General features: G+C 43.5%; 2 protein-coding genes across 6 annotated transcripts; one reads left to right on the top strand and one right to left on the bottom strand.

The window, feature by feature from the left end:
• Positions 1 to 78,160: 78,160 nt before the first annotated feature.
• NUFIP1 (nuclear FMR1 interacting protein 1) lies at positions 78,161 to 105,775 on the bottom strand. Its single transcript, XM_077811712.1, has 10 exons — positions 105,391 to 105,775; positions 104,525 to 104,613; positions 103,855 to 103,959; positions 102,750 to 102,812; positions 102,324 to 102,400; positions 92,809 to 92,901; positions 89,615 to 89,880; positions 87,764 to 87,892; positions 85,826 to 86,067; positions 78,161 to 82,370 (listed from the first exon to the last, which is right to left on the bottom strand). The coding sequence occupies exons 1-10, from the start codon at positions 105,773 to 105,775 to the stop codon at positions 82,035 to 82,037; spliced, it is 1,785 nt and encodes a 594-aa protein (XP_077667838.1). The 3' UTR covers positions 78,161 to 82,034.
• Positions 105,776 to 105,807: 32 nt separating this feature from the next.
• On the top strand, positions 105,808 to 143,502 carry GPALPP1 (GPALPP motifs containing 1). Of its 5 annotated transcripts, none has more exons than XM_077811736.1 (8): positions 105,808 to 105,956; positions 110,996 to 111,134; positions 113,043 to 113,135; positions 122,334 to 122,431; positions 140,208 to 140,339; positions 140,519 to 140,683; positions 141,087 to 141,185; positions 143,168 to 143,502. In XM_077811736.1, the coding sequence occupies exons 1-8, from the start codon at positions 105,939 to 105,941 to the stop codon at positions 143,381 to 143,383; spliced, it is 960 nt and encodes a 319-aa protein (XP_077667862.1). In that variant the 5' UTR covers positions 105,808 to 105,938; the 3' UTR covers positions 143,384 to 143,502. The 5 variants fall into 5 exon arrangements, with proteins under 5 accessions (XP_077667862.1, XP_077667869.1, XP_077667849.1 ...); XM_077811723.1 differs by having other exon boundaries at positions 105,825 to 105,956; positions 122,323 to 122,431; XM_077811751.1 differs by lacking the exon at positions 105,808 to 105,956 and adding an exon at positions 112,899 to 112,943 and having other exon boundaries at positions 111,060 to 111,134.
• Positions 143,503 to 144,179: the final 677 nt, after the last annotated feature.

The following is a 144,179-nucleotide window of genomic DNA, read 5'->3' as shown; positions in this document are numbered from 1 at the left end:
ATTCTAATAATTGTAGATTATTCTGCAAGGTATCCTGAATGCTAAGACCATTACATCGGAGCTAGTGAAGGTCTTTGCCAGGGTCGGACTGCCCCAGAAGATTTTGACCAACCAAGGAACCAAGTTATGAGAGAATTCTGTGAACCACTAAAAATTAAATCTCTCTTAACTTCTGTCTACCACCCCCAATGGATTGGTGAAATGTTTTAATTGGATGTTGAAGAACAGGCTAAAGAAGTTAATCACTTCAAATCCTTGTCTTGGAACTAGCTGCTTCACCACCTCCTGGTTGCAGTATGAGAGATGTGCCACTCAACTACGGGCTTCTCCCATCTTGAACTCTTACACAAGAGGCAACCTCAGGGGATTTTTGGACTTGGTGAGGGAGGTGTGTGAGGAACAGGCTTCTTGAGCTGAAAATGTTGTCCACTATATACTTAATCTTCGCTAGAAGCTTGAAGCCCTAGGTTCCTTTGGGCAGGAGAATCTTCTGAATGTTCAGCCAAAAGAGGCTGTACATCCAAAAGAGGATATACAATAAATGAATATACCTCTGAGTGTTCAAACCTGGTGATTGGGTGCTCCTATTGCTCCCTAACAGAGTCCTTTATTATTTTGTCAAATGCCATACTTGCAAATACCAACATTTAATTGAAATGGAAAAGGATGCAACTCTCACCAAGGAAAACTAATGTAAATGTGATAAAATTGGACAAAATCAGATTCAAAGCACATTCTCCTTTCTCCTCCCCGCTCCCTACCACACCTTTGAAATATAATTCAAAAGTTGCTTTGACCTTTCTGATTGATTTTTATACTTATATACAAACTTGGCAATAGCTTCTTTCTTATACTTCCAAATATTTTGTTGTAAGAGAGAGAAGGTGGGTGAAGTTGGTCCAATAAAAGATATTACCTCACCCACATTGTCTCTCTAATATCCTGGGATCAACACGGCTACAACAACCCTGCAATAAAGTATTATTCCTATCCAAGATCAAGGGGACCAGAATGTATTCTCTAATAACAATTATGCAGCACAGAGTAATAAACCTATTGTCTAGTCAAACAAGCAAGTCTGGTAATTTATCTTAGTATTCCTACTAATGTTTTGACTTTTTTTATATCTTCAAATGCAGCAATCTTTTCAACAATACAAACAGAGCTGGGTCCTTCATGTCTGCATTAGTTCGCGAGTCCATCAGAAGATGTATCATAAGATGCAAATGGATGGAGATTGCACCTCCCAGATTGCCTAGCACAAAAACAGATTCAAAGAGATACATTCATGAAGAAATGTCGTGGAACAGAATGCTGACCTGTGGGGTGGGCAGGTTAAAGTTCTAAGTCACAACGGCTAGGAAAATGTAACCTGGGTTAGCTAGAACGTTGCAAATCTTTTCTTTAAACACGGCACTCTTGATTGGTTCCCAATAACCATGATGACTTCCCTCTCTGAACTGGCCCTTGATCTTGTGTCTTTTTGGGGGGTTCTCATCCCCAACGCCTTTGTAATATCCCAAATCAATTCCATGCTCAGGAAACTATCCAGCACATCCTATGGCTGACACATCACCCATGCTGGGGTGGGTTGTGTGGGTGTGTTCTGGGATGCTGAATGCTTCTGAAAATGTTCCACTTTTTCCAAGCACTTCTCTGAGAGTGTGGACTCTATTAGCCCATGGTAATGAGTGATTTCCATATGCTAATGAACACTGGTAGGTGGAGACACAGAGGGCTGTATGCCCAGATCATTTATATATCCTCTTTCAACCATTCATCCACTACATAAGTGCTCTGACCTGCATTGGCCCCATCCAAGCATTCCTACCCTGACAGTCGTCAATGTGGCTTTCTCTTATGCCATGGCAATAGGCTATTATGATAGTTCTCCTTCTGTGGCCAAGGGATGGAGTGTCCCTTATGCCAGCTGCACACTTGCTTCCTTTGCTCTTAGAAAGTGCCCGTCCGTGAGCAAACAGCAGTTGGTGTTCACCTTGGCTGCCCATGAATGTTTATAGTCTTAATGCTCTGTGTGAAGTCTGCATTGCTTCATCTTGTGACCCTTTCCCAGAGTAGGCTGCAGACATCTGTGATATCGCACTAGGCTCAGGCAGCCTGTGCAGGTAAATGGTAACATATTTTCAGACACAGACTTTGCCTATGATCAGTTCTTAAAAATCCCACAGAAAACCAGTTCAGGTAATTTCCCAACCATGTATCCATCTCTCTACTTTTGAAAATCCAGGTCTAAGATCATAGCAAACTACTATATATAACTGAGAGAAAATTACCAGCTAGAAGAGGTACAAAGTCATGTGAAAGTAACATCTCAAAAAAGTTTGACAAATTATTTCAGGTGCCAGTCACCAGCACATAATTCTGAGTCAGTCTGGCTGTCCTCCGTTAACAGGGCGAGGTCCCAGCTTCATTTCAATAGCACTTTTCTTTGACAGGTTTCAGAGTAGTAGCCGTGTTAGTCTGTATTCGCAAAAAGAAAAGGAGGACTTGTGGCATCTTAGAGACTAATAAATTTATTTGAGCATAAGCTTTTGTGAGCTACAGCTCACTTCATCGGATGCATGCAGTAGAAAATACAGTGGGGAGATTTCATATACACAGAGAACATGAAACAATGGGTGTTACCATACACACTGTAACGAGAGTGATCAGGTAAGGTGAGCTATTACCAGCAGGAAGGGGGGGAGCACGGGGGAATCTTTTGTAGTGATAATCAAGGTGGGCCATTTCAAGCAGTTTACAAGAACGTGTGAGGAACAGTAGCGCGGGGGAGGGGGTGGTGGAGGGGAAATAAACATGGGGAAATAGTTTTACTTTGTGTAATGACACATCCACTCCCAGTCTTTATTCAAACCTAAGTTAATTGTGTCCAGTTTGCAAATTAATTCCAATTCAGCAGTCTCTCCTTGGAGTCTGTTTTTGAAGTTTTTTGGTTGAAGAATTGCCACTTTTAGGTCTGTAATCGAGTGACCAAAGAGATTGAAGTGTTCTGCAACTGGTTTTTGAATGTTATAATTCTTGACGTCTTATTTGTATCCATTTATTCTTTGTGTCCAGTTTGGCCAATGTACATGGCAGAGGGGCAATTGCTGGCACATATCACATTGATAGATGTGCAGGTGAACGAACCTCTGATAGTGTGGCTGATGTGATTAGGCCCTATGATGGTGTCCCCTGAATAGATATGTGGACACAGTTGGCAACGGGCTTTGTTGCAAGGATAGAATAGAAGGATAGAAGGATAGGAGCAGAAAACAAGATCTATGGGGAAAATAAACAGTATTCCATGCTCTGTATGAGTCATCCACTCATGCTGGCCTACATTTTCTATGGTGTTCTATATACCTGATACAGACCACAGGCTTACTGTTAGTTGGGAAAAAATATTTTTTAAAGGAACTAGGATCCCAATCCTGCAATTGATCGTAAGCGTATGGACCCCTGTGCCCAAGTAGAGCCAGGTGAAATCAGTGAGGTACCATATAAATGATCTGGCCATGTGCAGTCAGTTGTTGGAGTGAGGCATTTTTTACAGTCTGTAAACCCTCAGCCTCCTGAGGGTCACTCATCCCTTCTGTTGACTCACTACAGCATGAAAAGCTGGCCAGGAAACTGAGTGTGGAGGAATTTGCATCAAGTCACCAGCAATGTTCCCTCTAATTTTTTACATCCATGTGCTGAATGAATTTTGTTATGTGCACCAATATGGAGGTGACATGTGGGGGAGGAGGGGCCAAGGGGTTCCGAGTATGAAAGGGGGCTCAGGGCTGGGGCAGAGGGTTGGGGTGCTGAGGGGGGGGGTGAGGACTCCGGCTGGGGGTGCAGGCTCTGGGGTGGGGCCGGGGATGAGGGGTTTGGGGTATAGGCTGCCCTGCTGAAAGAGGACTCCCCCCAGCCCTCTCTCGCTGCAGCAGCCTGAGGCCAGGGGAGAGGCACCTCTCCCCCAGCCGTGGCAGCTCCGTGACCGGGGGACAGGCGCCCCTCCCCAGCCACAGCAGCTCCAGGGCTGCGGCCAGGGGAGAGGCGCTCTCCCTGCTGCAGCCCTGCACACCCCCTACCTCTCTCCTTTTCAGTCCAGGCCCCTGTGGCTGCATAGCTGCACGGCCCTTGATAGCCTGCTGCAGGGTCACACGGCTGCGCAACTTAGAGGGAATTTAGGTCAACAGTTGTTTTACAGAAGTAAAAAAAAAAAATTCAGGAAGGTTGCCAACTGTACAAGATATTAAACGAGGAAGTGATTACGTGGTTATACATAATGAATGGGCTAATGAAGATTCAACACATTAACATCAGTAGGATTTCATAGGATAATGGAGCAGCATTTGGCCCTGGCATGCAGATTGGATCAACATATTATCCACCTTTCTTAGGTTTCTCTATTGACCCCATCTGGTAGCATGTAAGCAATAGGCAGAACACTGCAGAGTTTGAAATGATGAAGAGTAGCATAAGTACAATGGTGAAAGATTAACTGAATTCAGTGGACTTAGTTCCTGATCTGTAATTGGTTTTCCACCAATATAACCCCAATGGCTTCAATGGCAATTGATTTACATTGGTGTAAATGAGATCATAATCAATTCCAATGCCATTATTCAAAGACTGTGAAAGCAAAGGGGCTAAGGGACAGATAGGAAGATGAGCAGTGTGTAATCTTCCTTCTTTTATTTTTAAGAAGCAATAGGTGGGAGAAACATGGAACAATTTGTCAAAGAGAAATAGAAGCAAGTGTAAATAGAATAGGAGCAAACGCATGTGTAAATCTATTTTCAGGGGGACTGATTTGAAGCTGAAGGGGAGAATCTGCCACAGAATTCCTGTATGATCTTGGGCAAGTCACACTGCATAGTTAACAGGGACTCCCATCCACGCAAAATCCTCTTACCTGAATTAATTGGTGCTTTCAGTCTGGGCTAGCTGGCCTGTCCTTGGTGTGTGGGTAAGACTCTAGGTTCTGCTTTTATCCCAGCTAGTAACTTACTCTATTTACAGTCAGGACACAGGCTCAACCACTTGAGTGTTAATAGTCCTCCAATACCCCACGATTCCCACTGTGTGCCCAGAAGGACACACAAATTCTCCCACAATTCACTGGGAAAGAATCATTAAGCAGCTCATCTTACTGCAGGACAAAGAACCATGAGATATGCCCCCAGCAGTCCTAGCAACACAGCACCAGTATAGCATCAGTGAGAACACAGTAACTTGAGTATGGGTTTGCATTATGGCTGCTCACATATTTGCTAGGCTAGGCTAACCTGGGCTCCAATTAACCAAGTTAACTCTGCAGCGAAGACATACCTTTAGTCTCTCTGGGCCTCAGTTCTTCATCTGTAAAATGGGGATAATACTACTTCTCTGTATCACAAGGATGTTGTAAGGATAAATCTATTACAGATTGTGATGTGCTCATATTCTACTGTAATGGAGGCCCTATAAGTACCTTAGCTAATACAATTATCTCAGTGCATAATACACCATACAATATGTAATAAGGCATTTGCTAATTCCTACAGTTGGCTGATCAGGTGTGACCTTATACCACCAACCCAATAATTATGAGAGAGGAATGATTCCTAATTTTGTTTCGTATTTTGTTCCTCTCACCTGACCTGGTTCACTCTGTGTCAGACCTGTCCATCAACAGACCAGAAATAGCTGGATAATGATTTCATAGATTAATATAATACTTTTTACTCACTGCAGTAATACGAAGAAAATGCAAGACCACCATCTCCATTCCCACAGTGGCTGGTGATTTCTTAAAGCCTCTTGGTTTATTAAGAAAAGTTAAACTATTCTTTGAATGAAAGATGTACTGTGTAAAGGTCAGTATAGGCGTGATTCTCCTCTCACACCAGTAGAAATCAGAATTGACTCTATTAGTCAATGGAGCTACAGCAGTTTAAAATTGCTGTAACTGAGTAGAGAATCAGGTCTTGTGTTTACAAGCTCAACTAGAAGACAGCTTGAGTAAAAGGTCTGGTTAATGGGAAACATCAGTTCCACTTAGAATCAGCAGTATTAAACGTAACACGTCAGCTTTGACTCTTACTCATACCTAAGTGTCTCCAGAACTTATTGCCATTTGGCTAAACCACAATACAGATGTAGGCTGAAAATGCCAACACAGACGATAGAATCAACATTGCTACAGCTCATGTGAACAAAGCAAACTGCTAGAACTTCATTAGCAAAGTGATGTTGGACTAGCTCCGGTTGGATGGGTACAGGTAGGGGTAATTGCTATCAGACAGCACAACTGATGTGGAGATGAAAGAAACCTCTGAGAGAAAATAAAACAAAGCCAAAACCAAATGGAAATGGAAGAAATGCTGTTGAGAGACACCATGACTGTGCAGTAAGACAGCACAGCCACAGAGAGAACAAGGTGCCCCAGTCAGCAAAAAACAAATACACCCACACACGAGAATTAATTTTCTTATACTTACTGAGCAAAAGTAGAATGGCATACTCAGTTTCTGCAGCTCCTGCACTTGAAATACGCTGCGAAGTATTTTTCTTTAAGGGCAAAAGAAGACAATATGAAATTAATGGGAGCCATCTTTGTGGTGGGCAAAATAAGCAGACAACTGTAATAGTAAGAGCTGATGGTAGCAGTTAGATGGGAACACTTAACAAAGCTGGCAGCAGTAAAGCTGCATGAAACTGAACAGAAAAAACAGCCAAATGTTAAACAAAACAAGCTAATTAAACACCTGAAAAAAAAATCAGCAGCAAGGTTTGCCTTTTCTCCCAGCAGTCAGTATGCATGAGGGTAACTTTGCTCAGTGACAGCAAATATGGACAAACAGTGCAGTCCAGTGGCTAGGATAACAGAGCAAGTTCTGTTAGAAGAGCTGGATGCTACTTCCATCTCCGCCGCCAAGGCACTGCGCTACCCTCTCTGTGCAACAGTTACGCCCTCTGCAGTTCCATCTATCCACCTGGGAAATGTTCTGAGATCAGTGTATGAAAGTCCTAAGTAAGTACTAACTATTGTCATTAAGTATCTTCTGAAATCTGTTTCGACTTGAACTTGAAATGCCAACATGGCAAGTGACACTTCCCTGACACCACATGGGCCAGAGGGGGAAAGTATTATTATTTACTGTTTCTATTTAGTTGTGCTAAAAGTGTGTGGTGAGAAGCAGGGTCCTGTTGTGCTAGGAGCCAAACAAATGCAGACACCAAAGGGACTCCTCACCTAGGTAAAGTTAATAGGCATGTGTGTACGGGTCAGGGCCTAAGAAGTCAAGCGATATATGAAAGGTAAGAAAGAAGGACCCAATCCAAGATGTTCAATATATTTAAACCTTTGCTATTTTGGTCTGTTTTTTTAGTTTTGTAATAACATAAATATCAACTTTTCTGTCAATGCTTCGGGCAGCTAGTGCTGCAATCCTGAGTCTACACAGAGCAGCTGCAGAATTTGTGACTCCAGAGACAGTCAAGTCTCCTCTGCAGCGTAAGCATTCAGCTGTTTCCCAGAAGTGGAGACTAACAAGCAGATGTGTGATATAGGATTTGCTGGGCATTAAGCACTTTCTGCTGCTTGGGAAGCTCAGGCCAGGGCCACAGAGCATTGGGAAAGTCTGATATAGAGCAGTAGCTGAAAAAGGTGAAACACTGCACTGTATGCTGGTGTTAGGAGGGCAAGTTGAACTGGTGCCTTTGTAATGTTTACAGCTTTCTGTCCCCCATCGGGAGAAACCAGTGCTGGATGTGTCATTTTCAATCAGACCCAAGCTAAGGACTTTTCCCTAAGAGTATTACCAAAGTCTGTAAAATACCTAGCACAGCTGTTGTTCCAGCCAATAGTTTGTTGCAACACTTCCACCTAGTGTAGAAAGGGCATCAGTGGGATTAGAACTCAAATTGGCTGATACTTCTGCCCTCAGGCTTCTAGAGGACAATGTTTCTCTCATGACTAGTGTTTGTGATGATTAGATTTACTGTTCAGACTCCAGTCCCATACAGTGTCCCAAGGGAGCTGACTTCAAGTTAGCCTAGGTAGTAGAGTCTATTTCCAAACTTTAGATAAATGTGAAATCTCACATTACAAAATCAGGAAAACGGGATTTTCTTGAAGAGGCACCATCGACATATTTACTGTGTATGGCAAGGCAACACATACAAAAAAAAAAAAAAAAAAGAGGGGGAACTGAAATACAGTACTGGCAGAACAAGCCAGCACCACATGTTAAACACATCCAGCATGGTGACTTCAAAATCAACATGTAAGCAAATGCTGCTCTGAATTTTAATGAGCCTCAAAGCAGTATTCAGTAGCATTTTGTTGTCAGCATGAAACAAAAGAGGGTGTGTGTCTGTGTGCTGGTCTTGGCAATCAGAAGTAGTTTATGTTACTGAAAGGCAAAGAATGACCAGTCCTCTGTGAAAGGGGAATAAACCAGGGAGTTCTGTGAAAGTTTATAGACGGGGACAACATCAGTGGAATAATTGATGACTGAGTCATTGGAGCAGCCTACACATGCAAGATGCTAGATGAGACTATAATTACAAGGCAAACAATTAATTTTGAGCAGCACCTTGCAGATAAAAGCTGGCCAAAGAGTTCACAGGCCAAATAAAAGATAAGTACAGGAAAAGCATAATCCAGTCAAAAGTAAAAACATATTTAAGTAAAGATAATGGTATGGGTTGGGCTAAAACTCACTGAAACTGTGGGGTGTAACTGCCACCTTTCCTTTAAGATAGCTGTAAAAACCAGTGACGCTCCTTTATGAAACAATAGCAGCCTCCTCCCCAAACACAGGCTCAAAATACCACTGCCTCCCCCCCTCCCCACCCCACCCCCCACGCCCCAAAAGGCACAAGTAAGGCTGCTCAGGATTTTAAACTACGTGGGTAGAGGGGCTTGGCTAGAGCTGACTGCTGGCTGAAAGAGGCTTGGAGCTGTGAGCAAAGAAACTATCCCCTGTTCTGAACACAGGACTTTGCACACTCTTTGTAAATATATAGGACTGCCTCAAAGACACCTGGACTCTAACGTCAATTTCTCCTCTTAACAGAAACAACCCACAAGCCCCTGAACTTTGGCTGACTGCCAAAGTAACAGGAATAGCAAGTAAACATCTTCAGTAGGATTTTAAATCAGGCAAACAGCAACAGTGGTCAGCTAATGACCAAAAGGCATAATGAGCCATGGTTTCTTCTTTAGTGAATGGAATTCACATTATGTAGTAGCTGAGAAAAACAAGGGGGGGCGAAGGGGTTGGAGATCTTTGAATAAATTCAAGATCTATTCACGGTTTATACAGAATGTGGACTCTGGTTTTATTGGTCAATTAAAAGATCTTAGCATTTATAAATATCTATATTTTTACTCTATAGCTAGCCGGTGTAAACACAGTGTGATCAAAGGAAAATGTGCTGTACTTCCTTCACTACAAGACTACCACACGGGCGGAATTTTGTATACGTTGAAGCTAAGCGCTCAGGTGGTTTGGGAAAGCAGACACCAGGGCATTACACTCCTCTAATCGGAAGGAGATAAGAGGCTGGATGAGCTTTTCAGTATCTGATCTGGCTGAACACCAGAAAAAGCCTGCTCCTGCCCTTAGAACCACGAGAGGCCTTAACAAAGCAGAGAAAATGATCGGAGAGATGAGGTCAGTGTTTAAACTGGCTATAATATGCACCTGTCATAATCTGAGTTCATTCCATCCCTATCTATACATCCAGAAGATCCTTTTGGCAGCACACAAGTAGCGTGATTTTGAATAGCTGACTTAGCTAACTCATAATTGTCGTTAGTGCAAAACTGAAATTAGAGCGGAATGAGTAATTCCCACTGAATATTTTATTCCACAAACATAGCACCTCTGTCTGCTCATGGAATGGCCGTGAGCACTTTGTGATGGCCTTAGACTTCTGTTCTTTGAATTTACTTGGCACATTTTAATGAATTGTTTGCAGGTTCACTGTTTACAATATTTGATATTTGAGCATATCCCTCATTGGTTGAGCACATCTGCAGGGCCTGGTCCAGAACCTTTGTGATTGACTTCACAGGGCCTTGGATCAGGACCCGAGTCAGGAATTAGACTTGATGAAACCACTGGGAGAGGCCAGACGGATTAAGGCATATAGACATAGTTTACCTTTCTGGTATTTTCCTACTGGGCCACGTAGATCTTTCACAAGCTAACATTCCTAAGAAAAAAGAAAAGCTACTGTAAGATTTTTTGGACCTATAACACCAGTGCTGTAAAATGGTATCATGCTAATTTTGTGGTTTTACACTCACTTTGTGCTAGTGCAAATGACTAGACAAGTTGCAGGGCAACAGAGACTCAGGCCCAACGCTGGCTGCAGTGTTTAAATTTAACTTTCTTCCATCACATTCCCATCGAATAACTGAAAGTCTACAAGCAGTCCCAGTTGGGAGCAATGCAGTCAGATCTTTGTGGCTTATCTAACAGCCTGCATGTCAGAACTCTGGCAAGAGGCTTTGTGAACCTTGTTCCTTTGTGTTGTCACGCAGTCTCCTCTCGTATGTCAGGTATGTAACCTCCAGTGGGAGTATGTTCAAAGTTCACACTCTGGTCCAGATCTTCTGGTATGCCCAATATATTTGATATTATTGAGATGGCTACGGGGGATAGTCATGCAAAATAGAAAGAGTTAAATTACATGACCCTAGGTGATTGTTTTTATCCCTATTATTTATGATGTTCACACTCAACAGGTGTAACAGGAGCTGCCTGAGGACTAATATTGAGAACCTTCTCTCCCCTTCCTCTTGAACACCTCAAAGCTCTCTGATCATTTAACTTTAAAAGTGTTTGCTTGTAAAATACGAACCTTCTTCTCTTTTAAGTCTGGTTGGAAAACAACCCCATTTAGAGAGCGTATAAATAAGTAATAATTGGGAACACAATATTATAATCCTTTTTTTAATTGAATGGTTTCTTGATGCATTTTAAAAGCTTTATTCTCAGTCTTTGGGTTTCTCTTTACTTTTCCTGTTGTGAGCAAATCCATGTTAACTTCGCCATGAATTTTAAAGCCAACAAAATAGAACAATAGTAGCTGAGTTGGGCTGAGGAATGGCTTATTCTTTACACTGATTTCCAAGCTAACAGAAAAAAATCATCTCAGACATGTCATTAAAGCAGCAGCAAGAATGGTGTTACACCAGAAATGTATCAACAGAGCTGTTAGGATATAGATATTTAAAGGAAGTTTAGTTTGATAGTTTTCTGTTCGGTAAGAACTCACTTATCAATAGACACAGCTGGAAAACCCTTATGTCTTTATAAATGTAGATGTAAAATCCTCACTTCTGTATTGTTTTGTTATTATAGTTTCCACTTTGCTATTGTTTATTTGCATGGTTCTGTAATTGTTTCTGTCTGCTGTATAATTAATTTTGCTGGGTGTAAACTAATTAAGGTGGTGGGATATAACTGGTTAAATAATCATGTTACAATATGTTAGGATTGGTTAGTTAAATTAGTGTTAGGATATAGATATTTAGGCCTGTTTGTACAGGCCTATACTTTAAGAATTCAGGTGTATTTTTATTACTTAGCTAGTTATAGAGGTATAAAAGAAAGAATTAAAATTACTGTTTGCCAGTGTAAGGGCCTTTTATTACTGTGACAGTTATAGCTAAGTGATAAGAATATACCTAAATTCTTAGAGTATAGGCCTTTCAAGACAGGCCTGAATATCTATATCCTAACACTAAAGTATAGGCCTTTACAGACAGGCCTGAATATCTATATCCTAACAAGAGCACTTGACTCAAAGCATTGAACATGCAAGAAAAAGAAAAACAGGGAAAATATTTTAAAAGACCAATTAAATTGTTTCTTCTTAGTCCCAGTAGATCTTACTAAACACAGTCAGAAACTTAAACCTATACTATCCAAACTAACCCCCATATTTGTATGGGTTGTAATAGAGAGAGTGGAAGAGGAATGTGTGCTGTTTGTGAAGAGTCAAAGTGCATTCTGTCTGTAATTCTTGGATTGAATAACTGCTTTCATAGAATATAGAAATAAGGGATGGAAAAGACTATGGTTTGAGGCTATCTAGTAGATCTTCTCCCAGCATGGGACTATTGGCTACATTATATTCACCAGTGCTTTGGCCAGTCCAATTTTAAATTGCTCAAGTTTAAGTTGCTCAGATTTCAGCTTTCACCACTTCCCTTGGGAGGCTATTTGAAAATCTAACAAATTTCACTCTTAGGAAATGTTTTCTGATTTCTATGCCTCCATTTTCCCTTTCCTAATTCCATCCAACTTATTCCTAGTTGTAACGACTTGGATCATACTAAATACTCACTCTCCATGATATTTTTGTAGACTATCATCATTTCCCTTTGCTGTCATTTGCCCAAGTTGTACATATTTACTATTTCTAAGCTTTCTCCGAGTGTGTTAAGATGTGAGAAAGGAAAGGACAGCCCGGATTTGAGCGATGAAGTGAATGTCGCTGTCTTGTTTGGGGCTGTTTTATTTACACACCTGCTTTCTGGGAAGAAGAAGAGGGCAGCAGAGGAATTTTTTTGTCCAAGGTTGGCCATTGTTTATGTGACCCTTTCAGTTTATTGACCCAGTCACCACTGACAGAAACAAACCATCTCATGCTGGTTCTAAATACAGTAACTGGAGAAAAACTGATCAGGGACAATTCTGCATGCACCTAATCTCATGTTGAAAAATATAAGCACCCAGGTGGAGAAGCCACCATCTTGGGAATGTGGACTGGGAGGCCAAGCGGAGAGCGTGGGCAGCGGGAGGGAGAGAGGCAGGGGCTCGAGACTCAGAAAAGCTCCTAGATCACATCCATGTAAAGTTGCTGCAGCCATGGGGCACCCAGAAAAGAAGCCAGCATAGTCAGTACAATAATAAAATAATAATAATAATAATGATGATGATAAATAGTAAAGATGGGTACTTTACATGCGAAAGTTCCCTCCAGAGGATCTTCCTCTTTGGTCCTGGCCTCAGTTGCTGGCTGGGACTCGAGCTCAGCCAATGAAGGGCAGGAATCGGACTGGCTTTCAACATGGTCTCCATCAGAGTCCTGAGTCCCAAACAGATCCTGGTTCTCAGGGGACAGTTTTTCTCTGGCCTCGTCCCGCTCAGTCTCTTATGAGTGGTGCTGCTCATCCTCACGGGAATGGGTGAGAAAGGGAGCTGGCAGCAGGATCCACTCATTGTCTGTGTTGGGTGGCTGTATAATTTGTGTAAAATCCTGTCCAGCTCTTTATAAAATGGACAGATAACATGTCCTCTTCCTGATGTTTTTCTTGCATCTTTCATTTTAATGTAGACCCTCCTGAGCTGCTGGCTCTTTTTATGGTATCAGTCATGACCCTTTGCGGGCATCCTCTTTGCAATGTCCACAAAAAGGTCTTTATTCCAGTGGCTGGCCACAAGTGCTTTTTTCCCCAGATAGTAATGAGATCCAGAGTCTCAGCACAACTCCAAGCAGCAGCATGAGGCATATTGTGGGGTTTGTGGAATAGAATCGCTATATTATCACAAGAATATTGCTACACTGGAAACCAGGAGCAAATGGCCAAAATGTGATCCTGTTCCAGCTTTTAAACTGGAGAAGGGGCATCCAGGGAACTTGTCACAGAACAGGGGGAGGCCACACAAGTCAAACAAACAGGTCAGTAAAGATCGACCGTAAAGCAGTGTGGGATAGCTGCTGGAGGCCTGCATATCTGTTACATGCACATGAACAGCAGACTGAACTAATTAAATTCACAGAAAACTTACTCCACTTTTCAATTTAATTCCAGAGTTCATGGTAAGTGCAGAGTTAATGTGATGTGTTGCATTGCATCGTGTGCATGCTAACATTTTACAAGAAGATTAACTCAACTTGAGCTGGTTCAAAACCCTGTGTAGATAAGCCCTTAGTCTGGTTTTGTAGTGATGTGACTTTTCTGACGGCAGATTAGTTATATCAATTAAAAACTAGTGTATGTCAGGTCAGAATATGGATAGGCAGACAGCTACTATAAATGTGGCTTGCAGATTAAAGAAAGATAGTAATTATAGGCAGGGCTGGTAGCACCCTCTATTATTTAGGTTTCCTAACACTTCCCATTATAAGACCCTGTTTTCAGTTGTTCATAACGTTGCCAAACTTAAACTGTTTGGTCTTATATTTTCCATGCTGGGTGTCTGCTTCAGGCTGAAGTATCCTGAAAAAATTCAGCCAGAACGGTTCAGGCATTTCTGAGAAGGAGGCTAGAATAAAAAAAAAAAAAATGGTTGTTTTGCCCATGTTAAAAAATTCTGGCGACTTTTACTTGACCAGTTGTAGTGCCCCCACACTTTAAACTAGCAGCTTGAAATTTGGCAGGAGGGTGGCCTTTAAGTCAGGGATGTCTTTTGCCATCGCCAAGAAAATCCAACCAAATTTGGCCAAGTAATGAGAGTGGCAGGTGCTCAGCACGTCTGAAAAGCAGGCCACTTATTTACTCGCAGTGCCTAACATTAGATATTCACAACTGAATTTTTTGGTTTCTAATATTTGTTGCAAAGCTTTTGTCAGACCAGGCCAGAAGGATACAGTGCCCTGTCTCCACCACAACAATCACCAGTGAGAATGAGAGCTACATTTTCAAAAATGACTAGTAATTTTGGATGTCTCCATTTTTGGGCACCTAACTTAAGACAACTTAAAGTAGTCTGGCAAGTGTTCGGTACTCTCTGAAAATCAAGCCCTTTAAAGGCTCCTAAAGTTGGACACCCAAAAATGGAAGCATCCAAAAAATCACTAGTCACTTTTGAAAATGTAGGCTCTGATAAAGGAATATTCTAGTTCCACTTATTATGCATTTCAGTGTCTCAACACATCCCCAAATCATCAGAAATTCCAGCGGCAGTGGGTCTATTGCTATAAAGGGCCAGTGAAGGACATGAAACTGCTCTGGAATAATTTATTAATACTGTTTGGCGACCTGGTTATTGGGATGTTTACTGTCGGCAAATATTGGTTTAGTTTAATAGCAGGCTGTAAGGAAAACAAGCAGGAGCAAAACAGAATGACCCAACATAATAAGCCACCTCTCAGCAAACTTGAGGGTTGTTAAGAGACAATGGCAGGATAGAAAAAGGCCTCAGAAGCAGAGATCAAAAGGATTATTGCAGTTTAAGAAGAGCGTGTCTCTTTCTCAGGAGGAGAGCAGTTGTTGGGGAGATGTTCAAGGAAACGAGATGGAGATAGGCACTCACTGGGTTGTCTGGAGAAGCTAGGCCTGCCTAGACTGCCATCACAGGATGGTAGGACTTTAGGTAAGAGAGACCTATGTAAACTGTTGGTCATTTAAAAATTCTTTTTTTCCTAAATGCTTTGTTCCTACTGTTAAATAAACAATGCTTTGGTTTCAGAAGGTTGTCTATATATAGCACTGGTCAGACCCCTGAAGGGGAGAACCATAGTGACTGATCCCAGTTGGACCTGCTGGGGAAGCATGGTTGGTACACAGGGCACTGTAGCAGGGGCCTAGACTAAGACTGGTTGCACCCCAGAGAGGTGAGGGCAGAAGGCCTAACACCTGAGGGGTACACACAGAGACACCGAAAGGGGTGCAGCTCGCCCTGTAACTGTGACAGGAGTAGAAGTGGAATATGGACTCCAGTTTAACAATCACAGCTTCCTTCTTTATCCTGCACAAATACCACACATGGTACTCCGGGACTTACCTAACTGTTATGCATATGTTTAGGCTGCTGTGTGATGAGGTTGCTAAAGTGATGCATCACCAGGCCCAAGACTGCTGGAGTGTTGCTACTTCTAGCTGTGAATTAATTCAAATTAGCACAGGAAATGGGCCTCTCTGACTTCTAGTGCCCTGAAATTGTGCTTCTCAGATGCAGGCATGTTAATTAGCAGCTCACTGTGATGGCCTTGCCCCCTTGTGCCTAGAGATGTGCAGAGGGGATAAAAATACTACAACCTCTGACAGCTATTAGAGATTTGCCTTCAGCTCAAGTAGAAGAGTTATTGATATTGGTTCCCAGGGTCTCTGGCTCATGTTCCTAGATTCCTCACAGACTGAAGCAGCATCACTTACTTATGAGACTAAAGAGATGGATTTGATGTTGTGAGCTTTTGGGGGGTGGGCGGGAAATCTATCAAGTTGCACTCCAGATCCCCTCTTCCTCCATTTCCTGTGAGGTTAACTGTGCAGTTCTGCTCTGAAAAATTGACTGTTATAATGGTATTGTGCGGTCCCATGGTTATGGTCTTCTCAATCATTTCAAAATCGAATGTGTTCTCATTGCCAGCAATTCCCCAGCCATCAGCCCTGCAAATTCCATCTGGGATCTGAAAGCGAAGCTGAATTTTTTCAGGTTCCTGTACAACTATGAATAATAAATATTCTGCAAGCGAGATTCTTCCCACAATTAGTCCAGTGCAATTCTGTTGGCTTCAAACTAAATCAAAACATGGGGGCTGCACGCTTGTACCTGTAGACAGAATTTATCTTTGCAGCTGATATCTAGTGAATCTGTAGAGGATGCATGATTGAAAATAGAAGCCAATTCACTCTTTTAGTTGTGTTGGCTCTGCAGGGCCAACAGGAATAACAGGCGATAAAAATTCATTTTTGTCACTAAAGTAAATGTGGTAGTGGAGAAAAAAAAACCACATGCCGAGCAGAACTGATGGTTGAGGAGGTGCAGTTTGAACACAGTCACTTTCATTGTAGACCCACACTTTTAAGCCACTTTTTAGCTACTTCTTGGGATAGCTACACATGTTGGCAAGGGGACTGACAAAATTCTTTGCTGAAATACTCTGTAACCCATGCCTGCTTATTGTGGCACTCTGTTCCCCCTCTAGTGGCACCTAGACCAGCTAGAGATGGATGAGCCTTCTACAGCCACGTCCTTTAGCTCCTGCAGTAGAGGCTTATGCATTACGCTCCAGAGGTTTGATCCTGGCCAAGGACGACTAGGGTCTGTCGGCATTACAAGTCTAAGGAACTTCCAAGGGGCTCTGAAATTGCACATGCCACTGTGAGCATTTCTGTACTGGGATTCTGGGGTATTTCTGGATGTGTAGAATCAATTGCAGTTGTATTAACACAACTGACACGAATGCCTATGTTAGGGGGCTTATTCCTTCACCCACTTACTTCCCTGGTCCTTCTCGCATGAACAGAGAGCAACAATACCCGAAGTCCAAAGGTGCAAACAATTCGATGTTTATTGGGGTGAACTTCCAGCAAGCATGATTCCAGTTTCCTTCCTTAGTGTTCCCCTTCCCAGCTCTGACACCACAGAGCCTTAGACCTGTGTCCCTGTTCCCATTCCTGCCCTTAGCCAAACATGACTCCAATTTCCTTATCCCCATTCCCTGTTCCCATCTCCCCGCCCCACACACCCACCCACTCGCTTCCTGATTGACTGCAGACTATATAGTAAAACTTGAGTTCTGCTTTGCTATACCTTAACCAATCATTTTCCTGAAATTTAACTAACCAATCCTAACATATTGTAACATGATTATGCAACCAATTATATCCCACCACCTTAATTAGTTTACACCCAGCAAAATTAATTATACAGCAGACAGGAACAATCACAGAACCAGACAGAGATTATACAGACAAACAATAGCAAAATGGGAACTATAATGACAAAACAATACAGAAGTGAGGATTTCACATCCCAGCTATTGATAAGTGAGTTCTTGCCAGATAGGATGCTATCAAACTAAGTTTCCTTTTACATCTTCTAGGCACTTCCCTTTCTCTGGAGGCAATAGGCATTACCAGGATAGGATTGTATTCCTAACAGCCCAATAGCACCTTATTTCAATGTGACTAGTTTGGAATGTGAGGATCTGACCATTTGCTTCCCAACTTATGGCTGTATCTGTTGCTTAGCCAAAGGCCTTAACCTAAGAACAGGGCCTCAGACTGTCACAGTAAGAGAAGGACCTTACGCTGGCAGACAGTGATTTTGATTCTTTGTTTTATACCTCTGTAACTAGCCAAGTTATAAGAATACACCTAAATTCTTAGAGTATAGGCCTTTACAGACAGGCCTGAATATCTATATCCTAACAGCCTACTCAGCAATTCTAAAGTTCTTCTTGTAGGGACTGGTTAGGTTGGGTTCCCTATGGAGCATTTTTTTTCAGTCTGGCACTCCCTTGGCCCTATAGGAGGGGTATTAACACTACAATGCAGCCACACTTTGGAGAGTACTCTTTGACGCTAAAGCCCCTGTTGAGTAAAACTAGAGGTAGGCCTAGATGGGAACCCCAGATCAGACCAGCCACAAACTTTCGCAAAGTGCACATCCACGTCTGGATATCAACTTCATGCCTATGACACTTATTTCCATGCTATAAAGAACAAACCCCCCACAGCTGGATGACTGAATTGTGCTGTTTGACCTCCATCTCTGAGTAAATCATGCATACTCAGCTTGATATGTTTCCAGAGAGACAAGCAGAAAAAACATTGTACGTATGCCTGGTTACACCTGCATACATGGACACAAGCACACACAGACACACAGATATAAAGTCAATGAGCAGATATTCTACAAGTGGATTAGAGACCTGATAGCATGGTGATGGGCACTTTGGAAATGCAATCTACAGATTATTATTACATCACCATGGTACTCAAAATGTAGTAGGCTCTCAAACACAAAGAAATAGGCAAGCCCAGTCCTAAGGGGCAAACCATGTAGAGTAGGTTAGATTATGAAACATTTGCCCTTTCAAACAACCTATATATGTACACTTTTCTGGCATTTTCTGGCTGAAATGCCAGAAAGGGAAAGAAATCCTCACAGTGGCATGTGAGCATCATTTGGCTGATTTATGTTGTCCCGTGTGACCTGTCATAACCCAAACATGTGTTGAATAAGAGATCTATTGAAACAGCAACAAGTCCCGCCATTCTCCTTCCTAAAACGGCAAGAAAAAATACATAGTGTATTCTCCCCATTTCCTATGAACTAGTGGAAATCCTTGCTTCCCAGTGACAGTGGTGAGAAAATCTACTAAATATAGTGCCTTTCTGGTACGTCTACACTGCAGTTGGGAGCAAGCCTCCCAACCCAGGTAAACAGACCCACGCTAGCTCAAGCCAAACTAGCGCCTCAAAAACTGCAGTATGGTCATTGCAGCACGGGTGACAGCTCCAGGCCCCTGGGTCAGAGCTCAGCTGGCTAGCCTGAGTCTCCGCCAGAGTCGCAAGATCCACACTGCTGTTTTTAGCACACTAGCGCAAACCCCACTCGTGTGAACCTGTCTACCCAGGCTGGGAGGCTCTCTCCTAGCTGCCGTATAGGCATAGCCCTTGTGGCATTCTGAATGCAAAAGAAATAAGTCCCTTCAAACAGACAGTAATGCACAGCATCCAGAATACACTAAGAAAGCAAACCTAACAGAATAATAAAGCAAACAAAAATCTAACCCAAATATTATGAAAACCAAATGTTCGTCCTTAGCAACATAATTCAAAGCTGGTGGTAACACTGGAAAAACCACCACAAAAACACACATCAAAGGAACCCCTGGAGCAATTCACACCCATCAATTAACAACACCAGGGAGGCTAGATTCAAAAGTTACCATTCATCACAGTAAAAGGAAAGAGGAGGTTCATGAAAAGGAGAAACCACACCAGGGCCATTACTGCAGAGTAAAAGCAGCAATGGAAGGGCAACTTGAGGATATAAAAGACAAACAGAATAATTTATTTCAGTGCAATAAAAATCAAGGAGAAAGTCTGACTGTAAGTACGTGTGCATGTGTGTGAGAGAAATATGCGATGTGGGGTTCTATAAAGCTTTTATTGCCACAATTTTGAGGTTACTGCGTTACAAGTTTTCCCACGCAAATGGCAATAAATGTTTTTATAGCACCCCATGCTGTTATACAATCCACTGATAGCATGTGGATCAAATTCCCTTTTAGCATAAATCAGTACTGTCAATGTGGCCTCTGCATTTTGTTTGTTTAGCTTAGTTCTTTATTTTCCCCTCTGCTTTTCTTTCAAGTTGATCAAAAGTACGTGGATATAACAAGGTCATTTGTACTGGTGAAGCCTAGAGTGTCCTTCACAAGCAATGCAATAACAAGTCAATTTATCTACTGGCTTGAAATTTACACTACAGCTTGCAGAATATAGGAATCTGTCTGATGATTTAAGACAGAGAGCACTACCATTTGTATCTGCACAGGGTCCATGTTACCACTGGGGTCCGTACAAGTAGCATAAAGAAAAGGAGTACTTGTGGCACCTTAGAGACTAACCAATTTATTTGAGCATGAGCTTTCGTGAGCTACAGCTCACTTCCGAATACAGACTAACACGGCTGTTACTCTGAAACAAGTAGCATAGTTACCAGTGCCTGTATTTTACTAAGAATCAAACTTTATAGACAACATGTTGGAAAGCTCTTGTTCTCAGTCTTTTTAAACTAGTTAAAACACACAATAAATGATTCTGATCTGTATGAAATTTTGCATCATAAATCCATATTGGTATGAATTAGAGAAGATAGTTTGTATGAAATCCAAAGTCCTTTTTCCTCTTTTTTTTTTTAAATTTGTGCCTTGTACTTTTAAAAAAATGTTCTACACCTTTAAATTCCCCTGGATTGTAGAGAAAAGATCATGAGGCCTAATGGAATGGAATTAGGCCCTGATTCAGCAAGGTACTTAAGCATGTGTGACATTACACTTCATATTCTATATGAAATTATGCTTATGATATGCATATGATATAACTGAGATGTACTTTATGCATGTAAGATATCATTTGAAAGGTTATGATTTACTGAATGTGATTATCCAATTAGTATGCACGTTTCATTTCTGTATCTAAAATTAGGAATATGGACTATGTAACAATTACAACTGGATATGTATTGGGAACCTGGGAACCCATCAGGTGACAGGCCATCAGATTTGATGGGCCATTAGGAAGCTACTAATCTCTGTCTCTCCTGGGAGGTGTCCTGGGCAGTAACTGTGACACTATTAGGTCAGGTGGCCTTGTCACCTGATACTAAACATTATCTTGGACTTCTTGTAACTTTCCACTGAAAGGAAAGTGGGGTTAGGTTTGGGAAACAAAGGATTCCCGTCATATGTAAATCTTATTTAAGGGTTGGGAGGAAGGCAAACGGGACTCTCTCCTTTATGCCTACCCAAGAGGAAAGACTGCTGATAGTACCTGAAGGGACAAAGAAACCAATCTGAAAGGAAAGGCAGGGGTGGGTCCAGACTGAGACAGGGGTCCAGTCTGTAAGAAAAATAACTGGAACTCTGAGCTACAGAAACTCTGCATCCTGCCTAAATTCAAAATTTAGGGTGAGAGATTACATTTTATAACCCGTTTCTTTAGTGAATCAAGCTTAGTTTGCGTGTTTTGTTTTATTTGCTTAGTAATCTGCTTTGTTCTGTTTGCTATCTCTTTAACCACTTAAAATTCACCTTTTGTAGTTAATAAACTTATTTCTTGTTTATAATATTGCCCCATTTGTACAATTCATAATGGGGGGGAGGGGTAAGAGGCTGTGCATTCCTTCCTCCACATTGTGGGAGGAGACTGATTTCATAACATACCCTTTAGGCCTGCAATCCAAGGGAGGTGGACACCTGAGTGCTGGGGCAAGTCCCTTAAGCTAAGTCTTCCCAGAGCTGATCTAAGGTTCTGTGTCATTCTGCAGTTGGTAGCCCTGCCTGTGTGTGTGCTGGAGGAGGTTTAATAGCCTGGCTCAGGAAGACAGATAAAAAGGGTGCCCAGGCTGGCAGAACAGGCAGGCTCAGTGGTATCTCAGTACATCAGGTGGCATCTTAAAGGGGGGCAACCCATCACTTTAAGACATCTAGCTTTAAGACAATGTGTATTCCTGCTGATCTCAATAGGACCACTCGTATACTTAAGAGTGGTCCCATGGAGATCAAAGGGAATACTTATGAACTTAAAAGTTAGATCCATACCTGGGTATCTTGCAGAATAAGGATCAAAATGTCTTTTTTCTAAGCAGGGTAATATGTTCAGATTCTTTGGCAGTTGTATTTTCAGAAGAATTTTGTTATTCAACATCTTTTATCCTCAGAGAGACCAATTTTCAAGTGTGGATGCTTTAATAAAACATCATTTTTGATAGTCAAATCAGCAGTTAGGCATGTTGGTGGGCCCCAAAACTTCGCTAGATTCAAAAAGGAATTGGATATTTATGTGGATTTTAAGAATATCTAGAGTTATAATTCTTAATGCTAACATAAAATTTGGAAGGGATATTAAACCTCATGTTCTGGATCTTAAACCAGTCTCGACTAGGGAATATGATGAGATAATTTGTGGTGACGAGGCGGGTGGACTATCCCATATGCATTTACTGTGCGATGCTTACACCTTTCTCCGACGTGGACCTGATGGACTAGTGGTAGTGAACTAGATGGACCTCAGATCTGAACCAGTGTGGCAATTCCTGTGTTATGTAAATACCTATGAAGGTGTCCACTTCTTCAGATAAGCAAGATAACTTTGTCAAGAACATACATTCAATTCAGAACATTTTTTCTTTTTTAGTGATTTATCACTCGTCTTGTTCTTTTACAATTTTAATAATTTTGAAACTTGTCCACATACGTACAAGACAACAACTTTATAAACATAACAAATAAAAATGTATTTGACATATTGTTACTTTTGTATTTCCCATCATCTGATAGGAAGTTGTAATAAATTAACAGTGTAGTATGAAATATGCTACACTGCATAATGCAGTAATAAAATGTTAGTTATTTGATTTTTAAGAAAAGAAAAAAGAGGAATTCAAGTCCTGTTCACCCACCCAAGTATAAAATGTTACACATGTAAAAACTGTGTAATTTTGGGAAGGGGGGGGGGGAGCGTACGTTCAGTACTATAAAGAAATAAAAACTACAGAGAAAAGCAGCCCCTTTATGAAAGGTTAGCCACTTAAATAGACACAAGTTTAACAATTCCACAAGAATGAAAAAAATGTCTTCCTTAAAAGGGGAATTAGGATTATTGAAGCTTGGAATAAAAAGTGTTTGCATTTGTTTCTAAATCAGTCTACAATTTTTTTTAATGTAAAATTATTTATAACTCAAAATGAAGTGACTAGACGAAGTAAATTAGGAATTTTACATTCCTGATCATTAACTGAGAGTTTACTCTGTGCTAGCAAGCAACTAAACTGCACAGTCAAATCAAAATATTTTTTCCGTGGTTCCTGGGGACAGTCAAAACAAATGCAAATCCCACTTCCTGCTGCTCTGCAGTCTGTTTGGCCATCCTAACACTAGTAAGTCCTATTGAGTCCTGCCAGAAAAGCCCATCAGGTCTTTCAGGTTCCCCCAGGCAGGAAAAGATACACTTCCCATTTCATGAACATTTTGAAAACAGAAAATGTGCTGAGCCTCAGTGTCCTTGGAGTGGCCATAAATCACCATAAATCACTCATAGAAAAGACAAGGGATTAACGGGGCAGCCCGTTGTACACCCAAAGAGGAGCTGGAGGACCACCTCCAACATCATGAAAGAGTGAGTTCATCGGGAGGAAGTAAGGCTGAGTGAATAGCAAGGAAGCCCTGTGGCAACGATACCCTGTTCTCGAAAAGAGAGCAGCTTTTGAAGAAATGACAGAGCTCTGGATCTCAGCTCGCTGTGGCAAGTTCAGGCAAGTTAAGACTCATTCCTTTTGTGTGATAGAAGGTTTAAGTTTATTATTAGATCTGACTCAAAACATCCTTGCCAAGTTTGAAAGTTCATGATGTTTCAAAGAAAGAAAGACAGAAAGATTTCCCTCTTATAGAGGTTTCTTTCTTGATTATGAAGGAGGCCAAGGGTTATTTTGTTTTCCTTCCCAATGATGTTGACAATAAGAATGAAAGATGTATAAGGAGTAATCAGCTGTGCTACTCGAACCTGAAAGCAGTTTTGTCCTTCACAACTTCTAATGAGGCCATTGCTGCATTTGTCCCCATAATAAAATCTGTATTTCCCAGGTTTGTTTTTGGTTGAGGATGACACAAGGGTTACATGCAGATCAAGTCAAGGTTCATGCAACAGTACATCAAGTAATAATGTGCACTATATAATAGTAGACAGACCTATTGAGTTACATGTTGGGTAGTCAGTCTTGTGTCATTTAGATGGATAATTCAGATAATGCAGCAACAGCAATGCGTGTTGTTCATCTGCAAAGCCTATTGGAGTTTTTCATGTGAAGAGCGTGTACGTTCAGACCCAGGAGGTGTAATATCCTCCTGAACAATATCCTCCTGAGTGGCCCTAAAACTGAGGCGACTGCTGGCTATAGTGCTCCACATTCTCCTGAATACTGGGAATGAGCTTTTCTAGCACTCTGGTGTCTCTCGTTTACATTAGTCACAGATCAGCCCTAAGAAGCAGACTTCCAGCATTGTGTAAATAAGTCCAGTAGTGTGTGTCATCTATCTTACTGAAATCTTCGGTTTGAAGGAACTCTTCTCTGGGCACCAGCCCAGCGACAACACTTTCTGGTCTAAAGCTATGACCCAATCAGTTACTTCTTTATTTATGGGGAACAAATATTTGGAATAATGCCCAGCCTGGGGGCATCTCCCCTACACAAAGAAGTTTGAGTAGTTTTTTTCTCATAGCCCTGACAACAATAGATAACAAGTGTTAAATAGCCTATAAAAGGACAGGCTAGAATTTGAAAATCAAATGAAAAAATTAGGCCCTGAATTTTTTACCCCCCACATCCAGGACATCTAACCAAATCCCAGTTTCCCTATTATTTTCTATGTTTGATCATTTTTATTGCATACATACTGTATTTAAAACTTATATGCACATTTTATATTACATTATATTATTTTATTACTACTCAGCTAATTCTCATGATGTTTAAATGAGACACTGCCAATTTCATTCAGTAAAACAGAAATATCTTCAATGGTCCCATCTAGAAGACCTTCCCTTTGTGCTTCCATGTAATGCAAAAAAGTCTGAAGTTTTTAATCAGGAGTATAATATTAATACTTAAAAAAAAAATGAAACCCAAACCACCAATGGTGAGTTGCGAGGTTTGCATCTGTATTGTATTCCTAGAGTTTCAGTCTTTAGAGATGGAAAAGACTTATTAAACCATCGCCCTGCCAAGTCAGGACTGTTCCCTATAATATGTTTTCTGGTGATGTGTCCAAGCTAATGTGCCTAGAAAAATGCTAATTAATGAAGTTCTAAAAGGATGCTAGATTTATCACACCTTGATTGAAACAACTGATCTTCCATAAACACCATGACCCTCAAGCAACAGACTACATGATGGGTCGCAAATTCCCACAGTTTCCCCAGATTTGTAGATCTCTTTGGGCCAGGTTCTCTCTGATCTAGATGCAGGTAAGCCATGGTGGGAGAAGCACAAGAAGCCTTCATCTCTCCCTTACACATCCTGCCTAAGACCCAGCCATGGTGGTAGCTCTTGTGCTCTGGAAGCACAGAGGCTGCTCCTTCCCTGCTCCCCGAAAGGTGCTGCATGGCCCAGAGAGGTTGGGGAGGGGCAGGCAGGAGATGGGACCTATGGAGCTGAGCAGCCACACAGCAAAGAGTAACCTGTGCCCCACAAATGGGTGTAGTAGGGGGCCCGGAGTTTGTGTAGAGCTGGGAACTCTGAAATGCATTCTCTTTTACCAAAGCAGGATTCCTCCCAGTGCTCATTCTGGGCCGGTATAGCTCTTCCCTGCCCCCAGCACAGAGCTGTGCCTGTTTGACACAATCCAGTCTTGTCTGAATCACACTTACAACATACCTGCCAAGGCAGGGATACAAAAAGCCAGAGAAATAATTCAACAGTTTCTTTCCTAGAGGCTGCTCTTTATGATTTAAAAAAAAATAATAATCCAGTTATTCAGTTAGTGCCTTCCTCTATCAGCTCCTCTGAGGAATCCTGTGGGTGTGCTCATCTGCATACTTGATTGTTGGAACAACCGTTTGCTGACTTCTCCATCCCATGCAATCCTCCACAATGGGGTCCTGTTCTGTGGAGTTTAAGCAACTGCTTGGTCTCTGCTGGGGAGAGTTTCCTTTCCAGAGTGCTAAGTCTGAATGATGATGTGGCAGCCGCATTGGTGTTAGATGCCAGGCAAAATAGCAGAAAAGAAATATTTTTTATTGTGAAATGCCAAACTGATTTCACATCCAGCTGGCACTATTTATATATCCTCCTCTTATTTTATTTTTTTTTTAAACGCTGCCCTAATTTCACAGCCTGCAATTGTTTTTGCAGCCCATTCCAAGGCCAGAGCATTCAAGAAAACCAAGGGTTCTTTCTCCATTGACAACATTAGCCAGCACAGCAATTCCACAGAGAATGAACTCGTGCTGTCATAAGGCGTACAGTGTCTGTAGGGTTCCCTTGGAACCGCAGGAACAAGGCAGAAATCCTCATGCCGATGACCACCGGCTGGAAATGCACCAGAACAGGTACCGACTCCAAACACACCATATATCTGGAGCACCTTAGAAATAGCAAATCATTGAGACTAGAGCCAAAACTCTCCAAATAGCATGAAATCCAGTGAAAACAGACCCTAATCTTAAGCATGCCCATTTGGCATTTCAATCTGTCCACTGGCAACAAACACCATTGGTACCTTTTTGCAATGAAACATCCCAGGAATAATTCATTCTCACAGTATTTCCTGTGAATTACTGTGGGACTAATTGTTTCCAGCCTATTCCCAGTGCCAGCCAGGCACCTGTCTGGGTGGATTTGAACACACAAAAAGGCTGAAAATGAAAATGAGAAATGAAAATGAAGAAACAGAAATGAATGGAAAAAATGAAACAAAAAATCATAGATAACAGGGCTGAGTCACCGAGTCCTGAGTCACCGAGTCCTGAGTCCTCTCCTCAGACTCCAGGATGGCCACTGTAATACTGTATATACAGTACTTTCCAAGTACTTTCCAAGTGTCTATCTAATCTTGCCTGGAATGCATCTACTGTATGAATCATAATTACCCCACCAGGCAAAGCATTCTGGTATCTGATGTCCTTTCTGATAAGTTATTGGGAAAAAATTCTTAAGTTCAACTGATCTTAAGCTGCAGTCATCCATTTCTCGTTCCTTCATCGAGTGTAAATAGCCGTTTTCTTCCACTTAGGTTTCCATAACCCTTGCTTTTATAAATTCTTTTCCCTTATGTGCTTATGGCTCACTGTGTTTTAACCCTTTAACAATCACATACTGCTATGCACTGTCCTTCACAGAATGAGACGTAGGCACTTTCGAATTCAAAAGCTATAAAATGTAGCATCAACTGTATAACTTTTTGTAGTCTTTCAATACAAAAGTCAAGCCTTCCAATTTGACGAAGGAAGGTGGTTTCAGAAGTGTAGTCCATAGCTACTAAAAGCTCTCTCATCATGGGTGTTTTCAAATTCTATTCCGCAGCTAGCCAGACACGAGCAAACTCAAACCTCAAAAGATGACTGGAAAAAAGGTGTGTCATTAAGTCATCCGGAGCTATTACTAAAAGTCCTCAAAAATAAACAGAAATACTTTGAAATTAATAGCAGATGTTATTGGTGGCCAGTGAAGTAATTTGAAAAGCAAACGAATATGACCAAATAACCTGACTCTATTTGGCCCCTCGCTGTGTCGTTCTGTACCAGCTGCAATCTTTTAATAGCAGTCTATTGGGTTCAAAAATAATGCATGACAATTACATACAACACAAACACAAACTCTTATCAGCCAAATCATTCCATAGGAATGATTTCTTTTGGCTAAATATATTCATATTTCTTTAAATTTGTGTGTAAATCATGTAATCTAAAACTTTTGGCATGTTAAAAAAAAGCCAGATTAGTTAAGAACACACAAAAAAAACCCAAGAGCTACAAAACGAAGGCTTTGGGGAGGGGGGGTTTAAGAGGCTTGTCAAGACCGTGACTCTTACAGAGCAATGGCTAGGACTTCCCCTTCAAATACTGGCATAGCTGCAACAAATGGAAATACCATGTTCACTTTCAAAGATGTGTGAAGGGAAACAGACTTGCCCAGTGACAAACATACCTACACACAGGCTGCTTACAGGTCAGCAGCCATACCCTACAGCTCTAATCCACTGGGGTATATTAGTTTGAGACATTTCTTACTTCATCTTTATAGATTTATCAGATATTGAGAAATCAGGTTCTCTTTGGTAGACATCATTTTGATTTATTTTCAGGTGTCTTCTGTAATTTTTACTAACAATTCATTGCACCTGTTATGGCTAGCCTTGACCCTGTTGTTTTGTTGCTATAATAACCTTTTGAGGGGGAAATTTAGAAAAATATGTTACCGATTTGTTTTTAACTCAAAGAATGCATAATCTTTGTATGGAGAAAGCCAAGGTTAAATTAGACAAGGTCTGTGTGTATTCCATGAAAGAGACATATGCTGATCAGAACTGAAGTGAAGGTTAAGAGTAGCTGACTCATCCTTGGGACTTGAAATCAGTGGGCCTTTTTGCAGAATAAGGTACTACAGGGCCAATCGGGGACATTTCAAGTTGTAAAGGCTACTTATTAACACTAGAACATTTTAAACTATGGATATGCCACTAATTTACAGCAGAACATTTCAAATATGGTTGGCTACATGTTTTAGCAATGAAAGACATTTTGTAGTTAGCTTGCATTGTATTTTTTACATTGTGATTTACTTTTTCTAGAATCCTTGTTCCTCCTTTCCACCTTCTTCTCCAATTTTGCCTGACTCATTTTCGTAACTTGTGTATCATCTGTGACAGGGGTGGCCAACCTGAGCCTGAGAAGGAGCCAGAATTTACCAATGTACATTGCCAAAGAGCCACAGTAATACGTCAGCAGCCCCTCATCAGCTCCCCATCCCGCTCCCAGTGCCTCCCACCCACCGGCAGCCCTGCCAGTCAGCGCCTCTCCCTCCCTTCCCGCACCTCCCGATCATCTGTTTCATGGCATGCAGGAGGCTCTGTGAGGGAGGAGCGAGGGCATGGCAGGCTATGGGGAGGGGGCGGGAAGGGGTGGAGTGGGGACAGGGCCTGGGGCAGAGCCAGGGGTTGAGCAGTGAGCACCCCCCGGCACATTGGAAATGTGAGCACCCCCCTGGCTGCAGCTCCAGCCCCGGAGTCGGTGCCTCTACAAGGAGCCGCGTATTAACTTCTGAAGAGCCGCATGTGGTTCCGGAGCCACAGGTTGGTCACCCCTGATTTGTGAGCTCCCGAATTCATTTAACTGTCTTTTGTTTTTTGACCTTACAATTCAACCATTTTATTATAATGGGCACAAAATAAAATAAAATAAAACACTAAGCATTGTTCCGTAATCTTGAAATCCACTGGATTATTTTTATTAGCTGAGTGGGTTCAATTTAGAATTGAAAAGGAGTGAAATGAATGCATTTATTTGTCTAATTTTTTGGAGAGGTTCTCTATTTTTATTTTTATTCCATTTTCAGACAGATCACTATGAAGAGGAGATTTGAAAGTGGTGCAAGCAAGATGGCGATAGCACCTGAGTGAAGCAGCAGCTAAAAGCTCAGAGCCAATAACTTCATTTCTCAAACCAATGGAAAACACATCTTACCCAACAAACAATGCTACAGATAATGAAAACTCCACAACTGCAACAGGTGATATTTCAATGCCAATACCTGAACATGACGATAGTAGTCAAGAAGGAGATGTGCCAACAGTAACAGATGCAACAGAAGATCCTGTGTACAGTCAAGAAACTCAACAGGAACACGTAGATCTTACGCAGCAAGAGCAATTCATGAGTACTACAGATTTGACTGTGACTGACACTGGAATTATTGACAAGAGCAATGCTGCCCAAATGCAATCTTTTCTTCAAATTAGTTGTTTTGAAATTCCAAGTAACATTCCATAAGATGCTGATAATCACGTTTTCCCTACTCTCCTGCTGACAAAAACTCTTGCAAATGGAGAGACCTGCACAAGAGACTGGTTATGCTGGAGTACAGAAAAACAATCTCTGTACTGTGCACCCTGCTTCATTTTGAACAAAAGTGCTGCAGATGCATCCGTTCTCTCTGATCACTTAGGATGGAGCATCAACAGAGGTTGGAGGAAGTTGAAAGTCCTAATACCATCACATGAGAGTTCAATGTCACACAAAGAAAACTATGTTGCATGGAAATCAGCCAGTAGGGCAGCATCAGCTGAAAGTTCATTTGAGAAGTTACTCTTGACTGAACTCTCTACAGAAACTAATAACTGGAAAAAACTTCTTGAGTGCATCCTTAATGTCATCCTTTTTCTTTTTGAGTGGGGATTGGCTTTCTTTGCTTCCAGTCAACGTATTGGTGATTGTGCAAATGGAAACTTTCTAGGCATAGTTGAGCTCCTCTGGAAATATGACCCACTTTTATCAGAGCATGTTAAACATGTTTGGGAATCGCAAGAGAGTCAAAAGCGCATGCAAGTCCATTATCTCTCCACATGCATAGAACAAAATGAGTTTATTGAGCTATGTGGGTCATTCGTACAAACAACAATTCTTGACGAGATTCGAAATGCCAAGTATTTTTCTACCATTGTTGATGCCACTCCAGATTGTTCTCACAAGGAACAGAGTACTATGGTTATTCGATATGTTAAGATTGTAGACAGCTCAAAATTTTCAATCAAAGAAAAGTTTATTTTGTTTGATAATTTCAAGAGAAAAACTGGAAAAGAAATAGCTGCTGAGTACTAGCAATTCTAGAAGGTTTTAAATTAGATTTTTCAAGTCTGCATTGGTCAAGCCTATGACAATGGATCTAATATGGCTGGGAAGTACAAAGGTGTACAAGCATAATTCAAACTGTATTTTCTCCAGCTGTGGAAACCACACATTAAACCTTGTAGGTGTTGACTGTGCTGAATCATGCAAGGAGGCAATTACTTACTTTGGAACTGTTCAGCAAACGTACAATCTCTTCAGTAGCAGTCCACAAAGATGAGAAATTCTGAAGCAATATCTTCCTGTTTCACTGCATGAGATGCCTAAAACTTGATGGTCTGCACAGATTGATGGTATTCAACCAATTACGCAGCATTTGAATTCAGTGAGAAAGGCTTTAAATGAGCTTGAATCTCTCAATCTCACTGCACAGGCTTGAACTGAACTTCAGTCTAGTCAGAAGCACATTTCCAAATTTGAATGCATTCTGATGTCATCTTTGTGGATGAAGCTACTTGATCCACCAAAGTAATCTTGTAATTGAAGCACACAATACTACACTTGATGTCGATAACATTAAAAGTCTTATCAATGACATTCAACACATTCGTGAACAATGAATGGGATGCAATCCTGACTGAGTCCAAATTAGTGGCACAGAATATTGGCATTTCATCTGAGTTCTCCACCAATCGCAACTTACCTACAGAATCCAATGTCGAGCAGCATTATTGGGTCAATGTCTTCCTTGTCATCATTGACTCTATTCAATCAGGTCTTACACGTCGATTTGAGTCACTGTGTCTAATTTGTACCCTTTTGGGGTTTCTTTGGCAGTTCAACAGGCTGAGTAATGAAGATCTACTTCCTGCAGCTGAACAATTTCAGCAACAGTACAACAAAGAAATCTCAAAAGATCTCAGTGACAAGGTCATCTTCCTCAAATGAATATATTCCACAAACTTTAAATTGGATTGCAAGCTGAAGGAATTGCTTCAAAAAATACTTGAACTTGGACTCTCTGTGGTGTTTCCTAATATCACAATTGCATTATACATTTTTGTCAGTTTGCCTGCATCAGTGGCTTCAGGTGAACACACCTTCAATGTGTTGAAGCAGGTAAAGAACTATCACCATTCATCCATGGAACAAGAGCATTTGAATGGGCTTGCCATGCTTAATATCAACTGTGACATTGCACGAAAGCTAGATTTTTCCTCAATAATTAGTGCGTTTGCACAGAAAAAGGCTAGAAAAGCATTTGTTAAACAAGAAAATATTCAAATTATGTCTCACTCTTTTTTTGGTGCCTTATTTTGTTTTCATGTGTCGTCATTTTTTATTTTTATTCTGGCTAGGGGCCTCAAAAGCTGGAAGTGGCCCGGGGCCTCTCTGGACCTCTGAGAGGGCCTGCGTACTACCCAACACGAATAAGCCTAGCAGAATCAGGTCCTCACACTTTTGATGAGAAATATCATTTGTGAATGCCAAACAACATGCCATAAAAAAATGGGTCTGGATTCTCCCCTCACTTATACTATAGTAATTCCAATGAAGTCTGTGGCGCTTCATCAATGTAAAACTAACATGAGTGAGAATCAGGCCACTAACAATCTATCAATGTACGATGTAGTCGTGGTATAGCCTTTGAACACTCATTTACTTAGTTTTACATTTTAATAGGCATCATTTTAGAGATTGGTTTATCAAACAAAAAAGAGGCAATACAAGTAAAATATAATTGCACATACCAGTGGCAGCAGTAAAAGTCAATGTGTCTTAAATGATCGAGTTACCCAAGGCTTCATGCTCTGAAGACAGGATCTGTGATGCTGACTAATGTCATATTTTTATCATGTTTAATATCACTGGTCAGGTAAATCAGGAAAACAAGAGTGTCTGAAAAGAAGAAAATATTCCTATTTGTTCCTGGAGAAGAGAGTTGTGAGAACTTGGGGAAAGAAATATTTTAATATCCCTCATGCTCTGGTCTTCATCATCCCTGGATCACTAAAGAAGCATCAAGAACTTTATGAGACGATATGGGGAGGATGCTCAGTATCCACAAGAACACACGGGGCTGACGGTGACAGGGCGGATCCCACCAGTCAGAACAGTAGCAACACAGCTTGGTAGGAGAGGCTGATGGCAGCAGCAGTTTGTTAGTCCTTTCATCCAGAAGGAAGTTGTTTATTAACTGCTTATCGGTTGAACTCTTGCCCTATTAGAGTTGTGTCATCCTTTCCCCAACACTGCTGAGCCAAAGCGCACTGTTGTTCACCCATCCAAGTCCTGGTACCTCAAACCAAGCAGATCAGGAAGGAACCCAGAGGATGGCTCTGAGATTTTAAATTATTTTATTTCAAATTAAAGTTAATTTAGTGTTCAGGAAAGATGCTAGACTGACAGTCTGGAGCCTGAAGGCCTCTACTGAGCCATAGGACAGAGGCAGTGCAAACAGCAGGACTGCATGCTTCCTCACACAGCCCTCCCCATATGCCTCAACCCCGTTAGGGAGTGACAGCCTCCAGAATGAGGGGGTAAATTAGTCTCCAAGCCCCACTAAATCCTTGGTTTATAGAACAAGACTGCCATCAACAGCCAATATTGAGGGTGGCTTTGGCAAAGTGAATGCCTGATCTCCCAAACTATCACCTCATTTCACAGATACTGAAGAGTCATCAAGTTATAGTGACTTTTAGTCATTACAAACCTGGACTGAATGAAAATCAGTAGCCAAGGCTCAATATCCCCAACCCATCTGCTCCTATCCTAGTGATATTACAAGAAGACCATTTAAAAGACCCTTTAAGTAACACAGTTCCATTGGCTAGTATACATTAACCACGGAATATTAGTTACTGTTACCTTTCTCCTCTCTATGCCTACAGTTTGGTCATACTCACTTCTTGCATTGTCTTAAATTAGATTGTCAGCTTCTTGGGGCAGAACCAGTGTCTTTCATATATTTGCATAGTGCTTAGCACACTTGAACCCGCCTGCTAAATTGCCCCCTTATGCATTACCATAATATAAATACTTAATAGAACCTACCGCTGATTTGACAAAAAAAAAATCAACAAGGTGGAATATTTCTAATGTAATTAATAAATATAATATGTTCCCTCTTAATCCCCTTGCCACAAAAGGAACAGAAGACCAAATTGCTGAATAATTTCTATCCCTATTTTTCATGAGCGGTGGTGATTTTACATTAGCAGAAGCAATTTATCCTACTAAACTTCAGTAAAGATAGTTTCTCTCATTGGTTTTTCCAGTGGCATAATGTTTCATATCACTAAAGCCAAATGACTAGCTTTAATACTCTCTCTGTCTCTCTCCTTGTCTTATTGAGTTGACTTCTGCTGCTGCTTGGATCTAAGGCCAGCTGCAGGTTGAATGTAGATTCTGCGCAACAAAACCCAGCAGGCATTGCGGGCCGGTGTCTGGCAGGAGTCCTGTCTTTGTACTTTGTACTGTAAAATGCCCAGTGGGTTTCGCATTCTTAAGGAAAACAATGAATGAAATGTCCAAGAAACAAAGATTTCTGTCTTGATGGCTCCAGTATGGGCTCAGTTAAGAAGTGAAGGATTTTATTATTCATATTTTCTTCTGATCATTATGGCCAACCATATAAACATTAGCGGCTCAAACCAATGTAGGTGCTAACACCCACTGCTGGACCTGTTGCACTTTGTTTCAATTATCGTTTGACTTCCTTGTTTGCTTGGCTTCTGTTTAAACACAATGACACTTTTTCCCCTATCTGTATTCATATGCTATAAAGTTATGCTGGTAGGGGAGGGTGAAACAGCTGCCCTTCATTTAGGTCAAAGATAAGAAGCAGTTACTCTGTAAAATATAAAGATCTTAAGATAGCTGAAATAACAGGAACCATCACCTAAAACACAGGCCACATGCAAGACTAGTCAGAAACTGAGTTATGTGGGCAGAGGGGTTTCACTGGGTATTATTTTGCAGGAGGCGGATGGTGTGGAAGCTGACAGACAAGGCAGCAGAAAGCTAAGGACAACCAGAGAAACTTGTAGCATGACCTGAGAGAAAGCCCTGGAGCACTCAAGGAAAAAAATTAGCGGGTGCTTAGCACCCACCAGCAGCCTAGCTTCCCTCCTTCCCCAATGCCTCCAGTCCGCTAGCGGCCCCACTGATCAACTCCCAGAACAGGTGTTCTGTGGCATGCAGTCACAGAACAGCGGTTCCATGGCATGCAGGAGGCGCTGGGAGGGAGTGGGAGGAGCGGGGATGGGGTGCGCTCGAGGGAGGGGGCAGGAAGAGATGGGGCAGGGGCAGGTCAGGGGCAGGAAGAGGCAGGGTGGAGCCCTGGGGGAAGGGGTGGAGTGGGCATGGGGCTCGGGGCGGAGCAGGGGTGGGAAAAGGCAGGGTTGGGGTGGGGGCTTGGAGGAAGGGTCTGGGGGGGGGTGGACCTGGGGCAGGGGGGTTGAGCACACCCCACCCACTCCCCGGGCACTTAGCTTTGGCTGTTTCCCCCTGTGGGGAGGAGAGCAGCCTCCAACCCCGGAGCAACCTATCTCCCTGATACCATTAACCTTGCAGCAACTTGTCGCCCCCCCCCCCGCCCCACACACACACACACCAGCACCAGAGGACAGGTTTTAAAAGGTCTCAGGCAGCCCTTAATTGGACCTGAGGTATCTCCTTCTCAGCTTGTAGGAAAAAGGGCCTTTATCATTCTAGGGCTAACCTACCTGCCGTCCGCTCACACATCCAGGCAGAGTTCCTCTGGGCAGCGTCCGCTGGCTCCCTTGACACCTTCCAGGAGCAGTGGGCGCAGTCCGGGGTTCTCTGCTCAGTGTCCCCGGCAGGTTCCCTTCGTTTAGCCCTGTGACCTCACTCCTGTCCCTGTTATATCTTTCGTTGTCCCCCATAATTAATTGAGATCCTGGATTGTGTGGATCCTCCCCTTAGGCTGGGGGAGGTCCTTTAGCGTGGGGGCGGGCTTCCTCACGGATCCCAGCAGGATCACCTTCTTGCAGCCATCCGGCCTGACTTTGTCACAGTACATTCTGTGTAAATAAACAGGATTTCATCAAAAGAATACCTGACTATCATGAATTTCTCCTCCTAATGAATACAACCCACAAGGCTCTAAATATTGGCCTACTGCTTGAGTCAAAGCAGGCAACAATGTCTATTTATAAAGAGATTTTTTCCCCCTAGCACAGAGTTAATATAAAATATATTTCATAGTGCCTTTGTAGATTCCAGAGCACTTGATGGGTCAGATTCGCCTCTTAAAATTAGTCTAACTCCACTAGCTTGAACAGGGTAACTCCAGGTCTACATCCACACACAAAATCAACATCAGGCCTCCTCCCTTTTACACAGTGTGCCCCACTCCAACGCCTGTGAAACCCATTTTGGATTTCTGAACTATTGGCGAAATTCACCACAGCATGTGGGCAGATAAAAGTTCCTCCAGAACATTTAAACCCCGCACATATTGCACAGTGCAGAGGGAATCCCGGTGCCAGCTCTGAATAGCTCAGCATGGGAAACCCAGTGGCAATGAGGCTACTCTGTCTGTGCTGACATGAATCTACATCCAGTAGAGAAGGACCCCCCATTTAAAAGGTAGGAAAGTTGGAAGCTCTCCAAGAGTGGCAGTGACCATGCTGCTCAGCTTTCTGGGGACCAGTCTTCACTAGAGAAATAAACAGCATTGACCGTCAATTGCACATGAAAGAGGCAAACCCACGTTCTAGGACTTCCAGACAAACAATACAGAAATAGCTATTAGCGTGTAGTTACTAATGATATGTATATATGTGTAAGCAGAGTCAGGATGAGCTCTACCCTGACATCTGGTGGTGAGTCATGGTGGGTTGTGGAAAAGAACTTCAGGGGCTGATCTCATTTGCATAGGCACACCCATCCTGCCTAGATGGTCAACTTTGGCTGCTGTAGGAGCTCCAATTTCTCTGTTATTGGGGCAGGAATAAACTGTTATTATCTTCATTATGTGAATCAAGGACAGTGGAACTGTAGTTGGCCTTTTGTTATGATGGAGGAACTCACTGTCAACTAAGCAGCACTCTCTAGGCAAGGGTCATGGGTTCCAAAACCCAGTGAATGAAGAGAGGCTGGGGATAGGTATTAATACTTGGTGGTATGGGCCTCCCTGGGGAGGGTATTACATACTAATTGCACTTCTTTCTCTCTCCACTGTAGAATATCAGAGCTAATTTTGATTCCATTAAGATTCTAGTTACAGGCTGCTGAGCTGAATTCACTTTGGGCTAATGGTGCACCAGTACTGAGGCTCCCCTACTACAAGCTAAACTTACTAAAAGCTAAAATCACTGAGTGTTGTGTTAAGTAGTAGGGGAGCCTGAAGATATATTGCGGAGCAGTTTGCAGGATGGCTGGCAAAGCAGAGCGGCTGGTGGAGCAGAGCAGTTTGTCAGATGCCTGGAGCAGCTTATGGGGGCGGCTGGCAGAGCGGAGCCCCATGGAGAGGTGGGGCAATCAGCTTTGGACCACGTAAGGTGCCCCTTAACCTCCCCCCCCCATCTCCACCCAGGTTGGGAGGTAAAACTCTGCAGATAAACTTTCGAACTCTGGGTCTGCCCTGACCAGGGACAGAGACTTTTGGGTCGTTGGACTTCGGGTGATTTTGGGTTGCTGGACTCAAGAACCAAAGAGAAAGGACATGCCCCAATTTGCTTGGGGTGGGTTTTTTTTTGCTCATGGGTTGTGTTATGAATCCTGTTGGTGGTGTTTCCCCAACATAATGCCACATTGTTTATCTCTGTTATTAAAAAGCTTTTTGCTACACTCCGACTCTGTGCTTGCGAGAGGGGAAGTATTGCCTCTTGGAGGCGCCCAGCGGGGGTGGTATATATTTGTCCCAGGTCACTGGGTGGGGGCTCAAGCCGGTTTTGCATTGTGTTATTGGAATGGAACCCCTAGATACTGAACCTGGCCCTTGTTGCTGCCAACTCTGGGCAGAAGGGTTACATATGAATTATTTTGTTATGATTTAACTCCTTCATGACCAATCCTAGACATCTCTTTCCCATTCCTCTAGAGTTTTCTTGTACTGTGCTTTAAAATGCAAATTTCATTGAAATTAATGGAATGAGGAGAAGATGTTCCAAGTGTGAGGCCTGGACCAACAACTTCAATGGGTCTAATTCACATGATTAGTGAATGAGTTAGGGTTTGCTGGATCAAGCCCATACCATTCAATGCAGAGGTATTTGGAATATTGGTACCATGGCTGTAGTGATGTGGTTAATATTCCTGTGGCCCCAATTGCTTATTACTGTAAATTATTTATTTTATGTTAATATAATTTTCAAGCTTCATTACAGCTTGTGGGTGGAGAACTAAGGGTAGCTGCTTATCAAGAAAGGCAGGAAGAACAAATGGAAAGAAGGAACAACTTCTGTGATATGGATGTCATGTAAGCCTCTGAGCCCAATTTTCATGCCACTGAACATTTCATTGCATGCATTTGCCATTCTTGATGGGGATCAAGTCTTGCTTATATCAAAAGTGCAGATGAGTTCAGCAGTTGCCCCAAGTTGCCCCAACACTAACCCACTCTAAAAGAACAAATCTTGTTTGCTATGATCATTTATCCAATCCTGTCCTATTCTTTTTGTCTCTAATTTTAAAATCAAAATTTCTTTCAGCACATTCATATCTAGTGGGGTCCCGCAGGGGTCAGTCCTGGGGCCAGTACTGTTCAATATTTTCATTAATGATTTGGATAATGGAGTAGAGAGTATGCTTATAAAATCTGGGAGGGGTTGCAAGCACTTTGGAGGACAGGTTTAAAATTCAAAATGACCTTGACAAATTGAAGAATTTGGTCTGAATTCAACAAGTTGAAATTCAGTAAAGACAATTGCAAAGTACTTCAGTTAGGAAGGAAAAATGAAATGCACAGTTACAAAATGGGGAATAGCTGTTTTAGGTGGTAGTACTGCTGAAAAGGATCTGGGGGTTATAGTGGATCACAAACCAAATATGAGCCATCAGTGTGATACAGCTGCAAAAAAAGGCTAATATAATTATGGTGTGTATTAACAGGACTGTTGTTTGTAAGACACAGCAGGTAAGTGCCCCGCTCTATTCGGCACTGGTGAGACCCCAGCTGGATTCCTGTGTCCAATTCTGGGCACCACAATTTAAGAAAGATGTGGACAAACAGGAAAGAGTCTAGAAGAGAGCAACAAAAATGATAAAAGGTTTAGAAAACCTAACCTATGAGGAAAGGTTAAAAAAAAAGTGGGCATGCTTAGTCTTGAGAAAAGAAGACTGAAGAGGGACCTGATAACAGTCTTCTAGCCTGTTAAGGGCTGTTATGAAAAGGATCTTGATCAATTGTTCTCCATGCCCACTGAAGGGAGGACAAGAAGTAATGGGCTTAATCAGCAGCAAGGGAGATTTAGGTTAGATAGTGGGAAAAGTTTTCTAACTATAAGGGTAGTTAAGCTCTGGAATAGGCTTCCAAGGGAGATTGTGGAGTCCCCATCATTGGAAGCTTTTAAAAACAAGTTGGACAAACACCTATCAGGGATGGTCTAGGTTTACTTGGTCCTGTCACAGCGCAGGGGGCTGGACTTGACTTCTTGAGGTCCCTTTCAGCCCTACATTTCAATTTTATTTCTTCAATCTCTTTTTTTTAAGTTCCTCTAGTGGGGGGGGGGGTAGTGAGGATTTTTAAAGCTCAGGAGGAAATAATGGGTTTTCCTTTTGGTAATTTTCATTTGGAGATGTGTCAGCAAAGGATTTCGAAGTCTGGATCTCAATAAATGCGCACTTTACAATCAACACCAGTCCTAGGAAATCTACACACGAGAGCCACCAGTTTGTTAATTAAGGCTTCTTTCACAAAAAAGGAATAATGAATTTAAGTCACTGCTTTTGTTGTTGGCATTTCCAGTAGTGCACTACTAAGCATCTTTTAATAAAAAAGACACATTAGCTGCAGACTCATTAACACTCCAGAATTAATTTCATGTGAATGGGTAACATTTTTCAATGTATCAGCAGGATAGATGTTCATTGAGTCATTGGGATGTCAAACAGTTTCAATGTATTATTAAAATCCAATTTAAACTTCATCATCACTTTGAAGCCAACTGATTGATTTATATTTTACTGGCATTATGCATTAATCTGTCACAATTTAAGGATATCATTAGCGTAGGGTTGAGATTATAGCTACCCAAGTTTAAAAAGAAGTTAATACTTGCATTTTGATAGCAACTTCCATCCTAGGGTCTCAAAGTGCTTTACTGGCATTCGTTACATTTCACAACACTCCAGTGAATATGGAGTACTATTGTACTGACTGGCTAATTCTCAGAGTTTAAATGATCACCCAAGAAATCAATGGTAGAACCAGGACTAGAAGCGAGGAATCCTTGCTCCTAATCACCTACTGTATTCACTAGGCCATACAAAACCATTAGTGTCTCACAAAAGAAAATGCAAGAACAATGAAAGCGTACTTTCAAGGCCTAAACAGACCTTTGAGTTACTGGGTGCAGGTGAATTTCTCATGGCTCTTCTGGGAGCCCTCTCCAATTTTCAACAACCTTCTTGAATTGTGGGCACCAGAACTGGACACAATATTCCAGCAGCAGTCACACCCATGCCAAATACAGAGGTAAAATACTTTTCTACTTCTAATCAAGATTCCCTTGTTTATGCATCCCAGGATCGCATTAGCTCTAGATGTGAGGGTCCAGAAAAACCTGTAAGATTTCAGGAAAAAAGACAAACTTTTTTCCCCATTCCCCTCCTGCCCTCCAGGAGGTTAACCTATCCTGAAGGTTGACCCATCACCCTCACAAATCTTGGGAGACAGGCCAGTCCTTGCCTACAGACATTCCCCCAACCTGAAGCAAATACTCACCAGCAACCACACAACAGAATCACTAACCCAGGAACCTATCCTTGCAACAAAGCCCGTTGCCAACTGTGTCCACATATCTATTCAGGGGACACCATCATAGGGCCTAATCACATCAGCCACGCTATCAGAGGCTCGTTCACCTGCACATCTACCAATGTGATATATACCATCATGTGCCAGCAATGCCCCTCTGCCAGGTACTTTGGTCAAACTGGACAGTCTCTACGTAAAAGAATAAATGGACACAAATCAGATGTCAAGAATAACATTCATAAACCAGTCGGCGAACACTTCTATCTCTCTGGTCACTCGATTTCTGATCTGAAAGTGACTATTCTTCAACAAAAAAACTTTGAAAACAGACTCCAACGAGAGACTGCTGAATTGGAATTCATTTGCAAATTGGATACAATTAACTTAGGCTTGAATAGAGACTGGGAGTGGTTGAGTCATTATACAAAGTAAAACTAATCCCCCCATTCCCCCTTCCTCAGACGTTCTTGTTAACTGCTGGAAATGGCCCACCTTGATTATCACTTCAAAAGGTTTTCTCTCCCCCCACCCCGCTCTCCTGCTGGTAATAGCTCATCTTAAGTGATCACTCTCCTTATAATGTGTATGATAAACACCCATTTTTTTCATGGTCTGTGTGTATATAAATCTCCCCACTGTATTTTCCACACAATGCATCCGATGAAGTGAGCTGTAGCTCACGAACGCTTATGCTCAAATAAATTGGTTAGTTTCTAAGGTGCCACAAGTCCTCCTTTTCTTTTAAAAGTGGTATTTCTGCTGCACTCAAGTCCTTCAGAATGCTAATAACTGAGACTACGTTTTAGTCATGGGTATTTTTAGTAAAAGTCATGGACAGGTCACGGGCAGTAAACAAAAATTCATGTCCCGTGACCTGTCCATAACTTTCACTATACACCCCTAACTAAAACTTGTAGGGGAGGGTGTGGCTCGGGAGGGGGAGGCCAGGGGAGCGCGGCCTGGGGTGTGTGCGCCACGGGTGCTGGGGAGGGGGTCGTGGCATGAGGGGCGCTGCGAGTGCTCGTGGGGGGAGTGTCGCATCCCAGGGGGAGCACAGGTGCTGTGGGGGGTTGCGACCTAGAGAGGGTGCAGGTGCTCGGGGGGGGTCCATGGCCCAGGGAGGCACCACAGATGCTCGGGGGGGAGTCACAACCCGAGGGCCATTGTGGGTGTTCGGGGGGGCAGGAGGGGCGCCACGGGTGCTGGGGGTGGGCGTTGGTGGAGCTGGGGCCGTCACCTTATCTGGCTCCTGGGAAGTGGGGACCCCAGCGCCTAGCTCCACATGATGCCTCCGCTCTGCCCCAAACCCCGGTTCTGCAGCTCCCATTGGCTGAGCGGAGGCAGCACGTGGAGCTTGGAGCTGAGGGAGGGGAGTTCGTGTTGGCGTTTGGGGAGCCCCAGAGCAGGTAAGCACCGCCCTGCACCCCAACCACAGCCCTGAGCCCCCCCACACCCAAACTCCTGCTGCTGGGGAGTGAGAGGGGACCATGACTGCCCTAGCCATGGCTGATGTGCCTGGCCCAGGGGCTGCCTGAGCTGATCGTGCCACCTCAGAGCCAGGTGCACTGGCTGCTGCAGAAGTCACGGAGGTCATGCAAAGTCACAGAATCTGTGACCTCTGTGACAACCATGGAGCCTTGCTAACAACTAATAAGTATTTCAAATGAAGTCACATTATTTCAAAACTTAAAGTATTAGGCAATTACAAGTTCCTATATTCTGAAGGTCTATATACCATATATTTCTCAGTGTAAACCCCTGGGGCATATTATTACAGCCCCAATCCGCAGAGGGCACTGCCATCTCTACTAGAGAATAGGAGTGAGTACAAGGGCCCTATGTATGGATTGCTGCCTGCCTTCCTCTGGTGACTTCTGTCCTAGAAGTGGAGTTTGGTGTAGGAGAGCTGCTACCCTGAAGCTGCTGTCCTCCAGACTTGTCCCAGTGAGCAGGCCACTCATCCCAGAGACATCACCTCTCCTCTGTGGACTGGGAAGTTGACACCTTCTATCAGAATAAAATGATAAAATTAAAACTCTCTAGCAGAACAAGATGGGTAAGTGTGGTGATGTCTTTTGAAAGTTTATTTAAAAACAAAGAAGCTCTTCATGAACCAGGGATAACTGAACGGCTTAAAGTACTTAAAAATGTATGACACACTGTACTTGGTGAGGATCTTCTAGGTTCACCTGCAGAACTCTCTGAAGTTTCAACAGCCAATTAATTGCATCTGCAATCACTCCAGCTGAATCAAACCAACCACTTTTCTCAGACATTCCTCAACATATGGCCAAGACAAAGTCAATTGTTTTTGACAATCTACATGCATCTGCACTCACCAATCAGGATGTAGTAAAAGTGAAGGACTTTATTTGTAGGTGAGAAGAATTTTGCTGCAAGCCAATACAACCTGCTGCAAACCTTTTAGATTAATGGTAGTAATGTTAGTGATGATAGCATTGTTACAGTATCTGACTAAACTATTAAACAAGCAACACACTTAGGACTAGATGTTGGCAAAGTACCTTCAAATGTTGCAGAATACAGAACCTCTTCAGGTGTTTAGTCCAACAATGCAATCTGTGAATCTGCCAAGCACATTGCTCCTACAGCATGGTGGCAAGGCCTTTGTACAACACAATCACCGACTCCTCTTGCTTCCCATTTGCTTCAGATTCCTCCATCTTCTGCAGCATGTGAAAGAAACTGGTCAATGTTTGGAAATATACACACAAAAATCAAGAAACAGACTAACATATGAAAGACTTGAGAAACTTGTTTCATTGCATGCAAATCATCAGTTTAATGAAGTACATGAAGACCATAGTGAAAGCTCAGATCTCAGATAGTGTGGATCTTTCACACGCAGATTCTGATTAGAGAAGTCACAAGTTAAAACTTAAGCTAGCATTTCCATGATTATATTAGTAACTAAACTGTTTACGTTATATTACACTTGTTTATAGGATAGCTAATTTTGCCTACAGTTGTGACATTTACAATATAGATGACGATAATGCTCTACAAAAGAGCCTGGTGTTTACTATAAAGTTTGGATGTTTACCCAGATTCATTATTGGTCCTTAATATTGTGCTGTGTTAACTACATTGCCCTTTTCAGAGTCATTGCTTCCCAGCATAGTTTTCCCCTCCTATAAGTATGGCCTGCGTTCTTTGTTCCTCGATGTTTACATTTACATTTAGTTGTATGAAAATGCCTCAGGTTTGCTTTCATCCACTTTACTGAGTGATCCAGATTGCTCTGTCCTTCATTATTTACCACTCCCCCAATTTCTGGGTCATCTGCAAACTTTGTCAGTGGTGATTTTATGGGTTAAGGTCTTTTCTGCCAGGAAACATCTCTCTCAATCTCTTTTTCTATATCTATTGCTCCATTATATTGCCTATGCTCCATTACATTTTGTATTGCATTGTAATGGAGTATAAAAAACAAGTAACCTTTCCAAGCTGGAAAGGTTGTTGGCAATGTGTTGGATGCTCCCCTCTACTTGTGCTGACTGAGGGGGAAATAAAGGGGACATAGAAGGGAAGGAATAGACTGCACACTGCATGCTCCAAACATTCCCCTATCTGGCCAAAGCCCCATGCAGACATACTATGGAGTTGAGTCTGTGCAAGCTGGTATGGAGGAACATTGGGCCTAAAAGGGAGAGAAGCCAGGAGAGTAACCACTCTCCATGGTCTGCTGTCCTAGGATCCAGTGGATTTCTGAGTGAAAATTCCTACAAGGGGCCCAGAAACATCCACATTTACAGTACTGAAGGGCTTCAGCTCCCTGAACGTTGTAAATGAGGCATGAGATGTTTCCATTTTAATCGCTTGAGAGCAACTGGGAAACTTGGCAAATGCTAAATGAAAAGAGGGAAAAAAAATTGTGTAGCAAAATTGTCAACACATTTTCCTTCTTGCTTTCCAGAGACCACGGCTCCACTCCTACGAGTCAGGTTCTGCATCACATAAATTAATCTAGCCTAAATAAGATCCTGTTAATTCCACTGCCAAGTGTTTACTTTTGAAGGCCATATTCTTTCATCATAAATGACTTTGGGTGACACTTGTCACCATGATACCTATCCTTGAAAATATGCATTGTGAAGTGCATTGGCATTCCACAGCATTTGCTGTGCTCATGTACAAAGAAAGCAGTTTAAATGTTTTGATCATGAGAATACTGATAATTCTGCCAAACCAAAACTTGGTTAAAAGCTAATTTAGGCTGCTATTGCCCAATGTCACCCAATTCAAAATCAATACTGAAATTTGCATGAATTTGTATTGTAGGGATTACCCATTGGTCCACTTCTCCCACAAAAAAAACCTCTATGCTGTACTGCCCTCTGAATGAGAACCACACTCTCTATCAAGATTTCAAAAATCACCACCTAATCCTGTATTACAGCCTTTTTTCTAATCTGCTTTTGCTGTGATGCCTGCAAATCACTTTCCTTTGGCAGCAGTTAGGCAAGCGGTGAGCTTTTCTGCTCAACTGTTTTACCTATCTTCCCAACCCCCAACTTCTGAACCCCATATTCCTGTTCATCTCTTTCCTCTACCTGCTGCATCTGCTGAGAGTGACATTTTCTAAATGGTTGTGTACGTCCAATGAGGCCAAAGTTGGAGACACATTGGTCCACTCTTCTGACCCTGTGTGGCAAAGTCAGGAGTAAAATAGGCTGATGTTGAAGCTTGAGACATGATAGCCCCAACGTGGTCTGATAGTTGCAGGTAGCTGACAGTGCATAATGCTCAGATATGATCAATGTTAGGTAGTACATCTATTCAGTGCAGCTATCCAGTGTGTCTAAAAATGGAAAGCAGACGAGGACAAAGGGGGAGACGTGGCTGCCAAGGTGGCCAAGTCATAGAATCATAGACTTGTAGGACTGGAAGGGACCTTGAGAGGTCATCTAGTCCAGTCCCCTGCACTCATGGCAGGACTAAGTATTATCTAGACCAGTGGTTCTTAACTTGGGGCCCTGGGGGTGCGAGATGCCCTTTCTGAGGGGGTGAGACATGCCAGATTTTTTTAGAAGGTAAATCATCAAAAACATAAATTAAGCACAGGCACGTAAGTACAACTATTTTGTTTCATCAAACCTATGTATTTATTAACATTATACATTTTTAACAATTACTGTAATATACGAACAAAAAAATATATCTCAGTTTAAAGAACTGACCTACTTCAACAATTTTTGATAAGGTTGCAAGAACATATTTTGATTTTTGGTAAGGGGTGCAAGAACATATTTTGAGAACCAAAGGGGTGCAGGCTGAAGTAAAGGTTAAGAACCACTGATCTAGATCATCCCTGACAGGTATTTATCTAACCTGCTCTTAAAAATCTCCAGTGACAGAGATTCCACTACCTCCCTAGGCAATTTATTCCAGTGCTTAACCACCCTGACAGTTAGGAAGTTTTTCCTAATGTACAACCTAAACTTCCCTTGCTGCCATTTAAGCCCATTGCTTCTTGTCCTATCCTCAGAGGTAAAGAAGAACAATTTTTCTCTCTCCTCCTTGTAACAACTTTTTATGTACCTGAAAATTATTATCATGTCCCCCCTCAGTCTTCTCTTCTCCAGACTAAACAAACCCAATTTTTTCAATCTTCCTTCATAGTTCATGTTTTCTAGAACTTTAATTATTTTTGTTGCTCTTCTCTGGATTTTCTCCAATTTGTCCACATCTTTCTTGAAATGTGGTGCCCAGAAGTGGACACAATACTCCAGCTGAGGCCTAATTCGTACAGAGTAGAGCAGAAGAATTACTTCTCACATCTTGCTTAAAACACGTCTGCTAATACATCCCGGAACGATGTTCGCTTTTTTTTGCAATGGTGTTACACTGTTTATTCATATTTAGTTTGTGATCCACTATGACCCCCAGATCCCTTTCTGCAGTACTCCTTCTTAGGCAGTCATTTCCCATTTTGTATGTGTGCAGCTGATTGTTCCTTCCTAAGTGGAGTACTTTGCATTTGTCCTTATTGAATTTCATCTTATTTACGTCAGACCATTTTTCCAGTTTGTTCAGATCATTTTGAATTATAATCCTGTCCTCCAAAGTACTTGCAACCCCTCCCAGCTTGGTATCATGCACAAGCTTTATAAGTGTACTCTCTATACCATTATCTAAATCATTGATGAAGATATTGAACAGAACAGGATCCAGAACAGATCCCTGCTAGACCCCACTCATTATGCCCTTCCAGCAAGACTGTGAACCACTGATAACTACGCTTGGGGATGTTTTCCCAATGACTTATGCACCCTCTTATAGTGGCTCCATCTAGATTGCATTTCCCTAGTTTGTTTATGAGTAGATCATGCGAGACAGTATCAAAAGCCTTACTAAAGTCAAGATATAACACATCTGTCGTTTCCCCCCATCCACAAGCCTTGTTACATAACATGACACCCAACATTATTGTTAGAAGAAAAACCACGTGTCCCAAAGTGTTGTCAATATTGCTGCCTCCTCCCCAGAGTTTCAATCCATGTACCACGCCTATCTTCTCCAACATCAGACACCAAACTTCTGAGCACATGTGTGCTAGGGAATCAGTTATGGCTATCTTTTGCTAATTTTTATATAGCAACTGTGAAAGCTTCCCAAATAAGATGCAATGCCACAATTAAATTGAATGCATTTAATAGCCAAATGCTTTGCAAATTGCAAAGTGATACCACTTCTTATTTCCCTGGGGCTTGCTAGAAAAATAGCTACTATTAATGAGCCATATTCTGCACTCATTTACATTCAGTCAATTCTAGTGAAAGCAACAAATTGTCTGGGTGTAAATGAGAACTAAATTAGGCCTATAATTTTCCATTTAGCCCTATTTTACAGCCTGCCTTGTTTCACTGAACCAAGAAATGAATCATTATATATCATTTATATTTCACCCTGGCACTTCAAAGCACTTTGCAAGTATTGCCCAAATAACAGATGTGCAGCCACATCTGGGATAGAACAAGCTTGCAGCTTCAAGGACAACAGCCAGCTGCTTTCTGACTCTACTGACTTATTTTCTTCCTCACATATTAACTGGAAAATAGACGAAGCTATGGGCCATAGAAGCATAGACCAGTACAACACATTTTACACAAGTGTTCCAGCCCAAAACCAAATCAGGGCCCCAGAGATTAAACGTAAACGTGTGAATCATTCCACCCTCTTCCCCTGAACTTTAATGGGGAAGCATTACTCAAATATTCAGAAACAGTTTAAATAGGGAACAAATATAGTGATGTAGCTCCAGAGCTCTCTCACTGTTTGCCACCTTACAGCCACCAGCAACAGTTTCATCCACTCCACAAGCCAGGAACCAAAGGAATTGTAACAGGTTCTTTCTGCAGTTGTGGAACGAACTTTCACAAATGTTAGTATTTTGGAAAGATATACAAATAAAAATCATTGGCCACTGTGCAGAACGTCCTGTGAAACATGGCTGCCTGTTGCAGCACGGCCAGCACCCCCAGGTTTCACTGACCCATTTGCTACTTGAATTTAGCCATTCCAAATGACAGATCACTTGAGACAAATTCCCTCGATTTCTGTTACTTGAAAAACCAAGGAGCCTAACATTCACATTGAGTCTGGTCCAGTGCCCACAGCTGTCCATGGGAGTCCTTCCATTCATTTCAATGGGCATTTGAGGAGGCCCATGACTAGATTTAAACTTCAGTGTAGATTTCTATTGCTAAAAGCCCTGTGAGAGAAACAGCGAGGCGGCTCTTACCTACAACACAGGAGAGACACACTGAACTATGTACTTCAGATCCAGAATTTTGAGTCAGGGAAACCAGGACAAAATCCTTATCCCTCTATCCTGTTGACAGGTGGATTAAAATAAGATGAAAACAGGGAGAGTGTCTGGCATGGTGAATTGGCAGGGCACAGCGAGGAAAGGGAGTCCCTCTTGCTTAGAACTAGTAGAAAAAGTTCCTTTCAAACTTTATAGGGTGGAAAAATCTTTTTTCATTGAACATTTGTTTGGATTTTCCTTTAGAGGTGCCTTCCACACATTCTTTCCCTTTATTCCACGCCCCTCCCCTAAAATGATCTAAGGCTTTGGGCATGGAGCATATTAGAACAGAAGTAGGAGGAAGCAGAGCCAAGAAGTAGTCACACTCCATAGTGTGCTCCCCTCAACTGCCATGCTTTACCCATGTACAAAGAGCAAAACTCAGTGTACATGAAGGATGGGAAGGGGAAGAAGAGACAGTGTAGCTGTAGGCCTGGATTAGGACAAGTGTCACCGCCAGCTATGAGGCAGAGGTACAGATGAGGGAAATATCGGTTACTGTATAAGTAATATCAACAACTTAATGCTCAACTGTCAGGTGTCTCTCTTCCCTTCCCTGCACTTTGGAAAGTTCCTCCCAAAAGAAAGACTCAGACCCACGCTTCTCATGGACAGGGATTTCTCTGACAGAACCTAGCCCTCAGTTGCAAGCACACTAATGTACAAGATAAGAGAGCAGGTTCCACAGCAGACCTGCATATAGATGCTGTATAAAAGGGAGCCAAATATTCTGACCAATAACACATAATATAAAAGATATTCCTTCCTCTTCCCCAGAAAAATCAAAAACAAATTTGTGGTGGCAGATCTACATTTATCACACAAATTGTATTCAACCCTAGTGATTCCGAGCATTCTGGTAAGGAAATGTGGGTGGGGGGTGGAAACAGACTCAAGAATTCACCACATATCCCATTTCCTTGGGGATGAGCATTACAGTCAGACCTTGGTAAGTCCATATGTCAGAGGATGGAGCCAAGACATGAGGTCTAGCTTGAATCTGTAATCGAAAACATGAGCTAAACCATTGCAGCTGACTATACGCATCTGAGAAAGTAAAAATACCCTATCAAAGGTCTCTGTGGCCACCTTTTAGATAATGCCAGAATAGCCTTAGTGAGCTGAATCTTTGTCAGCCAGAGACAAGAGCTGAATCCAAGCTTCGCTTAAGCCTCCACTGCTTTAGCCATTGTAAGTGATGCTAGTGGCAAGACAGAAGATGTACTGTACTTGCACTCAGTCTATAATATATACTATATTGATAGTCCTTTTTACTTCCAGGATATTAAATCACAGACAACTAATCATTCGTGAGTTCCCATCACACCAAACAAAGAAACAAAACAAAAGTCACACAAAAAATCTATTTCTCTTTCTCTTTCCCAGTACAATCTGAAAGCACTTTAAAGTGTGACACTGACACCCTATGGGGAAACTATTCCAGTTAGAAGCATATCTGCTGACACAAATTCCCCCTCTTTTTTTAAACTCTGCGCCTATATAGTTATCAGCTGGAAACATAATCCACTCCAGTGGTAATCAGTTCTGATGTCACAAATAATGGATTCTAACTTCAGGTGATCTCAGGAAGTGTGGATCAATAAAAATAGTGTTTTCATGCAAAAATAATAAATAAAACCCAGGAGTGAGGGGGAGATTTGTGTAGTATAAGACAGGTTTCAGAGTAACAGCCATGTTAGTCTGTATTCGCAAAAAGAAAAGGAGTACTTGTGGCACCTTAGAGACTAACCAATTTATTTGAGCATAAGCTTTCGTGAGCTACAGCTCACTTCATCGGATGCATACTGTGGAAAGTTTAGAAGATCTTATTATATACACACAAAGCATGAAAAAATACCTCCCCCCACCCCACTCTCCTGCTGGTAATAGCTTATCTAAAGTGATCACTCTCCTTACAATGTGTATGATAATCAAGGTGGGCCATTTCCAGCACAAATCCAGGGTTTAACAAGAACGTCTGGGGGGTGGGGGGGAGTGGGGTAGGAAAAAACAAGGGGAAATAGGTTACCTTGCATAATGACTTAGCCACTCCCAGTCTCTATTCAAGCCTAAGTTAATTGTATCCAATTTGCAAATGAATTCCAATTCAACAGTCTCTCGCTGGAGTCTGCATTTGAAGTTTTTTTGTTGTAATATCGCAACTTTCATGTCTGTAATCGCGTGACCAGAGAACACTTCAATCTTGAATAGAGACTGGGAGTGGCTAAGTCATTATGCAAGGTAATCTATTTCCCTTTGTTTTTTCCTAACCCTCCCCCCCCACAGACGTTCTTGTTAAACACTGGATTTGTGCTGGAAATGGCCCACTTTGATTATCATACACATTGTAAGGAGAGTGGTCACTTTAGATAAGCTATTACCAGCAGGAGAGTGGGGTGGGGGGAGGTATTTTTTCATGCTTTGTGTGTATAAAAAGATCTTCTACACTTTCCACAGTATGCATCTGATGAAGTGAGCTGTAGCTCACGAAAGCTTATGCTCAAATAAATTGGTTAGTCTCTAAGGTGCCACAAATACACAGGAAGGTTTGCAAGTAAACAGAGCCATTTACAGGTCATTGAATCTGAAGCATCCTTAATGGCTTCCACTTAATATGTTTACATCAGTAATACAAGTTTAGATCTTATTCTCCTAACTCCAGACATAGAACTAATACATGCAAACGAATAGGATGAACACACTCAGTAGACTATAAGCTTTGTAATGATACCTTACAAGATACCTTTTGCATAAAGCATATTCCAGTTACATCATATTCACATTTATAAGCATATTTTCATAAACCATATGGAATGCAAGGAAAATTCCTCTTTTCTGGACAGGTCATCTGCTACCCAGTTCTCTTTGGAGAAGGCTCTCAATTCAGGTATGTGTTTGGGGTTTTGGCAAGGAAAAGGTGCACTGCAACCATGCCTGCCCTCGGCCCCTCCCGCTGGAATCTCTTTGTGTTGGACCTCACCAGCTTGTGATGCTTTCCAAATGAAAAGTTTTTCCTCCCCCTGCTTTGAAGCAATAGTGTCATCTATTCCAAGCGTGGGAAGAACAACATCTTTCAGTGGAGTGCTTTGGATTGGTAATATCCCTGCGGTCACCCCATTCTCTGTTCCCAAAAGGTCAGCTGGGTGCACTCTCCCCGCCAGGAGATCTGACCTCCAGTCTTCCCTTTAAACCTGATCCACAGGTGAGGGGTCTGGCATTTCAGATGCAGATGCTTCACCCTTTGCCTGGGGAAACGCCTTCCTACAAAAGGTGGGCAGACTCTCCTGTCCCCCCGCACCTTCCGTCTGGACTTTCCTCTCTGGGCTCCTCTCTGAGGCAGACACTCCTTTGTCTCCCAAAAGGGAATGTGACCCTGACCTGGTTGTGGGCTCACAGCTACCAGCTATGACAGACCCTTCACTAGCCAGCCAAATTCCACCCCCCCCCCCCCCCGCCACTCAGGTTGGGCTTGCTTCCAGCTACAGAGTCCTTGGGGTCTGTTCGTATCGCAGCAGTCACCAGGACCCCAACTTCCACCTCCAGGATACATGTCTCTGTGCACCTCTTCCACTCCATTACAGTCAGTTCATGCTTCTGGGTCTCAATTTGTGCTTGTCTCTGGGCCTCAATTTCTTTGTCTTTTAAGTCCAGGGTTTGCTGGTGGGCAGCCTTTTCTTTTTCCAGGGCAGCTTTTTGTGCTTCAATATGAGCCTGTTTCTAGGGCTCAAGTTCTTTGTCTTTTAAGTCAGGGCTTGCTGGCTCTCTCATTCCTTCTTAGCAATTTGCAACCTGTGCAGTTCTAGCTTCTTCTGAGCTTCACTCTCAGCTATTTTGCTTACTTTTCTGTCTCTATTCTCTTACCCGAAATAAGCAAACAGAAAATAACAAACCAGTAACCACTTTGTCTGTTCTCCGGCCACCACAATTAAAACTCACTCAAAATCACTACCAGTGTCTCAAAGGAATCAGCTGTGCACATATCCTGTTCAACTATGCCAGTGTGACGGGTTTGGTTACAGAGACCCCCTTGGGACTGTCACCTGACGTGCTGAAATTACCTCTGAGCCCATTTTCCCTGCCAGCTTGGGACTCCAGAACCCTGCCTTGTTGAGCCAGATACACTAGCCTGCTGCGACACCGACCCAGGTCTGGTCCATGCCCCAAAAGCTGCAAACTTTAACCAAAAATTGCTCAGCAGGTTACCTCTCCGGCACCCAGACACCCAGCTCCCAATGGGATCCAAACCCAAATTTATGAGTTTACCCTGTATAAGCTTTATACAGAGTAAAATGGATTTATTTGGGATTAGATGAAAATTAAAAAGATCACTCACCAAGGTAAAATGCCTGCAAGCAATATGGAGGCTATTTTAAAAACACCATAATAGAGGCTTAGAGCAGTGGTTTTCAAACTTTTTGTATTGGTGTCCTTATAAATTAAAAGGGGAGTGGAATTTAATGGGGGCTCAGGGCTTTCAGCCCCGCAGAGCTCAGAGCTCATGACCCCCATGTAACCATTTTGCGACCCCCTAAGGGGTCACAACCCCCAGTTTGAGAACTCTTGGCTTAGAGGAAATGTATACCCCAAATCAAAAAAAGATGGGGCATCAAAAGCATGCCACTATGGCTAAACAGCAGAGTAATGGAGGCTGTTAGAGGCAAAAAGGCATCCTTTAACATTTGGAAGTCAAATCCTAATGAGGAACTAGAAAGGAGCACAAACTTTAGCAAGTAAAATGAAAAAGTATAATAAGGCAGTTGAAGAACGAATTTGAGAAGCAGCTTGCTAAAGATGCAAAAACTAACAGTAATTATTTTTAACTATATCAGAAGCAGGAAACCTGCCAAACGGGCAGTTGGGCCACTAAACAACAAAGGTGGAGTGCTAAAAGAGGACAAGGCCGTTGCAGAAAAGCTAAATGAATTCTTTGAATCAGAGTTCTCTGAAGAGGATGTGGAGGAGATATACACATCACCGCTATTCTTTTTGGGTGACATATCTAAAGTATGGACCCAAATTAATGTGTTAGTAGAGAGGTTTTAGAACAAATTGATAAACTAAACAGTAATAAGTCACCAGGACCAGATGGTATTCACCCAGGAGTTCTGAAGGAACTCATACATGAAATTGCAGAACTACTAACTGTAGTATGTAACCTACCACTGCAATCAGACTCTACCAGATGACGGGAAGTAGCTAACAAAAGTCCAATTTTTAAAGAGGGCTCCAGTGGCCACGGTTCGCTATTCCCAGCCAATGGGAGCTGCGGTAAGTGGCGTGGGCTGCAGGTACGTGCTGGACGCTGCTTCCCGCCGCACCCATTGGCCAGGAACAGTGAACCGCAGCCACTGGGAGCTGCGGGCGGCCATGCCTACGGATGGTCAATGTAAACAAACTGTCTCGCAGACCACCAGTGGATTACCCTGATGGGCTGCAGGTTGCCCACCACTGCCATGGATAGTTCTCTGAAAATTTCCACACAATGTGCAGCAGTGGTCAAAAAGGCAAACAGTATGGTAGAACTAGGGCTGTCAATTAATCGCAGTTAACTCACATGATTAACTCAAAAAAATTAATCGCGATTAATCGCAGATTTAATCTCACTGTTAAACAACAGAATACCAATTGCAGATTATTAAATATTTTGGATGTTCTTCTGCATTTTCAAGTATATATTGATTTCAATTACAATCCAGAATACAAAGTGTACTGTGTTCACTTTATATTATTTTTATTACAAATACTTGCTCTGTAAAAATGATATACAAAAGAAATAGTATTTTTCAATTCACCTCATACTCAAGCACTGTAGTGCAATCTCTTTAACGTGGAAGTGCAATTTATGAGTGTAGATTCTTTTGTTACATAATTGCACTCAAAAACAAAACAATGTACAACTTTAGAGCCTACGAGTCCACTCAGTCCTACTTCTTGTTTAGCCAATCACTAAGACAAACAAGTTTGTTTACATTTATGAGAGATAATGCTGCCTGCTTATTTACAATGTGACCTGAAAGTGAGAACAGGCATTCACATGGCACTTTTGTAGCTGGCATTGCAAGGTATTTACATGCCAGAGATGCTAAACATTCATATGCCCCGTCATGCTTTGTCCACCATTTTGGAGGACATGCTTCCATGCTGATGACGCTCATTAAAAAAAATGCATTAATTAAATTTTTGACTGAACTCCTTGGGGGAGGAATGTATGTCTCCTGCTCTATGTTTTACTCGCATTCTGCCATATATTTCATGTTATAGCAGTCTCGAATGATGACCCAGCATGTTGTTCATTTTATGAACACTTTCACTGCAGATTTTACAAAATGCAAAGAAGGTACTAATGTGAGATTTCTAAAGATAGCTACAGCACTCGACCCAAGGTTTAAGAATCTGAAGTGCCTTCCAAAATCTGAGAGGGACAAGGTGTGGAGCATGCTTTCAGAGGTCTTAAAAGAACAACACTACAATGCAGAAATGACAGAACCTGAACCACCAGAAAAAAAAATCAGCCTTCTGCTGGTGGCATCTGATTCAGATGATGAAAATGAACATGCGTTGGTCTGCACTACTTTGGATTGTTATTGAGCAGAACCCATCATCAGTATGGACACATGTCCTCTGGAATGGTGGTTGAAGCATGAAGGGACATATGAATCTTTAGCGCATCTGGCATGCAAATATCTTGTGGCGCCGGCTACAACAGTGCCATACAAATGCCTGTTTTCACTTTCAGGTGACATTGTAAACAAGAAGCAGGCAGTATTATCTCCTGCAAATGTAAACAAACTTGTTTGTCTGAGCGACTGGCTGAACAAGAAGTAGGACTGAGTGGATTTGTAGGCTCAAAGTTTGACATTGTTTTGTTTTTTAATGCAGTTATTTTTTTGTGCATAATTCTACATTTGTAAGTTCAACTTTCATGATAAAGAGATTGCACTACAGCACTTGTATTGGGTGAATTCAAAAATACTATTACTTTTGATTTTTTACAGTGCAAATACTCATAATCAAAAATAAATATAAAGTGAACATGGTACACTTTGTATTCTGTGTTGAAATTGAAATTAATATATCTGAAAATGTGGAAAATATTCAAAACTCTTTAAATAAATTGCAATATTATTGATTAATTTTTTTAATTGCTTGACAGTCCTAGTAGGAACTATTAAGAAAGGATAGAAAATAAGACAGAAAATATCATAATGCCACTATATAAATCCATGGTATGCCCATACCTTGAATACTGTGTCCAGTTCTGGTTGCCCCATCTCAAAAAGGACATAGTGGAACTGGAAAAATGAGTCAGAGAAGGGCAAGAAAAATGACTAGGGGTGTGGAACTGCTTCCATTTGAGGAGAGATTAAATAGTTAGGGCTGTTGAGCTTAGGAAAGAGACAGCTAAAAGGAGATATATCGAGGTATATAAAACCATGATTCATGTGGAAAAAGTGTTATTTATCCTTTCACACAATACAAAACCACAGGTCACCAAAGGAAATTAATAGGCAGCAGGTTTAATACAAAGAAGAGGAAGTAGTTTTTCCGCACAACACACAACTAACCTGTGGAACTCATTGCCATGGGATGCTGTGATGGCCAAAAGTGTAACTGGGTTCAAAAAGAGACCACCACCACATGCCAGGAATGGAAGATGGGGTGAATCACTCCATAATTGCCCTGATGCCCAATACAGGCCACTGTTAGACAGAGTATACTGGGCAAGATCGACCATGGTCTGACCCAGTATGGCAGCTCTTATGTTCTTGAGGACAAAATACTATTATAACCTCCTTATGTGTGTCATTGCAGGTTCTCTCTCTTGGGCTTCAGCATTGGATGGGTCCCTCAATCCACAGTAGTGCTGATGAGTTAGCAGGACTTGCTGAAGGGTATACTGCTGCCCATCATCCTCTACTTCAAGGTCCATGATCATCTCCTCTTAGATCTTGTTTAGTTTCCATTTAATTAGTCCAGGCCAGTGGAAACTGAGGTAGGAGCTCTCCCTCACTATCAGAAATACTGAGAACAACTGAAACAGAGCTTTACGACTACTACTTGTCATACCAACAGGCCAGCAAGTCCCCTTTAATTTGAACATGAGTGGCTGCATTTACCTCCCATTGATAAGTAAGAGCAGTGTTTTATACTAGTTCTGTGAACAACTATTTGATAATTCTACATTTGTGAAGGTCTATTGATTGTTCTGCAATAATCCTGACAGGGGGTTGGGACTACAGTGTTTGCACAAGCAAGAAGCTGAAATGGATTAACCTATTGTTTAAAAAACAAAAGACAGTACCCAAAGCTAAGAGATCAATGGAGGATGATCGGTTCATATTTTGGGGTAGTTTTTTTTTTAATTTATACAGCAAAAAAAAGCTATGTAAATATAGATATTGGAACTTCTTTGGTGCCTTGTTTCAGCTATTATCCTAATTTTTGAAGTCACCAGCTTGCTGTGCAGTAAGAACACATTTAGCTGAATGCCATCATGGCATATGGTGCAATGTAAGCACAAAACTTGGAATGCAATCTACTGATGTTCCGAAACCAGATCCCAAAACTGACATCCTAGGCCTGCCGCTAGTGTTGTGCTATGAGTCACGAAGGGAAATAAATAGCAGAAATGTGAAATTAAATAGGACAAAGCCCCTTTGCTGCATTTCAAAGCAGGACAATCATTGCACTGCAACATACAAATTAAAACAGATCTGGGTGATTCTTCTCCAAGAGATCTTCATGTTTGTAATAAGAAATATCTCTTTAATTAGTTTCACCTAATGAAATTTGTGCACTGTAAAGTGGGAGTTTTGCTCCTGGGCAGAAACTAAAAACTTCTCTCAGCTCAATTGGGCCATTTTTTTTGTAGCAGTCATTAGCAAATTTTATTGAATCCTTGTGTCAAAACAGTAACAACTATTGTTTGCCTAGAACACAGGTCTATTTATAAGCTGCAATATGACACATCTTGGAAACCCCCCACTGAAAAGCACTTCTACAAAATTCATTCCTGGCAAGAAAAAGTAATTTCAGATTCTCCAAAACACACAACAGAGAAACTTTGACCTGATTTTTCGTTTGCTGTGATCAGATATTCATTTATCTGTGCCATCTTTCCAGGCATGGCTAAAAAAAAAACCTTTTAAAAAATGAAATAAAAAGGAGGAGGGAACGGAGGCACCTCGTTTTTCATCTCTCCAGCTGAAAGCTTGGGTTTGCTCATTTTCATTACATCAAGGCTCTGTCAAATGAGTAGAATTCCTAAGATGTACATTTGCTCTTATGGAAATACTGACCCATATGTTTCTGTTTAAATCCTCTCTGATGGTCTCCAGAGACAAAGCAATATCCATGGTAACAAACAACTTCACTGCAGAACAGAGAACACATCCAGAAATGGTATAATAGCTCTGTGTATTGATGACTAAAAGTCTGAAAGCATTAAGTTTGAAGCTTAATGGAAGCGGACTGATATTCAGCTGAATTGCAGAGCTTTTACATCAGGATGCTGTTTTACAAACATGTCAGCGAGAACCTAAAGCAAAATCAAAGTTTTGCCCAATAGTTTGATTTCACAACTATTTTAAAGAAGGAGAGATAAAAGGTGGTGCGCCACTTTGAGTTTATGGTTCTCCACTGAGCAGCTAAAGAAAAAAAAATGGACCAGAATGAACTGCAATGGAGAGGAGGCACAATGCGCAGGAATAACTCACCAATAAAGACAAAGTGTTTAGATCAATAGTTCTTACTGAAATCTTGTTTTCTGCATATATTCACTCCCTTCAGGGGGTTTGTAAACTTCAGCAATAAGGCCATGGTTCAACATTTCAGACTCCGCTGTTCCACCGTAGGCACTTAAATCCACATGTAGGTACCTTAATGAAAGTAATCCAATTTTCAGAGCTACCGTACTATCATGTGTGTAGATGCTGCTCTGAGAAGCCACAATACTGTGGGCTGGGAAATGTAAGTTGCAATGGTCAAGCATGGGTAGTTGTATTCTTAAAAGCTCTGAGCAGTGGCTCAGACCATTACTGCTGCTTGGCCCTGATAGCCTAATGAGTGAAATCCTGGCCCCACTGAAGTCAATGACAGTTTTGCAAGCGACTTCAAGAAAACCAGGTTTCAGAGTAGCAGCCGTGTTAGTCTGTATCCGCAAAAAGAAAAGGAGGACTTGTGGCACCTTAGAGACTAACACATTTATTTGAGCATAAGTGTTCGTGAGCTACAGCTCACTTCATCGGATGCATTCAGTGGAAAATACAGTGGGGAGATTTATATACACAGAGAAGATGAAACAATGGGTGTCACCATACACACTGTAACGAGAGTGATCTGGTAAGGTGAGCTATTACCAGCAAGAGAGTGGGGCGGGGGGGAACCTTTTGTAGTGATAATTAAGGTGGGCCATTTCCAGCAGTTGTCAAGAACGTCTGAGGTACAGCGGTGGGGGGGGGGGGGGAGGGGAAGGGGAGGATAAACATGGGAAAATAGTTTTATTTTGTGTAATGACCCATCCACTCCCAGTCTTGGCAGCCCCTCTGCCATGTACATTGACCAAACTGGACAGTCTCTACATCAAAGAATAAATGGGCACAAATCAGATGTCAAGAATTATAACATTCATAAACCAGTCGGAGAACACTTCAATCTCTTTGGTCACTCGATTACAGACCTAAAAGTGGTGATTATTCAACAAAAAAACTTCAAAAACAGACTCCAACGAGAGACTGCTGAATTGGAATTAATTTGCAAACTGGACACAATTAAATTAGGCTTAAATAAAGACTGGCAGTGGATGGGTCATTACACAGAGTAAAACTATTTCCCCATGTTTATCCCTCCACCCCCACTGTTCCTCAGACGTTCTTGTCAACTGCTGGAAATGGCCCACCTTGATCATCACTACAAAACGTTTCCCCTCTCCTCCCCCGCTCTCCTGCTGGTAATAGCTCACCTTACCTGATCACTCTCGTTACAGTGTGTATGGTAACATCCATTGTTTCATGTTCTCTGTGTATATAAATCTCCCCACTGTATTTTCCACTGAATGCATCCGATGAAGTGAGCTGTAGCTCACAAAAGCTTATGCTCAAATAAATTTGTTAGTCTCTAAGGTGCCACAAGTCCTCCTTTTCTTTTTAAGAAAACCAGGGTTTCACCCAGTGAGTCTGACTTCTCAATGGACTGATGTCTAGCAACCAACTGGGAGACACAACAGGCTTTCCTGTAGCCCAAATGGCCCACTCTGTTTCCATGAGGTTAACTGCACAGTGTAGTGTAGCTTTGTCAATAGGCCACCACCCCACTGCCTATCTCACTGAGCCATGCTTCAAACGGAATCCAGCAGCACTGACTTCTAGACCAGAAAAGATCAAAGCACTGGACCTTAAAAACAAGCCTTAATGTTAAGTCTAGGAAAAAAGTGATTTCAGATAATTTTAAAAACATTTTTGGCTTTTCGGTCTCCAAGAGCCCAGCACGGTTAGACTGCTGGTGACTAAGACAGCAGACACTGCAGGTAGAGGAGACAAAACATAGTCCCAGTCACTTCACTTCAAAACAAAAAATACCCAAGCTAACCCCTTCCAAAAAAGACCTACCTATCATCTGTGACAAACCCAAAATGCACAGTGGGATAGGGTAAAAACTATCAATGTTCCTTTGGAATGATTTGCCTAGCACGTAATTTGGCTACTTGTGGGTAATGCGACCATCCCAAACTCATGCCAATACCGCACCACACTGACCTGAACTCCCCATCTAGAGTGTTATTTCCAGGAGTGTCTCAGCTGTTATTATGGCAAATCAAATGACTCTGTCAGAATCAGAAGAGCATCACCCATATGCTAGACAGGAGGAGAGGCCTTTAGTTTCGGAAACAGTTTGAATTCCTAATGCTGATGTGCAGCAAAGGAACATTTACCACCGCCCACAAGATGTTTTAGGACTATCATACTTACCACAACAAGTAATGCCCTCTGGCATGGGCTATGTGCCGACCAGCATGGAAAGATGATGCCACATCAGACACACCCCTCCTTCTCTATACATGCCTTCTCATACTAGGGCTTCCTGTACTTCCAGTAAATGTTTTTGTCACAGAGATTTTCTATATCTCTTGAGGAAAGAGATGGTCTGTAAACAAGAGCTAGTTATTTGAAAATTAACACTCAACATAGTATCTCTAATGATGTCAGGACAATGGCTTTACATCTTGGCAGTAATGCAGTGTCTCCTGTCACCGTGCAGGGGCATTGGTTCATTATCCACCCAAGTATTAATCAGGTCCCCACTGGCTTAGCTTCTAAGGTCTGAAACACATGACCCTTTGTCCCCCATTACCCTACTGACTTTATGTCTTCCCAGATTCATCCCTATTTGAAGATGAAGCCAATGCCCTAATTACTAGTGTTGCAGTTCATAGTGCAAGGGAGTCCAAAATTATGTCTCACTTCACTAAAATTGACTTTGAAAGAGACACTATCCTCTAGCAACACAGTAAAGTATTAATTGATCAAAAGTGTTTTAAAAAACAGCACTTTTCATCCATATTTGCAAGAACAACAAGGAACCCAGCATACGCCCAGGACAACGCCACCACAGTTCCAAAAGGCGTGAAAGTGATTGGAGCTCAATTGCATAATATAAAACAGACTGAAAATCTCCTCCTCAATTATTCTCAGCCAAAAGACACATGTGGGAGGTAGGCACTATCTGTCCATTGTGCCATTGAAAATGTCCCACTTAAATTCCACAGAAACGGATGTTACTGAATGATTAAAGAACGAGAAACAGGATAACTTCCTCCCCCCAGTAAAACTTGACAGTGACGCGCTCTGCGAAGGGCAACAGAGATTCAGATTCTGTCACAGATTAAGACACAGGCTGGTAGTCCACACCATTTCTGAAACTTACCTCTTTAAAAACAGAACATGTTGCTTTTCCAGGCTTTAAGTGGTTATCTGGAATTTACTAAGGGTGAGCCAGTGAACCAAAATTTGTTTCCCATCAGGCACACACACAAAAAAGCCACTGGATAGCTTTTGATTAATGCCCAACGAGGTTTTCATAAAGGCCAACATTTTCAAACCTGGATGACTGCAATTAGGTTCCTAAATCCATATTTAGGTACCTAACTAGAAGGAGCTTGATTTTCAGGTGTGCTCAGTAACCCTCGCTCCCAGAGGAGCAAAGAAGCTAGCCGGAGAAGAGTTGTACTTCTTTTAGCTTGTCAGCGCAGCTGCTAACAAACAAAACATGGTTTGCTGGATCACAGCTCCTCCAGTTTCTTTTTTTCTCACACCGCTATGACCCTGCTGCAGAAATTCCATTCCCCAAAAACATAAATGGACAGTTCAAATGAATGGCTATTGAACCCTATACTTGAATAGGATCCATGAATAGAGAATATTGTGATTTTTCACTAAATGGTGCAGGATAAAGCAAATAAACACTGAGGGTCGGAGTGCTCAAGATTCTCTAATTTCCGTTCACTGACAGATGTGGATCGGACTGTATTGGACACTGACGCAATACACTAGCACATTGAACTTTTCCTCATTAGCTAATTACAGAGAAACTTACATGACCTTTTTATATAAAAATAGACACAAAAATAATATGGTATGTTAGAGAGCTTATAGGCCTGAATATCTATATCCTAACATGGTAATTCAGAGGACATAAGTTCAGATCTTCATCAAACAGTAGTGATTTTAATGCATGCAACATCCTTCAGACAAAACTGAAGTTCTACTGAAGTAGAAATCAAAGCTCTCTATTATACACACTTTATGCTGGAATTAAGTGTTTCCATATTCCAAGTTAGGGCATACTGTCAAAAAAAAGAAAAAAACACAAAACCAACCAAACACCTTCAGACCAAGTGCAAGCCTGGTTATTTTTCATGCACCCAGAATGCACGAGTCCACATAGAAATCCAGTTATGCTCTAATACATCTGATCTCCTTGGGCTCATCCCTAGGTTCAAGGCTTGTTTGGCAGACCTGAAAAGAAGCATATGTATTTCTTCCACCAAGACCAAGGCATGCATCAAACATAAGGGAAGGATGGTGTGGGCTGCCTACAAGCTGTGAATGTGTGTGTTCATGCATTACAATAACTCTCACATCGTGACTGGGTGGAACAGACTCCTAGTGATTCAGCAGTTAAATGCACCCAGTACATGCAATCAGCAATAATTATAAATAGAAATGCTGGGTGACTGGATGGCTCAGGCAGCCTGATGAGGCAGATTATAAACAGAGATCCTGCAGTTATGCTCATGACTGGAACAGGACAACTTTGAAGAGCAATTTAGTATCTGTCATCCCATTTATATCCTGAATTCTATCATTAACGCTTAGGCTATGTCTACACTACAGTCTATTTCGGCAGAACTTATGTCACTCAGGGGTGTGAATAAACCACCCCCTGAGCGACATAAGTTACACCAACTTACACCAAGTTACACCAAGTATATACAGTGCTATGCTGGCAGGAGAGCTTCTTCCACCAACATAGCTTCTGCCAATCACGGGAGTGGATTTTTATGCTGGTGGGAGAGCTCTCTCCCGTCGGCACATAGCATCTTCACCAGACGCGCTGCATGAGCGCCGCTACATCGGTAGAGCTGCACCACTGCAGTACATGTAGACATGGCCTTAGATTGTAATAAAGACACTGGGACAAATTTCTCATCCAGCTCCATGAAATCAATGGAGTTGCACCTGAGTTAGGCTTTTCATATGATTGAGCAGAAGTGATGGCTTAGTAACAGTGCTAATAACTAAATATCTATAAATCCAATATACAGCAGAGAGACAGACATGGAAGGGTGGTCTGAGCACAGGACTTTGGGGGTGGGACAAGAACTACTGAGTTGACATCCCAGCTCTAGACAGGGATTCTAGCTGTGAGTGGGAATCCAAGTCACTTAATGGGTGGCTATCCTAAGATTGTACCTGGCCCTTGAGGGTCAGGATTAGCAAATCATCCAGTAAGGGTATAATTTTAAAACTATGATTTTGTGGGGGTGGAGTATTGAGAGTTCCTCCCAGAAGCCCTGAGGTCCTTATCCCTACACCAGGGATAAGCCCCGACTAAATTGTCCGAAAGGAACAACTCCTCTCAGACTCCCACAAGGCAGCAATGGGGACATTCAGCACTAGGCAGCGGAACAAGCAGATCTCCAGGACATACTGCAGTTGCAAAGGGTGGTGTAGGGAGCCAGGGTGGCTCCCCTCTGAACCAGAGGGTAAAGACCCACCCTCTCAGCCTGAGTGGGCAGGGCCAGACCAAGCTTACGCCAATCCCCAGAAGGTGAGGGGTGGGACAGGAAATACAAAGGGCAGGGCCCTTTGCCCAGTGAAGAGAGCACCAGGGAGGGAGACAGACACAGGCTGCTCCCTCGTGATCCTGCTGCTGACCCAGGGGAGGCCCTGGGCAAGGAGGAACCTGACCGGGAGGAAGGCCTGTGGCGACCAGGGCTGCCAACCGCTGAGTACCCGGAGGACCTGGAGGGGCCCGGCTGTAGCCCGGGCCAGCACGCGTCCAACACAGAGGGGGAGCTGGAGCCGCAGAATATCCTCCAGCCGCGGAATACCCGGATGAGCTGGAGGGACCGGAGAGACCCCCTTGAGAGACCGGGTAGGAAGTAGCCCGGGGCAGAACTGTACTGTGGGGTGGGTGTGTTTGGTCAGCGGGCACGGATGGCCCCGCTGACCCAGCAGCAGGACCTTCGCCTCCCGCTGCTGACCGGGCCCTGGGCTGGAACGCAGTGGAGTTGGGTGGGCCTGAGTTCTCCTACCCCGGCCAGCCTGCCTTGGGTAGCAGAACTGTGCGCCGCAGACTCGGGCCGGGGCTCCCCTGCCTGAGGGGCGCGCCGCAGACTCGGGCCGGCACACCTTCCCCGCTAATTCCCCAGCACCTGAAAGGTGTGACTAAGGCCTGCCAGTGGGACCATAGCTCTCCATCGCCTCTTAGGGGCTCAGAGGACCGACTGAAACGTGTCACAAGTGGTGGAGAATGTGGGCAGGCGATCCCTATCCCTGCAGAAAGGGGTTAGTGTGAGGGCGTCTCTGAAGCTCCCCTACTGGAAAGAGGGAGATGGAAAGGCTTATCAAGTTCCTGGCTGAGAGCCAGCAACAGCAGCAGCACCAACTCATACAGCAACTGGGCGCCCACCAACAGCAGTTGCTTCAAACCCTGGGGGCCCAGCACCAGGAACAACAAACCCAATGCTTCCAGCAGCTTGCAACCCTGTGGCCGGGCCATGGTGGTGCTCAACCGGAGCAGGCAGCCACCCCGACCCCTCCCACCCCACCAATCTGTCTGGCCAAGATGGGGCCTGAGGATGACTTGGAGGCCTATCTAGTGACCTTCGAGCGGGTTGCCTCAGTGGCTGGTTGGGCGCCTGACCAATGGGCGACACTCCTCGCCCCATATCTGACGGGGCTGGCCCAGAAGGCTTACCGTGGGCTTCCAGATGATGAGGCCCGCGTTTATGCTCGAGTGAAAACAGCTATCTTGGATGCCTTCAACATTACCCCGGAAACTTTTTGGCGATGGTTTCGGGAAAAAGTCTACCCACCGGGCGCCAGACCCCAGGCCGTGGCCCAGGAACTGAAGGACGCAGGTACCTGATGGCTCCAGCCCGAGCGTCGAACCGCAGCTGAGGTGACTGAACAGGTCATCCTCGAACAGTTCGTGCACATCCTCCCACCCCAGGGGAGGGCTTGGGTGTTGCGGCACCAGCCACAAAGTCTGAGCATGGCCGTTGCGCTTATGGAGGACTTTGTCGAGGCAGAGGCCCCAATAGGACCGGCCGCCCACCCCCCAAACCCTGGACCCAATGCACAGAAACTTGAACGGAGTGGGCCCACCTCCCAAACCAATGCACCCCACCATACACGACGACAGGATGGCAGCAGGACCGAGTTTTCCCGACGCCCCGAGTCCACACCACTCTCCGGCCCTGGACGCTTAACCTGACCACCAGGACCCAGCCCACTCTGCGGTCCCACTGGTGCCCCCATGCGGCCGGCGCGCCCAGAGGTAAGACCTTGTTTCCGATGTGGCGACTATGGTCATCTGCAACGGGGCTGTCCTGCAATGGACTGCAACTTTGGCCTGGTGTGCGCCGGGGAGTGACGGGCCCATCTGCCCTCCATGGCCAAACTGACAGCTCCCATGGAAGTCGCCGGGGTCCCTGTGGTGGGTCTAGTTGATTCGGGCTGTGGGCAGACCCTTGTCCGCCAGGCGCTCTTCTCGGACACCAAGCGGACCATTGGGGAAGTATGGATTCAGTGCATCCGCGGAGACGTAAAATCGTACCCCACGGTTCGGGTCCCCATCACGGTCCACGGAGCAACTCAGTTAATGAATGTGGCAGTGGCGTCATCCCTCGCCTATCCAGTGATCCTGGGCCGTGATTGGCCAGACTTCGTTCTGGTGCTCCAATGCCTACCCACCAAAGAGGGGTTCGAGGGAGCCCCGCCTGAGAAGAAGACAGGACCTGACTTGAGCTCTGACCCTGGAGCTGACCCAGGTCCCACCCCCGGGCAGGATGGCCTGGAAATAGCTGGTCCCCCTCCTGACCTGGTGGACGTTAGCCGGGATCAAAGGGAGGACCCTACGCTCCGGTTCGCCTATGAGCAGCTGGCCCGGGTGGATGGTGAGGTCATGGAGGCACAGTGCACCACCCAATGGCCCAGGTTTGAACTCAACCACGAGTGGCTCTACCGCCTTGACCGAGACCCCCAGACCCAAGAGGTCCGGACCCAACTTGTGGTCTCCCGCATTCATCGTCGGGCTGTCCTGAAGCTTGCACATGACATCCCGGCTGCTGGCCATTTAGGGCAGGAAAAAACTGTGGCCAGGGTCCTGGCCAGGTTCTTCTGGCCCAGCGTCCACCATGAGGTGAAGGATTACTGTGCGTCGTGCCCGGACTGCCAACATGCAGCCCCGGCAGGGGTACGGAAGGCCCCCCTGGTCCCGTTACCAGTCGTAGGTGTACCATTTGAGCGGGTAGCAATGGACCTGGTCAGGCCTTTTCCAAAAAGTAAGGCGGGCCATCAATACATCCTCGTCCTGATGGACTACGCCACCTGCTTCCCCGAGGCCGTCCCCTTAAGAAGTATCACTGCCCGCACTATCGCTGTGGAGCTCGTGAAGATCTTCGCAAGGGTGGGCCTCCCACGGGAGATACTCACTGATCAAGGGACCAACTTCACGTGTAAGCTGTTCCGTCAGGTATGTGCCCTATTGGGAATTAAGAAATTGCAGACCTCGGTCTACCACCCCCAGACTGACGGATTGGTCAAACGGTTTAACCGGACCCTGAAGGTAATGTTGCGGCGTTTCCCCACCCAGGACCTCCGCCAGTGGGACCAGCTGCTCCTTCCTTTACTACTGACAATTCGAGAAGTCCCACAGGCATCCACGAAGTTCTCCCCATTTGAGCTCCTCTATGGGCGGCGACCCCACGGGGTGTTGGACCTCTTGAGGGAGATTTGGGAACACAACCCATCCGCAACACAGGGTCTCTTGCAATACGTCTTACAACTGCAGGGGCGGCTGGCGCGGGCGGGTGAGCTCACGAGGGAGAACTTAAACACAGCCCAAAGAGCCCAGGAGCAGCACTACAATCGAGGCGCCCAGGCTCGATCATTTGGGCCAGGGAACCGAGTACTCCTCCTGCTCCCCTCGGAGGAATCAAAGCTTTTGGCCCGCTGGCAGGGTCCGTATGAGGTCCTCCGCCGGGCCAGTCACCTACGAGATTTGGCAACCTGGTCGCCGTAAGGAAAAACAGATTTATCATGTAAACCTCTTAAAACCCTGGCAGGACCGGGAAGGGCTCCTAGTTGCCCCATATCCCCCCGAACCGGAACTGGGGCCCCAACCACCCGAGGAGTCGGATAATGGTGAACCCCAGCTAGCAGAGACACTCACCGTCGAGCAGCGAGAACAGGCACTCTGCTTAGTAAGCGCGTTCCCCAAGACGTTCATCACGAAACCCGGGCGGACTACGCTCACCTACCACGTGATCCAGATGGAACCCGGGGTGGTGGTCCGAGAGACAACCCGGCCATTGCCTCGGCGAATGCGGGAGGCCGTAGAGGAGGAAGTCCAGGCGATGTTGGATCTGGGTTTTATTGAGCGCTCCCAGAGTGAGTGGTGGAGCCCCGTCGTCCTCGTACCAAAGCCAGATGGGAGCTGGCGGTTTTGCATTGACTTCCGGAGGGTAAACGCCATCTCAAAATTTGACGCCTATCCGATGCCCCGCGTCGATGAGCTCCTCGACCGGCTCGGGGAGGCCTGTTATGTCACCACTTTAGATCTCACCAAAGGGTACTGGCAGATCCCCTTGGATCCTAGGTCCAAGGAGAAGACCGCGTTTGCCACCCCTTCAGGTTATGCCATTTCACCCGGATGCCTTTCGGCCTACATGGGGCCCCAGCAACCTTCCAGCATTTGATGGACCGGGTATTGCAACCACACATGAAGTATGCTGCGGCCTACCTGGACGATGTGGTCATCTATGGCAATAACTGGGAGGAACATCTTAACCAAGTAGCGGCAGTCCTCCGGGACCTCCGCACAGCCGGGCTTACGGCCAATCCAAAAAAATGCCGAATCAGGCGGGAGGAAACCACTTACCTGGGGTACACCTTGGGCTGGGGATAGGTCTTCCCCCTCATTGAGAAAGTCCAAGCACTCCAGGAATGTCCGGTGCCGACCACGAAGAGGCAAGTGCGTCAATTCTTGGGCTTAGCTGGTTATTACCGGCGGTTTGTACCCCACTTCGCAAGCATTACGGCCCCACTAATGGAGCTCTTGACCAAGGACAGTCCCTGCCGGGTGCTTTGGTCCAACGAGTGCAAGACGGCCTTTCGAACTGTCAAAGAACGGCTGTGTAGCGATCCAATACTCTTCAGCCCTGACTTTCATTGTGACTTTATTGTTCAGACTGATGCCTCAGGCGTAGGGCTTGGGGCAGTCCTCTCGCAGGAGGTGGATGGGGAGGAACACCCGATTGTTTACCTAAGTCGGAAGCTGTTCCCCAGAGAACGGCACTACTCCGTCATGGAGAAAGAGGCCCTAGCAGTTAAGTGGGCAGTCGATGCTCTCTGCTACTACATCCTCGGGACCCCCTTTATACTGGTTACGGACCATGCACCCCTGAAGTGGCTTAATAAGATGAAGGACAATAATGCCAGGCTAATGTGGTGGTATCTCGCTCTGCAGCCCTATGCCTTCACGATTCACCATCGGGCGGGACGAGACAACGCCAATGCGGATTTCCTATCCCGCATCGGAGAGGGTGAGGATACCAGCTCCGAAGATCGGGAGCTGGATTTGAGGGGTGGGATATGTAGGGAGCCAGGGTGGCTCCCCTCCGAACCAGAGGGTAAAGACCCACCCTCTCAGCCTGAGTGGGCGGGGCCAGGCCAAGCTTACGCCAATCCCCGGAAGGGGAGGGGTGGGACAGGAAGTACAAAGGGCGGGGCCCTTTGCCCAGTGAGGAGAGCACCAGGGAGGGAGACAGACACAGGCTGCTCCCTTGCGATCCTGCTGCTGACCCAGGGGAGGCCCTGGGCAAGGAGGAACCTGACAGGGAGGAAGGCCTGTGGCGACCAGGGCTGCCAGCCACTGAGTACTCGGAGGACCTGGAGGGGCCTGGCTGTAGCCCGGACCAGTATGAGTCCGACCCAGAGGGGGAGCTGGAGCTGGAACTGCCAGCAGCGGAATACCCGGACGAGCTGGAGGGACCGGAGAGACCTGCTTGAGAGACCGGGTAGGAAGCAGCCCAGGGGCAGAACTGCACTGTGGGATGGGTGTGTTTGGTCAGCGGGCGCGGATGGCCCCGCTGACCCAGCAGCAGGACCTTCGCCTCCCGCCACTGACCGGACCCTGGGCTGGAACGCAGTGGAGTTGCATGGGCCTGAGTTCCCCTACCCCGGCCAGCCTGCCTGAGGGGCGCGCCGCAGACTCGTGCCGGCGCTCCCCTGCCTGAGGGGTGCGCCGCAGACTCCGGCCGGCACACCTTCCCCGCTAATTCCCCAGCGCCTGAAAGGTGTAACTAAGGCCTGCCAGTGGGATTATAGCTCTCCATCGCACCCTAGGGGCTTGGAGGACCGACTGAAACGTGTCACAGGTGGGAAGGAGCGAAAAGCACCATCAGGAGCCTTTATTAAAGTGGGGGCATCAGCAGGGAGGGGATGAAACAGAAACTCCCACATAGGAGAGGTCCAGAGGTTAGGGATGCCTCCTCCTCCAGTGATGCCTGATATGGGGCAGGACACAAAAGGTGCTAGCATTCTGAAAACCTGTTTGGATAAGCACTGCAACATTCCGTTTCATCATGTATCAAAGCCTTTTAGTCATGGAATTTTCCAAGAATACTCATAATATGTATTTCCACTACTTCTGCGTTTCAACTGTGCCAGAAATTTCATTCCAAAATCTTGGTAGCATCTACAGACACCAACAGAATTCAGGACCCATTTTCCCAGGCACTGATGAAGTCACAGTGACAGTCCTTGCCCTGAGGCATTAACAGTGTAAATAGACAATATGCAAAAAGGGTGGGAGAAAGGAAGCATTTTAGGAGGAATTTCTGTGCCTCAATTTCTTGTGTATAAAATCAGGATAACACTTCCCTACCTCACAGTAGTCTTATGAAAGGTAAATTAGTGTGAGCAAAGTGCTTTGAGCTCTGGATGCCACTTAAGGATATTGCATTATGAAATTATACATACCTTTGACTCTCACTGCATTATTCTAGTAACAAAGAGGAGAACTTGGTGATTGACTTTCGTACATCAGATTGAATGAGTGAATTCTCTTTCTTTCCTAGTTAGTGTCTTACAGTCGATTCAAAAGCATTTCCCTCTTTGTATTCTTTGCTACAAGTATGAAGCTTATTGTTCTATTTATCACCACTGAACTGCATTTGGCTGAGCTATTTACAGAGCTGAAAAAGATGAATCTAAGTGGTGAACTCAAACTGGGTCAAACAAATGTCTCTTTGGCCTTGTGGCTTAGCTTGTGTTAATGGTCTTGGCCTTTAAGTTAGTTTAACGCAGCCAGACTGAAAACTACAGTCTCCCATAAATACTTGCAGTAAAAAGCGCTCACTGTTTGTGTTAGAGGGACATGGGTGGGTAGCAACTCTCTACATTTACACTTCCCTAGACAACCTGCTTTTGTTTTTCTCCATTTATCTTTAATGTTTCAGCTAGCCAGATCAGAGCAGTGAGGAAGAGATAACAAGGAGTCCTTGTGGCACCTTAGAGACTAACAAATTTATTTGGGCATAAGCTTTCATGGGCTAAAACCCACTTCCTCAGATGCATGGAGTGAAAAATACAGTAAGCAGAATATATATTCTAGCACATGAAGAGATGTTAGTCAACTATGGAATTTCTTGGAGGGATATATAAGGTAGGTTGTTATAATTGCAAAGAACACACAAGTGACAAGAGGTGTTAATATGGAAGTGACTTCTTTACTGCCTGCATTAAGCTTCTGAGCCTGTCCAGTGCAAAACTAGAAGTTTCCAGAAGCCTGAGCAGACTCAAGTTTGATGGGAAAGAGCGAGAAACTCACAACTGTGTGGATATACCTCTTGGCCTAACTGCGGAGTCTTTGCTAAACATTTCAGGGCATATCTACATCAGTTTTAAAGCACCACTGTACATTGTAGACCCCCTTCTACTGGATTTTGTCTGTTTTTCTTTATGGTCAAAATGACAAGGTTGCCAAAAAATTAGACCAACCAAGTACCATATACCCAGCTTGACAGCATCTCTAAGGGTATGGCTACAAAATCAGGTCTGTGGGACCTACACTTGTGGATTCTGTTTCTGAGCCCCTGCTTGAGTGTACATACTACATTGTAAACCTGGACCTCAGTCTCACAGCTGTGCTAATACATCCGTATTGGACGATGCAGACCTTCTGACTCGGAACTGTGGCTTGAGTGCCATCCACACTGGAAAGTGATGGAGTTTGGACCAGAATTTCAGTGGGACTCGGGCTTTGACTTGGGTTCTGGGTGCTTGCTGACCCGAGTCACAAAGGTGTATGTATATGGTAGTAGGGGTTGAGCTCCAACATGACTCTCAACCCAGATTGACAATGCAGTACAGATGTACCCTAGGTCTGTACTCAGTTTGCACAAATGAAGAGACTGAAGCAACCCCGCTGTTTGTGGAGCTCTGGCCCAGAGACTACAGAACCAAGGTTGCTCATGTCAAGATGGAGCATAGAATGCTAAGCCCTGTAGTATGCAGAGTTCTCTATGACTCAAAAGCTTGTCTCTCTCACCAAGAGAAGTTGGTCCAATAAAAGATATTACCTCACCCACCTTGTCTGCTACATCCTTGCAGTGAGATGTCTCTCCCTGTTAATAATTAAGGCAGCAATAGGCCACATTGCCAAAGTAGAGTCATGCAATCTCTACAAACAGTGAAGATGCACACTGAAGTAGTACAAAAGCCCACACCACTGATGGCTGACCGTTTCAAATAAAAAGTAGACCCAGCGGGTCGGGGGAGGAGTGAGTCATTTAAACAGTATGCATCCGATGAAGTGAGCTGTAGCTCACAAAAGCTTATGCTCAAATAAATTGGTTAGTCTCTAAGGTGCCACAAGTACTCCTTTTCTTTTTTCATTTAAACAGATGACACACTAGCTTAAGACTCTAGTTTTTAACGCAGAAAGCAACTGCTACTTAGGATTTCTTTTTTAAAACTAATGCTTAAGTGTATTTCCTTACTGAAGTCCCAACTGAATATACTAATCCCATGTTGGGAACAGTCTGTAGTTCATCTATATGCTAATTTTGAAAAAGACAATGATTCAAATGTTTAAAATAGAATGAGAGAGACAACTTTATATTACCAATTTTCTAATGATGTGTCACATTGCATCAGGCTTTATTAAAAGGTTTACATTTTGGGTTTCCCTGTGGGGTTTTACACATCAGAATTGCAATGATCTTTGTGTACAGCCAAATTTTAATTGCCCTTCTAAGTCACAGCCACCATCCAACTTACTGACAGAGACTGGATTTGACTTCCTTCAAAGGCTATTAGCATGGCCTTAATTCCTCAGAAAGGGGTTCCATTTATTGAAGCGCCTACATGATCTTCACCTGAAGGCCTTGCAAACAAACGCCCCCAAGAGATCAGGAAGTAGTAGTATCTGCATGGTGAACTCAGGTACAAAGATTAAATAACTTGCCCATAGTCAAATAGGAAACCTGTAGCAAAGTCAGGATTTGAACCCAGATCTTCTAAATCCCAGTCTAGTGCCTTAAGCACAAGACCATTCTTTCTCAATTGCAACAAGGAACCCACAATTGAAAGTGTATATTTAGCCTGTCAGTCCAGAGTCAAACAATGCAACCCAAAGCTTTTACCTGGCAAGGCTGAGAATTAACACTAGGCTATGGGCTCAGCATTACTCCTAGGGGAATTCTGCACCACTGCGTGTGTGCATAATTAATGAGCCGTGCATATTTTTAATTTTTTGCACAGAAAAAAGCTTCTGCTGAAAAGTTGCTGCAGTTCTGCTTTTTGCCCACCAGAGGGCGATGTGGTGATAGGGAAGAAAAAGAGCCTGCCTTCTTCACAGCACCTGTCAGGCCAGGTCAGGACACAGGGGATATGGGGAAACAGAAAGTGTGGGGTGTTGTCAGACAGGGGCTCATAAGGGCTAATAGGGGAGAACAGACTGGGGTGGGGGCTGAATGGGAGTGGAGGCACAGGGCTACAGGGGGAGGGAGGTGCAGGGCCACATAGTGATGGAGGAGTGGGTGCAGAGGGTGGCTGGGTGGGGGCACAGACACATGGGGACAGGGGGAGTGGTCCAGGGCCACATGTGGATGGGAGGAGTGGGTGTCTGAGTGGGGGTGGAGAGGCTAGGGGTTAGCTAGGGTCTGCCTGGGGAAAGCTCCCTAACAGTCCCTCCCCACCCCCTCTTTCCCCCCAAAAAACATGTGCCATACTTTTCCCACCCGTACCCAACAACCCTCCAAGTTCACGCTAAGGCTCCTTCCCAGCAATTACTTCCCTCTCCCTCAGCTCCTCCATTACCCCTGACTTCCCGCAGCCTTTGCACTGCTTCTGAGGGATGCAGGAAATATGGTTTTATATTGTAGCTTAAATGAATTATTACTCAGAGTTCTCTATTAAGGTGCCTAGTAAGGAATCTATTTGTCAAAAAACATTTTCTGAATCTTTTTTGTTGTTTCTATCGTTACCGACATACTTGCTGACAGGTATTTTGAAATAAATGACCAAAAATAATTGAAACTGGTGTGATTATATTGTGTGAGTCTGACAAATAAAATATGCAGCATTTTGCAGAAATTGAAAATAGTGTGTGCAGAATTTTTAATTTTTTGTTGCCGATTTTTAATTTTTTTGTGCGGAATTTCCCCAGGAGTAAGGCATGCAAGTGGCATAGTATAGCTCTTGTACATAAATGAGCAGAGATTAATATTCTCTCTAACTTCAGAGAAGCAGCCCAGCGACTGCATGAGGGGAAATCACACATCCTCCCACAAAGGAAAGAAACCTTTTCAATCTGAATAGCACATTTAAGAATCTGTTAAATATGGGTCAATTAGTCACTGGTGTAACTATTAGAAGCAATGGAACTACCCCAGGGATGAATTTGGCCCACCACCTTTGCCTCAATCTCGCATTATAACTAGAAATTTAAAATAAAGCCCCTTGCCCTTAAAGCTGATAGAGGTGCTTAGCCTGCTCCCGTCTTCCATACACCAAATCACACCATAATGAAATGCCAAGTTTCTACTTTAATTGGTCCCATAAATATCAGGTACTTACACCTTTATGGCACCATTATATTTATTTAATTCTATGCAAAAAACAAAGATTTTTTTTGAAACTGGGTTTATACTTTCTTCTTCTTCAAAAAGCCTGAAATGTTGCTGCTCCATCCCCATTCCCCCTAAGTTAAGGTATTTTTTTACTTTAGAAAGAAGCAGAAGTGTCAATTCTGGTCTTCCATGACTTTGCTAGCCAATGCCAAGGCTGTCTCAGGCATGGATTAGGAGATCTCACACCTTAACTAAATGGGTAAACAGTACTACAGAAATCTTACAGACATGGCGTCTCTCAGAAATGTGAATTAGCAACTGAAGTTAAATAGGTGCCAGCAAAAACAAGGGGTGAAAAAAAGGATTTTTTTTTTAAACCCTAAGATTTACTCTGCCTTCACAATATAAAGCAGGCAAATTTCAGGAGCTGTTTTGAGTAGATCTAGAGAGAAAATAACTACCTAGTGTTTAAAATAAAGAAAAGAAAAATTAAAATGTAGAATTAACTGGCCTTAACTGAAAAGCGAGGTATGCAGTTTGAGAGACCAAAAAGGCTCCTAAATGTGGTCCAGCACATGTCATATTTGGAACTCAACATTAGGAAATAACCTTAACTACAGAATTGCCTTGGACAATGTACTGGCATCCTCCCTTTCACAACCTAAACATTCCCCATTTCATTTGGTCTTTTGACCACTCATGCTACCAGATCAGAGTTCATTCTGTAAGTCTTTTTAATGGGAGAGCTCATTATTTCCCCACATAAAGTTGGTGTAGGAAACAGAGTTAAAAATATACCTAATGCATGCATAGAGCAAAGGGTTGTCCTCCAGTCACAATAAGTAGATTAGTACAGACAAGTAAATGCTGACATTGCTAGTTAAATACATTATGATCCTGTTCAAAACCAGGATCTTAATTTACCTAATTCAGATAGACCAGTGGGGCACGCTTGAAAGAGGTTTCAAGAGCCTGATACATGCAAAGTGCATATTCTTTTACGAGTACAGAAAGATAAGTCCCATTATCAATGTAGAGAGAGCTATTTCTGTGAGTTCTTTTTATGACACAAGTAATATTCCCACTACCTGAGATGAAACCCTACCTCCCCCCACTCCCTCCCACACACATCCCCCTTTTAACCTAAACATTAGTCATAAGGAGCACATGCATAACCTAAACATAAGGAGCACATGCAACTGCAAACTAGGTTTGCATGCATAGTAACAACTATGCCACAAGGGGCCCGTTAAATTCAGAACTGACAGTTTGCCTGTGTAAATACTCAACTTGCATACAGAATCACAATTGTGCACATACCAAATAACTATATATGCATTTTGAAAGAGAGTCAGACACTTAATCTTATGGAGTGGGAGCACAGTTCCAAGAGACACTATCGCTAATGGGGCTAATTGTTAGTTGCTCATTCGACTTGTTTTATTTTTTTTTCTTTCCTGTGATCTTACATTGCTTTTCTTTTGAGTCTTTGGTCTCCCTTGTCAGTGAGGAGCCCTAAGTTTAGACCCTTACAAATTAATCAGTCTCAACAGGAACAGTTTTTCCTGATGAAATCTATAGTGTAAAACTTTTTTTTTTTAAAAAAACCCTAGTACTGTGCTTTGGAACATCTTAGATCTTTCAGCGTGTCACATTCTCCTGGATGTTAGTTTTGTTTTACTGTGCTGGTATGTGTTTTAAATGACAGGAACCTATACAGACAGACCTGGTAAAAGTTTATATAGCATGTACAATAGAGAAGAGATGGAAAAATTGTATTCTGCCAAGAACCACCACATCTTATCAGTTACAGACAGGAGGCTCTGCCTGAAGAATCTATTTAGGGACAGTCACAGGAACAGCAGATGGGAAGGGACAAATCACCCAAGCAAAGAAAGCAGGGAAGTGAGGGGAATATTTACAAGTTATTAAATGTTTCTAGATTATATCAATACAGGAATATTGAAGACTGATACCACTCTGCTTCACTAGCCCCAGTGCCCTTCCAAGGAACAATGCTGAATACCTAAGTACTTTTCATCCATCTCTCTCAAAATTACAAGGGTAGTTAAGCATTCCCCTTGGTTTACACAGATAGGGAAACTGCGGCAGCAAGGTTAAATCAATAGCCCAAGGTGATACAAAGTCAAAGAGCTGGTAATGAACCCGGCTCTTTGACTCAGAGTTTGGATCTCACTGCCTTCTCTTTCAAACACATGTAGATATGGAATTTTAAACATTTAGCTTCTTTCTATAATCTTTTCTTTAGTGTTCTCCTCTCTTCGGCTCTCCAAGATCAGCTTCCGCACCTGGCCTCAGCTTTGCTTGGGTACTGATGAAGTCCTAGGACATTCTCCTTCCTTCCCTCATGCCATTTAAAATGTTCCAAGAGGAACTGGAACTTGCAGAGAACTACAAAACATTCTTCTACCTTAACCAATAGCCATCTTTAAAAATAAATGGTAGACATACTTCAGCCGATGGTAGCCAATGTAGCCCACTTAGATACTGGTATTAGTTTTGTGTGTGTAAAACCCAATGAAGGCTAGACTTCTACATGTGAACAGGATGAATCATCAACATATTCTACACTAGTTCTAAAAAAATATTAGTGAGGTTACAAGACCTGCATTTTTGTCCATAAAAGACTTTATAACTGTAAGTTCAATGGACTGCTTGTGGATAATGGGGTTTAAATGATGAACAGAGGTGAGCATTGCTGTGGATAGGCAACGTGGGGGTGATGAGAAGGTCTTGATATATATCTTTCTAGGTAGGGTCAGCGGATCCCTGTTTTTAGCTCCAATTCTCTGAATTGTGTCATAGTATTCTGGTTTGTGAGGGGGTCTCCATGGGCCACGCCAGGCCACCCTCATTGGCCAAGTGCGGGTTTAGTACACCCCGTCATTCAGTTCTCAGGATTCCTTGCTAATTCAGGGAGTTGCAGCCAGGTGGGCTCCGGTTCCCGGGAAGGGCCACGTAAACAAACAGTCTACGGTCCCTGAGCTTCCAGGCCTGGGACCAAGAGCAAACAGCAGTCATGCCTACTGGCCTGCGGTAGGGGAATCCAGCCCCTCCAGCTCCACCAGGTTCCAACCCAGGGTCCTAGGAAGCCGGGGACTTCCTCACTAAGGGTTTAGGCACCGGCTTCTACTACCTCCCCTGGTTCACTTCCTACCACAAATGGCATCCCAGGCATCTCCTCAGCTGGTGGTGGCCTGGCGTCCCCGTCAGTTTCTGCCATCAGCGAGTCATCTGCACTGTAGTCTGGGTTCACAGGCTCTGCTGCTTGGAGCATCCTCAACATCTCTGGAGGAGTCTACAGTACACATCCTTCCTCCTCCGCAGCCAGCCCCAACTGAGCTGGGCTGCCTCTTTTTATTTTGTTCTTCCACCTGGAGCATGTGCAGCAGGGGAAAAGGGGCACGGCCTCCTGGGCTAGGGTGACCAGACAGCAAGTGTGAAAAATTGGGATGGGGGGTGGGGGGTAATTGGAGCCTATATAAGAAAAAGACCCAAAAATCGGGACTATCCCTATAAAATCGGGACATTTAGTCACCCTATCCTGGGCCCACGATTGGTCCATCCCCGTTGGCCGAGTGCAGGGTTCTGTCCTGTTTTTTTATCCTATTTTTTAATTCTGAAGTCTGCAACTTTAGAACAGCTACAACACAAGTACAGACCAGCTGCAAGAACCTTCACGTAAACACAAAATCACAAGGAGATGCTTACAATTCAGTAATACAAGGCCACAAAGTTCATTTCTTTATTCCCTTCACAGACAGAAGCTATCCCATAAATGAGAAGCATTGTTCAAACAAAACAGAGTTGTCTGTTAAGTCACATCACCATTCACAAACTTGACTAAGGTTTAGACAGCTGTAAAAACAGACTTCAGTTTTTCTGGATTAATAAGTGAAACATGGAATTTTAAAAGGAGGGTAATGAATTTAATTCAGACACATCTTCTGTAGCTAAGTTACCAAAGCTGGAAGGGGGAGGGGGCAGTAAAATGTTGAGTACTTTTATCCAGTGCAAGTCAAAGGCTGAAAGTACCATTTTTCAAACCATAATGCCATAATCCAACCAAAAATCAATAATGAAACAATTAAAGGCCATGCATAGCATAATAAAGAAATCAACCACTGCACATTCAAAATGCAACTGGTTATTTCTTACACAGCCACAGACAGGCATCTTCATGCAAGTGGGAGGAAAAAATCCATTATCATACTTGGATACAAAAAGAAAAGGCAAAGCTGCAGAAACAAAACTGCAGCTGCTTGACATAAGCAAGACAGGAAATTACAGCATTAACATTCCAATGTGAAGGCTAGATGAAAGGTATTAGGAAAGCTAATTCTGGAATGTCAGGTGAAACTCCCTATTGACCTACAAAAGGAACCAAAGTGAAAAAGTGGGGTTTTCTGTATACAGACCACAGCTGCTATTCCTGGTTTAATGCAGCCTACCCATCTCCCCTTAGATTAAGCAGAAGCAGTTCATTCCTGGAACACAAAGGGCAGTTTTAAATATATGCAGTACAAACACCACAAAAGCAAAATGTATTATTGATTTAAGACAGGTAGTCCTTCTATGTTAAATGTTTTTCCCAGAAAGGTACCTAACCACACAACGGGAGGGTGGGAGGAAGAGAAGGACTTCTAATGGGGCTACATCTACTTTTTGTAGAATTTTAATGATCTTCAGTCAGGGAACAGAGGTACAAGCAATTCATAGCAGAGCCTTCCTCACACAGGACCTCCCTCTGCAAAGGGAGATTTGCCACAAGCTTCAACAGGAACAAGAGCAAGACCTTAAGGGGTGGTGGATTAGTTACCCCCCTCCTACCCCCAAAAGTGCAATTCTGTAGTAATCCTAACTTGCTCATTTTTTGTTTACTACACTGATGCTGTTGGATCATATTAAAGAAGTTCTGTATTAAAATCACAAATGAGTTTAAATTCCAGAGTATTACTAATTAAGAGGTCTCTTGGTTTTTTGGTCTCTTGTTTTTACTGTTTCTCTCCCTCTGTGTGAAACATGCAAGCTGCTAATTGTGTTAGTACATCCTAAGACAGAGTCCAATCTCAAAGCAGTACTTTGTAACAACAACTACTCACACAGAGAGAGACTCAAAGCAATACTTTGTAACAGAAACAGCACACAGAGACTCCCTGCCCTTTTGTTGTATTTATCTCGCTTTGTTAACAACTGTGATTAAAATACAGATAGAAGATGTATGTGGATGGATGCTTGATGTGGATAATAACTGAATGATCAGGGAGGTACCAGCCTAAGAATCCAGTGTCCATCGGCTGAAGGAGGGGTCAAGTGGAAACAACCAGAGGACCCCCCAGAGGGCAGACTGGAATCCACCCAACAGCCTCAAGGACGGGAGAACCGAAGAACACAGAGCCGTCAGAAATGTGCCATCTGCTGATTGATTCAGCAACAGCATGATAAAGCAATTCCCATAGACTTGCATAGGAAGAAATTCCTATAAAAATGGACCCTAGAAAGTGAGAACTTTGGGGTCTGATTCTGCAAACCAACTTCCAGGAGCGTCAGATGTGCATCTGACAAGGCCCTGCTCCCTCCTCGTGTCCAGGCCACCTGACCAGTGGCTTGGCACGAGCAACTCTAAGGCTGGTAACTATGATGATAACCTTGCAGAACTTGTGTGTGTGAATAAATATGAGATTGAATGGAATGTTATAGCTATAACTAACTGCTTACTATGATTCTTTCTGTATTCACAATGAGATTCTGCTGGTTTTTATTTTATTGGTATAACAATGCAACTGCTGATTTGACACCCTTCCCCACACACATACCAGTCTGAATACAAGTGTATCCAGAAACCAAATTCTGTAAAGTTCCAATCTCCTTAGCTAAATTTTCTCTGTTTTTCACTGCAGTAAACTGTGTAAGAGCCATACTCAAGGTAATAAAATGAAGTGATGGTATGTGGGACCACCATGGGAAGGATGAGTCATATGGATTGCAAGTACAAATATAACAAGTTTATGATTGCTGTATTTAATAATCTATTACATATACACATTCCTAGGACTCACCACCCTCTTACATGGGTGCCAATATTTATATAATTCCAGAAATGTACACAGTATGTTACATAGTATACAGTGTAGCTATATATAGTAGAGCAGTAAAGATGGAATTTTTCAGCTATTCCCAGCCTCCTGTACTCCATGAACAAGATTTATTTCCACAAAACTGACAAGTGTTTTAAAAACTGAACAAGAGAACTTAATACATACAGCTATTGGATAATACAAAAAAAACCTACAGTCCGTAGCATTCTGCAGGTTAGATGGAGGGGTGCACTTGTACCAGAATGAGTAAAGCAAAGAAAGATCAATGCATTTCCTGAGAAGGCAATTTAATTTAGAAACTGAGCCTACAATATGTAAGAATTGTGGCTAAAATACAGAATGTGGGGAACTATTTTTAAGCAGATGAATGGACTAAGTCACTGTCATATCATATTTCCACTAGGAGCGAGACAAACTGACAGGTGAACTTCACAAGAAGGCACCTGACAAATGTACACACAATTTAACAAAAGGTGGCAAACTTATTTTTAAATCCTCAACTAATGCAACTTTAAAGCTCATAAAAGCTTGTATGAGATTTATAACTTCAGGCACCACAGAGAGGAATGAACATTTTGTATGAGTGACATTAATAGCACAATTCCAAGGAAATCCACGGGATGTGTCACTGGCATTTTAAAAATGAATCAGAAAACAACAGGTTATAGAATGCCAGATAATAGTCTTAATTTTATATTAACTAGGGGAGATAAAGAGAAACTCATCCTAGGAAGCCTCCTTTACTCCAAAATTATAATTTAAATACAGAGTAAAATATAGCCCTCATTCCTACAAGCAATAAGGATGACCAGCTACAGCAGTTAAGGCTTGAGGTGAAGCTATGTCTAAAGTTACAGGCAGATATTAAAGGATGGATAAAAGGTAGCAGTAGCTATTGGTTTGTCACTTAAAGAATGATTTCAAGCAATTTTCTACTCTCTACTTAACTTCCCATCTAAAGCTGCCACCACCTTAACTGTGCTTCCATTCTCTCTGCTCAACTGATTTATTGTACTAGTGGTAGATTTCAGTGTGAAAGTTTTAGAGCCAAACCAACTGTTTTGTAAATTTTATATTTTAAACCAACAACAGCTGAGAGATGTATTAAAAATTTATTTCAAAACATTCAGGGCCTCCGGTGACAACTGGTTGTCTGAGCATGTTCGAGAGCACCATTATCAACAGTATAATTTTGCTCGGATTACGGTTTTAAAACACTGGCATATTCTGTAATGAAGAGTCCTCAAGACAAACCCAGGGGGCAAACAAAGATTGCTACTGAAGAAAGTTGTAACTATGCTCCACTACTGAACTTTTCAAGTAGAAGGCAAAGAGCCACCTGAAATGGATGCAGTTTCCACAAGGAAAGGGTCACTTCTGGCAGAGTGTTCAGAAAAGTGGTTTTAATGGTTCTTAAAATACAAAAGATAGGATTTTTGTTTTCTATTCTACTGTCTTTCAAAAAATATTTCAGTGAAGTACAAAAGTTGAGCCTTTGGTCCACCCTCCATGACACAGGCATACCGTAACAAACGTCAGTTTTCTTCACATCGACTTGCTGGGGTTTCCCATGTCTCCTCATCTATATAGTGAATCATCTGTGATGCCTGACTGATAGCTGCTTTTTCACTTTGAGCTATAAATAATGCATCTTGTTCTCCATCTGCTAATTGACGGTCAGAGCTATAAGAAACATTAGATCCATCAGGTCTGTCTGTCAAAAACTCCGCTGCAGCTCTAGAAGCCTGTCCACTGTCAGGTTCAGCGACTGGTTCTGTCTTTAAGTGAAGTCCAAACATGTCATTTCGGGTGATGTATCGAACACACTGCAGAATCACATTCCTTTCGTGTCTTATGTCCTGGGCTAATAACTGGAATGAAAAAGAGAAAGTGACGCAGGCTTCTGTCTCCCGAGTCAGTAACAGATGCAAACTAAACAGGTATGGTGGCATAGTTAGTTAATTTAGATGTGTTTACAAATGTATATAAAAGGTTTGCAAGCAAGACCTGGAAGCAAAGAGGCAGGAGAAACTATCCTGTTAGGTTGAATTCAGGACTTGGAGCCAATCTCAGAGTTACCGCTGATTTACTGTGGGGCATTGGCAAAGTCAGAGACTTATCTGTAAAATGGGATTGCTTTCCAGAGATATTGCAAGGCTTGTAACAGTGATACAGTGTTTTGGAAGTTTTAATCAGTATGCAAACCTTATGACCCTGATTCAGTAAGGCACCTTTTTTCCCACTGACTTCAAATTGGATAACTCACAAGCTTTAGCACTTTGCTGAATCACAGGGCTAGAGTTTTATCACTGCATTAGAGCTGGCTGAATTTGACAAAATCCTTTTGAATAAGTTGTCATTCCCAGTTTACCTACCTGGCAGAAAAATTAGTTAATACATCCAAATGCCACGTATTTTCTTTTCCCCCATGAAAAAATTAACAACATTTCTTCACTAGACTGCTGAAGGCATTATTTTCTTTGAACTCCTACTGATGCTTAGAGAAAGTTAAACGAGTATTTATACAACAGTTGGAAGACTGTAGGACATTTTTAGGGGTTGTGAACACTAGAAGTAAATGGACTGCTGAGTAAGATGTGAGTATAAAGTAGGGGGTTAAATCTGTGACTATCTGATCATTTACAAGAGAACTACTGTAAAAAGTTGCACTCAGCTGAACTTGGCATGTAAGATCTGATGGGAAGCAATTTTGTGCTATAAATTTATTTCCAACAAAGATGTCTATTTAGCCACTAAAAGATGTTTGGGTGTTTGCTATCCAGGATAGCTTTTTAAAAGACTTGCAGGCAGTTAGTCCATAAAATGAACTAGTTACACTTTTTGATATTTACCTATACATAAAATTTTTGGTATGATTGAAGGCAGTTCAGCTAGTGGAGCTGATTGTAATCATTACACGCACACAGACACACACACAGGGTGAGGACAATGTAATAACATTCTTGTTGGGGTAACTGCAGAATTCCCAAGTGGTGGCAGGAAGAAGCAGATGGGACACACAATCATCCTTTAATAAAGTTTGTTAACTCACCATCTGTCACATTATATTTAAACCATATGAGCAACTAGATGCACAACACCTTTTTATCCTGCTGTATATACTGACAGATCTTGGAAGAAATATAAGGTATGGCTTTTGTTATGCTCAGTCAGTCTGTATGCTATAGATGTATCTAAACATACATTGTCATAGCGGGACTATGATAAACATCCTCGGAGTACTGAAGCCGATTTACTGAATGCCAACAGAAAGCTCTGCAGCACCACTACAAGATCTGCTTTTAAAAAACCACATCATTTCACACACAGCACATTCTTTCAATAAGCAAATCCTTTGGGAGGGAGGGGGTGGACAGGTTTTCTAGAGACTTTCTGACTTGGGTTTCTCAGAATTTTCACGCCACAGACCACTTCCTACAGTGGCAATCCTCTTCTGGATACCTCCCATCACAAACACCCACTCCAATCTACATTTTTCTTGCTACAACCACAGTGATTAATGTATGAACAAGTAATGTTAGGACAATATGAAAGTGAGAAGACAAAAATAAATATGCTTTACAATTAAACATCTGTTCCATCCAGCTAAGATCCTCAGCCCACATATTATATCTATGCAGTTTATTCCTTCTCTCTGGCTACAGAACTTGACATTAGTAGCCAGTCCTTTTTTAGGCACAGTTCTTGCTGTTCTGATCCCCAAGGCGCTTTATAGATTGGTTCCATCCTCAGCATTGCCACACCTCCAATTTCAGTATTGCTTGAAAGGAACCAGGGTTGTTTTTTTTCCCAACCTTCCTCTGCAGCATGGGGCAATGATCGCCTGTTATGTCCAGATGATCCTATCTCACCTAATCAATTCCCTGCCATTGCAGAGAGGCCTTGGGTATTAGTGGCACCTCAGTCTCTCCTATTTTTCTCTGCCTCTGGCACACAACAATTTAGTACCTGTAATACACGTGAGGACAGACTAGATGATTGAATGGTCCCTCCTGGTCTTAAACTCTATGAAATGACACAAAAAGAAAAGGAGTACTTGTGGCACCTTAGAGACTAACCAATTTATGTGAGCATAAGCTTTCATGAGCTACAGCTCACTTCATCAGATGCATATGACTTTATGCATCCCATGAAGTGAGCTGTAGCTCACGAAAGCTCATGCTCAAATAAATTGGTTAGTCTCTAAGGTGCCACAAGTACTCCTTTTCTTTTTGCGAATACAGACTAACACGGCTGATACTCTGAAACCTATGAAATGACAGTTTGATCACAGCTGAATCTGCCAGAGAAATGTAAAGAGCAACTGTGCTGGATGAAAGATTCATTTATTTATTTTATTGCTTAAGTTTAGCTGATCAGAATAGCCTCTGCATACCCCCGACTCATCCTCAGCTAGAAAGAAAAGTCATAACATGAAGACTGACTGCTTTGGTCAAGGAGGCTTCACCTAAATCTTCAGAACACCAGTGATATATCACTGAATCACTGTTTGCGAATCACTGAAAATTATATTTCTACATAGAAGAGGTCTGTGTATGCAGGAGGGAACCATAGAATCATAGGACTGGAAGGGACCTTGAGAGGTCATCTAGTCCAGTTCCCCGCACTCACAGCAGGACTAGGTATTATCTAGACCATCCCTGACAGGTGTTTGTCTAACCTGCTCTTAAAAATCTCCATTGATGGAGATTCCACAACCTTCCTAGGCAATTTATTCCAGTGCTTAACCACCCTAACAGTTAGGAAGGTTTTCCTAATGTCCAAATGGGGAAGAAGGAGAGAAGAGGGTTGGATAGGATGCCTGATGTTCCCTGACAACCATTCTAGCTGATTAGAGATGTGTGTTGATGGGGCACAAGGCCACCATCCAGCCTGTCCCACCCAGAAGCCTGGTGATCACCACCTCACTCAATGTAGGGCCTCACTTCAAGAGGGGTAGAGGGAGGGGAGAAGAATGGGATCAGAATAATGACTGGACCACATAAAAGCAAACAGGATTCATAATGTGTATCTTGTTTAGAGCAAAAAGAAAGTATCTTTTTTGCCCTCAGTGTAGCTTCCTAACTATGTGATTAAGTTTTCAATTCTGGCTCACCAAAGCAAGCTACAATCTGAACAGTACCACGCAGTAATCTGTTTACATATTTGTGCAACATTTTTGCTGAACTGCATGTTCATCCAGCCACTACCTTAAAAGAGCTGCTGCTAATATAGACAGATTTATACTGTAATATGACTCATGTGTAGTTAAAGTAAGACCCTTGTGTGGCAGGCAGCCATTATTTAAGAGACAGAGGTCCTTTACCATTTCCAGCAGTGTTGGACGACGTTTGGGCAATACAGGGAGCGACTTCTTCCTCCGTCTGTCAGAACCTCTGCAGTGCCCTGTGTTTGTATTTGAGCTCGCCAACGTTGCACTTGTAAATTCTGCACGTTCCTTGCGGTTTATACTGTTTGGACTTTGAGGGATATTTGAAGCCTGAGGGATATTTCGGAGGATAGTCTGATTTTCCTTAAGAGCTTTTGCTACAATCTTGGCAGGAACTTCTAAAAAAAGAAAGAACAAAACTGTGAGCTCTCAAAGTCCTAAAGGTCTCAATAACGATCACAGATCTCAATACCGACAGCTCACCTATTTACTACTACTGGTACTAGCATGCCCTGTTTTAATGATCATAAAGTTCTACAGAGGAGGGAATCTTATCACCATTCCCATAAGAGAAAACAAGCACACAGAAGTTAAGTGACTTGCCCAATATCAGAGAGCCAGCAGAGAGAGTCTGGATCAAAACTTGGGTCTCTGTCTTGCAATCAATCCCATGTTCTATACATTAGAGCACACGGCTTCCATTTTATAACCCAGTTTGCAGTGAAATACATGGACAATAAGGATGGCGCCATGGTTAGGTGCTAGCCTGTGACTTGCAAGATCCAAATTCAGTTCCCTGCTCTGCCACAGACTCCCTCTATGACCTTGGGCAAGTCACTCAGTCTCTGCGTCTCAGTTCCCGGTATGTAAAATGGGTGGTCATAGCACTTACTCTCTCGCCAGGGTGAGATGAGGAAAACTACGTTAAAGATTATGAAGTGCTCAGGTATTACTGTAATGGGGACCATGGAAGGAATGAGCTCTGCCTTAAATCAGAATGTGCACTCAATCTCCAAGCACTACAAGAATCTCTAGTGGTAGCACCCTTATGTGGAAAGTACTAGAAGCTTGGATATTAGCTCAGAGAGTGAGTGACAGCACCTTCCTGGCCCTCTTCACCAAACACAATTTTAGGGTAAAGATTTTAAGGCTGTTTTTTCCCCTCACATACATTTCTCCAAAAGTTCTACATCCTATCCAAAAAGAGAATTTATCTCCACCTTTATCTCAGAATAAGGTGGTAGGACAGGACACGTAACATGGGGGGGAGAGGAGGGAAACAAAACAAGAAAAACAACATTGTGAACCTGCCACCCTTTGAGGAAACTCTGGAATGTAGTATAAAAAAGGAATGATCATTAATAGACAGACTATGAACTAGATAAATCAGAAGTCTGATCTTTTAGGCAATTCTAATGTTCTCACTCGGTGAATCCTTGGTATACAAATGGTAAAATGTGGCTGCTACTGCATATAAATAATGAGTGGTCTCTCCCCCAGGGAGTAACAGTTGCTCTTAGAGTAGCCTGCTGGGTTTTCCCATCCTTCCATTCATCCCATGTTACCTTTTTCATCCTCCATTTGTGTCTGTGTTCGTATGAAGTACACTGAAAGCAGACAGCACTGCAAGCAAAACAGCAGAAAACCTTGCCCCTCAAGATACAAAACATTTGACCTTTAACACACGTATTCCCTCACTGCCTAACAAGCTACAGTGGCAGATTCAAGGCTGCTCTCAATTACTCCACCAGCAACCAAAGGTGCCAGGAACCAGGATGTTTTCCTGCTCATGAATACCCTGGAAGTAGAGCCAGTTATTGTTGTGTTTGCGTCTTTGGTTAGATCTAAGAATGTAAGTCTCTGAATATAAAAAACTGCAAATTTATATATTCATAAATGAGGACAAGACTACGGGAAGAGAGATGGCAGGAGGGGGACAGAAAGACAGGAGAGGGCAAGGTGCCCGCACTGTATGCCACCTTCCTTCTCAGATTGATCTTTATACAGAGACAAAATGTCTTTTCTGGTAAACTTTGAATGCTTTCGCTGATCACAAGAGAGAGGGCGAAAAAAGCTTGTTAGGCCCCAACTCACCCTCTGGCTCGCTCTCGGATGTGCTGCCATAGTTGGCCACCAGTGAACTCAGGGCAGAGGTTACCTGCTTCGGAATGACAGTCACTCCCAACTTTGCATCCTCTGCAGTTGCTCCATCCTTGTCTGACTCTGCAAAGAGAGTACCAAGACCTTTCAATGCTCCTAGATGTTGACAGCCAGCTTTGTCACTAGATCTTCTCCTGGAGAATATACATCTGATACTGGACAAGGTTATTCAACACCACTGCTTGATAAAATGCATGCTACTTTCTTTCCATTAACATTCAGGGGCAGGAGTTGTCTAACACTGATTTATAGCCCTGACAAAGACTGTAGCGGAAAAAACAGTTTGATTTCTCTGAACAAGGACTTGGGCTTTTGGCTCCATCTTCATATAGTGAATTTAATTACAGGCTTTGCTATTAATTGAATATAGAGAGGGAGAAACTTGTTTAGATTTCCTGGATGTAGCTGGGTGATAAATATGTGCAGAAATTAATCTTTTACAGGGGGAAGAGTTATTTACATTTAAAATTAGAATTTCCAAGGGGAAGAAATTTTGAGATTGTGAAATCACTCTAAGGGACATTCAAATCAAGCTTATAAGACTATGGCAATGAAATCTCGGAGAATTTGAATACTTAAAAATATGTATTTAGCACCATCTGTATGCATGCTGCTTTAGCAAATAAAGAGTTTATAATCCAAATTGTTCACGATAACACAGAATGCCAGGGACCTAAGATACAGGATAAATGGACCAACAACTTATGAATAGCTGCTAGTGGGCAAAAGGGAAAAAATCTACTAAAAGCATCCCCAAGTAAACAATTCAAATCACAGATAAATTTAATGGGATGCAAAGCTACATGTACCATGACACACCATTTCCTTTGGAGGCATCACAGATATACTCAAATGTGGGCATTTAACCAGAAGGCTAATACAAGTCAGTTCTTTTGCATGAAACCTACATGGAAATTTTTGGGGAAAAAACATGCAAAACCCTATTGGTAACATTATTAGAAAGGTCTCTGTTGAAACTTTTTGTGGAAGCCTGGTTCAATTACAAGAATTAAAGAAACACTACTGAAATCAGGATTTTGTAAAAATTGTATTGCCTGTGCATTAACCCCACATTAGATTATTAAACATGAAAATTTACAAAAAAAAAGTTTCACTATTTTTGTTTTACTTTTTACATTTCATTCACCTTAAGACAATGAAGTCAGTTTCACTTTTAGATTCTCGGAACAGCAGAATTTGGTTTCAAACATAAAGGGACTTTCATTTTTTTCAAAAGCAATATTTTTGTGTGGAAACCTTTCTATTCCTTTGTTTTTAAATCAAAGTTTGTTTTTACAACAGTTAATTCTGGACCAAATTTAAGTTAACACTGCCCCTTGAATCTATTTATTGTAGAACATTTTATACTGTACGCAAACCTCTCCTTGCCAGGGTTTCCAAATCACTGACCAGGAGTACAAAGTTTCAGGATTCTTCTATGGACATTTTATGTTCTTAGCAGGAATTTCCATTCAAAAGGAAGTTCTAATGAAAACCTGGGTATAAGGCTCTTCAGTGAAGCTGGCAGCAACAAATCTATGACCTACTAACCTTTGAATTGCTTTGGCTGTAGTGCAAGAAAGCCCTAATAATGTTTTAAGTGGCAGATAGAAAAGTTGTCAAGTATGACAGAGCACTTATCAATGGCATCTTCCAAACCAAGAGTAAATTCTTTGAAAAGACAAGTTCTTTTCAAGTCACCAGCTCTCCTAAAAAGCTGTTACCTACGTAACATTAATTCCCCCTAAAGTAAAAGATTTCTCCAACCTCCTTCCGTCATCTTACCAGCATCACTATTTGCCAGAATGCCAAGTGGATCCACATCCTTCATACAGGTCTGTGCATCAGAAACAGATTGTTTTTCAGGTTCCTTAACAAATGTACGATTTTCTGGTCCACTAGCTGCATTTTGAGCTTTCAGCAGAGATGCATCATCTCCATCACCTTTCCTAAACTTCTTCCAGAACTGACGCTTCTGCTTCTTCTTCTGTCTTCCTTGCCACCCAGAAGTCTCTTCACCTTGTGGAGCTTTCCACATTCCCTTCATTTTGCTAGAGGAAAGAAAATGTAAAATTCTTACACAAATAACACCACACAAAGTAAATTAAACTAATCAAGGTAAGCCCCCCCCCCTCCCCCAAACAAATTTTAAAAACCCTGTGTCCTATAGCAGCCAAGAGATTAGAGGAATATTTATCCTTCAATACAACATTTTTCAGCTCTCCCACCTTACGTTGCTCTGCCCTGCTTCAATACTTTAATCCGCCAGTTTCAGCATATTAGTAGCCAAATGCAGTTTACTAGAACACCTATCTACAAGTGCTTTATTTGGCGCTGGTAAGTCTCATTTGGCTATTGGCACAATGAACTGAGACATGACAGAAGGAAGACGAAGCTATGCCGGACACAAACATGGGGGGAAGGGGGGAAAGACGACAAAAAGCGAGACAGAGAAATGGAGAAACACACACACACACACACACACACACACACACACACACCATGGGGGTGGGACAAGGTATGGAGAACTCTTTCTCCCACATTTTGCTTTTATTTAGACTGTAAACTCATTGGGGCAGGAACTGTCTCTTACTGCATGTTTGTACAGTGCCTGGCAGAATAGGGCCATGAACTCAGTTGGAGCGTCTAGGCACTCCTCTAACATAAATAGCAATACTTAACCAATGTTTCATAGGTTAAGGGAGGCTGTGATGCTGGAGGTGCTGTCTTTTGACCAAGACATAAAACCAAGGTCCTGACCACTTGTGGTCACTAAAAACCCAAGGTACTGCTCAAGAACCAGAATTGGATGTCCCAGTCAAATTCCAATTTGGAAACTGCATTCTGCCATCATCTGCTGGTTCTATTAGCAAATGCATTCTTCACTTCCTGTTCAAAACTACAGCATAACTGTGCACTATTAACCAGCTGCTCCATTCCACCCTGCAGGTAGCTACATTGAAATGACAGGTGAAGTGGTCATCTCTAATCTACTCCAGAGGGATGTTGAGAATTAACATTTGTAGAGCACTTCAGGGGGCCAGAATTCAAGGGTGGTATAAAAGTATCAAATGCTTTTGAAAAATCTTACTTAGCTATTTGCCTCAATAGGAAAGCTTCCAGAGAGCAAGCTGAATCCTCTTCTGTCTCACACATCAGTAAATTTGCAAGAATGAGCACCAGTTCCAAATTGCTATTGTTGACATTCATACCACAAATTACAGCTTTTTGGACAGCAGATTGAGTTTATAGGGCTAACAGTTAGGAAAGAGGCTTTTTAAGAAAGCCAGGGTTATAGAGATCACTTACTGAGGACAAACAGGACACAGTTTCGGTCATTTTTCTGATCACTCTTCTGACCAGGAGAAGTAGGAGATTTAAGTATAATTGCTGAGTGACACCTAAGGGCTGCTGCTGAGTCACAGCTCACTAGTGAAGCCACATGCGGTAAAACAAAAATTATTAAATACCATTGATTTTGTTACTTTGACAAGCCAGACTCACTTTTAACTTCAGTTACTAACCAAGTAGGAGAGTCGCTTAATGTCTGTTTTCATGCATTCAGTGCTTTAAATTCACAACTAATACTAGGAATCAAGCACCTGTTGAAGTGCCCCTGCAATTGCACACTCCTCCCCACACCAGCAAGGAGAATCCCATCTTATTTCTTTAAGAGCAGAGGGCTTTGCTATGGGCCAGGAGAGATGAGTAAAGGCAATCTGAGATGTATCTGAGATGCTAGGACAGATATAAGTGACAGGAGTGGCTTCTGAAGCTTCATCTACATTAAGAATACTTGCAACAGTGGACATTACCAAAATTAGGTTACATTGGTATAAGTCCACTTTGCATTTGTGCAGCCCATCTATATGAGGGATTTGCACAGGCATAACCAAATCAATGTAGTAACACTGGTGCAAGAATTTTTACTGTAGATAACTTCAAGGCCCAAGCCCACTTTCCCACAGCAGAAAGAAAGGTCCACAAAGAGGCAGGAAGGAGTCTGACATAACAAGCTGGGAACATTCTTGCTGCCCCCACTCAGATCCTCTGGTCCACTAAGCCAGACCCTGGAGGTTTGGGAGATAACGCCTTTAAAAAACCCCTCCCTATAGCAGTATTCAAGCAAAGCCACTGATGAAGCTCAACATGAGGCAGACAGTATGCAAAAAGGTGTGGAGGAAAAGAGCAGAGGCCACACACGTGGAGGTATGGAGAGGGGAAAAACAGATCAGAGTACATGAGGGGAGTGAACAAATAAAATCCAAGAGGAACAAAGAAGAGCCCCAGAGGAGAAATCAAGATGAGGCAAGGTGGAAGAGATGAAAATAAGAGTATTGAAGGTACTTTCAGCTACCAAAGCAGTTTACAGTGATAATTAGATAGCTTAGAAACTCAGATAGATCATTCCTTCTTAAGTTTGTTATTATTACTCTGACCCCACCATTTGAAAAAATGAAGGCGGGGGGAGGGGAGAGGAGGAGAGAGAAATACAAACTATAATCATAAACCAAGTCACTTTTTTTGTTTTTTTCCCCTCTCTCTCTTGCAAGGGGAAGCAGGGGGAGAGTGCATTAGACCAGTCAGATTCAGGTAGGAGGCAAAGTCACACAATGTAACTTCTCTTTCAAAGACTCAGCGTCTATTACTTTAGCCTAATGGCTATTCTGCAACTTGGTTTTCTTAAACAAGCCAGAGAGTGGAACTCTGCAAACACATCAAAAGTTGTAAACGTAAACGTATTGTTTCAACTGGATCAGACTCACTACAGTCCACTGTGGAATACTGTGAACAATGTATTAAATTGGTAACATGTTGGTGGGTTAAATGAAGGTGGGTTAAATGAAGGATACAAGTGCACTCAGTTTATATACATGTACAGTGAAAGTTACAAGTATTTGCACAAAAGGTAAAAAGAATCAAAGATAGTATTTTTGGACCAACTACTAGAGTGAACAAAATTGTCAGAGAAAGCTTACCCAAACTGTGTAGTTGTCAGCACTTCTCCTCTCTCCTCTTTTTCTTTCTGTAATGCTTTCTTCTTTTCAATGTTGGCCAATGTAGGAAAGTTTCTAGAGCAAATAAATATATGTTTGTTTTAAAATGTTTTACACACCCCTGGTCTAACCCACATTTGCATTATGAACAGCACAGGAAAGATTTAGTTGCACAAACAAAAAAATGAAATATTAAAATCAAATTGTTTCCTCCTGAAGCAGGGATTGGTTAAGAAAAATACATATACCTCTACCCCATATACGTGGGTGCAGATGGATCTTGAAGTGCAGAGCTTTTTACACACATACACACTCTCTATGACAGAACAGGATTCTGCCCTACAATTTTTTATTTTAAGTGCTTCGTGCAATCTAATTTTAACAATCTTAAAAGGCACAATATATGTTTAGCAAGATTTTCACATGGAGGATGAGACTGAGTTTCTGCTTATCAGTCTCATTGACACTGGGTTTTGAGATTAAAAAACCCACAAAAGTGTATCACCAAAACAGTCTCTGGATGCATATTCACCCATGACACTTTCAGTATCTAGCTGTCATTGCTCTGTAAAGCACTTTGAGACAGCAAAAGGCTATACATAATCATCTAATTCTATTCTGTTCTTTAGGAGAGTAATTCAGGTCATTAACATTTTATAAAGTCTATTAAGATGGAAGAGTGAGAAGCCTAGAACAGCTATACATATATATATTATCAAAAACAGTCTTCAGACCTAAATATTTAGTCTTGTCACACTCAGCTTCCTTTTATTATATATCAGCAAAAGTTAAGTGCTAAAAAGTCACACTGATGCAAGACAAGGTGAAGGACAAGGATGGGAAAAGCAAAAGTGGTTTCTGAAAACCCTGCCTTGAACAGGAACTCTGGTATTAGGAGGTTTTCACCGATCATGCTTAGATTCATGTTTTCATAGAGATTCCAAAGCCAAAAGGGACCACTGTGATCATCTAGTCTAATTTCCTCTATAACACAGGCCAGAGAACTCCCGCAAATAATCCTGCTTTGAACTAGAAAATTTCTTTATAGAAGCATCGAATCTTGATTTAAAAGTTTCCAGTGATGGAGAATCCACCAAAACCTTTGGTAGCTTGTTCCAATGTTAATTACCCTCACTTACGTACATCTTATTGTCAGCCTGAATTTGTCTAGCTTCAACTTCCAGCCATTGGACCTTGTTATACCGTTGCTAGATTGATGAGCCATTCAAAACACATTCACTATGCCATTTATTATGAAGAGAGGATTTAAAAAAAAAAAAATCTTTAAAAGTATTGATTGGTAATAGGATATGAAGCCTGTTACCTTCAAAACAGACTAACATGGCTTACCACTCTAAAACCTGTTACCTTCAGGTCACCAGTTCAAGTGCAGCCTAGATTACTCGTCATCAGAAGTCACAATATGGTGGCTATTCAGTAGCCTATATGCAGAGTAGGCAACATTAATCCAGACCCCAGTGGGAAGGTGCCCACATTTCAAAATCTACAATCACAAATAGCTTCTTTGTTGGCAGAGAGATCAAGAAATGAAAAAGCATAGATAACTACATGCTTATGGAGACAGTCCTTCTAGGTCAGGGATGGGGCACATTTCTGGGAAAGCTTAAACTTTTGCACATGCTGTACAAATTCTGAGAATTTCAGTGCCCAAGCTTGTCCACAAAGTGCCCACATTACAGAAAAATGAATCTTTGTTTTTCTGGCAGAGATCTTAAGAACATGAGAATGGCCATACTGAGTCAAACCAATGGTCCATCTAGCCCAACATCATGTCTCCCAAAAGTGGCTGGTGCCAGATGCTTCAGAGGGAGTGAACAGAACAGGACAATTTATTGAGTAATTCATCCCCTATCATCTAGTCACAGCTTCTAACAGAAGCATGGGATTGTGTCCCTGACCATCTTGACTAACAGTCACTGACAGACCTATCATCTGTGAATTTACCTAACTTTTTTGAACCCAGTTATACTTTTGTCCTTTACAGCATCCCCAGCAACAAATTCCACAGGTTGACTGTGCATGGGGTGAAGAAAAAGTTCCTTTTGTTGGTTTTAAACCTTCTGCCTATTCATTTCACTGGATAATGTCTGGTTCTTGTGTTATGTGATGGGATAAATAACACTTTCCTATTCACTTTCTCCACACCACTCATGATTTTATAGACCTCTATCATACCCCCCTGCCCCCATCGTCGTCTGTTTTAGCAGCTGAACAGTCCCACTCTTTTCAATCTCTCCTCATATGGAAGCTGTTCCATACCCCTCATAATTTTTGTTGCCCTTCTTTGTATTTTTCCCAATTCTACTATATTGTTTTTTGAGATGAGTAGATCAGAACTGCATTCAGTATTCGAAGTGTGAGCACAGAATTCCTCCAGGAGTACCATATAAAGGAAGCAAGATGAGAACAATGCACTCTGAGATCGTAAGGAAGGCAAACATATTCATGGTAAATAATTCTTCTTACCCTGCCTCTCTCCCTGCATACAACTGCCAAAACAACAAGTCAAGAGACTTTTCCAAATGCTGGAGGGAAATACACAAATGAGATTTACTAGCTTTATCAATAAAGTTGACATCAGAGCCGTCTACTGGTTGCCTGCATTGTCTGTGAGCACAGAGGCCCCAAAAAGCACCTCACCACACTTGCCTAACTTTAGGTTTCTGAGGCTGAGGAGGTGCTTACCAGGCTCGGAGACCACCCAAACAGCCTCAGGACTTTCAATGGAACAGCAAGTTCAAAGTCCATAGTCACCACCACAGTTAAAGTGACATTTCCTAGATTAAAAAAGTTCTGTTTGGGCAGGCTAAGAAGAGAGAAAAGTATCAGTTTTCCTATTACAGGTGGGTTTGCATCCTCGGTGTAGGTGCAGACTCACTAATAGGTTTTAGTAGGGGACACATTCTTGGAAGATGGAGCAACGAATATAAAAAATATTCTGATCCTGCAAAGTAACAATTCATAGTTGAAAAAACCAGCAACAGAAGAGGAATTAAAAAGAGCCCTTAGAGTCTTAGCACAGAAATGAACACAGTTATCTATTTATGAGCTCACCAAACAATTACCTTAAAAAAAATCCCTCCTGAATAACCACAGGAACTTTCAGAAAGAAGAAAATTGTTTTTCTAATATCACAATCCCAAACTGCTTAACAGCTCAGATTCTCTCTGGTGCTCCCTTTTCATTACAATGCACTGTTTACTGTGACTCAACAGCACAACTTCAGTTCTAAATTGTTACTTTACTGGAGGCCCAATTACTGCTTCACAAAAGCTACAGTTTTTCAGGGTATTATAACAGAGCAGCCTCATTTTATAAAAAGAGTATCAGAAGCCACGCACGTAGTCATTTTGTTGCACCTATTAATTATAAATAAGATGCCCACACGGCAACGAAAGCACTGAAATAAACCACAGAACTACACCACCTAGTGGACATGTTTTAGAACAAGTTCCTAGTTACACAGCCTTATTATTCCTATTCATTATAGCTCAGCAACAAGCCCATTTCCAAGTATTTTTCTCTGGCAATTTTATACAAAGTTTCTGCAGTAACTTATTTGCAATATGACATTAAGAGTATCTGCACACGCATACCGAGTAGAAAAATTTGAGTCCTTACACAATTCAGGTATAAAAGGTTTCAACAGTAAAAGTTTACTTAGAATTAACTGTAGACACCTTTATAGTTGACTCAGATTCAACAAGGAAATCATACAGTTTTACTTTATAAAAAGTGAATAGTTTTTGCAGGGTACCTATAAATTTGCCAATGCCCTTAATTCAATCCAGCTCATATTATTTCCCTCATCTGTTAGTGTCTAGTACAGAATGTTTATACGCACATAAACCTAGAACTTTTCCAGTGACTAGACAGCCAGCTAAACCATGCAAATTGAGGGCCATGCAACAGGTGTTTGGCTTTACCTGCATACCCCAACAGTGGGCTGTTTAGAAACACAGAAAGTGCCATACAAGATCAAACCTGAGGTCTATCTAGACCATTATGCCATCTCCAGTGGCCAGCACCAGATGCTTCAAAGAAAAGTGTAAGCACTAAGCAGGAGGCAGAGGTGTGATAATCTGCCCACACCCCCCACCACCACATTAAATCTCATTGTAATCTCTAATAGTAAGAGATTGGCTTAATCTCTAAAACATGAGCCTTAATATTCCTTTCACAGAATTTATTAATTACTACTTCATTAAAAATCTATTTTAACTTGTTTTTTGAAAAGGTAAAGCACAAGAGAAAAAAGAACATTAATGCTGCACTAGCACCTATAAGGCAACCAGTAAGGGCCCCATTATGCCTAGCATTCTATAAACATAGTGACAGTCCCTGCCTCAAATGGTTTATTTTCTGAAAGACTAACTGCTACACTTCCTTCTCCAACATCAGAAGCTGGAAAGGAGAAGCCTTCATTCTGAGGGAATACAATAAAGTAATATCACTGCTATAACTTAAAAAAAAAAACACCACAGAAGATCTAAGGAGATCACCACCCATTGAGTACACCACTGTAGTCTTCTCCCGAAACAGGACAAACTCAGCAGTCACTACTTCAATGTACAAAGACCTTAAAGTTGGTTCTCAGGATGACCAGTTTCAAAACCAAATCTAAGGTTCAGACGAGTAAAATTCTACTGTATTATTTAGAAACATTAAATATTTACTTGGGCATTCTGTTAGTCATGCTTCGGTCATCAGCAAGATAGAACCTTGTAAGTTAACTTCCTGTTTTTACTGAAAATTAAACAGTCTTTAATTTCTGATGTAGAGGTACTTAGTCTGATGTACAAAATGTATCTCCTGTGCTACAAAGTATTTTGTAATGAAATCCAAAACAAAAAAAAAAACCAAACTGCATTTTTATGTAGGCCAAACAGTAGCCATGTCTTCATGTATGAACAGCTTAAATCCCATTACATAAATGAATGTTTCAATGTACTTCTTGCCATGGGTGTTAACACCTTGTGCTTTGCTATCTGACCTTCCCAAGGACAATGTTACAGAAGATGAAGTATAACTACAAACAAAATGGGAGTCTTGCTGTACAAGCAAACAGAACTGACATCAGCACAAGTTGGAAATTTGCCCACAAATATTCCCCCAAAAGGAGACTTTTTGAATCAAAGTGATGAAAGGAGTTGCATGTGAAAAACCCACTATTAATTTTCAACTATCCTAAAATACTAGATTTTTATTTGGAGCTATCCTAGTGCCACAAAAATTAGTCAAGGGGTACAAATATCATAGGTTACATTTAAAGATATTTCTATTTAATGAACTCTGCAACACTTATTAATAATGGGGTGGGGGGAAAGGTTCTAGAAGCTTTGCTGAAAAAGAAAGCCAGTTTGCTATAACACCAAATTCCAGGTAACATGGAAGTGAGCCAAGAAATCCTTTTGAATTGTTTTAGGATAAAGAGGAAGCTTTGGTACCTACAGCAGCTAATAGTCATTAAAGTTATTAGACAAAAGTTAAGCTTGTTTTTTCCCCATTAACTGTTACTCCTGGGGGAATTCTGCACATCTGTGGATGCGCAGAATTCATCTGTCTCGCATAATATCATTTTCACTCACAAAACACATTTTGCCAAGCAGTGCTGTTCTGCCTTTTGCCCACCAGAGGCCGCTGTGGGGCCAGAACGGCCAGCTGTATTCATGCCCTGTTCTAGCACTACAGTGGCCTCTGGGGAGCAAAAGAACTGCAGCAATTAGGCAAAATGTTTTTTATGTGGGGAAAATACACAATTCTATGCCCAGTGCTGCAGAATTCCCCCAGGAGAAGAGTTCATCCCAGCATCCTGCCTGCTGAGCCGGGTTAGGACAGGGCAAGGCACACAGAGCTGCTGTGGGTGTCACAGACTAGGATTCAGAATGGCTAGTGGGGGGACAGACTGGAGCATAGGCTCAGGAGCTAGTGGGGTGACAGTGCTAAGCCTGGGGCTGCAGAAACCCATGGGGATGCGGGGATGGGAGGCTTCCCAACACATTAACAATCCTCCCCTGCCTCCCAACAAAAACCTCCCACCCAACACCCTCCAGGTTCACTCCTAGGCTCCTTCCCTCTCTCTCAGCTCCTCTGTTACCCCTGACTCCCCCAAGCCTTTGCACTGCTTCTGACAGGTGCAGGAAATACAGTTCTGTATTATAATTTAAACGAATTACACAAAGTTCTGTATTAATATGCCTCGTAAGGAATCTGTCAAAAAAAAAAAAAAAAACGTTACCAGAATTTTTTTTTTTGGGTCTGTATTGCTACAGATATACTTGCTGACAGATATTTTGAAATAAAGTACCAAAATAATTATAACTGACATAATTATATTGTGTTATTTTGACAAATAAAATATTAAAAAAACTGAACTGGTAATAGAAAAATTGACGGTCTAGTGTTGTTGATGCAGCAGAACGTTTCCACAGTTTGTGCTAAAAATTGCTATAATCATTGTGGGAAAGTTTTACTCTGGAGTGGTGATTTCCTTTTTTCCCAGAACTTTATTAGCACTTCACCACAAGAGGGCTCTTAAGACAAAAACATGTATTTCCCGGGGGGGCGGGCAACCTGAGCCTGAGAAGGAGCTAGAATTTACCAGTGTACATTGCCAAAGAGCCATAGTAATACGACAGCAGCCCTCCCATCAGCTCCCCCACCCCACTCCCAGCACCTTGCACACACCCGCAGCCCGGCCAGTCAGCACCTCCCCCTCCCTCCCCGCACCTCCTGATCAGCTGTTTTGTGGTATGCAGGAGGCTCAGGGAGGGGCGGGAGCGAGGGCACGGCAGGCTCAGGAGAGGGGACAGGAAGGGGCAGAGTGGGGGCAGGGCCTGTGGCAGAGCCAGGGGTTGAGCAGTGAGCACCCCCCGGCACATTGGAAAGCTGGTGCCTGCAGCTCCAGCCCCGGAGTCGGTGCCTCGACAAGGAGCCGCATGTTAACTTCTGAAGAGCCGCACGTGGCTTCTGAGCCACAGGTTGGCCACCCCTGATCTATTTCCTGCTATGTACTTTGTCTGCATGTGACAAAGTGTTCTGGGTGACAGCTACAAAGCAAGACTTAACTCACACTCCCTGCAACAAATGTATATCGGGATTATAATCAGGACTACACTGAAGATAAACCACTTGTACATTTCCATACAAAAGTCATTAATGCACAAAGTCAAGCCTTATAGAGGCACCATAGTGGCTCCATAGATAAGGTTATGTTGCTTCTTCCACTTAACGTGGGGTTTAAATACTTCACATGAGCAGGAAACCTTGCATTGATTGTTCCCAAGATGAGTTCACTAAGGAGGACAAATGTCAATTTTCTAACTTTATGTAAAAAACAAAGGAAGATAACCTTATTTTGGACCTCCTCACGCTCAAAGAGGCAACAACTTGAAGGGTATGTCTACACAGCATTTTGGAGCTGATGGGAGCAAGACTCCTAGCCCTGGGCTAGTGGGGCTTGTGCTAGCACTCTACAAATAGCTGTGTAGACAGAGCTTTGAAGTTGCAACTCGGGCTGGAACTGGGTGCTGAAACCTGGGTTTGGGGGGTGGGTTGGGCTTCAGGGTCCGAGCTTCAGAGAGCTGTCTATGCAGCTATTTTTAGACAGCTAGAGCAATGCAGCTAGTCTGTCAACCCGGGATGGAAGGGTCACTCCTGCTTGCTCCAGAATGCTGTGTAGACATATCTGAATTATCACCCACCAGTGCTGCAGGTCTGCAGGTCCCAACATTAGGTTATTTCGGAAAGTTTAATACCAAGCTTCTTCACTGTAACTGTTTTGTTTCAAAAAGAGCTCTACATCTTTGTAAAGAACTTCTATTCTCCAGTGCTGTCTCTACTACTCATCTTAGCTCCTCTCTGCGGCCAGCCTGCTTCCCTAGCACCTAATCTCTGCTATCCTGTGTCTCTGGCAAGAGTCCCTGCCTCCTGCTTCCCCCCCGCATCCCAACATCCTTACCCCTAGCTTTTCAGAAAATTCAAAGCTTGCCAGCATGACTTCACATCATCTTACCTGCCAAAGTCTGACAGGCCATAGATTTTCCTAGAAAAATTGCTCCCTTTGTAGCACAAATACACAGTCCCTTTTGTCAGACAAACTTGTCACTGGGCCTCCCTCTCCCCCTGCCCCCTCCTTGCTACTGTTATGACTGAGACATGGTGAGAGAGGGAGGCTTGGAGGCAGTATCCTGACAAGTAGAGCTTGTAGATCTACCACAGAGAAGGGAAGATCTCCTCCATCTGGCAAACCTCCTTTGATTCACTAGGGGTGAGTCCTGAACTGATAATAAACCTGCCAAGGTCTACTAAGACAGAGTGCAGGCAATTCTTAGTATGTCTCCAGAAGGAGAAATTAGAGAGCCATGTGGGAGAACAGAAGGCACAGGGTCAGAGCAGTGGGTTTCCCTGCACCCCCTGGCCAGCCTACCCACCGGTTTCCAGCCCAGTAACTCAATCCCAGTGCCCACTTTATCTCCCCAGTTCCACGGTACCTCTTTCGTCCTACACCAAATCCACTGGCACACACACACACAGATCTCCATGTGTCCCTGTAGCCCGGTGAAGGAAGTAGCAGGGTGGCTGGCTGCCGGCTGAACTCCTTCTCCCTCCCCGACTGCAGCTACTGCTTCTCCTTCCCTGTTGCCTCCACCCCCGAGTCACCTCAACAGGTGGTCTGCAAAGCAGGCAGCAATGCAGGGACTCCAGCAGCAGGGCAGAAGCAGCAGCAGCTGCACGGCTGGGGAGAGGAGGAGCTCAGCCTGCAGCCAGCCACCCCGCTGCTTCCTCCACCCCACAGCTGCAGGGACACAGAGTGCTGCTGCCAGGGGGAGCCGCTGCCTTCTCACTGCTGGGCATCCCCACCAGAGGCGTCCTGCCAGAGGTGTCCAGAGAAATTGCCAGGGGAGGGAGAGGGTGGACAGCATACGAACGCTTCATTTGTGTGTGTTTAACGTGGCCCTCCAAAAGTGGTCAAAATTTAAATGTCTGCGCACACCCCTGTTTATGAATTAGCAGAGCTTGCTGTATGATAATCAAGAGATATAGGTTAGAAAGAATGTTAGGTAGAAATTTAAAGTCTACAGAAATTACTTGTCAATTTCTGGAAGTCTGCACCCAATGAAGTATACTATAGCGGTGGTGAGTACACCATATTCAGATGTTCACATCTTTATTATTTCAGACCCAACTATTTCCAACTTCATCCAGCACACATTCCCCATTTCAGGAATCTGAGCTTTAAACATGACATGTAAAAACAGTATGAGTTATCTAAAGACAAAATAATGCATCTTAAAGATTGAGGCATACATTTTTCTTGCTGGCGTAACTTGAGAGTTTGAATCTTTTCCCCCCCAAAGCATTAAAGAAATAATTAAGTTAAGGGTTAGGAACCCCAAGGGAAAAGTGCACGAGAGCGATGAGAAGTTTTGGAATTGAAAGCCTCTTATAACTTACAGTCTCTGAAGCTTACTCACCTTTTTCTTTCCTCTCTCCATTTAGCAATCTCCTCTGGAGTATCTAATTGTATTCTTCTAGCACCAGGAGCATGCATCTATGGAGGACAAGTTTTCAGAAGCATTACAAAATGTGACTGAATATTCCCTTTATGCAATTACATGAAACTCTGCAACTTTAAAAAACACAGACGTTGCTGAAGTTGGGTGTAACATATAGAAAATGAGAAGACTAAAAATGAAACATGGTGATTGTTATTTTTATTATGTTGTCTTTTACATACTTTTCATGTTTAACATGGGACTGAGGGGCAGTTTTTAAGGCTGAGACTGGACTTTATCATTCTAAAGAAATATAAAAATGCATAAAGACAGCCAGAGGAGAAGCTAATAATCAATTCTACAATTTTCATGGACTCAATTTTTGAAGCAGCTTGGGGTACCTACATTCTTCCAGTGAATTTGAACCAACTTCTCATGTGCACTGAAACTGCAACCATCTTCTGCACACTGAAAGAGAAGAAAAATACTCTGACACTATTTGAATGAAATTACGCACAAAAAGAGTCAAGACGTAGCTCATTTATTTTTAACTACACTGCATAGTAGATCACTTTCTTGAATGGTGAAACAAAACAACAACTGCCAGCATAGTCTCGGTTACTCGCACAGAGTTTTGAAAATGTAAAAGGCTAAGTACCAGTACTACAGCATTAAGAATTACATTTTAAAAAGGAGACATTCAGTTACTAAGTGGCGTAAGAGTAATACATTATGTTCACTACGTTTTAAAATATCTTTTCTCCCCAGTACTCATTTAGGATAACATCTTAGGATTCAGAATGCACTCAACAGTTTATAGCAGTGAAGATCTTCCATCATTTCATGCAGGAATTGGGGCAGCCGGCATCCGAGAATTAGTCTTAGCCCCACCATAGAGGACTTGCCTAAATTGTACACACTGTAGTCAGCCCAGTTCTAGGGCAGAAGACCTTCAGCATTTCAAATTGGATGCAAACAGCACAAGCACGCTGTCAACATTTGTTAGGTTCATGCTGTACTAGATACCTATAGTGTCCAAAACAAGGCAAATCCCTCTAGTAGCGTCATCCCCAAAGACTTCAGTAATGCACGCAAAATTGTATGACTAGTTCATATACCATGGATAATTTCAACTACTAACTACCAATTTTACATTTACCATTATGAATCAAAGACCTACATGACCAGCACCCCAACGCCTATAAGTACAGGCAGAACCTCTGTACTCAGTTAGGGCCTCCATTTTACATCTTAAATCAAAAAAGCACACCCGTAGCAACACAGCGACTCCTTGCACTATTTGGAGTCAGTGAAGGAGAGGACTCCAAAGAAAGTGCCACCTACCAACACTTCCTGTAGCATGTGATTTTCTGTTGGTGATCTCCCATTCAAGCACTGACTAGGACCAACACCTGCTTAGATTATGAAACCACAGTCCGAAATGGTATGGCTGTAAATTGTAAATATAAGCTGTTTTATAAGACAAACTTTCCCGCCTATTTAAACTAACCTGTGTGTGCTGTGCAACGTGTTCATCATATTTTTCTTGGTTTTTATAGCCACGATCACAAGTATCACAATAATGAGAGAAAACTGGTTCTTTTTTCCTTTTGTTCTGTTAAAAGAGTGACACTGTTATGTTCATTCCTTCAAAAAATAAGTTACACTTTCTTTTAAATAGAAACCAATATGCCGGAATATGCTTTCAGGAAGATATTTAAATTATTTTAGCTGGAGTTTCAATAGTCAAAACATTTGATACATAATCTAGACAAAAAAATGACTAAAAAGATCAAATTATTGTGTTCCATATCTTGCAGTTTCCAACTCAAATGTGCTCAGTTTACAAGTAACATCTTTTTACTAAGTGTCACCACTGCCAACATAACCAAAATGCCAAAGTGGCTTCAACACCAGAAATAAAGGCTGTTGCAAGGTTACTACGTCTCAACAATTGAATCATGTGCACAATGTACGATTTCAATAAGTTGATTAGAGCATCCCTCCCTTGAACGAATCCAGGACTTGCAGACTTGTCTCATCATGGAATGCTCTCATTTATAACATAATGGTTAACATACGTTATAACATAACCCTAACCGGTGTGGTGGGATTAAGAGTACTGTATCCCAGAAGTACAACTGAGTTACTAAACTCCACATAATAGCTATAATAAGTACCTTTTGCTTGAAGTTTCCACCTGGAGAATGTTTAAAAAATGCAGGTGTTTGTTCAGCTTGCCATTCTTGGGTAAAATGGCAATTTCCACCTTCAATAAAAAAAAATTACAAGAAAAATGAAATTACACATAGCTGTTTAATACTTTCTTCAATATTATATTTGGGGGAAAGAGTGCACTCTAAATAACTGAAATAACCTTATCAAAATCTTTTAAAGAAAAGCAGAAATATGGAAGTTTTTGATCCATCTGATATTCCTTACCTCATCTGTGTAATCACACTATTACGCTACTTGTTATCTTATATCCCTTGGTGTCCTAAACGTCATTGTTGAGACTTCTCAGGATCTCCCTTATTCTATCAATCCTTTTAAAAAACTGCCTGAAAATCAGTGCTACCGCTTTTAAATAATAATAAATCAGTATTTTAGATTTTTTTTAAAGTGCAGATAACACAGGAATGTTTTGGTTTGTTTTTTCAATGACATCATCAACATAGCAAACCCCAAAAGGACACAGCCTCCCTGGAGATATATTACAGCATCAACAAATCTGGGAACTACCTCGCCCTTCTTTGAGTCATAAGCAAGAAGTAGCCAGCACTGGAGGAAAGCAACAACCACCTAAGCAGATCCGCAAGCCAAAGTGCACGCGAGAAGCAGGGGCTGCAGCACCCAGGACCACTCCTCCGCACCCCCCACCCCCGAGACGCCGCTGGGGAGAAACCCCCTGCAGAAGGATGGATATGGGGGAAACGAGGCAGGAGCCCCTCGGAGGGGGGTGGTCGTTGGGAGAACAGGGAGAGGGGGAATATCCGGCCCAGGTGCAGAAGCCCCTCCCTCTTGCCCCCGCGGGGGTCTCCCCTACCTGGGTGCGGGGCTGTCGGCCGCTCGCCGTACGCCGGTGACGGCTGGTACCATGCGCCAGGCGGCGGATAATCCCCAGGCGGCGGCGCCCAGAAGCTGGGGTCCCAGGCGGGGGGCCCCGGGGGCGGGCAGAACACAGGTGGCCTGAACACGGGGGGAGGCGGCGGGTACCAGGCGAACGGATTCATGTCAGGCCCGAACAGACGCCTCCGGCCTCCCGTGCTGCCACTGCCAGCGGCGGCTGCCTCCACATGGGGGACGCAGGCGGCCACTGCATTATACGTCACTTCCGGCACTACTGTAAACACCCCGCCCCAAAGCCAGGGTGCGGAACTCCACCGGCCACACGACCGGGAAACGTCATCGCACAGCGCCGGAAGGGCCATGGAGACCGTCAGCCGCCCGTGCGCCGGCGGGTTTGTCTGGGCCGCACGGGTCGCTACGCAATACGCATGCGCCTCCCGCGGCGGCGTTGTTGTGCCATGGCCCGAGAGCTGATGGGGCCGGCGCTGCCCCCGGGCTTTGCCCGCTGTGCCGAGGCGGACCCGGATGAGGACTTCAGCCAGGGTGAGGACGCGTTAGGGGGCCGGGCCGCCCCAGCGCCAGGGTTTAAGCGGCACCTGGGCGCGTCCGGGAATACAGCTGTGGGGCGGGGGCTCCTCAGAGCGGTTCAGTCCGGTCCCAGCCGGGGGCAGTGGGTAGCCCCGGCGCCGCTCGGTGCTGGCCGAATCAGCGCGCCCTCCCGTCTCCCGCCTGCGCGGGCCGGGGCCGAGCCACCCCGCGGGACCCGTTAGTAAACCCCCGCACGGGGCTGTTTGCCCGCTGGCCGGCCGGCCGGGTGGCGCTTCCTGCGGTGGTTTCCAGCCGGCGGGGTCCGCTCCTCCCTTCGAAACGTTCTCGGGGTCCGCAAATGGAAAAGCGGTTGAACACCGCGGCTGTGCGGCAAAGTGACCCCTCTCTCTTGGGTGCTCCTGCCCTGCTACAGCTAAGGCCGAGGCAAGCTGCTCGTGTCACAGCCGCTGATTTTCTGTGAGCTCTAATGCAAGTGATTTCTTTTTTTCTTTCAGAGTAACAGCCGTGTTAGTCTGTATTCGCAAAAAGAAAAGGAGTACTTGTGGCACCTTAGAGACTAACCAATTTATTTGAGCATGAGCTTTCGTGAGCTACAGCTCACTTCATCGGCTGCATCCGATGAAGTGAGCTGTAGCTCACGAAAGCTCATGCTCAAATAAATTGGTTAGTCTCTAAGGTGCCACAAGTACTCCTTTTCTTTTTTTCTTTGTGACACTGAGCGCCACAATTGCAACTTGCCTGGTGCTGCACCCTGGTTTTCAGATGATTTCATGTAGCCTGTCAAAGATAAACACACACAACCACTCTGTTTTCTTGTAGTTGTGTTCTAGGATATTTTACATCAGGGGTTTCTCAAACTTCGTTGCACCATGACCCCCTTCTGACAACAAAAATTACTACATGACCCCAGGAGGGGAGGAACTGAGCTCGCCTGAGCCCTGGTGCCGCAGGTGTGGGGGGAAGGACAAAGCCCGACACCTGGGCCCCAGGCGGGGGTGGGTATCCGAAACCCAAAGGCTTCAACCCCAGGCAGGTGCCTGTAACTTGAGCCCCACTGCCCAGGACTGTAGCTGTTGAGCTTCAACCCTGGGCAGTGGGGCTTGAGGTTTGGCCCCAGGCCCCAGCAAGTCTAAGCCAGCCCTGGTGACCCCATTAAAATGGGGTCGTGACCCACTTTGTGGTCCCGACCCACAGATTGAGAACCGCTGTTTTACACACACAGAGCTGCCATATAATTTACTATTTTCTCTCTTCTGGGGAGGTATTGTTAATGCTACTGACTTTTTAGACTTTTTTCTGGCCTTACACTTTGTCTGTTTAAGGGTTTCATAGCATTTACTTGTCCTTTAACTGAATTTTGTCATCTGTGGTAGATCACAGATACCTTGGGTTTGGTTCACCTAGAGTAGATTACTCTGTCATGCTTCACTATTTACTGCTGCATTTGTCTTAAGAAAGGACTATATTTTAAACTCATTTATTTTGGGGAGGATGCTAAAATTATGTCTTAGCACAAAATTTAACTATGTATCTGAAAACAATTTAACTTAATTCATTCTGTCTATGAGTATTCTTACAACCATATTTGAGCACCCACATTACCCCTCTGAAAATCACATCCAATGTGTTTTGCAATGCATAAAATCACCGGACAAATATAAAATACAGCGCTTTATCTTATGCTGCTTATGCTGATCTACATTGTGCTAGTTCTGAAGAAGCCTCTGGGCAAACAGTCAAGATGCTGGTATAATTGTTGGAATGCCCTTGAGAAAGATCTAAAGTGGCTTTGCAACAAATTCTGTAAAACATTTGTCTGCAGCACAAATAAATGGATTTAAGCTAAACCTCATTCAGTATTATGAGATGATTCTCTAGAAGAATTTTGAAATAGTTACTTAACATGTGTAAAATGGTCTTAAAAGGTTATTATACGGAGGCAGATTATGTTAACCATTTTTAAACAATATTACTTTATTCTTAGTTTAAAGGTCCATCTGTGGTACATGGGAGGATATTTGATGGGAGGAACTGGTGCAACTTGCTAGGGGATAAGGATGTCAGCATTCCACACCTGCCACTGCTGCCACTACTTCCCAGCTGCTCCTTCCTGGGCCTTGCTCTTGTTGGACTGATACTTGATGTTTCTTTTCTTTTGACCTGATCTGAACAACTCTTCAAATATGTATTTTTTTCACTTGTTTGGTAGTTGAATTTATGTGTGAGCTTGTCCTTCACTTTTCCTCAGGGACATTTTCATTTCTAGACCTCTTTTTTAGCATCTACCTTCTTTAGAAAGAAAAGGAGTACTTGCGGCACCTGAGAGACTAACAAATTTATAAGAGCATAAGCTTTCGTGAGCTACAGCTCACTTCATCGTATGCATCCAGTGAAGTGAGCTGTAGTTCACGAAAGCTTAGCTCTAATAAATTTGTTAGTCTCGCAGGTGCCACAAGTACTCCTTTTCTTTTCACGGATACAAACTAACACGGCTGCTACTCTGTAACCTACCTTCTTTAGAGAAAATGACATACAAAATTGTGCACTTTCAATCTTGTAATTCCATCAGAAAGGGTTAATTTGATACCTTAAATCAGAAGAGTGAAGACAACCATTTATTAATGTCAACATTCATGAAATGGAATTGCTACTTCACATGCACAGTTTGGTTATGTGTAATTTTCATAAGGCAGTATGTCAGTAAATATTTAATAATCCATTCTTTTGGCTTCATTATGCCTACTTATTGTTTTTGCATATAACATACTACATTAAACAACTACATTAAAAGGACACTATTAAGGTTTCAACATCAAGCATTCAAAAGTTAAGAGATGCTAGAAGTAAGGTTTCTTTTACTTGACGCAAAGTTCATATTCACACCCAATTTTAATTCCCTGCTTCAAAGGATCTGTTAAAAGAAAAGATTGTTTTGCCCATGTTAAAAAATTCTGCCAATGTATTTTTCCATAGCCCTGTTCTTAGAAAATGCGGAACCATTTTGGCTGAAATTTTCCAGATATTTCAGCCCGAGACAGACACCAGGCATGGAAAACTTAAGCCCAAATGGTTAATATTTGGTAAAGTGTTAAGTCTCTGAAAACAGGGTCTTATAATGGGGAGTTTGGGGCAACCTTAATAATAGGTAGCTTTAGCAGCCCCATTTATAATTGTCTGTCACACCTGTGGGATACTTTACTCGTTTAGGTTCTGATTCTGCAAACATTTATACATAAATTTAACTTTATACATGTGTAATGCCACTGAATTTAAGTTGTGTAAAGTTGAGAATGTGCATAGGTGCTTTCAGGGTCTTAAATATATATATTTTTAAATAACTGATCAAAAATAGGCCATGCATTCAGTTACACTGATCAAACAAACCAAAATGGATAACATATTGACAGTAGTCGGTATAATATGTTGCTTATTAATCCTTGGCCTCTTTCCCGTGTCTTCCATAATCACGTCTTATAATTTTTTTGGAAGGTGGAGGGGATGCACAACTCTGACCAGAAATATCTGGTATTGAAGTGGACTCATGGATCTGTTGTCTTGGTTCATTTCATTTCCATGCAAACAAGAAGCTGAGATGAGAGGCAGATCAGTGGTTGCTTTGTAAATTGTATAAAGAAAAGAAGTACTTGTGGCACCTTAGAGACTAACCAGTCTCTAAGGTGCCACAAGTACTCCTTTTCTTTTTGCGAATACAGACTAACACGGCTGTTACTCTGAAACCTGTAAATTGTATATTGTTCTTGTTTTGTGTTTTAGTTATGTGACGAAATGAGTTGTGTAATGTCCCCTTTAATCTTTCTCATCCTTGTCTAAGACTTACCTAATAAAAGTTGAACCTAAGAGACCAACAAATTTATTGGAGCATAAGCTTTCGTGAGCTACAGCTCACTTCATCGGATGCATACAGTGGAAAATACAGTGGGAAGATTTTATATACACAGAGAACATGAAACAATGGGTGCTACCATACACACTGTAATGAGAGTAATCAGGTAAGGTGAAAGATTACCAGCAGGAGAGAAGAAAAAAAAACCTTTTGTAGTGACAATCAAGGTGAGCCATTTCCAGCAGTTGACAAGAACGTGTGAGGAACAGTGGGGGGGGGGGAATAAACATGGCATATTTTTCCCCTCTACTGTTCCTCACACATTCTTGTCAACTGCTGGAAATGGCCCACTATGATTATCACTACAAAAGGTGGTTTCTTTTTTTTCTCCTGCTGGTAATCTTTCACCTTACCTGATTACTCTCATTACAGTGTGTATGGTAGCACCCATTGTTTCATGTTCTCTGTGTATATAAAATCTCCCCACTGTATTTTCCACTGCATGCATCCAATGAAGCGAGCTGTAGCTCACGAAAGCTTATGCTCAAATAAATTTGTTAGTCTCTAAGATGCCACGAATACTCCTTTTCTTTTTGCAGATACAGACTAACACAGCTGCTACTCTGAAACCAATTAAAAGTTGAGCTTCTAGATGGATCTGGTTTATTTTGCATAATTTAAAAGGTCACAGCTCTTTAACTGTAGATGTCATTTTCTCTCAGCCTTCATTTATTTGACTTCATTGTACCTGATCTTTTTTTGTTCTAATTCTTTGGCTGCAGTAAAAGTTCACTGTACCTCTTCCCAGACAAATAAGTTTCCCTTCTTGTCTGCTTTAAAATCAGTGTTTGAAATTTCAAAAGGCCCTGTGGCGTTTATGCCTCAGAATGCACTGTGAAATTATAAAAAGTCCAGTAGTGTCAGAGCCATTCAGTCTTGTGATATCAATTATTCATTTAGGCCCTAATTCAACAAAGAAATCAATCTTTATTCAGCAAATTATTAAAGCTTGTTCTTATGTGCTCGGCTGTGTCAGGACCTTTGTTAAATCATTGTTAACTCTTATGTAGAGACAGGATTGTTTTGAATATAGTTAAATCCAGCGAAGTATGCATTTTGATGATACCAAAAGTGGTAATATTCATTTAAAGTGTTTATTAAAATATCCACACTAAATCTTCATGTTTAGTTGCAGGTCCAGTATTGCCTCCTGGCTACAAAAAAAGCTCAGAAATGCATGACCGTGATGAAGGCCCCAAGTCTCCTCCTCTGCTCAGAGAAGCAAATAGAGATTCTGAAGAGGAGCAGGACACTGATCCAGTACCCAAGTCAGTCTGTGTGTCATTCATGTAATTTACACTGGTAAAATAAGCAGAAATTGGACCACTTCATACAATGAGTTGACTGAATTAGCCAGATGCAGAATCAGAAAGGGGCTATATTATGCAACTAAAAGAAGCACACATGAAAATAAAGGCTGCTAACGTTGTCCCCTCATCCTTTCCAGGGTGATAGTGGCTACCTAATCTGTGTGTCTCCTTAGACTGTGACTGGCTTGTTCAGTGCAATCTAAATTGTTCATTTCACTTTAATTTTGTATCTAGGTTGACGTGTCACTTAACCTTTAGATTGTACTTTTAATTTGTGTGTATACACAACAGATGTGGATGGTGGGCACTTTATTAGAAATCTGAAAACTTAATACTGAGTGAATTCTGTTTCCAAAGTACAGCAAGTTGCCCTGTAGAAAGTAATAAGCAGCTTATTAAGTTATACTAATATTAGTATAACTAATATTAAAGTTGCTGTGATGGGCCTGTTCATGGAAGTGTATTTTGGTAAACTATATCTTTGCTAGCAATAAGCAATGGCATCTATAGTAGACTTTGAGTGGACTGCCAATTTTGAAATTAGTGTTTCCTAATATAAATGTATATTAAGAAGCGTATTGGAGGTAGAAATGAAATTTTGAGGTTAAAAAAAGAAAAAGGCCAAAATTTTCAAACCTTGTATACCTAAACTTAGACTCCTATATCCATATTTAGGAACTTAAATGGAAGTGGCTCAATTTTCGGAAGTTCTAAGCACCCACAAATCTCATTGAAGTTAATAGCTAGAGGTGCTTAGCATCTTTGAAAATTAAGCCTCTTCTAACTTTAGGCATAAGGTCTTGAAAAATGTGGCCTTTGACTCTACATGAATATAAACATACTAATGGGAGATACTGCACCTGTTTTAGGAACAGGTATATGGTAAGAATACTCAGATTGTCATAACATCAAAGTTATAGATCACATGGATGATCACAGGGAAAATTAGCTTACCAATGACATAGTGAACAATTTTCAACTCCCAGTAGGCCTGATCCAACTCTGATTCTCTGACAAGTTAATAGGAGTCTTTCTATTGACTTCAGTGGGAACTGGTTTGGGCTCCTAGATACAGTGTTCATGTTAACTCTGTCTGTTTATCTTACACATTTTTATCTCCTTTTTAGGCTATTACCTATTTAACTTAAATATTTGTAACATGCCTGTCATCATAATATTGTATATAGGGACCAGTCTGACTCCCACTGACATCAGCGTAAATATTCCTGTGCGTGATCAAGCTCTAAACAAGTGTGGGTATATGATTATTTTGATTTGAAGGGTGGAAATGTTGTTGTTTTTTTTTTAATAGCAAATCTCAGCAAACTGCACATACTCAAATTTAATGGGACTAGTCAAATGTGCAAAGTTTAAGAACATGTAAGTGTTTGCAGGATTGGAGTCTTAGAGGGCATTATACGATTTCCATGTAATGATCGTTACTGTAAATACTCCCCACTTTCTCCCCAGGGTTTTATTTACTGATTGTTCGATCTAAAATTCGATTTGGAAAAGTACTAGTCAAAATGTATAGAATGATGGTAAAAATGTAGCAAGAAATATGCTGGTGTTAAAACTACTTTATGCATGCAAAACAGCATTACCGTGTTTTACTATTTGATTTTCTCTTTCTGCACACCAATAACATTTTTTTTTAAAATGTCACTGTAGTGTAAGAATGATGTTTATGCTAACAAATATTTAATTGCTCCAAATTTTCAGATTCTTATGCTGTGTTTCCATGGTAACAGCAAGATAGTACATAATGTAAGACTTTTGGAAATCATTTTATTTTTTTTCCTTTGAAGTATAGATAATTGCCATCTATGTCAGAGTAATTATTAAGCTCAATCACTGTATTTGTAGAAAACAGAAAAGAGCTCGGGAAGATGACGATGATGGCTTTTTTGGACCTGCTCTTCCTCCTGGGTTTAAAAAGCAGGATGATTCCCCAGAGAGGTAATTAAAGCGGAATAGTGTTCAGGCTCCTCTTGTTAAAACATAATTATTTTCAATAAAATATTTTGTGACTCTATCAGTGAACACCTTAGTTACACTTAAGATTTATGTGATTAGAATTCCTTCTTCCACATAGCAGTGTTCCTTTGTAATTTGAGTACAAAATTCCCCATGTACCCTCTGGAAAGTCCGAGAGAAGAGGAAAATTGTATATGAACTGTCTAATCATATTTTGAATATCAAATTTCTCCCACCTTCTAAGATAAAGCTCAAAAAGAGTATGCTATGCGTGTTAGTCAGGCAAACTGTTGTATGGTGTACGCTTGTGGTTTTTTTCAATATTTTTTTTTGAAGATTTTATAGGTATTAGGCCCAAACTCTATGAACTCCTCAGGTGCGGGGGCCCACCTGCATGGAACTCATTGCAGGACTGAGGTGTTAATTTGTTCCTATGTCATATAATACGGTTATATTATTGCAATGGTGGTTTTGTTAATACATTGGGATCATTAGTTTTCTTCATGTAAACAATGCTGAATGGTGTATGTTTGTTAAAATCATATTTTACTAAATCAGCATTGTTTATAGCCTCTTTGTCAGAAACTAAGCCCATTCAACCACACACAATTATAAAATACCTATTGGAGAAAGATAGTTGTTAATTTTCCTTTCAGAATTTAACTGTATCTGACAGCCTCCTAATCTTCACATCAATCTCAGCTCTTTCCAGTGTAATCCAAAATGATATTCTGTACAGAAATCACTACTTTCAAGAGAATGTTGTTAGATAAAGTGTTCAGCAGAAACTTCCTTGCAGATTTGCTTTTGACATCCGTGCTGTTTGCTTCCTCAGTGCTATAAAGAGTTAGTAGATAAAATGATCCAATATTTACCTGTCAGAAATAATGTCATTGTTAGGAAGATGAGCCAGTCTGTTGCTGAACAGTTCTGGTTGTAGCATTAGTGTCTGCAAGAAATTCCGTAGTTGAAAGTGTCTCTCAAATCTGAGAACTTTTATTGAGAGAGAATTTCTATATATTAAGAAATACAACTGTCTCTCTTCCAGGTTTAAATCTGTTGAGATGATTTGGGGAAACTCTCTGTGTACAATGTATAAATTTTGGTTAATTTTATGATATTGTATCATTGAGTGCTGCAACGTGAAGTAGGTCTACCATGGGCTGCCAGGGTCCATGACATCTCTCTCACTCTCATAAACACACCCGTCTGGAAGAAATTACAGAACAGATAAAATAAATCATTAACTTTAACAACTGAACTCTGGCTGAGCAATGGGTATGTTAAGGATGGTGCTTGGCAGAGCCCAAAACCTGAGCTGTGTGACCTAGTGGTTGGAGCTAGCAGCAGAGACAGGGTTGTGATCACACCAGAAGTCAGAAGCCACGCCAAGGGTCAAAATCAGAGTCTGCAACTGGGTCAGGGCAAGGAAGCAGGCAACAGGAACAAGGCATGGTAGATAGCAGGAACCAGGTGAGGAAGCAGGGACCTGGTGTCAGTGGTCTGCGCATCAACAGGCCTAATGACTAGTTGCTCAGACAAGGAATGGGACAGGAAGTCTTGTACCCGGTGGTGTCCAATCGGCTGTTAGCCATCTGACCATGGTGAGTCAGTGGGTGTAGCTTCTGTGATGAGGTATTAGCAGCAGTTCTGTTGTCTGCCCTTCTAGCTCAATGGCACAGAAGATAAGGCTGCTGCTCAACAGCCCTGCAGGCCTGGCTTTGAGACCTGTGGCACCTGACCGTGTCTGAGCTGTGAGAACTAATTCTGCCTAGGTTGTGTGAGGGGAAGAAGGTTTGAAGAGTGGAAAAATCCCTTAACAGGAAACCAAAGAAACCAGGTGGTAATACCTTTAAATACTCAGAGGGAGTCAGACACAAGGAGAAGCTTGGGCAGGAAAGGGGAACAAACAGAACTTGTTTTTGTAGCAAAGGGGACCTTTGACTGTAGAACCAGCCAAGTCAACGGAGGCTGGCTGGAGGAAAGAGAGGGAGAAGAGATCAGAGAGATTCCATGCTCCAAAGGAGAAGCCATGTGCAGGAGAGCAGGGAGAGAGGAAGGATCCCAAACTCCAGAAACAAATACTGAGCCAAATCCCAAAGAATGCTCAAGAGAGGTGAGGAAACTGAGGCAGGGATGGTGTGCAGATGTTGTATTGTTTTGTGCTGTCTGTAGTAAAGAGTGACTAGTTTGAGAACTTTTTCAAAGCCTGTGCATTGTGTGTTTCAACTATCGTATCCCTAGAGAGGTGAATGTAAACTAGATTTCCCTCAAAGTTGGCACTCTGGGAAAGGCTATGCTTAAGATACTGGAGAACCTGGGGGAGCTGGCACAAAACATAGGGTGTAGGCAGTTGAACTTTCAGGAGGTAGTGTAAGCTGGAAGATCTGCACATCCAGAATGTGGCCAGTGATCCAAAGGCAGTGCCTGGACTCTGCTTAGACTCAGGAAGCTTAAAAGCACATGGACTCAAAACAGCAGCTTGGTGAGTGTCTGGCAGGCGAAGTTATACCAGAGCTTCCACATCTTTAATGCAATAAAACTGTCTCCAAATGTGTAGTTAAAAGTAGTATAAATAGCTGGTATAATTATTTCAGGGTAACATATGGTACCTCAGCGCTTGCTTTCATTATAAAGACCATTACCCTCTCATCCTTCAAATCCCTCCTCAAGGAACGATTTCTGCTGTCACACATAAAGGAAGTCAGCCAAACAATGGCTAGGTGGGACAGCAGCTGGGGAAAGCTGATTTTATTATTTATTTGTTTTTTTTTTATCTTTAGATTATTTGGGACCATCTAGTTGTGCACATCAATAACAACTCTGTGACTGTTACCCTTCTTCTCCCGGTTATTATTGTATAAATGCAAGTAAATGCGAACCAGCACCCTGCACGGTGGGGTCCTGGGTACTACCACAGCACAAATAATACTGAAAACATGTTTCATTGGACAAGAGACATTCTTTCAGCCATATAAAAATAGGATCTCTAATAAAACAGCCAAAGGGTCTGCTCCTGAAAGCTTTACACAGTTAGTCCTCTTGATGTCGACGGGACTACTCATGTGAACATGGCTAGCAGGATTGGGCCCAGAGGGGGAAAGGCAGCCATTTAAAGGTGCACTAAAGAGCAATGAACTGTGCACTTTTCACTTCTACTTTCTGACATAAAGTAGATTCCGCTTACTAGCAATCCCTTGGTTGCCAGCAAAAAGTTGGTACTGTATTACTGTCAGTTGCTAATAAGTGAAAGGCAGGTTTCTGAGGTAGCACCCAGGGAAAGAAGTGCTTGGACATGCCTTTCCTGGCCGCAGTCCTGTAAGCCTGGCTACAGGCAGGGCAGCAGCAGGGATGGAAGCTGCAGTCTGGATGCTGGGGCTTTCTCTGGGGATCAGAGATGCTGGTGACCCTTGGGGCTGCACCATACCTCTCCCTGAACCCTCCAAAGGTTGGGGCTCAGTATGTCCCAGCACTTCCTTCCTTCAACAGTGCATACCCCCAGCAGGGCACAGCCTGGAGAGTTCAGGGAGCAGTACCATGCAGCTCCGACATCTGTGCTGCATTTCCCCTCTCCACTGTTCCCCTGACCACATCCTCACGTGCCAGTCCACAGCCACTTACCTCCTGTGTGGTCCATGTGAACAGGCTGATTTGCCAGGCAGCTGTCCCAGAAGGAAGTACTGGGATGGACTGAGCACCTGCCACAGACAGTTATCCAGGCTTGCAGCCAGGGAAGCACGTGCAAGCCTGTATGCAGGGTGTACACAGCACATCCCAGCGGTTCCTTCCCCGACTGCAGCCCGCAAACCTATGTGCAGTTGTTTTTTTAAAAAAAAGAAAAAGAAAGATTCCTAATAAGCAGCATGCTGTTGCCAATCTCCAAATTCCATTTACATTGATGTTAATGGAATAGGATCGATTACCAGCAAAATCTTGCCAGTAACCAAAAGTTACTAGTATCAGGATTGCTATTAAGCAGGATATACTGTATTAAGAGTGTTTTAAAGTCTTTTAGTCCCCTCCCCTCCCAGATTTTTTTTTTCTTTAGTGACTTGCTTCTAAATGGTCAAATTAAACAAAGCACAGTTAGGGCTAATGTGCATTAACTGAACATATGGGGCCAGATTGTGCCCCATCCTGTGTGCTGGCACAAGGGAGCAAAGGGGCATTAAAGGGATCCCCTTGCATCTTGAGAGAAACAGACTTTGCAGAGCTACCATCTCCCCTTTTTGAGCAAATGTGTGAAAAGGGCATGGACCAGGCAGAGCCTTGTCTCTCTTCTACCGCTCCCCAGTGCACTGGCAGGGTAACTATGCTGGCACATTGGGGAGCACATGATGTGACTGGTATAGATCTGATGCCATTTACTCCCTCCCCAGATCAGTGGGGAGAGTGGGAAGGAGATTGTGATGCCTAGTTGCAGTCTCCCTCCTGGGCTGTTCCAGGGGCAACAAAACAACACAGTGCCCCTTATTCTGGTCAGATTACAATCTGCTCAATCTAGTCCATAATTTCTGAAACAAAATGATGCATGTTGATTTCAGTGCATGGATATCCCAATGTATGATTGGCTCATAAGTGTGTGTGGATGTACTGTTTATGCCTTGTATAATATATCCCCCACTCCTTTTGAACATCTTTATTTCTCAGACACATCTTTCAAATTTGTCAAAGCATATATTCTTAATTGAGCACTGTATATATGACAATTTTCAGCTTTTAAAACACCTTTTTTGAGTTAGTCAAGTACAAAATATAAATGAACCATTTTCTTTAGTTTTGAAAAGAATATCCCCCTCTAACGAAATTATAATATGAAAATTCAACTTGTGAATATTTTCGGAAAAAAATTAAAATCAGAGTTGAAAACAAACATAAGACGTTTTAGCCCCAAATGTACAAATTTTGAAGAAATTAAGCCTCAGAAAAATAGGATTGGAAAAGAGAGTGCATTTTCAACCATAATAATAGCTATGGCTTGAAAAATCCAGTGACTAATGGGGAAACTCTCAGGCAAGTAGGGGGTCCTCGATGCATCGATTTTTTGCATAACTTAAAATTTCATTTTAAAAAATATTGTTTCCTGCCCTTATATTTCTAAAAATAATCTTCTGCATATGTGCAAAAAGTAAACAGCAGCCCTGTTTTCTGCCTGAGTCTGTAGAAAAACAGCAAAGCTGTGCCAAACAGAAGAGCGTATTAACAAGATTTCACTCAGATTCGCACTTGCTGTTCGAGATGATCTGGGCAGCCAGGAAGCTGTCAAAAATCATGTCCGCTCCATGCTGCTGAGGAAAGCCCTGAGCATCAGCAGCAGCAGAGTTCTTCATACAGAAGACACCACAGAAATGGAGGCTGTGGGACGTGTAGAATATTGAAAACCATTTTCCTACCCACTCCTTGGAACAGCCTACAAGGTGGGAGGGGGTAGAGTAGCGGAGGCCTGCCCCTCTCTCTGGCTTTGTCGACATGGGGAAGTTTTATGGGTTATACAGGTATAACCCCCAGCATAGATACCTACTCTGGACTATGAGGGAACATCTGCACTGCAGCTGGGGTGTGATTCTCAGCACGGGTAGACAGACTCATGCTAACTCTGCCTCAGCTAGCGTGCTAAAAATTGCAGAGCAGACACTGCAGCATGGGCAGCAGCTAGGGCTAACCACCCAAGCTTGGACTAAGGGCTTCGGCAGGCTTGGACTCAGGCAGCTAGCCCAAGCCGCTGTCAGTGTGGCAACATCCCCGTGACTTAGTGTGCTAGATCTGCCTGAGCTAGCACAGGTCTGTCTACCCGCACTCACAATCACACTCCGGCTACAGTGTCGTAGCCAGAGTAGCTTTCTCTTGTTTGGCGGACACCCCTCCCCGAGCAACGTAAGCTAAACCGAGAAAGGCACTCTTCCGCCAAAATAAGGGGTACCGCCAGTATAGATGTGTTTGTTTTAAATTCACACTTCGGTTATACCAAAAAGCCTTCCTTTGTGGAGACTGCCTTAGTCGTGAGAAAGCAGAAGAGAAGCCAAAAAGCTGCTTCTCTCTTCCAGCAGCTAGATGGGGGTGGAGCTTCACATTTAGCAGACACTTGTAAGCCAGAGGCTGCAATGAAAGATGGAGCTCTCTAGCTAAGGGCAGTGCCACAGTAGAATTATCGGCACCCTTCCCCTCCTAGCACTCCTGCTACAGCAGGCTGGCTTCTAGGGGGAGGATTGCCCCTGAACCTTGCAGGTGCCCCCTGTTTACACATACGCCCCTTGTTCTATCTCCTTTTTGTTAGTAGATGTAATCCTCTGACTATAGGTCTGGTACGATTTTGTTTGTTTTGCTTGAAGTCTTGGCAATAGCATCACTGCTGCAAGGCTTGATTGATTAGATTATACCAGATTTAATAAAAGCATAATTCAATGGCACTGGGGCTCATTTCCTCTGTTCCTAAAATCTTATGTTTAGGGTTTCAGCCAGCCATCTGCAGGAGTTAGGAAGGTATTATTTTTCCCCCCAGTGTCTTCTGGGTTGTGGGTTTTTTTTTGTTTTTTTAAATCTCCTTTGAAGCATCAGGAATGGCCACAACTGGAGATGGGACATTGGGTGTGGGGGGCCAGGACTCTGAAGTGTCACTGAGCATTTTCTCTCAGGTGCTTGGCTGGCTGGCTCTTACTAACATGTTGAGGGTCTAACGCAGAGATGGTCCCATGGGCCACATCAGGCCTGTGGGACCGGCCCGCGGGAGTGGCTTGCCCGGCCCCTGAGCTCCCCTCCCCTCCCACACTGTCCCCCCTCTCCCGCAGCCACCTCCCAGGCTTTCCAATAAGCCTGTCCTTCCGCTGCGACATGGTAAGGGGGGGGGGGTCCTGCGGGGCAGTCAGGGGACGGAGGTTCGGAGGGGGGGCGGTCAGGAGACAGGGAGCAGGGGGGGTGGATAGGGGGTGGGGTCTCAGGAGGGGGCAGTCAGGGGACAAGGAGTGGGGGGGGCTGGATGGGTTGAGAGGGCCTGTCAGGGGGTGGAGGTGTGGATAGAGGTCGGGGCAGTCAGGGGACAGGGGGGGTTGGATAGGGGGTGGGGTCCTGGAGCGGGGGGACGGTTAGGGGCGGGGGGTCCCGGGACAAGGAGCCGGGGAGTTCTGAGGGGGACAGTCAGGGGATGGGAAGTGGGAGGGGGCGGGGGGGTAGGGGCAGGCTGTTTCCAGAGGCACAGCCTTCCCTACCCGATCCTCCATACTGTTTCGCAACCCCGATGTGGCCCTTGGGCCGAAAAGTTTGCCCACCCCTGGTCTTATGCATAGACCCTGACTCCGTAGGTGCTTTGGGACTCAAGCACCCATGGAAAAAAAAGCTAGTGGGTGCTCAGTTCCCAGGAGTCAGAGCTTCAGTGTGGAATGTGATGAGTTCTGTGCTGCTAACAACTTCTGCTCTTGGGGCAGGCAGTTTGTTTATAAACAGAGACAGGGTGATTACAATAACAAAAGGCTTGTCATTACATTAAGGATCCTCAGATGATCCTGAAGACATTCCCAGGCACTCCAGTTAAAAGATAGGAAACAAAGGGGAGGAATAAATGGTCCATTTTCAGAATGGAGAGAAGTAAATAGTGGTGTCCCCCAAGGGGCTTGTACTGGTCTGGGATCAGTGCTGTTCAGCATATTCATAAATGCTCTGCAAAAAGGGGTAAACAGTGAGGTGACAAAGTTTGCAGATGATACAAAATTATTCAAGATAAGTCCAAAACAGTCTGCAAAGAGTTACAAGGGATCTCACAAAACTGGGTGATTTGGTAACAAAATGGCAGATGAAATTCAATGTTAAATGCAAAATAATGCACATGGCAAAATAGAAACCCAACAATACATAAAAAATGATGGTGCATAAATCAAGAGACACATCTTGGAGTCATTTGCTGTACTCTGGAAGCACTATCTTTCCAGAGTACTGCCAATTCATAAGAATCCTTTTCACTGTGCCTGTATCATTCTGAACTGTGGAATGCTCATTTTCCTGCTTCAGAAGACTTAAAACTTATCTCCAGTCATCAATGGGACAGATACAACTGAATAATGTAGCTGTCCTTAATGTGCAATTCAGTAATAACAGGGAACCTAGATGTAAATAAGATTGCTGACAGTTTCATCCAGAAAGCTCCAGTGAGACATAATGTCTTTAAACTGGGATGTTAGTGAAGACAGCTTGAAGGTGATTGCAATGATCTTAATATATTGTAATTCATTATAATGTAATTATGTAGTTCATAATAATTTAATCATTATTCAAATAGTAAAGATACCAATGATAGACCTATTCAATAACTAGAATAAAGAAATGTGTAAATATGCTGAAAATAGCCTTCTCCCAAAACTGGCAGAGCACCCCCCCACACACTCTCTCTGTCTCTCTCTCTCTGTTTTTCTTCAAAAGCACCCACAGGCAAAAACAGTCAGCACCTATGGTCTAACGGATCATCATATGCAGGGTCAGGAAGGAATTCCCCCTCCCCCCCCCCGGGTCAGACTGTCAGTGATGTTGGGGGTTTGCACCTTGTGCGAGTCATTTGACAGGATTATCTGGGTATATCTCATTTAATCATTTCCCTGCCATAAAAGGGGCCTCAAGCAGTGGTGCACCTCAGTCCCTCCTGTTCTCTGCCTGTGGCACATAATAGTCTAAGGATCCTCTAGTCTAATTTTGGTTGTTGAGTTTAGTGTGTGGGTGCTGGGTAATGTTGTTGGCCTGTGAATATACAGGAGGTCAGACTTGGTGATTTGCTGGTCCCTTCTGGCCTTAAACTTTAATGAGCTATTTTTGATTGCACAAAAACGTGGATAGTGGAGGTCATATTGATAAGCAGATGGAACGTATTTAATAAAGACAGTACCTGCTTGTGGTTTGTTTGGTTTTTTTTTAAGTGATAACTTTAAAAATCTGGAACATGGAGATGGAAGTGTGATTTTTCAAGTTGATATCCCCCTTGTGTATGTAATACATAGAAAGATGAAAATGTATGACTATCAATGAAAATGTGACTTTACAAGAGAATACACATTCAACTTTACCACTTTACTGAACTGTTCAAATATTGATTCTTGCTGCAAACAATAAAAAGTTGTTACTTAAATGTGCTTTTCATGCTGATTCTTTTTTTTAATTAGGGAAAGGAAATAATTCTTTTTTTTTCTTTGAGGCCTGTTATAGGTCCAGCTTTGCCACCTGGTTTTAGGAAGCCTACACAGTATACTGAAGATAACAGCTGTTCCATAGGATCTTCTATTTCTTCAGAATTCCATACCCAGGTTTGTAAAAACTGAAATGGCACTGATCTATCTTGTATTTATAGTGCATTGGCATCTGAAGGATTCTAACTGATGACCTGATCCAAAGCCCACTGAAATAACTTTTTAATACAGTAGATCTTGCTTTCCACCTACAGAGCAAGACAAATCCCTGTCCTGTAGAGTTTATGGTCTAAAATATCTGGCTCATTTTGGGTGCCATTGCAGTATAAACAATCAATGATAATCAAGTAGCTTCTGAACTGTAACTGCAGAATCCTGTCTGAAAGGGATTGTGCAGAGGAAAAGTAAGTTTCTCTGCCCACCTTTTCATTTATCTTGTGCTTGAGCATGCTAGGCACTTCAAAGAATTTAGAAAAGAAATAATCCCTGCCCTGTAGAGTTTACAGTCTAAGTTCACTTATCTAACAAGTGAGTTGGAAGAAAACATCAAGACAGGGAGTTGGTGAGGAGCAAGAGGATAAAAGTAAGGAGCTGGCCAAAGGAGAGGAAATGTGAGGTTTGGGGGAAAGGAGGGATGAGGGTGCAAACAGCAGGTGTTATAAAATGGTGTCAAACTTCTTATTCTTTACCACAAAGTCTGCTCTTTCTTGGTTTTGCTGGAGGATGGGTGTTTGTAGACAGAATTAAATAAAAAAGCCAAGCCTGTGGACTTGTAGTCAAACAAACGTCACCTCACTTTCTCTTCTGGTATGATAGTCTCTCCCCTAGAGGGTATTGTGGCACAGTTCAAACAAGCTTCCCTTCCCAGGACCCAAAATGCAAGTAAATCCCAAATAGATGGTATTCACTTCCCTGGCTCTGGGAGAGAGACAGCCGGATGGTCAGCATGGCTAGCCTGGCTTGATGGGTTCTAAACTACATTCCCAGAAGTCTGGGACAGTGCCCATTGACAGTTGAGTAGTGAGGGATACAGCAAATTCCCAACCAACCCACACCTGGAAACTTCACTCTTGCACTGTGAACAGAGGCAGTAATCTGGGGCTGCTTCCCAAACTACCATCTGTCCCTGAACTCCTGCAGTGGCTGGAGAGAAATCCTGAAAGTTGATTAGTGCTGGGCTCAGATGATTCTCATACTAGATATAAAGAGCTGGTAGACTAGTTAATATGAGATCTCACACTTATTTTGAAGGAGAGGGGTGTTGAATATTTAACAATGACAGTTTCTCCAAAGTGTTCATTTTATATTGAGCTTAAACGCCACAGTTTTAAACATGTCTAAAATCTCATCTCTGCATCTGATGAAGTGAGCTGTAGCTCACAAAAGCTTATGCTCAAATAAATTGGTTAGTCTCTAAGGTGCCATTGGTACTCCTTTTCTTTTTGCATATCTTCTCAGTTGCTCTTGTCTTTTGTGATATGTCAGTGGTTCTATGTAGATGGGGCCTGAATTGTATGTTTTTAAAAAAGTAAAAAAAAAAATTGATATACCTTTACATGCCTCCTTTATCTATCCTAAGGAAGTAAAAATTGGGCACAAGCGCTCCCCCTCATCCTCTGCATGTCATCTTCAATTACTGGTCAGATCATGGTGTGCTTTAGGATGGGAAATGGTCATTTTTCTTCCCATTTACTCTCCTCCCTATTTGAGATTTTTTTCAAAATTCTGCTCTCCATTACTCCCTCCCGTTGCCCTTCGTGTCTTTCCTTTCTCACTACTACCTCTGAATGCCTAACTCACACTGGTATGTGACTTAGCAGGGAGCCCTGCTCCAAGGTAATATATACTGGTAGGGAAGGTGTAAAATATGTGACAGAATTGTTGCCAAATGTTCAGTGTCATAACACACGTAATTGTTTCAGGTAAACGTTAGCATATGTTTGTACCAACTTTTCCTTATTCTGTTGTTCTGAAGTGTTTCAATTTTCAGTGCAAGACCCCAGCCTACTAGAGTGTAAGTGCTGTTCTGAAACCAAGCTTTTTTTATTAGCACTTTGTACTGTGACCATTCTGCTACCTCCTACAGCGCGTATTGTCACAATTTATAATGAAGAATGATAGTCTGCTGTTTAAAAATATTCCTAACTGCAAATAATGATTAAGCAGTTTGTCATATTGACAAATGTCTGGTTGCAGAGATATCAAAATTTGGCTGTTTCTACATTTCAAACAAAGTATAAAAATTCCTCCATTGTTAAATAGGGACCTCCAGATCATGTGTCAAGTAAAGTGTTTGTAACAAAGAAACTTAATTTATTGCAGAGATTTTTTCTAGTTTCAACAGGTAAAAATTTTTATAATCTTTTCGTGTGTTAGCTGGGATGATGCGATTTGTTCCTATGACACTTATTGCACAGTTGTAGAGGGTATGCATTTTCTACATTAAAATAACTTTTTTTACTATTCAGTTTGGCAAGAGGAGGTTTTTGTTATCTGTAGAGACAGCTTATTCTGTCGACTCTTCATTGTAATTGTGTATTGAATTATCTCACAATATCTGTGTATTTTTTAGATTTGTTTAAGTGCATGTATTTGGGGACAGGAGGTAGGAGTGTGTTAAACTTAACATTAATGAGCAAGGAAACAAGATGGACTTCGATTAAAACCTAGCAGAGTTTCTTTATCTTTCATCTTCAAAGCGCTTATGATAACTTGTGAAATCTTTTAAACTTTTGTTCCAGATTTTTTTTTCTAGCCTCTTTGGCCACATCCTGAGAAACAACAAAATACCACAGTGGTAGTTTATTCAATACTTACAGTTTAAAATCAGTGAAAAAGCTTTAGGGTAAAAAGAGAAGAGATAATACCATTACATGCACACACTATTAGGGTTATGAAAGGATAATCATCCTTGTCCTCTTCAGCCTTTCAACTCCATTGGATGCAGGTAGTCACAACATACTTTTCAACTCTTCCCTTGTTTCATGACTCTATACCTCACTCTCTCTCTCGCTAACTTTTGGAGTGTTGCTTCAGTTTTTCCACCTCTTCCTGCTCCCACTAGTGGTCAGTTTCCAACAGGGTTTTATCCTTGGCCATTCTTTCTCTCTGTGTGCTATAGACCAGGGTGGCCCCATCCAGGATTATGGTCTCAAATGGCCACCTTCTTCGAGTAGTGGCCCTATGATTGCTCCACTGTAGGTGTGCTTGCATCCCCGTGCTGCTGATCGGAGAACTTTCGGTAGCCATGTCCGTTAGGTCAGTACATGTGCTGTCTCTCCTTGTGCCCTGCGATGAGACTAGTCAGTGCACACACGCTAACCCTGCTCAGTTCCTTCTCAACCACCCCTGGCTCAAGATGTAGCTATTTGCAGTCCACTACAACAATTGCTTTCGTTTTTGCATTTACATAGTTAGTACTTAGTGTAGTAATTTTTCCCCTTAATTTTCTCAATTTTTTTTAAAATTTTTTTCCCCATTCCCGCCCTCCCCCGTTGTGGACCCTTCCCCCAATGGGGTATGCCCAGTTCACTGGTCTTCAAGAAGTGCCTCTCTTGCAAAGAGGTGATCCCTACCTCAGACAAGTACTCCCAGTTCATTTGCTGCTTTGTGGAAGGCCACATTCAACAAAAGGATGATCTCTGCCAACAATTCAGGTCCCACTCTCATAAGGATAGAAAGCCCAGACAGAAGATTTTCATGGAGGCAGCTCTCTGACCCTTTCTGGCCCTCCGCCACAAGTCACCTGGCAGATGTGAGTCTTCGCTACAGCCCTCAACATCTAAAGGTTGCAGGTCAAAGAAAGGTTTCAGAGTAACAGCCGTGTTAGTCTGTATTCGCAAAAAGAAAAGGAGTACTTGTGGCACCTTAGAGACTAACCAATTTATTTGAGCATGAGCTTTCGTGAGCTACAGCTCACTTCATCAGATGCATACCGTGGAAACTGCAGCAGACTTTATATACAAAGAAACAAGCTGCTAATCCCTCTCACGAATCGTCGAAGCAGGAAGTCCACCACAGTGAGCCCTGAGAGAGCCACAAGCGCTCTCCGGCATGCTCAGTACTATCAGCAGCAAGACTATCCCAGTCCAGTACCCATGGCTCATGGAAGTTCGCAGTGGCTGGTAGAGTTGAGAAGCCTATGGACCCGATGGGCAGAGGCACTGAGTCACGAGGACAGGAATAAGCACTCTGCTACAAAGGCATTGCCGGTTCAAAAGTCTACATCGATACCAACATCAACACCTCATCCAGCACCAGAGCAGCCAGTACAGACAAGATCCCCATCTTCCCCAGTACTGCCAGTGGCAGCCAGTCAGTCAGTCCCACCAGAATTCCAACATTCTAGGGACCTCCATGTATCTGATGTACCAGAGCCTCTTCTTGGTACCAGCACCTTTGCACTGAGTCTTTGCCCAGCACAGGAGTCCTCCCCACTCCCCCGCCGTCTAGTGAGGGCTCAGATAGCAAACCCAAGGAGGTAGCATCACAGTACTCCTCCCAGGCTCCTTACGGAGTTCAATATCAACAGGACCCTCGAGCATACCTTCAGATGGCCCCACCATCTTGGCATGGGCACCACCACGCTCTCTGCCACCACAGTGGCCATACTGGGACCCTTGGGCTGCCTATCGCCAGCATGCCTTTTGAGCTTCTGGCCCCACTTGAGAACCCTCGAGATGCACCCCTTTAGCTGCAGTGTCCAGAGCTTCAGAACCTCCAGAAGAAATTGTGGAAGAACAGGAGGGCAGTGCTGAGAAAGAAGTGACCCCAAGGACCAGATCCTCCTCCCCAGATGAGGCAGTCATGCCTCCCCCACTGTCTCTGGCTGGGGACTTTAGTCTCTTCCAGGATCTAGCAAAGAGAGTGGCAGACATGCTCCAAATACTGCTGGAAGAAGTCACGGACACCCACCATCATCTCCTGGACATACTCCGTTCATCCTAGTTTTCAAAGATTGCCCTATTAACAAGGCCATTCGGTACCTGGCAAGAATCATTTGGCAAACCCCAGCATTGGTGGCACCTACCTGCAAGCGACCGGACAAAAAATATGTCCCAGCAAGGGAGACTGAATTCCTCTTCTCCCACCCTCCACCTAAGTCCATTGTGGAGGACACTATTACAGAGGCTCCCCGGGTTACACAAGACCCAACTTACGCAAATTTGCACTTACGGAAAAAGTTCCATAAGCTAGAAAGAGGAATGGGGTGGTTTGTTTGTTTTTTGCGTAACATTCGGGTATACGTTTCTGACTTACGCAAAATTTTAGTTACGCAAGGCTTTCCAGAACGGAACGATTGTGTAAATCGGGGAGCATCTGTAGTTCCTGTGTCCATCAACACAGAAGAGGTCCCCTCCCTACGATAGTGACTGGAAGCATTTGAATGTCTTTGGAAGGAAGGTGAACTCCTCAGCCATTCTTCAGTTTCAAATTGCCAATTACCAAGTCCTGACAGAAAAATACGACTACATAAATTATTCAAAACTGAACGATTTTATTGAGCAGCTGCCTGAGTCACATTTCAACCAATTTAAGATCATTATCCAGGAGGGACAGTTAGTAGAAAGACAATGCTACAATCTGTCTTCAATGCAACCAACACAGTGGCCAAGTCCTTCTCCACCGTGGTGGTGATGCCATGGGTGTCATGGCTCCATCTGTGGGGATTCCCGAAGGAGGTACAATCAACTGTTGGAGACCTTCCCTTTGAATGCACTAAGCTCTTAGTGGAAAAGACTCATGCCTCTCTTCACACCTTGAAGATTCTTGGACCACTCTCTGTTCATGGGCATCTACATGCCAGGACAAAAGAGGAAGTGTAGTCTGCAGCCCCAGAACAAACCACGCATCTCCCAATACCTACCTCAATATTACTGCAAGCCACAGAGGAAGAAAAACGAATTTTCAAGATGTAAACCATCTGGCCCACAATCTGTCTCATCCTAGCAGTCTACATCCAAGCACCAATTTTGATGTGTTGGTTGAGGTGTCAATAGACCACTTCCTCCAACTGCTACAGCCATTGGTTGACATTTGGCCACTGGTTGACAATGTTATGCAGCACCTGGAAACACACAGTATTGGACCAATGTATCCTAGAGATCATTCGCAGTGGGTACTCTATCCATTTTACATCCCTGCCCTCTCCAACACCCTTCCGTGTCCCTTTTCAGTGAACCTTCTCATGAGAGTTTACTATGCCAAGAGATTAATAGTCTCCTCCGGTTAGAAGCCATAGAAGCAGTACCTCAACATCTATGAGGCAAAGGATTCTACTCTTGATATTTCCTAATTCTCAATAGGAAGAGAGGTTGGAGATCCATAATAGACTGCAGAGTTCTCAACAAGATTGTCAAAGCTCAAAAATTCGAGATCACTCTAGCAATGATCATCCCAATGTTGGAATAGGACGATTGGTTTTCAGCCCTTGACTTTCAGAATGCCTACTTCTGTATCGCAATCTTACCCTCTCACAGATGATTTCTCAGATTCACTCTAGGACAAGACACTACCAGTAAAGGCTATTCCCTTTCGGGCTATCATTGGCCCTGAGAATATTTTCCAACGTTCTCTCAGTAGTGGCCACACGCTTATGCTCCCAGGGGATCACAATTTACTGTTATCTGGATGATTGTCTTCTCAGAGCCCTATCCCTCCAAGAGGCTCACTGAGTCACTAAAGCTGCAATGCACTTGTTCACAGAACTGGGCCTACAGATCACCAGCCAAAAGTCAACCCTTGTTCCAGTGCAAAACCTGGAATTCATAGGTGCCAACCTCGACCCATTACAGGCCAGATCTCTTCTACCTCAACACAGATTTCTCTCCCTGGCCACACTCAGAGACCATACAAAGCAGCCCACAAATATCAGCCAAACACTCCCTCCAACTCTTGGGGCAAATGGCTGCGAGCACAGCTGTAATACCACCTGGAGGCATTGCATGGGAAGTCTCGCATATGTGGTTCAGTTCAGTTTACAGACCAAACAGGGACAGACTAGACAAACCCCTGTCACTACCCACCAGGATCAAGAACTCCTTAGAGTGGTGGAAAGACACAGGCAACGTTGGAAAAGCGACCCCCTTCTCACAACTTTCCCCCCACGCCTCCCGGACACATCGCTCAGAGAGTGGGGTTCACATTTAAATGACCTCACAACACAAGGCACGTGGTTACCCACAAAGATAGCCCTTTACATGAAGCTCCTTGAGCTAAAGGCGGTCAGGAATGCCTGTGCCCACTTCGTCCCACTGATGAAAGGATCGCACACAAGAGTCTTAACAGGCAACATAGCCTGTATGTACTAAATAAATTGACCAGGGGGAGCCAGTTCACCTTCCCTCTGTGCAGAGGCAATGAGACTGTGGAACTGATGCGTCTTCCACGAAGTCACACTGTCAGCAGCTTACCTCCTAGGCGCACAACTCTCGATAGCAGACAGTCTCAGTCGGGAATTCCCACAGAGCCACAAGTAGGAGCAAGACCCAGAAATACTTCACACTCTATTAGGGTGGTGGGGGACACTGACCATAGGTCTGTTTGTCACTTACCTGAACAAGAAATGCCCACGCTACTGCTCCAGAGCTGGAATAGGATAACATTTTCTGGGCGATGCTCTCCTCCTCCCTTGGGACTGGGACCTTCTCTCTGCCTTTCCTCCTTTTCCCGTACTGTCCTGCTGAAAATAAAAAAAAAGAGATGGAGCACATCATACTGATCATCCTACCTGGCCAAGACAGACTTGGTATTCTTACCTGTCATAGCTTCCAGTGTGCTCATTGATCCCTCTCCCAGCCACTCTACCTCCTCTCAGAGAGCAGAGGATATTCCCCAGGCTGAGGTGTAGGGTTTCTTCGCTTTGAGGCATGGCTCCTTCTTGGTTCCAACACCTAGAAAGCTCCTGCTCCAAGGAGGTACAAGAGGTATTATTACACAGTAAAAAGTCCTCAACATGACATACTTACCAGCAAAAATGGTTCAGGTTTCGGAGTCGGTGTACTTCCCAACAAATATCCCTGACATCTTCCACATCTCTTAGCCTAGGCACTGGCCCTAAAAAGATCAGGACTATCTCTAAGCTCTCAGATAGTTGCACCTAGCAGCTAGAACAGCCTTCCACCAACTAGTAGAGGGATACTCAGTACTATCACACCCAACCACGAAAAGGTTCCTCAACAGTATAGTAAACCTCTTCCTGCAGCCGTGACTTCCTACGCGCACACCTAAACCCTAGCCTTCTACCTGGATAGGACAAAGGTTTCCCCCTCCTATGTCATCTTCAGCTCCACAATACAGTCATCTGTAACTGACCCAACTCCAAAGACCCAACCTGCTAATAAGGATAGTGCATGGGAGTTACCTGCAGTGGAGCACCCATACGAACACCACTCAAAGAAGTTACTCATCTTGTGCAGTAATGATGGTTCTTCAAGATGTGTTCCCCGTGGGTGCTCCACAAACCACCCTCCTCCCCTGTACTCCAGGGTTCTTGTCTATGACTCTGCGGTAGAAAAGGAACTGAGGGGGGTTAGCCCACATCTGCTGTCTGATCGACACTACTACTGAAGTTCTCCAATCAGCAATGCAGGGAGGCAAGCACACCTGCAGTGGAGAACCCATAGTGACACACATCTCGAAGAACCCGCCTTACTGCACAAGGTGAGTAACTTATTTTACACTGAAATGTGGTGTTTTTTTCTCTCCACTCTCTTCTGCCACTGCCTCATCCACTGTTTGGAAGCCCACCTGTCAACTTAAACTCAGCATGCCAAAACCATCTCATACCCAAATAAATCCCTCCTTTCCTTTCTCCATCATATTAGATAATTCTACAGTTGTGTCAGTTTTGTGGGCCCACAACCTCATTGTCCTCCTACTCTCTTGCCTTCTGTGATGCAGCAGGGAGAGGGGAGTGTTGACCTGGGAATGTGCCAGGGGAGTTTCACTGGGGATGGGAGACCTGAGAGCCTGTAACCTGAGCCAGGAGTGGGAGGGTTAGGTAACACCTCTGCCCAGGAAACTGGACAAAGGCTGCAGGAGAGAGTCTGCTGGGGGGGGGGGGGGGGTTGGTTTCAGTTTTGGGCTGAGTGGTGGAACACAGGGAACCCCAGGGCTGGGGTCTAAGCTCCCTGCCCCCCAGAAGGACTTGACTCAGGGGTCCTGGTTGTACCCACAAGCTCTGTGTTAGACTGTGTTCCTATTGTCCAATAAACCTTCTGTTTTACTGGCTGGCTGAGAGTCACAGTGAATCCCAGGAAGAGGGGTGCAGGACCCGGACTCCCCCACACTCTGTGACAGCTGGTGGCAGAGGTGGGATGTACTGCACCCCGTGAATGGCGCTTCCTGCAGTAAGTGACTGGGGAACAGTAAAATTAAGGGGGATTGACGGGGACCAAGCATGCTGAAGATTCAGAGAGAGACTGTTTCAGGGGGCGGTTAACCCCTGGGAGTGTGTGACCAGAGAGGACTTTTGCAGTAACAGGGTCCCCTGGGGGATTGCAGCGAGCGGTCCCAGGGGCAAAGCGGACGTGACCTCAAGAAGGACTGGCACCCTAGGGGTTCTTCCTGAAAACCATGGAAAGCTGCACAGGCCTGCAAGTGGCCAGCAGGGATATGTATGCTAAATGCCTTAAGAGCGACCTGGTGGAGCTGTGCAGGCAGAGGGGGCTGCACATTGGGAGGTCCACTAAGGCACAGCTGATTGCCCAGTTGGAGGAGAAGGATCGGTTGGATGACCCGATCCCTGTCCCTGAGGGAAGCCGCCCAGTGGACGCAGCGAGGGCCCTGGGGCCTGACTGGGCTGGGAGGGGTCAGACTGCTGCCAAGGACATCCCGAGACCCTTCCTACCTATGCCTAGGGGAGGGGTGGGGGAAGTCCAGCGAATACTGAGGGCACCCTGACCCTGGCAGCCAGCAGGAGATCCTCCCGGCGGAGCTCCCCATCACTGGAGTGGAGTTGGCTGGAATGGGAGAGGGAGCTGGAGGATCATGAAAAGCAGCGTCAGCATGAGGAGAAGCAACGTCAGCAGGAGGAGAAGGAGAAACAGAGGCAGCATGAAGAGAAGCAGAGACACCATGAGCTGGAGCTGGCCAGGCTGAGGAGCAGTGGGGACCCGGCTGCGGTGAGTTGGGGGGACCCAAGACTGTAAGGAGCTTTGATAAGTGCTTCCTGGCCCAGCATAAGGAGGGGGAAGACAGATAGCTTCCTGACAGCCTTTGAGAATGCCTGTGAGATGCACAGGGTTGACCCTGCAGACAGGCTCCAGTTTCTCACCCCCTTACTGGACCCCAAAGCCGTGGAGGTGTACAGCCGAATGAAAGGGGAGGAGGCGGGGACTACGAACTGTTCGAAAAGGCCCTGCTCCGTGAGTTTGGGCTGACCCCTGAGATGTACCGGAAAAGGTTCCGGAGTCACGTAAAACTCCTGAGGTTACATACGTACAACTGGTCAACTGAATGCAGGGATATGCCCGCAAGTGGACAGCTGGGGCCCAAGCTAAAGAGGACCTGCTTGACCTAATTGTACTGGAGCAACTGTATGAACAGTGCCCTTCCGACCTGAGGCTGGTGGACAAAAATCTAGAGAACCCACAGCATGCAGGGCAGCTGGCAGACGAGTTTGTGAACAGTTGGTCAGGGGGTAGCAGGGAGGAGACCCAAAAGAACAGGCCCCCCATGATGCAGAGAGTGAGTCACCATGGGACCTCCCAGCGGGGAAATATGGAGAACCCCTCCCAAAGGGAACGCATGGCGTCGGGACCATCCGACCCGCTCGAGGGGACCAACATGACATGAGCTGCTATCACTGTGGCCAGAGAGGCCACGTACGGACCCAGTGCCCCAGGCTCAGGGACAGACTGAGCAGACCCAACCTACCCAGGGTTAACTGGGTAGGGACCCACCTGGACGAGGGGCAGACGGCCCAGGCAAGGGGGGCTGCCAGCTTGCCACCTGCTCAGGAGGGAAGAGTACCCCAGGCCAGCTCCTCCAGAGGGCTCGATGCTCTGGACTCAGGGTTCTCTGTTTACAGGGTGGGCGCGGGGCTGTCGCTGTGGAGCGAGTGCCTTGTTCCCCTGGAGGTGGATGGGAGAAAGGTCAATGGATCCTGGGATCCGGGTGCGGAGGTGACGCTGGCCCGGCCCGAGGTGGTGGCCCCAGATCAGGTGGTGCCCAACACCTACCTGACCCTGACGGGGGTGGGTGGGACCCCATTCAAGGTGCCCGTGGCCAGGGTACATCTGAAATGGGGGGCCAAGGAGGGCCCCAAGGACATGGGGGTACACCACCATTTGCCCACTGAGGTTTTGATGAGGGAGGGGGACCTAGAGGACTGGCCAAGCAACCCCCAGACTGCCCTGGTTATGACCCATAGCCAGAGCCGGTGAGGGGCACTCTGCCCCGACCTTGGGGAGGGTACTACACCGGAGGCGCAGAACCCTACCCTGGTGGGGAGGGAGCACCGAGGGGCATGGCTCAGAGAGGCTGTGGCCTCAGACCCAGCCAATGAGAGGGAACCGATCCCCATCCCTTCCCTAGCCGCTGAGTTCCAGGCCGAGTTGCAGAAAGATCCCTCCTTGCAGAAGCTCAGGGACCTGACAGACCTCAGTGTGGTACAGACCATGAGGAGAGGTTGCCAGGAGAAGTTTTTGTGGGAGAAGGGGTTCCTGTACCGAGAATGGGCTCCCCCAGGAGAAGTCCTGTGGGATCAGGAGGCAGCTGGTGGTCCCCCAGAAGTATCGCCGCAAGCTACTGTACCTGGCCCATGATATCCCCCTCTCGGGGCACCAGGGAATCTGGCACACCCGGCAGAGGTTGCTACAGAACTTTAACTGGCCTGGGGTCTTTACCACTGTCTGGCAGTATTGCCGATCCTGTGACCCCTGTCAGAGGGTGGGGAAGGCCCGGGACAAGGGGAAAGCAGCTTCGAAACCTTTGCCCATCATAGAGGAGCCTTTCCAGAAGGTGGCCATGGACATAGTGGGACCTCTCCCCAAGACAACCCAGTCAGGGAAGAAATACATTCTGGTGGTGGTAGATTTTGCCCCCGCTACCCAGAGGCAGTGCCCTTAGCTTCCATTGAAGCAGACACCGTGGCAGATGCGCTTCTTACCATTTTCAGCCGAGTGGGGTTCCCCAAGGAAGTCTTGACAGACCAAGGATCCAATTTCATGTGAGCCCTGCTCCGGTGCTTGTGGGAGAAATGTGGGGTCCGGGACAACTGGGCCTCAGCTTATCAAACCCAGTCCAATGGGCTGGTGGAGGGGTTCAGTGGGATGCTAAAGATGATGCTGAAAACCTTTATGAACCAGCATCCGCAGGATTGGGACAGGTACTTATCTCACCTGCTGTTCGCGTACAGGGAGGTACCCCAGGAGTCTACCTTTCGAACTGTTATATGGAAGGAGGGTAAGGGGCTCCCTGGACCTGATGAGAGACTAATGGGAGAGGAAGGCCACTCCCAATGGAGAGTCAGTGGTGGAGTATGCCCCGATCTTCCGAGAGAGACTTGCTGAACTCATGGGCCTGGCCAGGGAGAATCTGGCCAGAGCCCAGAAGAAGCAGAAGGTGTGGTATGACCACACAGCGCAGGCCCGTGCCTACGCCACCGGGGATCAGGTGATGGTTCTCATCCCCATGAGAAAGAACAAACTACAGGTCGCCTGGGAGGGCCCTTTCAAGGTTGTCAAGCAGCTAAATGAGGTATACTATGTGGTGGAGATGTCTAACGGGGTGCACCACCGCTGGGTGTACCATGTGAATATGATGTAGCCATATTATGCCAGAGGGAATGTGGTGTTGGCCATGTGTGGACATTGGGAGGAGCAGAGAGATGACCCTTTAGTAGATCTATTCCCTGGGACCAGAGCTGGTTCACCCCTGGAAACAATTCCCCTCTCAGATCAGCTAACCCCTGCCCAGCAAGCTGAGATCAGGGGGGTGCTGCATCCATACCAACAGCTGTTTTCCAACCAGCCTGGACGCACTAATCTGACTGTCCACCAGGTGCAGACAGGATCGCACCCGCCGATAAGATGCTCCCCCTTCCGAGTCACAGGGAAAACTGCTCAGGACCTGGAAAGAGCGGTCAGGGACATGCTGGCTTTGGGGGTGATCCAGCCATCTGCCAGCCCTTGGGCCTCGCCGGTGGTGCTGGTCCCCAAAAAGGATGGGTCGATCCGGTTCTGTGTGGACTATTGGAAGCTCAGTGCCATCACTGTATCTGATGCCTACCCCATGCCCAGGCCTGATGAACTCCTAGACAAATTGGGAGGAGCTCGGTACCTTACCACCATATGCATCTTACAAAGGGCTACTGGCAAGTGCCGCTGGATGCAGATGCCTGGCTGAAATCGGCCTTTATCACCCCTCTGGGGCTCTGAGTTCCTGACCCTGCCTTTCGAAAAGCTGGACGTGCACAAGTCCATGGGGCCGGATGCGTTGCATCAGAGAGTGCTAAAGGAGTTGGCGGATGTGATGGCAGAGCCATTGGCCATTATCTTTGAAAACTCAAGGCGATCGGGGGAAGTCCCGGACGACTGGAAAAAGGCTAATGTAGTGCCCATCTTTAAAAGGGAAGGAGGAGGATCCTGGGAACTACAGGCTAGTCAGCCTCACCTCAGTCCCTGGAAAAATCATGGAGCAGGTCCTCAAGGAATCAATTCTGAAGCACTTAAGGGAGAGGAAAGTGATCAGGAACAGTCAGCATGGATTCACCAAGGGCAAGTCATGCTTGACTAATCTACTTGCCTTCTATGATGAGATAACTGGCTCTGTGGATGAAGGGAAAGCAGTGGACGTGTTGTTCCTTGACTTTAGCAAAGCTTTTGACGCTGTCTCCCACAGTATTCTTGCCAGCAAGTTAAAGAAGTATGGGCTGGATGAATGGACTATAAGGTGGATAGAAAGCTGGCTAGATTGTCGGGCTCAACGGGTAGTGATCAATGGCTCCATGTCTAGTTGGCAGCCGGTATCAAGTGGAGTGCCCCAAGGGTCGGTCCTGGAGCCAGTTTTGTTCAATATCCTCATAAATGATCTGGAGGATGGTGTAGATTGCACCCTCAGCAAGTTTGCAGATGACACTAAACTGGGAGGAGTAGTAGATATGCTGGAGGGTAGCGATAGGATACAGAGGGACCTAGACAAATTGGAGGATTGGGCCAAAAGAAATCTGATGAGGTTCAACAAGGATAAGTGCAGAGTCCTGCACTTAAGACGGAAGAATCCAATGCACCGCTACAGACTAGGGACCGAATGGCTCGGCAGCAGTTCTGCAGAGAAGGACCTAGGGGTTACAGTGGACGAGAAGCTGGATATGAGTCAACAGTGTGCCCTTGTTGCCAAGAAGGCCAATGGCATTTTGGGATGTATAAGTAGGGGCATTGCCAGCAGATCGAGGGACGTGATCGTTCCCTTCTATTCGACATTGGTGAGGCCTCATCTGGAGTACTGTGTCCAGTTTTGGGCCCCACACTACAAGAAGGATGTGGAAAAATTGGAAAGAGTCCAGCGGAGGGCAACAAAAATGATTAAGGGACTGGAACACATGATTTATGAGGAGAGGCTGAGGGAACTGGGGATGTTTAGTCTGCGGAAGAGAAGAATGAGGGGGGATTTGATAGCTGCTTTCAACTACCTGAAAGGGGGTTCCAAAAAGGATGGCTCTAGACTGTTCTCAGTGGTAGCAGATGACAGAACAAGGAGTAATGGTCTCAAGTTGCAGTGGGGGAGATTTAGGTTGGATATTAGGAAAATTTTCACTAGGAGGGTGGTGAAACACTGGAATACGTTACCTTGGGAGGTGGTGGAATCTCCTTCCTTAGAAGTTTTTAAGGTCAGGCTTGAAAAAAGCCCTGGCTGGGATGATTTAATTGGGGATCAGTCCTGCTTTGAGCAGGGGGTTGGACTAGATGACCTCCTGAGGTCCCTTCCAACCCTGATATTCTATGATTCGGCCTCAAGGGAGCGCCGGCCACCTTCTAGCGCCTGGTAGATCAGCTATTAAGGGGGATGGAGAGTTTTGCCGTGGCGTATATTGATGACATCTATGTCTTTAGCCAGGGAAGACCATGGGAAGACCATGTGATGACATCTATGTCTTTACCTGGGAAGACCATGTGTCTTAGGTTAGATAAGTGCTGGACCGACTCCAGGGGGCTGGGCTGACCATAAAAGCTGAGAAATGCAAGCTGGGGATAGCTGAAGTATCTTACGTGGGCTATTGGGTGGGGAGCAGCCACCTACAGTCGGAACCAGCTATGGCGGAGGTGATCAGAGACTGGCCTGCTCCCCACACCAAAAAGCAGGTCCAAGCCTTCATTGGGTTGGCAGGATACTATCGAAGGTTTGTGCCCCGCTTTAGTGCCATAGCTACCCCCATCACCGAGCTATGCAAGAAGGGGAAGCCAGACAAGGTGGTCTGGACCAAGCAGTGCCAGGAGGCTTTCCGGGCGCTGAAGGATGCTCTAGTCAGTGGCCCAGTTCTGGCAAACCCAGACTTTAACAAGCCCTTTATGGTGTTCACCGACGCCTCAGACATGGGACTGGGGGCGGTGTTAATGCAGGAGGATGAAAAGTGGGAGAGACAACCCATCGTGTTCCTGAGCAAGAAGTTGCTACCCCGGGAGCAACACTACGTGGCCATCAAGAAGGAATGCCTGGCCCTGGTGTGGGCCCTCAAGAAACTAGAGCCATATCTCTTTGGGCGACACTTCACCCTGTACACAGACCACTCTCCCCTGACCTGGCTGCACTAGATGAAAGGAGCCTACGCCAAACTCCTGAGGTGGAGCCTGCTCCTGCAGGATTATGACATGGACGTGGTCCTTGCGAAGGGAAGTGCCAACATGATAGTGGATGCGTTGTCCCGGAGAAGGGGCCCTGAACTCCCCAGGTCACTGGTCAGAGTGACTCTGCTCAGTTCAGTCTCGAAGGGGGGGGAAGAGACGTGACGCAGCATGGAGTGGGGAGTGTTGACCTGGGAATGTGGCAAGGGAGTTTCACTGGGAGTGGGAGACCTGAGAGCCTGTAACCTGAGCAGGAAGGGGAGGGGTAGGTAACACCTCTGCCCGGGAAACTGGACAAAGGCTGCAGGAGAGAGCCTGCTGGGGTGGGGTTTGGTTTCAGTTTTGGGCTGAGTAGTGGAACACAGGGAACCCCAGGGCTGGGGTCTAAGCTCCCTGCCCCCCAGAAGGACTTGACTGAGGGGTCCTGATTGTACCCACAAGCTCTGTTTTAGACTGTGTTCCTATTGTCCAATAAACCTTCTGTTTTACTGGCTGGCTGAGAGTCGCAGTGAATCCCAGGAAGAGGGGTGCAGGGCCTGGACTCCCCCACACTCCGTGACACCTTCCTCCAACATTCACGGGGTGTCTAAAGCCTGCCACATCTTCCTTTACAAAATATCCAGATTGGGTCCATGGTTTTCCTTATCGACTGGAGGTGGGACACTTTTGTCTATTGGGATGGTTCTTGGGGTACCTAGGACTGTTGGTCATGTTGTTGCCCCTGTCTCTAGTAGGAGGTAGCCTTGCCCACAGTGGTTGTGTTACTTCCCTACCAACACCAGATTGTTCTCCACTCAAGCTCGCTCCTCTGGGCTATGCCAACCCTGCTGTTGCCTTGTAGGTTACCAATAGATACCATCACTCTCCTCTGCCACTTGAATGCATCTGTCCCACTTAACAGGCCCCACCTTTACATCAGCGCCAAACTCCTTATTCTCATTTTCAAGGCTTTGCACAACTCTGCCACTTCCTACAGCTCATCACTCGTCACTCGCCAGTCTCTTTCACAGAACCTGTGTCCTTCCATTTCCACCTAACTTACTGTATATATTCGTTCAGAAGCCGAATATTTTTTGGTAAAAAAGTGACGCATCAAAGAGCGGGGGTCGGCTTATAAACGGGTCTACACCATAATTTGATGATTTTAAACTCTATGAAATCATTGAATATCTAATACATTTTCATTTTGTTTACCTGGAGCGGTCTGCAGGCATGGTAGTTCTTTTCTCTTAAAAGGACTTTTGCGCCATCTCCCATTCAGCACTCTACACCTAGAATGTCTCCCTTTATTCTGTACTCCATCCAGCCTTCTTCAGATCTGACTTTTTTTCCAACAATCCTTCAAATAATATAAATTCCATTTTAAACAATGCTGAAAGGGAATTTAAAAAAAACCCAAACCTTAAGTAGGAACTAGCATAGCGTATGCTGTACCAGTGAAGCAATCCCATACCTGTATTCTGTGTATTCCTTCCTTCTTTCCACCCCCACCTTTTCCTGTTATTCTCCTCCCAACATCCAGTCTTGCTATAATCAGCTTAAATTCTAAGCTCTTTTCTTGCTATGTAAAATGCTAGGCACACCTATGGCAATACATTAAGAATGCTGATGGCGGCAATGGAGGATATATTGGTGCCCATGATATCAGAGTTGTACGTGTACATTTCACTTGTATCTGATAATCATTTATCACTAAGAGCTTCAGGAGAGTGAGCAGAGTATCAAAAGATGATATCTTGATGTTGAATATTCTACACATCTTTAAAAAAAGTGCATTATTAATGTCTCTCAGGCAAGAGTTCTACTGACCACCACTGATGACACTTTCAGAAGTGTAGAGATTAGAAATAATCTGGTTCCTATTAAAGGCAATGGGAGTAAGAGCTGGGACTGCACAGCTTTTAAATGCTTGGATGTATAAGTAATGTTTATTTATAATACACTTCTTCTTTCTGAATATTGAAAGAAATTATTGGTGACAGGCATGTTTGAGAAGAGTTGGGTTTATATGAACCATTAGGGAGACAATAGCATACAATTTATGTAGTTAAAAATATTTCTGTAGTGACCTATTATGGTTGTTAGATATCTTATTTTATTTTTGGAAGGCAACAGATAGCAGTGAGGAAGATGCTGTCATAGGTCCAATGCCTGCAAAAGGACCAGTAGAATCCAATGTAACTAGAGACTTTGAACGCAGAGCTCAGCGAATGAAAGAAAAACTTACTTCTTCAGATGACGTAAGTTAATACTTTTGACTGTGCGTGTTTTCTTGTCCTAAAAAGGTTTGTGTGAATTTTAGCAAGCCCATCTATATGTATTGAAGATGCTAAATGACTGTAGCGCTTAAGAAAATGTTATCTAGAAGAATCCATAGTGGGAAGTTAAAAATAAATAAATTGTAATTTTTTTCTTAAAGGATGGGTCCAAGCAAGTTTCAAGGGAGTCTTGGATGACTGAGCTTCCACCAGAATTGAAAGGCTTTGGATTGGGCCCAAGAACTTTCAAGAGAAGAACAGATGAGAAATCAGGAGATAAGTCAATTTGGACAGATACTCCAGCTGACAGAGAGAGGAAAGCCCAAGTGAGCATTTATTTATTCATTCATATAAACTTATCAACAGTCTATATGTTATAGGTCTTCTCAAAGTTCCCCTCTGCCATGCAGGGAAAACCTAATAAAAGTGCTCTCATTATGTTCCCAAACACAGAAATTTTAGACCTAAAGTAGTTATTTTCCTTACATTAAACAACGTTCTATCTCTGTCTGCTACAGCCTGGGAAGTCTATTGTTCTGTATCAATTTAACGAACAGTGTGGCCAGGCTGTTTCTTATCAAGCAGAACAAAAATGCCTGAGGGGCAGAGGCACCAAAGCTCTATCTTGACCTGCTCCTCTAATATTTAAGCAAGAAAAATATAGATTTCTTTGTCACTTACTTCAGGTATGCTGCCTGCTCATAATTGCAGTCTGCTTTCTTTCATCAGGAAATGCAAGAGGCAAAGAAGTCAACAAGTAAAGCTGATGAAGAAATTGTATTATCAGCAAGAGACAAGAGACTGGCTGAGCAGCTATCTTCATACAATGTAAGTATAAGCACAAAATGCTTTTTCTTCTAGGTTTCCTTGACTTCTTTACTATCTTTTGGTTTTTCATTCCTAGCACTGTTGGTTTCCATGGTGATATCACTACATTCTTCTCTTCTGGGGCCCCAACCTGCAGCCATTTAAGCCATTAGAGAATTTGCCCTTGACTTCAACAAGAGCAAGATTGGGCCCTTCTGCTGCTGAAAAATAGTGTCTGTGTGTAGGTTTTTATATGCATTTTCTTAGATGTGTTTCAGTTTGTGTTTTATTTAAATGATTCCCATGGTAGAACTTCCATTGCTGGGAACAGACAGTTTCAAGTCAAACAGTAAAAGACTGCACTGAATTATAGGCATCCCTGGAAGAAAATAGCATTACAGGTTTAATTGAAAGGTTAAAATACAGAACCATCCAAAGGAGGCTCGATGTGCCTAAGAGATCAATACCATAATTGTCTGCCTTTCGGGTAATATTTTTACTTGGAAATAGTCCTTGCTTTCTGCAAAAGCAGTTGTGGTTTTCATGGACAAATATTGGTAATTAAAAATCTGCCTCATATCAGCTTCACAATCACTTCCCTCCCCCACCCACTGCTGTCTCACAGCATGGGCTATTGTCTGTCCAACAGCTGCCCCTTCCTTTTCTCCCTTGTTTACAGCCATCAGCTGGAAGACAGTCAAATCTCCTGAGAGAAAACAATTAACTGAGAGTACAGCAACCTTGGTTTATATTAGAAGAACTGAGTTTATGGGTCACTCTTAATAATTGATTTGCAGTTCATTAGGTGATGTATCTTTTCAGATTTATAGGGCTTACAGATCCAGAGCTATTAGTGTATGGTCTTGAATCTTCTCTGTATTTCCTGCTCCTGGTTCCGTTGTGAACATTACATAAATGCAGTTCTTTTAAATTGTATTCTGTCATCTCCCCTACCAACGAGAAACCCGTTACTGTGCAAGGTTAGCTGATGCCTCCGAGAATGTTTTGAAAAACGTTCTGCATAGAACTGAGTCTTAGGAAAAGGAAGAAAAGTCATTTGAAAATGACCTCTCTCCATTGATTTCCTACCAAGGCCGCTTCCATGGAAAGTGCTTTATATCTTAGTTTTAGCATCTGCAGTGATAACTTGGCACTATCAGTCCTCTGGTGTAACACTATTAAAGTCAGTGGAATTACACCAGGAATGAGTCTGGCCTGTGATTTAATGATTTTCAACAGCAACAGTTTGATATCACAGAAGATGGTGACTACAGGTGGGGAATAAGCAGAAGAAAAAATAGAATTTAACAAAGAGCTTGTCTTCATGTAGATGTCATTAAAAATACAGACAAAGATACAAGCAGATTTGCTTATAGACCAGTTTGTGTCAGGCCTTTGCACAGGTTTGCAGTGGGATGGGAGTTCCAAGGAACTGGCTAGCCATAGCAGGACGTACACACTTTACTCTCAGAGGATGGTGCAGCATCCCCTACTTGGGACTGATGCTGCTCCTGTTTAAAATCAATGGGAGTTTTACTATTGACTTGTATGAGAGCAGCATCAGGTTCTGAAAAACAACATGAGCCACTGATTCAGCAAAGCACCTAAGCCTGTGCTTAACTTCAAGCAGGAGAGTAGTCCTATTGACTTCAGTGGCCTAATCAAATGCTTAAATTTAAACACATGCTTAAGTATTTTCTTGAATTAAGACTAAGCTTTAGTACTTTTTTTTCCTGTAACTGCATAGTCACTTGTCTCCAGTGACAGCTTGAGGTAAGAACCCCATTTTAAAACTGTGTATAAAAGTGTATTTTTCTAATTTGAGTTGCTCTGCACTCGTCTATATTGAATTTCATTTACTTTCATGTTGCCCAGTAACTTAACTTGTTTTACTGGAATTCCTCATAACCATCCTGACTCTAATACCACTTATGTCATTTTTGTTTTTGCTGTGTTTCACCATCATTCTGCAATATTCACCCTCCTTCTTCCCCTATTTCCAGGACTCAAAAAGATCAGAATCTCTCATGGATATGCATCATAAAAAATTAAAGAGCAAAGCAGCTGAAGATAAGAAGCCTCAAGAGAGAAGGCCATTTGACAGAGACCAGGACCTCCAAGTCAATCGATTTGACGAAGTTCAAAAGAAAGCCCTGATAAAGAAATCCAGAGAGTTAAACACCAGGTTTTCACATAGCAAAGGAAATATGTTTTTATAATGCAAATATAAAATTTTATTTCAGGATAAATCTATTGAACTTGAACAACTTCCAAAAAAAGTACCTTTTTCTGTAAATAATACTCATGTGCAAAATAAATTGTTATGCTTAAAAAGGAATGTTGATATGTGAATTTTTTTTCTTACACGTATATATTCTATTTAGGAAATGTACAGAACAACAAAGTTATACAATCTAGTGTATAAAAATCAGAAAAGATATTCAGTTCAAAATTGTTGCAAGATAAGTTGGTTAACCACATTTTTAAATAATTTCAAAAAGGATAAATTTAAAAGTGGTTATTGTGATCCTTTGGGATTCACCCAGGACAGTAAAGCATTCAATCACCACCTGCCCTGCAACTCTGGGTGCCTTGAATGTTATTCTGCTGTGGCTCACAGCCCAGACAGCCTACAAGCATGCAGGTCTCACCCAGGCTTCCACCACCCAGTTACTCATTGCAGAGGGATCTCCACAACCCTCCCAGCCCCAAGTTCTCCCCAGAGACATCTTTCTGCAGTGCTCAGTCCCCACTTATTGTAGCACCCACAAAACTACCAATTTTGCTGCTCTTTTAACAAGGCAGTACATAGCAGCTGGTTAACTTACCTGGGGTTCTCTCACCCTTTCCTTCAATCATAGTCCTGAGTTGGTTTATAGTAAAAACTAAAGTTCATTAACATAGACATAGGCTTAAGTGATAGAAATAGTTGCAAAAATATGCTACCAAGACTGAAATGCAATAAACTATAGATTTTTTGTTCAAAAAAGTTCTCACCATAGTCATTCTTCCAGC

This window comes from Eretmochelys imbricata, chromosome 1 (genome assembly GCF_965152235.1).
Source record: "Eretmochelys imbricata isolate rEreImb1 chromosome 1, rEreImb1.hap1, whole genome shotgun sequence".
NCBI classification, from domain to species: domain Eukaryota; kingdom Metazoa; phylum Chordata; order Testudines; family Cheloniidae; genus Eretmochelys; species Eretmochelys imbricata.
Note: the sequence above shows the minus strand (reverse complement) of the source record. Positions and strands in the feature narration are given on the sequence as shown.

What these genes read in the sequence shown, in the direction of transcription:
- NUFIP1 (XM_077811712.1), bottom strand. Translation starts at nt 105,775, where the DNA reads ATGGCCCTTCCGGCGCTGTGCGATGACGTTTCCCGGTCGTGTGGCCGG. An exon ending in GCCGACAGCCCCGCACCCAG is followed by an intron (nt 104,614 to 105,390) that starts GTAGGGGAGACC and finishes TTTTTATTGAAG; the next exon opens with GTGGAAATTGCCATTTTACC. An exon ending in ACGTTGCACAGCACACACAG is followed by an intron (nt 102,813 to 103,854) that starts GTTAGTTTAAAT and finishes CTTCTCTTTCAG; the next exon opens with TGTGCAGAAGATGGTTGCAG.
- GPALPP1 (XM_077811723.1), top strand. Translation starts at nt 105,842, where the DNA reads ATGCGCCTCCCGCGGCGGCGTTGTTGTGCCATGGCCCGAGAGCTGATG. An exon ending in GGATGAGGACTTCAGCCAGG is followed by an intron (nt 105,957 to 110,995) that starts GTGAGGACGCGT and finishes CTTCATGTTTAG; the next exon opens with TTGCAGGTCCAGTATTGCCT. An exon ending in AGCAGCTATCTTCATACAAT is followed by an intron (nt 141,186 to 143,167) that starts GTAAGTATAAGC and finishes CCCTATTTCCAG; the next exon opens with GACTCAAAAAGATCAGAATC.